This window comes from Aquarana catesbeiana, linkage group LG02 (assembly GCF_042186555.1).
Source record: "Aquarana catesbeiana isolate 2022-GZ linkage group LG02, ASM4218655v1, whole genome shotgun sequence".
NCBI lineage: Eukaryota > Metazoa > Chordata > Amphibia > Anura > Ranidae > Aquarana > Aquarana catesbeiana.
Window position 1 is genome coordinate 510,026,116 of NC_133325.1, and position 144,179 is coordinate 510,170,294.

Here is a 144,179-nt window from a genome sequence, read left to right on the forward strand (position 1 = left end):
GGTGAGGCATACTGAAGTGAAGGGCTGGGATATGGCAAGGAAGGGGGAACAGAGGCCAGAGGAAGTTTCTGTGGGGAAGTTGTAGGTAGTAGAGAAGTGGCAGGTGGGTTAAAGGCAGGATAGGTGCAGGAAGTAGAAACAGGGTAATGATACTTAGTGGGAAGCAGGGTATATTGGACCATAGCTGAGGTTGCCATGGGTGATGGGAGAAAAGATGTCTGAGCAGACAGGTGTTTAGTAGCAGGTCTGGGTTGCGGAGAGCTGACAGAAGCTCTGGCATAACAGGTCGGACCATGCCTGAAGTACAGGTAGAATAAAAGTGGGCTCACATACCCTCTGTCTTACCAGGGACTGCACTGCATCTATACAATCCTTCAACAACTGTTTTAAACAAACTGAATAGTGCTCCAAGAAGGATGCAGGGTCATCCTCCAACAGCCATACTAAGGACGCAACCTGGTTAATGCTGAAGGGGGGAGAAAAGTCATCACGGCCCTTTGGGATACAGGGCAGAGCCAGCTCTGTACATATCTTAATCAAAGGCCGAACACCCTCAAACAGTATACTGCCCTGATCAACTACAGAGTGAGCTAAGCAAATAATCTCCAGCAGCTGCTCACTGGACCACCCTTTCAATGTCTGGCGGAGACAGATATTCAGAACTCTGATGCCAGCAGAGCATAATAGACAATTACATCTGAATTCATCCCAGCAACATAAACAGAACCAAGATGGTTCCCCTGTGCAGCCACTTCTGGTCAGAGATGGCCATGGTATACTGTCATGAATTGGTATGACCAGACTGTGTGGATTGCACAGAGAGAACCAAAATGCATGTAAGTGAAATAATTAAGTTTATTTAAGGATAAGTGAACAACCAACCAGTGACCCACAAACAACAATAACTACATACAATATAAGGGAAGTACCGCAATCTTAAATGTAGCCAGGCCAAGGTCATTCACAGGAGATCAGCAGATAAACAAGGGCAGTTCCAGAATCTCAAACATAAGGCAGGGCGGGGTCATACACAGTGAATCAGCAGATGGGGGAAGGTGCAAAGGGATCAGGCTACAGGGCAGGGATGCAAGGTAACAGGAGGGACAGAATCAGGATCAGATGCACAGGGTAACAGGTTACAGGTTGCAGAATCCGGTTCACAGGTCGCAGGTAAGGATCAGGGCACAAGGAAGATACCAGGGCCATGAGAGCAATCATCAGCCGGCTATTTATATGAATGCCTGTAATTAGCCTCCAGTGACACCTGAACGCAGAAGGTGCTGTCTGCTCCACAGCGCCGGGAAACACCAGTTGGTGGACACTGGTATTACAGCCAAAGGATCCAACAGTGCCACCAACAGGCGAATCCCTCCACTACAGATCCAGAGTGTTGGAAGACACCCGCTGGTGGACACTGGTACTCTGATCCAAGAAACTGACAGTGCCACCAACGGGCGAACCCTTTCCTGACAAGTGGTGACAACAATGTGATTATCCCGACATGTTTTGCCACCTTGGGCTTCCTCAGGGGATATCATTTGTAACATGATATGCGACACTAAATACAGAGCAATTACAAAAACAAATATTTGCCCTGGGACTTTGTAAGGTGAACATTATGAAGCCAAATTTTGTAAAAAAAAAAGTAACTTTATTGAGTATATAAAGGTTACATCAATAGATAAAAACAGTTGGTAATAGGTCGAATACATGATATGATGTGAACACATCTGTTGCAAAGATCCATGTATTATGATACACATATAAAACTCGATGCGTTTCGAAAGTCAATGCTCGCTTCTTCAGGAGTAAGTACATTAGCAGTGTATATAAAATAGATAACATCAATTGTAGGTATATGTCATGATGATAGGAATCATTAAACAACATAGTGAGGAAGGGGGTCCTTATGAGTGGAAGGTCCCACACTTACCAATAGGCATTACAAAGGTGCAGAAGGCTGGTTTCCCAAACAGTGGCAGTGGCATGAGCATAGCGTGGGAGCTAAGGGAGTGGATCCAGCAGGGCCCCTCCGGGTGTCAATTAGAAGATGGATGGGATCAGGATGAAAAATAGGAGTCCCTTGGGGTCTCTTATTGTCCATGATCATGGAAAGCAACTGCAACATAAATGTGTAAGGGTAGGTCAGTAGTTGCTGCAAGATAGCATAATCATTGCTGCTGGGTATACGAGGTATTAAATACAATGCAGCCTGGTGAAACATGATATGTCCTCATCGTCCTCATGTGTATCATATTACCTGGATCTTTGCAACAGATGTAAGAATGGAAGAGAGGAATCAAACAAAACACCACATCCCAATTAGTAAATATTTAACCAGTTGCCGACCGCCGCACACCGATGTACGTCGGCACAATGGCACGGGCAGGCAGGGACGTACAGGTAAGCCCTTATGCCTGCCCGTGCCATTGTGCCGACGTACATCGGTGTACAACGATCAGACCCCCCCGGTGCCTGCGGCAGTCAGATTATCATCAGGAGTGATCCGAGGTGAGGGGGAGGCCACTGATTTCTGGCCACCTCCTCACGATCGCTCCTGGCGAATGGAATGCTTCCTCTGCTGCTGTAATGTAAACAGCGGCAGAGGAAGTGATGTCATCGCTCCTCGTGAAGCCTTTTCGTTCCAGCTTTCGGGGAGAGAAGACATCAAGTAAGTCTGCACCAACACTACACGTACAGTAGAACACTCTAGGCACACTTTTCACCCCCCTGTCAGTGACACCAATAGCAGTTTTTTTTTTTTTCTGATTATTGCATTGGTGTCATTTTGTGACAGTTATAAGTGGTAGGGCAGTTAGTGTTAGGCCCCTTTTAGGTCTATGGTACCCCCCTAATAAAGTTTTAACCCCGTGACCACCCCCCATCGCCAGTGTCACTAAGCGATTGTTTTTCTGATTGCTGTATTAGTGTCACAGGTGACGCTAGTTAGGGAGGTAAGTATTTAGGTTTGCCGTCAGGGACCCCCATATACTACCTGGTAAAGGTTTTAACCCCCTGATTGCCCCCTAGTTAACCCTTTCACCAGTGATCACCGTATAACTGTTACGGGTGACGCTGGTTACTTAGTTTATTTTTTATAGTGTCAGGGCACCCGCCATTTATTACCTAATAAAGGTTTAACCCCCTAATCGCCCGGCGGGTGATATAAGTTAGGTTTTAGGGTCAGATAGGGTCTGCGTCGCCCCAGGCAGCGTCAGGTTAGTGCCAGTACCGTTAACACCCACGCATGCAGCATACACCTCCCTTAGTGGTATAGTATCTGAACGGATAAATATCTGATATATACTAGCATCCCCAGCAGTTTAGGGTTCCCAAAAACGCAGTGTTAGTGGGATCAGGCCAGATACCTGCTAGCACCTGCATTTTGCCCCTTCGCCCAGCCCACCCAAGTGCAGTATCGATCGATCACTGTCACTTACAAAACACTAAACACACATAACTGCAGCGTTCGCAGAGTCAGGCCTGATCCCTGCTATTGCTAACAGTTTTTTGGTAGCGTTTTGATACAGTCACTAACAGTCAGGAGCTTTTTTGCCTGTGAGTCTCACTAGTGTACCACTAAATTTAGAGCCCACAATGGCAAATCGAAGGTACACTAGTGAAGAGGCCTACACATTTCTGAGCATGACAGATAGTGAAGAGAAAGTCACTCATCTGTCAGATTCAGGCTCAGAATACGAACCTGTAGACAGCAGCGGCTCCATGATAGATAGCTCTGACAACGGAGTTGTGGTCCCTGCCAAGGTCAGGCATACCAGACCCCAATCTTCTTCTTCTGCTGTTGAGGTGCAAGAACCGCAGGGCTCTCATATGGAACAGAGAAGTACTAGCGCCACTATTCCTTCTGGTGAACTGGCAAGCACCAGCGGCCATGTACACCCTGGTCGTACATCCAGCACTGCAGTAACACTTGGTGACTAGGGATGAGCTTCGCGTTCGAGTCGAACCCATGTTCGACTCAAACATCGGCTGTTCGATCGTTCGCCGAATTGCAAACATTATGGGCCGTTTGCACCAAATTCGTGTGGCGCGTCACGGTCCATAATTAACTGCGGCATCACAGTGCATTGCTGGCTGATGATTGGCCAAGCATGCACTATGAACCACATGCTTGGCCAATCACAGCGCCATCAGTAGAGAGAGCTGTAATTGGCCAAAGCCAGGGTGGCTTTGGCCAATTTTGGCTCAGGGGGTTTAGAACACGCCCCACACTATATAAGGCCGCCTGCACAGCGGCCCTGTGTAGTGTGTTCCAGCGTGCTTAGATGGACAGAGAGACAGTGTCATTTCATTTGAGTTGGTTAGATTAGGCAGTCAGTGAGTTAGCTGCACTTACAGTGTATTTTGTGTGTGTGTGTGTATGTATGTATGTATGTGTGTATATATATATATATATATATATATATATATATATATATATATATATATATATATATATATATATATATATATATATATATATATATATATATATATATATATATATATATATATATATATATATATATATACTGTATTCAGTTTAGCTAGATCCATTCCTGTTATCTTCCTACTGACAGGCAGGCTTGTCTTGTTACAGTATTTACAGTTACCTGAAGAAAACTGCTGGTGTTCTTTTGATCCTATTAGTACCACAGTCAGGCAGCTAGACTATTTAGAGTTAGTGTAGTGCATCCTCCTCACAGTGTTCAGTTAAAGCTACAAGTTAAGGACCTAGTGCTGAAGTACCTCAAAAAACAGGGTGACTCTGTAGGTACTCAGTAACCATTTGTGCCAGCGTCCCCCACATGAATATTATAAACACCTAGAGTCTAAGAATGGGACTTTGGAGGCACAACAGTATTAAACTACAAAAAAGTAGATTTGTTTAGGGTTTTTTATTAGTAAGGTATAAAAAGACAATGAACAAACATGGATGTTTAAAAACCAATCAGACTAGACATGAAACCTAGTATTAGTACACCGTAAGGATCCTATCCTGCAAGCTTGTATAGCATTTCAAGGGATTATAAATAATGATTAAATCACTTATTCCAAATGAAGGAGAAATACTTCCCCGAACATTAAACAGTAATGGAGCTATAACAAACACGGTGCTGCAGGTCTGGTGATCCAAGGTGAGATGCTCTCTAGTTGCTCTACATGTTTCACGTTGCACAGAACGCTTCCTCAGGAGCTAGAGATTCAATTAGGTATGATAAAGTTAAAATAAAAACTGCCAATGAAAATTTATATGCAGGTAATCGCAGTTCGATCGAAGGTAACACATGTCTTATTTAGGTTGAAGACAGCAAACTTTATCATACCTAATTGAATCTCTAGCTCCTGAGGAAGCGTTCTGTGCAACGTGAAACATGTAGAGCAACTAGAGAGCATCTCACCTTGGATCACCAGACCTGCAGCACCGTGTTTGTTATAGCTCCATTACTGTTTAATGTTCGGGAAAGTATTTCTCCTTCATTTGGAATAAGTGATTTAATCATTATTTATAATCCCTTGAAATGCTATACAAGCTTGCAGGATAGGATCCTTACGGTGTACTAATACTAGGTTTCATGTCTAGTCTGATTGGTTTTTAAACATCCATGTTTGTTCATTGTCTTTTTATACCTTACTAATAAAAAACCCTAATCAAATCTACTTTTTCGTAGTTTAATACTGTTGTGCCTCCAAAGTCCCATTCTTAGACTCTAGGTGTTTATAAAGCTACAAGTTAGTTTAGTGTGATCTCTGCACAGTCTTCAGCTAAAGCTACAAGTGAGGGTAGTGCGTCCTCCTCACAGTGTTCAGCTAAAACTACAAGTTAGTGTAGTGCGACCTCTGCACAGTGTTCAGCTAAAGCTACCTGTAGAAGGTTGGGGGTGTTCTCATACTACAGGCAGGCAGCTGATTTTGCTAGCTGCAGTATCAGGATAGATAGATAGATAGATAGATCCCAGCTTAGTGCAGCTACAGGCCATTAGTATGTCTGGAAGGTCAACAAGGAGAGGCAGACAGTCACAAGCCAATAAAAGAGGGCAAGCAGGCTCTGTGTCTAAAGGCAACAGTGCTGGTCGTGGAGACTGTGCATCCTCATCAGCATGTGGCCGTGGGACACGCTTGGCCTTTTTTTCGGCAGCTGGCTGTGTTGAGCCACAACATGCGGAAGACTTGGTCGAGTGGATGACCAAGCCATCCTCATCCTCTCTCACCCATGCTCAGGGTAGTTTGTCTGGCAAAGCAGCTGCCAACGCGGCCTCTTCCCTTGGCTCAATGGCATCAGTGACTCCTTCCCTAGCCCCACCATGTTCTCCTGAGGAGTCCCTCGAACTGTTTGACCACAGTGTTGGGTACATGCTCCAGGAGGATGCCCAGCGTTTAGAAGGCTCTGATGATACTGAGCTAGATGAAGGCAGTAATGTGCAGCATACTGCCAGGTTTGCTCCAGTGATGAGGAGGGAGGGGATGATGAGGTCACTGACTCAACGTGGGTGCCTGATAGGAGAGAGGAGAAGGAGGCACATCACCAACAAGGCATGATGCCTTTCAGGGGCCAGCCTAAGGTCAGCACACTGACTGCATCACACCCCAAAGCTCTGCATGTGCAGGGCGCTGCTGTCTCTGTGCATTATTCCAAAAGTTCTTTGGTGTGGGCCTTTTTTGAGACGAGTGCATCAGATCGCACTGCTGCTATTTGCAACATATGTCTCAAGCGTATCTCGCGTGGCCAAAACATCTCCCGCTTGGGCACCACAAGCTTGACCAGACATATGTTGACCTGCCATGCAGTTCGTTGGTAAGCGTATCTAAAAGACCCACACCAAAGAACAAAGAGGACCTCTCCTTGCTCCTCATCAGCTGAGATCTCCAACCCCACTATACCTTCAGTCCTCTCTGAGACCTGCACTGAGAGGAATGAAGGTGTAGAATTAGGTGTGTCACAGCCAAGTACTTGTGGGCAATCTGCTTTAGGTACACCGACGTCAGATTGTACCATGCAAATTTCCCTGCCCCAGCTACTGCACCGCCAAAAGCAGTTCGCTCCCAGCCATCCACATGCCCAGCGGTTGAATGCTAGCTTGGCAAAATTGCTAGCACTTCAACTGCTGCCTTTTCAGTTGGTAGACTCTGTCCCCTTCCGTGAGTTTGTGGAATGTGCGGTTCCTCAGTGGCAGGTACCCAAACGCCACTTTTTCTCACGGAAGGCGATTCCGGCTCTCTACCGGCATGTGAAAGAAAATGTCTTGGCCTCGCTGGACAGGGCGGTCAGCGGTAAGGTGCATATTACCGCTGACTCATGGTCCAGCAGACATGGACAGGGACGTTACCTAAGTTTCACAGCGCATTGGGTGACTTTGCTGGCAGCTGGGAAGGATGAAGGACAAGGTGCAGTAGTGTTGGAGGTTGTTCCGCCACCACACCTCCAAAATGCCACTACTAATAATTGTGACACACCTCTCTCCTCCACCCCCTCTTCTTCTTCCTCCATGGCCTCTTCCTGTGCTTTGTCCTCGGAACCAGCGGTGCTCCGTAGCCGTTCAAGGGGCTACGCAAGTATGCAGCCAAAAGATGCCATGCGGTGCTTGAGCTGGTATGCTTGGGGGACAGGAGCCACACTGGGGCAGAGGTTCTGTCAGCTCTGCAGGGGCAGGTTCAGAGGTGGTTGACGCCATGCCAACTTAAGGCAGGAATGGTGGTTTGCGACAATGGCACCAACCTCCTCTCTGCCCTCCTACAGGGACAAATGACCCATGTGCCCTGTTTGGCTCACGTCCTTAACTTGGTGGTGCAGAGGTTCTTGGGCAGGTACCCGGGCTTACAGGATGTCCTGAGGCAGGCCAGGAAAGTCTGTGTGCACTTCCGCCGGTCATATAATGCCAGTGCTCGGCTGGCAGACCTCCAAAAGGAGTTTAACTTGCCCAAGAACCGCCTAATCTGTGACATACCCACCAGGTGGAACTCAACGTTGGCCATGCTGCAGCAGCTGCACACGCAGCAGAGGGCCATCAATGAATACCTGTGCGACTATGGCACCAGGACAGGGTCAGGGGACCTTGTTTTTTTCCCCACGCCAGTGGGCCATGATCAGGGATGCATGCACTGTCCTGTCACCATTTGAGGAGGCCATGAGGATGGTGAGCAGTGACAGTGCATGCATCAGTGACACTGTCCCCCTTGTCCACCTGTTGGAGCACACGCTGTGTGGAATAATGGACAGGGCACTTGAGGCAGAACAGGCAGGAAGAGGAGGACTTCCTTAGCTCTCAAGGCCCCTTTTATCCAGACAGTGTTCCTGTGTGCCTGCCGATCACACAGGAAGAGAACGAGGAGGATTGTGTCAGTATGGAGGTGGAGCCTGGCACTCAGCATCAGCAGCAGTCTTTAGGGGGTCAGTCCCAAGAAACACATGGACTTGTACATGGCTGGGAGGAGGTGGCTGTGGACCATGTCGTCCTTAGTGACCCAGAGGACTCCGGACCGAATGCCTCAGCAAACCTACGCTGCATGGCCTCCCTGATCCTGCAAAGCCTGCGTAAGGATCCTTGTATTCGTGGTATCAAGGAGAAGGACCAATACTGGCTGGCAACCCTCCTTGATCCATGTTACAAGGGTAAGGTTGCGGACCTTATCTTGCCATCGCAGAGGAAGCAGAGGATGAAACATCTTTGGGAGGCATTGCAGAAAGGTCTGTGCAACACGTTCCCAGAGACTGGGAGATTACAAACTCCTGTTTCTGGACGTGTTGCTGAGGCTTCGGTCAGTCAAAGGAGCGGTGGAGAAGGTGGCCATCTGACCGATGCATTCAGACAATTTTTTGGTCCGCAGCCCCAAGGTATTATCGGTTCCAGCAACCATCGCCAGCGTCTGTTTTACATGGTGCAGGAATACCTAGGGGCAAGATCTGACTTGGACACCTTTCCCACCGAAAATCCTCTGGGTTACTGGGTCTTGAGGATGAATCACTGTCCAGAGCTTGCACAGTATGCAATTGAGCTACTGGCCTGTCCTGCATCCAGCGTTCTTTCGGAACGCACATTCAGTGCTGCTGGAGGCTTTGTAACCAATCACAGGGTGCGTCTGTCCACCGACTCGGTCAATCGACTGACCTTCATAAAAATGAATCTGTCTTGGATCACCACCAGCTACCAAGCACCTGATGCTGATGTAACCGAATAATTTTTTTTTTAAATCTCAGATCCCTTCAAAGACTGCCTATGCTGATGCTGAGTGACTATCCTGAGTAATTATCCTCTTCCTCCTCAATGATCACGTTGATAGCTTGTAAGAACATTTTTGGTTCTGGGCGCCACCATCAGTGCCTAAGGCCCAATTTTTCAGCCCCTGTTCAACAGGGACATGTAATTTCAATTCTTGATCTAATATTTCACAGCAGGGCCCTGTGAGGGCATACAGTGTTGTGGCCACAACAACACCTAAGGCCCAAATTTCTGCTGAGTATATAGGGCAGGCCCCTACTTTCAAACATCCAACTTACAAACGACTCCTACTTGCAAACGGAAGGAGACAACAGGAAGTGAGATGAAATCTACCCCTAGGAAGGGAAATTCTCTCCTGTAAGAGTTAATATGGGAAAAACGTTTCTCCTTTCCACTGATGCTTTATCACCAATCCTTGTTTCACAAAAAACCCCAAATTTTCAAAAAACATTTGTCATTGGGACAAAAAGTAAGGTGAAAAATTCTGAAGAGGAGCACAGACAGCAAAACAAATGTCACAGGGGTGATAACCCTTCCCTATGTTTTCCAAGAAGCTTAAAATAGATTTTTTGGCTGGAGCTAAACACGTTAAAAATTGTACCAGTTCAAAATTACAAACAGATTCCACTTAACAAACCTACAGTCCCTGTCTTGTTTGCACCGCCTGTATACTGCTGTTCAGAGTATATAGGGTCTGGTGGCCACACGCCTTTCCTTTTTTTTTTTTTTAATTTAGGTGCGGGGTTCCCCTTAATATCCATACAAGACCCAAAGGGCCTGGTAATGGACTGGGGGGGTACCCATGCTGTTTGTCTCACTGATTTTCATCCATATTGCCAGGACCCGACATTACATTAAAGTCGCAAGCAGTTTTAAATGACTTTTTTTCCTTTCAAAATTACATTTTGTGCAGGGACTGTTCTAAGCACTGGAAACACACACCACTTTACAGGCATACTATAGGCACCCCCCGGGTACGATATTTAAAGGAATATTTCACTTTTTTTTTTTTTTTAACTTTAAGCATCATTAAAATCACTGCTCCCGAAAAAACGTCTGTTTTTAAAAGTTTTTTTTTACATTGGTACATGTCCCCTGTGGCAGGACCCGGGTCCCCAAACCCTTTTTAGGACAATACCATGCAAATTAGCCTTTAAAATGAGCACTTTTTATTTCGAACGTTCGAGTCCCATAGACGTCAATGGGGTTCTAACGTTCGTGCAAATTTTCGGTCCGTTCGCAGGTCCTGGTGCGAACCGAACCGGGGGGTGTTTGGCTCATCCCTATTGGTGACGTGGCGAGTCCTATAAGTGCAGTTCAAGCTGACGAGGTGGCAAGCACAAGTAGTGTCCCGCTGCCACCAAGAAGACGAACACAGGCCTGTCGTGCTTATAGTGCCCTTCCTGCTGCATTCGCCAATCCTAATTGGGAACCCACCACTCCTGCAGCACCTGTACTTCCCCCATTCACTGGCCAACCCGGAATTCATGTGGAAACAGTTGATTTTATGTCACTTGATTTTTATTTGCTGTTTTTCACCAAAGATCTCTATAGATCTATTGTGGACCAAAGCAATTTGTACGCTGGTAAACACATCGCCATTATTCCCCAGTCCTCCCTTGCCAGAGATTGGAAACCAATTACGGTTTCCGAATTTAAGATCTTTCTGGGCTTTTCCCTCCTCATGGGCATAACCAAAAAAGAGTGAGTTGCGGTCATATTGGTCCACTCGCCCAATTCACCATATGCCCGTGTTCTCTGCTTCCATGGCCAGGGCACAATACGAGCAGATTTTGCGGTTCATGCACTTCAACGGCAATGATCTCTGTCATCCTCGTGGAGACCCTCGATATAAAAATATAAAAAAATATAAAATAAAAAAAACAAAAATAGTTGTCATTTGATTGTTCTCTCTCTCTCTATTCTCTCTTTATTGTTCTGCTCTTTTTTTACTGTCTATTCTGCAATGTTTTATTGTTATTATGTTTTATCATGTTTGCTTTTCAGATATGTAATTTTTTTATACTTTACTGTTTACTGTGTTTAATTGTTTTGTTTTCAGGTACACCATTCAGCTATAGCACGGAATTATTTATCTTGACAGCAACAGCGTTTGCTCCCACGATACATAAAGCCATGAATCCAGCACTGTCGGAGGTGATTTCATCACCACAGTTAAAAAAAAGAGCATATATGTCAAAGCATGGGGGCAGCAGGGGCGGAGGAGCGATTTGCTCCTTACTTTTGGGGCGGATGCCCCCATGCTTCGGCATATATAAATGGTGCATGCATGCCCATCATTAGAAGTGGGTGGATGAAAGGAGGTATTCTAATGGTGGGCATACCCACCGATCAATCTCTTTTTTTCGTTCAGCCCACAGGCTGCATGAAAAAAGAGATTACAATATATGCCCAACAAGGACCAGCAACGTACTGGTATGATACCAAGATGATACCTAAACCTGCAGGCATCATTCTGGTATAACCACTCATTCTTTTCAGCCAGCGGTCGGCTTTCATGTAAAAGCAATCCTAGTGGCTAATTAGCCTCTAAACTGTTTTTACAAGCAGTGGAAGGGAATGTCCCCCCCCACCGTCTTCCATGGTTTTCTCTGGCTCTCCCGTCGCAACAGGGAACCAGAGAATGCAGCCGGTGATTCGGCCAGCTGACCATAGAGCTGATCAGAGACCAGAATGGCTCCAATCATCTATATGGCCTAAGAAACCGGAAGCTACGAGCATTTCATGACTTAGATTTCGTCGGATGTAAACAGCGCCACTGGTAAATTGGGAAAGCATTTTATCACACCGATCTTGGTGTGGTCAGATGCTTTGAGAGCAGAGGAGAGATCTAGGGTCTAATAGGTACACTTTTTTTTTTTTTTTTTTTTAAATTGGGGTCTATCACTATCTTTTGCTATCATAGGGGATATTTACATTCCCTAAGATAACAAAAAAAAATATTTAAAAAAAATGAAAAGGAACAGTTTAAAAATAAGATAAAAAAGCAAAAAAAAAATAATAAAGAAAAAAAAAAAAAAAAAGCAACCCTGTCCCCCCTGCTCTCGCGCAAAGGTGAACGACGCAAACGTCGATCTGGTGTCAAATGTAAACAGCAATTGCACCATGCATGTGAGGTATCACCGTGAAGGTCAGATCGAGGGAAGTAATATTAGCAGTAGATCTCCTCTGTAATTCTAAAGTGGTAACCTGTAAAGGCTTTTAAAGGCTTTTAAAAATGTATGTAGTTTGTCACCACTGCACTTTTGTACACAATTTTAAAGCATGTCGTGTTTGGTATCCATGTACTCGGCCTAAGATCATCTTTTTTATTTCATCAAACATTTGGGCAATATAGTGTGTTTTAGTGCATTAAAATTTTAAAAAGTGTGTTTTTTCCCCCAAAAAATGTGTTTGAAAAATCGCTGCGCAAATACTGTGAAAAAAAAAAATGAAACACCCACCATTTTAATCTGTAGGGCTTTTACTTTAAAAAAATATATACTGTTTGGGGGTTCAAAGTAATTTACATGAGAAAAAATTTTTTTGCAAGAAAACAAAAAGTGTCAGAAAGGGCTTTGTCTTCAAGTGGTTAGAAGAGTGGGTGATGTGTGACATAAGCTTCTAAATGTTGTGCATAAAATGCCAGGACAGTTCAACCCCCCCCCCAAATGACCCCATTTTGGAAAGTAGACACCCCAAGCTATTTGCTGAGAGGCATGTCGAGTCCATGGAACATTTTATTTTGTGACACGAGTTGCGGGAAAAATACAATTTTTTTTTTTTTTTTTTTTTTTGCACAAAGTTGTCACTAAATGATATATTGCTCAAACATGCCATGGGCATATGTGAAATTACACCCCAAAATACATTCTGTTGCTTCTTCTGAGTACAGGGATACCACATGTGTGAGACTTTATGGGAGCCTAGCCGCATACAGGACCCCGAAACCAAGCACCACCTTTGGGGTTTCTAAGGGTGTGAATTTTTGATTTCACTCCTCACTGCCTTTTACAGTTTCGGAGGCCATGAATGCCCAGATGGCACAAACCCCCCCCTAAATGACCCCGTTTTGGAAAGTAGAAACCCCAAGCTATTTGCTGAGAGGTATGGTGAGTATTTTGCAGACTTCGCTTTTTGTCACAAAGTTTTGAAAATTGAAAAAAGAAAAAAAAAATTTATTTTCTTTCTTCATTTTCAAAAACAAATGAGAGCTGCAAAATACTCACCTTGCTTGGTGCTTGGTTTTCGGGGCCCTGTACGAGGCTAGACTCCCAAAAAGTCCCACACATGTGGTATCCCCATACTCAGGAGAAGCATCAGAATGTATTTTGGGGTGCAATTCCACATATGCCCATGGCCTGTGTGAGCAATATACCATTTAGTGACAACTTTGTGCAAAAAAAAAGTTTGTAATTTTCCCGCAACTTGTGGCAAAATATAAAATATTCCATGTACTCAACATGCCTGTCAGCAAATAGCTTGGGGTGTCTATTTTCCAAAATGGGGTCATTTGTGCCATCTTGGCATTTTATGGCCTTCAAAACTGTGATAGGTAGTGAGGAGTGAAATCAAAAATTTATGCCCTTAGAAATCCTGAAGGCGGTGATTGGTTTTCGGGGGTCCCGTACATGACTAGGCTCCCAAAAAGTCCCACACATGTGTTATCCCCGTACTCAGGAGAAGCAGCAAAATGTATTTTGGGGTGCAATTCCACATATAACCATGGCATGTGTGAGCAATATATCATTTAGTGACAACTTTTTATAAAATATTTTTTTGTCATTATTCAATCACTTGGGACAAAAAAATAAAATATTCAATTGGCTCAACATGCCTCTTAGCAATTTCCTTGGGGTGTCTACTTTCCAAAATGGTGTCATTTAGGGGGGGGTTGTACTGCCCTGCCATTTTAGCACCTCAAGAAATGACATAGGCAGTCATAAACTAAAAGCTGTGTAAATTCCAGAAAATGTACCCTAGTTTGTAGACACTATAACTTTTGCGCAAACCAATAAATATACGTTTGTTGACTTTTTTTTTTACCAAAGACATGTGGCTGAATACATTACAAAAGTACTTTACAAAAAGTTGAAAATATAATTTTTTTTTTTTTGAAATTGTAAGTCTTTTTCCGTTTATAGCACAAAAAATAAAAACCAGAGGTGATCAAATACCATCAAAAGAAAGCTCTATTTATGGGAAGAAAAGGATGCAAATTTTGTTTGGGTACAACATTGCATGACTGCGCAATTAGCAGTTAAAGCGACACAGTGCCAAATTGTAAAAAGTGCTCTGGTCAGGAAGGGGGTAAAACCTTCCGGGGCTGAAGCGGTTAAAGAGATGCGTGACTGGAGGTCACAAGCCTCAGGACTTTTAAGGTGTCATATATATATATATATATAACATGTTTTGCTCGGCAGAGCTTCCTCAGGAGACTTTAGGTGTGGCATCTATTAAGCTGTGGATAACAAAAGATTTGGTAAACTCTCATGTTAGAATGTAATGTGCATCTACAAAGTACCAATTGGCTAACATAATTGATTATGCATGGAGTATCAAAATATATTAAGGATAGAACAAGTTTAGGGCATAGAGACAACATTTACATCAATGTAAACTCCCTAAAGTAACCTATAGAAGAGCACCCAACATAAAAACAAAATTGCCCCTAGCAAGCTGAAACCTCTTTCCATTCAGTCCAGTCCACGTTTATGTTTACTCCCACTGCATGGCATGTTTCAGTGCAAAAAACCTTTGTGCAAAACTTGTGATTATGTACAACATGGCCAGAAACATTTCTCCACTAAGGGCAAGACCCATGATATCAATGAGTTTTACAACTGCTCATCTGATTTTGTAGTTTATTGCCTCTATTGTCCCTGCCATTTACTTTATGTGGGCCACACTATCCATCCACTGAGACAAAGATTTGGAGAACATTGCAGAAAGATTGAGGAAGGAAAGGATAAACATAGCGTCCCTCGCCATTTTTCCAAGTGCCAAAAAGGCTCCACCCATGGCCTTAAGGTATGGGTCTTAGAACAAATGCAGCAAAACTTTTTGGATATATTCCCTTGATACTTTGTCACCTGGGGGAATTAATGAGACTTTGGAGTTGTCTATGATTTTATAAACATCTAGTCCCCCCCCCCCCCCCCCCCCCTTTTCAGTTTTTCATCTTTAAGCTGCCTATCAGGTTTCTTCCTTTTTTAATAATTTTTACAATGGCTTTTCATCATCTACTAAAAAGTTAATAAGGTTATTTAAACATACTAAGGTATCCACATACATATACAGTGGGGACGGAAAGTATTCAGACCCCCTTAAATTTTTCACTCTTTGTTATATTGCAGCCATTTGCTAAAATCACTTAAGTTCATTTTTTTTCCTCATTAATGTACACACAGCACCCATGACATTTTTGCAGATTTTTTAAAAAAGAAAAACTGAAATATCACATGGTCCTAAGTATTCAGACCCTTTGCTCAGTATTTAGTAGAAGCACCCTTTTGATCTAATACAGCCATGAGTCTTTTTTGGAAAAGATGCAACAAGTTTTTCACACCTGGATTTGGGGAGCCTCTGTCATTCCTCTTTGCAGATCCTCTCCAGTTCTGTCAGGTTGGATGTAAAGGTTTGTGGACAGCCATTTTTTGGTCTCTCCAGAGATGCTCAATTGGGTTTAAGTCAGGGCTCTGGCTGGGCCATTCAACAACAGTCACGGAGTTGTTGTGAAGCCACTCCTTCTTTATTTTAGCTGTGTGCTTAGGGTCATTGTCTTGTTGGAAGGTAAACCTTCAGCCCAGTCTGAGGTCCTGAGCACTCTGGAGAAGGTTTTCGTCCAGGATATCCCTGTACTTGGCTGCATTCACCTTTCCCTTGATTGCAAGCAGTCGTCCTGTCCTTGCAGCTGAAAAACACCCCCACAGCATGATGCTGCCACCACCATGCTCCATGGTTTTCTCCACACCTACCGCTTAGAATTAAGGCCAAAACATTCTATCTTGGTCTCATCAGACCAGAGAATCTTATTTCTCACCATCTTGGAGTCCTTCAGGTGTTTTTTTTTAGCAAACTCCATGCGGGCTTTCATGTGTCTTGCACTGAGGAGAGGCTTCCGTCGGGCCACTCTGCCATAAAGCCCCAACTGGTAGAGGGCTGCAGTGATGGTTGACTTTCTACAACTTTCTCCCATCTCCTGACTGCATCTCTGGAGCTCAGCCACAGTGATCTTTGGGTTCTTCTTTACCTCTCTCACCAAGGCTCTTCTCCCCCGATAGCTCAGTTTGGCCGGATGGCCAGCTCTAGGAAGGGTTCTGGTCATCCCAAACGTCTTCCATTTAAGGATTATGGAGGCCACTGTGCTATTAGGAACCTTAAGTGCAGCAGAAATTTTTTGTAACCTTGGCCAGATCTGTGCCTTGCCACAATTCTGTCTCTGAGCTCTTCAGGCAGTTCCTTTGACCTCATGATTCTCATTTGCTCTGACATGCACTGTGAGCTATAAGGTCTTATATAGACAGGTGTGTGGCTTTCCTAATCAAGTCCAATCAGTATAATCAAACACAGCTGGACTCAAATGAAGGTGTAGAACTATTGTATCTCAAGGATGATCAGAAGAAATGGACAGCACCTGAGTTAAATATGAGTGTCACAGCAAAGGGTCTGAATACTTAGGACCATGTGATGATTCAGGTTTTTTTTTTTAATAAATCTGCAAAAATGTCAACAATTCTGTGTTTTTCTGTCAATATGGGGTGCTGTGTGTACATTAACGATGAAAAAAATGAACTTAAATGATTTTAGCAAATGGCTGCAATATAACAAAGTGATTTAAGGGGGTCTGAATACTTTCCGTCCCCACTGTATGCCTAACCATGTTCCCTATAGATTTCTATTCTAATCCTTTTCTTTTTATCCTATAATTAATTATAGGATGTTTTTAATGTTCAATTTGTAATGCATATACTCTTTTAGAAAATATGCTCCTACCAATAATCATGCAGTGGTGTTTTTTATCCTGATCCAAACATTTTGAATGATTTTATTTTTCTTTACATGTATGTTTCATACATGTTGTTTTTAATACTCAGTATATTATGTATATGTTGTAGTATTGCCCACGTACAGTCATTTTCATCCCCATTAAAAAGTCCCATATACACATATATTTTTTTCCCCCTCTTCCCCCCTTCTTTTTCTTCACTTTTTTTATATTTATTTATTTTTCATATATATTTTTTTTTTATTTGTATTATTTTTTATATATATATTTTTTTTCATTTTTTTTTTCTATATTCGTTTTTATTTTTTATATTATATTGTTTTTATATTTTAATTTTTTTATATTAAACATTTTTTCTCTTCTTTTTTTTTTTTTCTTTCTTTTTTCTTCTTTTTTTCTTATTTCACCACCGCTATTTGATTTTCACTTATTGTCACCCCTTATCACTAGACCCCCATCCAGTTATATACTCAGAGTCACTTTGCATTTGCTATACACAATCAATTTGAGTTTGGAGTCCTCTTGTGGTAATTGGTTCTTTTTACACAGTCCCCACTAGATGGCGCCAAACGGTAGCCTGTGTCCTCTAAGCCAGGAAGGCCCGCACCTGTTTGACACAGTGTGCATACGCTAGTGATGTCACCGTGCCAGATGCCTGTATTCCACAGCTAACCAGAGCCAAGCCTCGGTTTCAATCCCTAAGACAGAATCAGGATATCCTGCTGGACGGGACTGTATTCTTTCTTATGGATGGATTTCTTTACACAGGCTTACAACGCTGGGCGGACGCCACTATTTGAGGATTATTTGTGCTCAACTTACCTTTCACCATATGTAAGTGGATGAAATTGTTTGTCCCATTACTTTTTGTCCCTTAAAAAGTGGGAGGCACATATACAAACTGTTGTAATTCCTACACCGTTCACCTGATTTGGATGTAAATATCCTCAAATTAAGCTGAAAGTCTGCAGTTAAAGTACATCTTGTTAGTTTCATTTCAAATCTGGTGGTGTATAGAGCCAAAAAGATTAGATTTGTGTCAATGTCCCAATATTTATGGACCTGACTGTATTGTCATTGTGTGTATTAATAGATTCAATAAGCACATGACTTTCCAAACTACGAATCATTATCACAAATCAGTATACATAGATAAATATCGAATTTCAGCTAATACGAAAGAAATTCAGTATAACGAATATCGACACTCTACGAATAATAACAAATTATTATTGCACTGCTGCTGTCTCCACTCTGCGTCTAGCGCTCGTTGTGTGTCTTGAGGCTTGACTACCATTTAGGAGCTTGCCATAGTACTATTACTTATACAGTACAGTAGATGGCTCTTTGAAAAGTTTATTTGGAAGCCTTTGCCCGGGACTTTTTTCTTATCCTTTTTGTTTAAAAGTTTTGTTTTTTTTTGGCTTATGTTTTTTAATAAATTTACAACATTTTACTACACTATGGGAGTCCACATCTCTTTTCTCCTATGAGGAACTAACTAAAGATTATACTATAATCTACCTGAAGACAGAGGCCCATCCTTGAAATCGTAATAACTACGGTGGCGAATTGATTGCAGCGGTTACATCTATATGCACATTGCTCCTTTGGGGTGAGTGAATTCGGTGAGTGGGGACCCTTGAGGGGGAGCACAAAGTCACCAGAGGATACTGAGGGCACCCAAGTCACCATCTGATTTTTGTCACATTGTTTGAAGAATACTAAATGCACATTTTTTATCGACTGTTATTTGCACATCTATATAAACTTTTTCTATACTTGTCACGGAAGTATAGTGTGTCCGCTTAGTGCGGTTTCATCCTTTTTGCTATTTGGACTTTGGATACACACATGATGATATGTTTATGAGTGTGGTTTATAATTTAATGAATTTATTTATTTTTTAGTATCAGGTCTTACACTCTGGCTATTAGTACCAGGGAACCACTAGGAAATCAATAATAGGCTACTGTATAGTGGGTTTCATATGTTTCCTAAAAATAATCTTTTGGGACACATTTGTCAGGGATCACGTTTAGCTCAGTTCACTTTATTTGCACTAAGAGTTTGAACACTTTTGCAAGATCACACATACACATACCCTTATGGGGCATGGAATGGTAATATATATCACAGATTTATCTATTCTTGAAATAATGGTGGTATAATTGAGTTTGGGTTTACATTTATTACACCGGATGCTGACCTAACACTCAGTGACAGATCATAGACACACCTATATCTAACTCACTGGTATTACACATGAGGTGGGATTATATACATTAGGTACAGGTGTGGCGCACATACTAATGATGCAGCATTCAGCCCCCCCCTCCCCTTTCTGTGTTCATGTCTTGATATTAATTATGAATAGGTAGCGCCATTCACCCCAATTTATTAATTTGCATCCACAAGGCTGCCACCATTTTCAGTTAAGCAGTCACACCCAGACACTATCAATCTACCGGGAGGCTGGGTCAATGATTTGTGTATCTTCGGTAGCACATAGAATGTAGGAGTTCTAGGTTCTTTGATGTGAAGAAAACATATTTTTGTCTATATTTCCTTGTTGAAAGGCTTTTAAGATGATATTTTAGTATTATAGTGATCTAAAACTGTTTTTTGTAATGGGTCTATACCAGTCTCTACTTTTCAAAATCTGCATATACTCATACTGCTCAGTGTTCATAATCACTTGTCGGTATGGTTTTATCACTATTTGTGGATTAGTTTGCAAGGAATTTAACCACTTGACGACCACCGCACGACGATGTACGTCGGCAGAGCGGCATGGGCAGACAAAAGGGCTTACAGGTACGTCCTTGCCTGCCCGCGGGTGGGTGGTCTGATTAGACCCCCCCCGGTGCCTGCGGTGGTCGTCAAATCCTCCCTGGCGATCGGTGGTGAGGGGGAGGCCATCCATTCGTGCCCCCCCCTCGCGATCGCTCCCAGCCAATGGGATCATTTCCCTGCCTCTGTATTGTACACAGAGGCAGAGGAAATGATGTCATCTCTCCTCGGCTCGGCATTTTCCGTTGCGGTGCCGAGGAGAGAAGACTGGAATGTGAGTGCACCAAAAACACACACAGTAGAACATGCCAGGCATACAATACACCCCCGATTACCCCCCGATCACCCCTCCCCCCCCTGTCACACTGACACCAAGCAGTTGTTTTTTTTGTTTTTTGTTTTTTTTTTCTGATTACTACATGGTGTCAGTTTGTGACAGTTACTGTGGTGGGACAGTTACTGTTAGCCCCCTTTAGGTCTAGGATACCCCCCTAACCCCCCCCAATAAAGTTTTAACCCCTTGATCACCCCCCGTCACCAGTGTCGCTAAGCGATCATTTTTCTGATCGCTGTATTAGTGTCGCTGGTGACGATAGTTAGGGACGTCAATATTTAGGTTCGCCGTCAGCGTTTTATAGCGTCAGGGACCCCCATATACTATCTAATAAATGTTTTAACCCCTTGATTGCTCCCTAGTTAGCCCTTTCACCACTGATCACCGTATAACCGTTACGGGTGACGCTGGTTAGTTAGTTTAATTTTTATAGTGTCAGGGAACCCGCCGTTTATTACCGAATAAAGGTTTAGCCCCCGGATCGCCCGGCGGTGATATGCGTCGCCCCAGGCAGCATCAGATTAGTGCCAGTACCGCTAACACCCACGCACGCAGCATACGCCTCCCTTAGTGGTATAGTATCTGAACGGATCAATATCTGATCCGATCAGATCTATACTAGCATCCCCAGCAGTTTAGGGTTCCCAAAAACGCAGTGTTAGCAGGATCAGCCCAGATACCTGCTAGCACCTGCGTTTTGCCCCTCCGCCCGGCCCAGCCCACCCAAGTGCAGTATCGATCGATCACTGTCACTTACAAAACACTAAATGCATAACTGCAGCGTTCGCAGAGTCAGGCCTGATCCCTGCGATCGCTAACAGTTTTTTTGGTAGCGTTTTGGTGAACTGGCAAGCACCAGGCCCAGGCACCGTCAGGTTAGTGCCAGTACTGCTAACACCCACGCACACACCGTACACCTCCCTTAGTGGTGTAGTATCTGAACGGATCAATATCTGATCCGATCAGATCTATACTAGCGTCCCCAGCAGTTTAGGGTTCCCAAAAACGCAGTGTTAGCGGGATCAGCCCAGATACCTGCTAGCACCTGCGTTTTGCCCCTCCGCCCGGCCCAGCCCACCCAAGTGCAGTATCGATTGATCACTGTCACTTACAAAACACTAAAAGCATAACTGCAGTGTTCGCAGAGTCAGGCCTGATCCCTGCGATCGCTAACAACAGTTTTTTTTGGTAGCGTTTTGGTGAACTGGCAAACACCAGCGGCCTAGTACACCCCGGTCGTAGTCAAACCAGCACTGCAGTAACACTTGGTGACGTGGCGAGTCCCATAAGTGCAGTTCAAGCTGGTGAGGTGGCAAGCACAAGTAGTGTCCCGCTGCCACCAAGAAGACAAACACAGGCCCGTCGTGCCCATAATGCCCTTCCTGCTGCATTTGCCAATCCTAATTGGGAACCCACCACTTCTGCAGCGCCCGTACTTCCCCCATTCACATCCCCAACCAAATGCAGTCAGCTGCATGAGAGGCATTTTCTTTATGTCCTCCCGAGTACCCCTACCCAACGAACCCCCCCAAAAAAGATGTTGTGTCTGCAGCAAGCACGGATATAGGCATGACACCCGCTATTATTGTCCCTCCTGTCCTGACAATCCTGGTCTTTGCATTGGTGAATGTTTTGAACGCTACCATTCACTAGTTGAGTATTAGTGTAGGGTACAGCATTGCACAGACTAGGCACACTTTCACAGGGTCTCCCAAGATGCCATCGCATTTTGAGAGACCCGAACCTGGAACCGGTTACAGTTATAAAAGTTAGTTACAAAAAAAAAGTGTAAAATTATAATATATATATATATATATATATATATATATATATATATATATATATATATATATATATATATATATATATATATATATATATATATATATATATATATATATATATATAAAAAAATAGTTGTCGTTTTATTGTTCTCTCTCTCTCTATTCTCTCTCTATTGTTCTGCTCTTTTTTACTGTATTCTATTCTGCAATGTTTTATTGTTATTATGTTTTATCATGGCTGCTTTTCAGGTATGCAATTTTTTATACTTTACCGTTTACTGTGTTTTATTGTTAACCATTTTTATGTCTTCAGGTACGCCATTCACGACTTTGAGTGATTATACCAGAATGATGCCTGCAGGTTTAGGTATCATCTTGGTATCATTCTTTTCAGCCAGCGGTCGGCTTTCATGTAAAAGCAATCCTAGTGGCTAATTAGCCTCTAGACTGCTTTTGCAAGCAGTGGGAGGGAATGCCCCCCCCACCATCTTCCGTGTTTTTCTCTGGCTCTCCTGTCTCAACAGGGACCCTGAGAATGCAGCCGGTGATTCAGCCAGCTGACCATAGAGCTGATCAGAGACCAGAGTGGCTCCAAACATCTCTATGGCCTAAGAAACCGGAAGCTACGAGCATTTCATGACTTAGATTTTGCCGGATGTAAACAGCGCCATTGGGAAATTGGGAAAGCATTTTATCACACCGATCTTGGTGTGGTCAGATGCTTTGAGGGCAGAGGAGAGATCTAGGGTCTAATAGACCCCAATTTTTTCAAAAAAGAATACCTGTCACTACCTATTGCTATCATAGGGGATATTTACATTCCCTGAGATAACAATAAAAATGATTAAAAAAAAAATGAAAGGAACAGTTTAAAAATAAGATAAAAAAGCAAAAAAATAATAAAGAAAAAGAAAAAAAAAAAAAAAAAAAAAAGCACCCCTGTCGCCCCCTGCTCTCGCGCTAAGGCGAACGCAAGCAGCGGTCTGTAGTCAAATGTAAACAGCAATTGCACCATGCATGTGAGGTATCACCGCGAAGGTCAGATCGAGGGCAGTAATTTTAGCAGTAGACCTCCTCTGTAAATCTAAAGTGGTAACCTGTAAAGGCTTTTAAAGGCTTTTAAAAATGTATATATTTTGTTGCCACTGCACGTTTGTGCGTAATTGTAAAGCATGTCATGTTTGGTATCCATGTACTCGGCCTAAGATCATATTTTTTATTTCATCAAACATTTGGGCAATATAGTGTGTTTTAGTGCATTAAAATTTAAAAAAGTGTGTTTTTTCCCCAAAAAATGCGTTTGAAAAATCGCTGCGCAAATACTGTGTGAAAAAAAAATGAAACACCCACCATTTTAATCTGTAGGGAATTTGCTTTAAAAAATATATAATGTTTGGGGGTTCAAAGTAATTTTCTTGCAAAAACAAATAATTTTTTCATGTAAACAAAAAGTGTCAGAAAGGGCTTTGTCTTCAAGTGGTTAGAAGAGTGGGTGATGTGTGACATAAGCTTCTAAATGTTGTGCATAAAATGCCAGGACAGTTCAAACCCCCCCAAATGACCCCATTTTGGAAAGTAGGCACCCCAAGCTATTTGCTGAGAGTCATGTCGAGTCCATGGAATATTTTATATTGTGACACAAGTTGCGGGAAAGAGACAAATTTTTTTTTTTTTTGCACAAAGTTGTCACTAAATGATATATTGCTCAAACATGCCATGGGAATATGTGAAATTACACCCCAAAATACATTCTGCTGCTTCTCCTGAGTACGGGGATACCACATGTGTGAGACTTTTTGGGAGCCTAGCCGCGTACGGGACCCCGAAAACCAAGCACCACCTTCAGGCTTTCTAAGGGCGTAAATTTTTGATTTCACTCTTCACTGCCTATCAGTTTCGGAGGCCATGGAATGCCCAGGTGGCACAAACCCCCCCCAAATGACCCCATTTTGGAAAGTAGACACCCCAAGCTATTTGCTGAGAGGTATAGTGAGTATTTTGCAGACCTCTCTTTTTGTCACAAAGTTTTGAAAATTGAAAAAAGAAAAAAACATTTTTTTCTTGTCTGTCTTCATTTTCAAAAACAAATGAGAGCTGCAAAATACTCACCATGCCTCTCAGCAAATAGCTTGGGGTGTCTACTTTCCAAAATGGGGTCATTTGGGGGGGGAGGTTGTGCCATCTGGGCATTTTATGGCCTTCAAAACTGTGATAGGTAGTAAGGAGTGAAATCAAAAATTTACACCCTTAGAAATCCTGAAGGCGGTGATTGTATGTATTTTGGGGTGCAATTCCACATTGGCCCATGGCCTGTGTGAGCAATATATCATTTAGTGACAACTTTTTGTAATTTTTTTTTTTTTTTTTTTCAACATGCCTCTCAGCAATTTCCTTGTCTACTTTCCAAAATGGGGTCATTTGTGGGGGTTTGTACTGCCCTGCCATTTTAACACCTCAAGAAATGACATAGGCAGTCATAAACTAAAAGCTGTGTAAATTCCAGAAAATGTACCCTAGTTTGTAGACGCTATAACTTTTGCGCAAACCAATAAATATACACTTATTGACTTTTTTTTTACCAAAAACATGTGGCCGAATACATTTTGGCCTAAATGTATGACTAAAATTGAGTTTATCGGATTTTTTTTATAACAAAAAGTAGAAAATATCATTTTTTTTCAAAATTTTCGGTCTTTTTCCGTTTATAGCGCAAAAAATAAAAACCGCAGAGGTGATCAAATACCATCAAAAGAAAGCTCTATTTGTGGGAAGAAAAGGACGCAAATTTTGTTTGGGTACAGCATTGCATGACTGCACAATTAGCAGTTAAAGTGACACAGTGCCAAATTGGAAAAAGTCCTTTGGTCCTTAGGCAGCATAATGGTCCGGGGCTAAAGTGGTTAAAGCCAATTTTTGGGAACTAGAAAGATTGTTAGGTTTTGTTATGGACCAGGTTGCTCTTTCAATTTCTTCAGTCGTTGGTTTAACGAAAGCCCATATATTTGGATTTGTACACAACAATGGAAATTTACGAGATTTTGGCTTGAAAGAGGATGGTGGTGGAAAGGCTACAGTGGTGGATATCTCTGACAAGGGGTTGTCAGAGGATTTGGTACCCTCCCCACCTTAACCCTCCTCCCAAAAGTCCATCAAGTCATCAATGGCACGAAGTTCCTGCATTGAGTATTTACCATCAGGAAGTTTGTAAAAATTAGTAACAGATGGCTGATCTGGTTTATCATAGAGGACCTTAAACATGAGCCTGCAGGCAAATAGATGAATATCCTTAATAATTGTGATCAACACTGCTATCAGGACAAAATGTTAAACCCAGCTGAAGAACATGCTTTTCCTCAGCTGATAACAAATAAGAAGAAAGATTGACTATTTCAAATTTAGTTGTTCCCCTTGATTCGTTGGGGCCAGCCTGTCTAGGCAAGGACTTGGAGTATCGGGAGGTCTGACTAAAAAAAATACATCTGAGAGGGGCAATATGCATGGCACCAGCCCGAATCCAAGACACCAGGAGCCAGCAGATGACAAATATAGATAAAAAGTCGAGTAGAAAGGGCAAGGAATACCAAACTAATCAATTCCAATAAACAAAACATATTACACCGACAATAATTCAATGTTTTTGACTCTCGTTCATATACCCGATCCTATACCCTTGACTACCAGAGGTGGCAGTGTAGATCGAATGCTGCTACAGCTGGAAAATCGATGGCTATACAGTCTGTGTCACCACTATTACGATAAGATACTGCCAATACTGTATTGTATTCTTCAAACAAGCTGTATTTTAAACGTTTGTCCATTAAGAACTAACTTTTTATCTATTTTCTATTGTGTTCTAAACATTCTCAGCACCTAAAAAATCCCCTAAAATAAACTATTGTATGTATATTGTATATTCAGGGATGTTGGTGCTTGTCTTGATTTTGTCACCAATCCACATTACCACCCTTTCTATTAATTTTAAGATGTTGGTGATTTTTTTTATGAAATGTAAATTTACATTCATTTTACATTTTTGCACTATATGAGTTGAGATTTTTATCATTAATTTACATTAGTATTATGCACATCAAGTATGGTATACCCTCTATCATATTGTATTCATTTAGCACCACACTTTTTGAATTATTAATGCACACTGAGTCACACATGCACAGCGCAGCGTACATTTATGTCACAACTCTGTGCTGTGATGAGGTGATGCCTGTTCACATGCACAGGAGTGGCATCATTGTAGCAAACCAATCAAGTGGTCGAACTGACTGAACTCGGAAAGAGGACCAGAAGAAGATAGAAGCACCTGTGACTAGTGGTAATTCTGGCAATTCAGCACTAATAGGGATTATTTGATAGGGAAGTCAGTCATATGTCCTAATATGCAGTGCAAACTAGTGCATTATTGATAACAGCTCTTGGGGCCCATTTAAAAAAAAAAAGTGTGGAGTTTAATTCCGCTTTGAGTGAAATGTGTCAGTGGATGAAGTCAGATGAATTGTCAATGTACAAGAGATTTTTTCTTATTGAGCTGAAACTTGGCTTGGCCAAGATAAGCCATGAATCAGTCTCTCGAGCAAAATATAAATCTATTTTCATGTGTGTGGTTTAGATGTGGGGCTAATTTTGATTGAATCATTTTATCTTTAGCAATGTGTCAATAAAGCCTTATGACATACATTTTCTAAAATACTGTGTGTATGTGTGTGTATATGTGTGTGTAATATATATATATATGAAGTGTGTATAAAGGATATAATATTCCAATTAGGGACTACTTCACCTGTCAGTCCTCTTATGTTATATACATTAAGTGCCCATGTGGGCTCTTATATGCAGGGGAGACAACACAAAAAGTCACAGAAAGGATTGGAAGACACACGTACACCATCAGAGATAAACTTGATAAATTACCATTAGCTAGACATTTCATGGAAAAAAAAAATCATAAGGTGTCACAATTGAGATATATGGTTATTGACAGTATACCTAAAAATAGACGAGGAGGAAACAGAGAACTAGAATTGAGGAAAAGAGGTCAGTTGGATACACCATTTAAATACTTTCATTGGCGTGCGCAGCCTGTTGCATTAGGGTGTGAACACAAGAGCACAATCACACATGCATGTATATCAGCAGAGCAGTGGACGGTGTCAGTAGAGCAAAGATTGGTGTCAGTAGGGCAGTGGACAATGTCAGTAGTTTTCTATTATTTTTCATGAATTTTTACAATTTTATTTTTTAAATTATATATATATATATATATATATATATATATATATATATAATATATAATATTTATTTATTTTTTGGAGCCCTGTTATGGGGCTTTGGTGAAATATCAAGGGTCTAAACAGACCCCTCAGACCCCTGATGTCTCACTTTTGAGACAGAGAAAGAAACTGAAGACAAAGCTTCCCCAGTCCCTTTCTCTGCAGTAAACATAGTTTACTATGCTTCAGTTAAGAGTGAAGACCAGAGCGATCAGTACAGATCACTTGCTGTGTTCATTCGTAAAAGGAAGAGGAGAAGAGAGGAGGGAAGCTGGAAGCACTGTAGGGGGAGAGAGATAGCAGGGGGAGTCGGCACCTCACAGGATGGTTAGAGTGGAGTGTGCCCAGGCACACCCAGCACACCCTGTGCACACGCCTATGGATACTTTACAACCCAAGGGTTTAAATTCAGATTTTGACTTGTATTTATTTTTTTAATAGTTTTTTCTATAGTAGTTTTTTTGTGGAATAGTATTTACTGATTATTTTTTTTTCTTTTTTCTTTGTACAAGCCTATCCTATATTATGCATTCTTTTTTTTAATAATAATCTATACAGATACGAATATGAAGGATTAGAATTATATTGATATTTATACGTTGTATTGCTCTTTATTCATTTGATTTTATTATCTTTTTGTTTCATTTTATTTTCTAGTTCTTTAGACGTATTATCCGAGCAATTATATCTTTGTGATGTGGGGGATTCAGTACACATGTTGCTTAAAGTCATTCCAGTTTCTTGAACTAATATATAATGACAAGGAAATTTGTATACTTCATTACTAATTGATTCCAGCTTGATTAATGATTTAATTATCCAATCATGTGATGATGATAATGAGCTATATATTTGTCTATGTATATAGCCATTTGTAGGTATGTGGTTTTGAAGAAGGGCATTATCTGTTAGCCCAAAACGTCCCCATCTATACCATGCATCTTTGATGTAATTTTTATATTTTCAATAAATATTTTTATGTGCAGCAATCCCATTTCTTTTTTCTATATTTTGGCCCTTGGGAAGGCCAGATTGCTTGCACATATTGCTAAAACCCTCTTGTGAGTTAGCACCGCTTTAAATGGCTGGAATCTTGGAAACAATGGCTACAGGTGGATCATTCTCCTACACAAGTACACGAGGATGTGGCTTAGATCTATACGGCTACAACAGGTTTGAGGAACTTCTTTGTTGAAAGTTCATCTCCACAACTAATACCCAAATTGGAAAAGGCTTTACAGAAGTCTACCTCGATGGAGCTTCACAAGGTGACTCTGGCAGAGTACTACAAGTCACAGCTGATACCCCGGGGACTTAAAGTATGAATAGTGCCCACTTTATTTGCACAAAATGAGAATTTAAAAAAAAGATTCACACAAATTATCAACAAATGCTCATTTGACCTCATTACCTTAATGGTACAATATTTACAAATGGAATGAGTTACCATTGCTAAGAGATTGCTGATTTGAAGAGACAATTAGCAGATCTGATGGGGCAAGAGGATTTTCTTAAAACCAAAAAAGATATGGATGAGAAATTGCTAACACACAGGAAGACTATTGAAGCACGAAAACATAGTAAAATGGATCGTGATTGTGATGATTATATTAATAATCGGGTATATAATTGGACTGAATCCAATCGCTTTTGAGCTAGATTTAAAAACCCAAGACGCAATCAACAACTATCTACGTCCAACTCATCTATGACATCCACGGGTTCATCAACTAATGCCCCTAGAGTATTTTTTTTGGATTGTGGCCCCCCAAACCTAAAACAGGAGGAGAGGAGGCAAGAAGAACCGAAGCTGAAACAACAAGAGCCAATGCTACCAGGACCCGGAACAAACAGAATTACAGGTTTTAAACAAAGCTTTGAATTTTTGCCCTAAAGATAATATGGATACATTTAGAGTAAGACAGGATTTATATCACTTTTTCAAACATGTACATTTAAACACTTTCTATTCATCCAGAACCACAGTGAACAACAGCAGCCTGTTACTTTTATCAATTTTTATTTAGATTTAAAGAATAAAAGCAATTTTGTACCTCCCAAATCCTGTTCTGCTGCTGAATTGTTCATTAGAAAGGTCAAGGAGGATATTAAGCTCTTTTTGCACAATCAAAGCCAGGAGGAAGTTGCAGCTCCTAAATCTTTGTCCACACAGAAGGAGATCACTATTAAGCCGGCCAATAAAGGTGGTCCTATAGCGATCATGGATACTGAACAATATGAAGACAGTTAGCCGATACAAATGTATATAAAGGATTGGATAATAATCCTACATTACGAGTTTTAAATAGAGTTAAAAATGTTGTGAAACAAGCTGTGCAGGAAGGAAGAATTGATATTAATACACAAACCTTTTTGACTCCAGAACATCCAATGATTTATTTATTAGCCCAAAACCCTCACCATGTATACCATGCATCTTTGATGTCATTTTTAGATTTTCAATAAATATTTTTATGTGCAGCAATCCCATTATTTATATATATATATATATATATATATATATATATATATATATATATATATATATATATATATATATATATATATTCACATACACACACACACACACACACTTACATGTTTCCAATTTCCTCCTGTCCTATAAGTAAAGTAGTAGCTCATTTTACAAACTGAAAATGATTCTTCTGCCTTTGCTGTGTTATTGCTTGTAATGATTGATGATGGTAACAAAAGATTTGTAGCAGTTTTATAAGTTATTAACAAAAGCAGAGATGACTAGAATGTGAATGCTTGAATCTTTTTTCCATCAGAAGGATCAGAGTTCTTGAATTATGTGACTAATAAAGACAAATCTTCCTCTAAGCTGAAGGGTTTAGTCAGTTGTAAGGGGAAGTGTTTTTAATTCTATCAGGATACAGTGTCATTTCATTTTGGTGGATTGGATATAAGTGGGAGTGTTGAGCAAGTGTTACTTAGTAGTAAGTCAGTCTGCTTGGCCTCTATCTCTTTGATGGGACATTTGAATAGTGGGCTAACATTTGAAATATAACAAGATGTCAAATGAATTTCAGAGAGTGTCTAAGACACTCAGCATGAAAACATTGTGTATTAGTTTTTTCTGTCAGAAAAAGATGCAAAGAAGTTAACAGTTGCTAAGAAAGTACCAGGTTTTATGCCATTTGTTATTTGTTTGGATCATGTTCCCCTTCAACTGCTGTCTGAATTTATTGTGTTTGATTTAAACATACCATTTCAATACATAACTGTTCTTTCAAGGGAAAATAACATCCTATTTTATCCTAAAGGATTTATAAGCTGCACTGGTTTGGAAACATAGAGAATTTCATGTATTTAAAAGCAATTCATACTTTTGTTTGAGGTAGCAATACAATGATTAGACATTATAATCAATATTTACAAAGTTATAACTATATACTGTATGTATATCTTTTTTTAAGTGTTAAATGTCTGGAGAACATAAATATAGTCTCACTAACAGATCTCAAAAAGGAACCACTGTAACAACAGCTTTAGTAAGTGTTTTGTTTTTTGGTGGTGCACAGCCCACTTGCAACTTAAAACGGTATAAAACCCAAAGCAAACATTTGTTAAATTGCAGCTTAATAATTCTTAGATGAAATGGCTGCATTTTTTTTCTCTTTTTAGGCTTTCTTTACTTTATTTTCACATGGTGATACTGCCAATAAGACTGTTGTTTTTTAGGAGATGTAGCAGGTAAAGGGTTGAGACCAATCATTTACCACTGACAGGGTGCTTACAATTTTCAGCTTTTATACATTTATGTAAAAGCTTTATCGCAAAAGAAAAAATGTTGCTGTAACTGCTTCTGTGAGCTGAAGTTTGGCTTCAAATTATTAGTGTATCAAAATCTTCTAGTGCATCTTATGCATCTTATGCAGCGTACACATGGGTGGACTTTCGGACCGGACTGGTCCGACGGACTTTCCGACGGACTTTTGACATTCTTCCGACTGACTTTTTTTATGAACGGACTTGCCTACACTCGACCGGACTTTCCGGCGGACCTAGTTCCCGACGGAATTAGGGCTGATTTTCCAAATGAACGGACTTGCCCACACATGAACAAGTCTGTTCATTTTGAACTTGACTCGGGTACGACGGGACTAGAAAAGGAAGTCAATCTCGCCGCTTTTAGTCCCGTCACGGGGCATACCAGGCATTTAGGTCTGGTATAGATTTTAAGGGGAACCCCCTACGCTGAAAAAAAACTGCATTGGGTCCCCCCAAAATCAATACCAGACCCCTATCCGAGCACGCAGCCCGGCAGGTCAGGAAAGGGGGTGGGGACGAGTGAGCGGACCCCCCCTGAACCGTACCAGGCCGCATGCCCTCAACATGAGGGGGTGCCCTGTGGGCCCCCCACCCCAAAGCACCTTGTCCCCAAGTTGATGAGGACAAGGACCTCTTCCTGACAACCCTGGCCGCTGGTTGTCGGGGTCTGCGGGCGGGGGGCTTATCGGACTCTGGGAGCCCTCTTTATTAAGGGGCCCCCAGATCCCAGCCCCCCACCCTATGTGAATGAGTATGGGGTACATTGTACCCCCACCCATTAACCTAGGGAAAAAGTGTAAATAAAAAAACACACACTAGACAGGTTTTAAAAGTAATTTATTAGACAGCTCCGGGGGTCTTCTTCCGACTATGCTGCTCTCTGCGGCCTCTTCTCCCAGTGTCCGGTTCTTCTCCCACTCTCCGGCCTCTTCTCCCGGTGTTCGACCTCTTCTCCTGGTGTCCGGTTCTTCTGCCAGCTCCTCCGCTATCTTCTGCCGGCTCCTCCACTATCTTCTGCCGCTCTTTTGCTAGTGGTGGCCTGCATGCCCAGGTACTGTGACATTTATAAGGGGGCGGGGTCACCGCCTATATAATTCATCACGCACCACTCACACAGCATTACAGCAGGAGAGAGCGTCGTGTCAACATCGGAAGAAGAGAAGAGGGAAGAAGACGACGCAGAAGTCCGGGCCACCGCTAGCAAAAGAGCGGCAGAAGATAGCGGAGGAGCCGGCAGATAAACCGGACACCGGGAGAAGAGGCCGGAGAGAGCGGCGAAGTCGGAAGAAGACCCCCCAAACTGTCTAATAAATTACTTTTAAAACCTGTCTAGTGTGTTTTTTTTTTTTTTTTTATTGACCCTTTTTCCCTAGGTGAATGGGTAGGGGTACGATGTACCCCATGCTCATTCACATAGGGTGGGGGCCCCCTTAATAAAGGGGGCTCCCAGATTCTGATAAGCCCCCGCTCGCAGACCCCGACAACCAACGGCCAGGGTTGTCGGGAAGAGGCCCTTGTCCTCATCAACATGGGGACAAGGTGCTTCGGGGAGGGGGGCCGCAAGGCGCCCCCCTCCCCCAAAGCACTCACCCCCCCATGTTGAGGGCATGTGGCCTGGTACGGTTCAGGGGAGGTGCTCGCTCGTCCCCACCCCCTTTCCTGACCTGTGTGCTCAGATAGAGGTCTGGTATGGATTTTGGGAGGACCCCACACTGTTTTTTCGGCGTAGGGGGTTCCCCTTAACATCCATACCAGACCTAAGGTACATCGTCGCCTCCCCCTCACGCTCGCTGCAATAGGAAAATTTGTTTTTCCTATTGCAGCGAGCGCGAGATGCAGTACACTGTCCTTGCGTCGTATCTGGTCTGTCGGGCTTTCTGTTAGGTACTGAGTCCGGTGGAGTTACGACGTAAAGATTTGAAGCAGGTTTCAAATCTAAAGTCCGTCAGATGTCTGACCGAAACGATCCGTCGGAAGTCCGATGCAGACCCCACACACTTGGATTGTCCGCCGGATTCGGTCCGTCGGAAAGTCCACCCGTGTGTACACGGCATAACACTCCCCTCCCCCAGATTAGCAATGCTGCTGTCCAAAGGTGTCCCTGTGCTCCTTCATCCAGAGGGTAGGCACCCTAATACAAGAGGTATGTTACTGACCAGATCACCAGATAAAAACAGAGGGGAAAAAAGCCTAAAATAGAAAACTAATGCAGCCACATCTAAATATTGGCAATATATTAAATTTTTGGTTTTCTGTTTAATACCACTTTAAGTCACACTGTTTTATAGGCCATTTTCTCAGTCAAATACAGAAACACCCACTCTGTAAGCTAAAAAGGTATAAAAATACTCAGTTAATATAATATACAAGGGTTCTTCAAAAAGCTTCCACACTTTTTTTGCAGCCATCTTCACCACAGCGTGACAAATCTTATACTAAACTGCAAAGTCAGCCGGCTTGCCAGACAGGCTAATCACATGACACGCTCAGACACAACCAATTACTACTCCTCCCACCTTCACAATTTCCAACAAAAATATAAAAGTGAGGAAACTTTTTGAAGACCCCTTGTAATATATGGATGATAAAACACAATACATATACAGTACCATGGAAAGTTTTAGGCAGGTGTGAAGTAAGTAAAGTAACAATGCTTTTAAAAATAAATATTTTAATTTCTTTTTTTATCAATTTACAAAATGTAAAGTGAGTGAACAGAGGAAACATCTAAATCAAATCAATATTTTGTGTGACCACCCTTTGCCTTCAAAACAGCATTAATTCTTTCAGTACACTTGTACACGGTTTTTGAAGGAACTCGGCAGGTAGGTTGTTTCTAAAATCTTGGAGAGCTAACCACAGATCTTCTGTGGATGTAGGCTGCCTCCTTCAAATCCATCTGTCTTTTCTTGTAATTCCAGACAGACTTGATGATATTGAGATCAGGGCTCACCTCGCCAAACCATTATTTCCAGGACACCTTGTTCTTCTTTACACTGAAGATAGTTCTTACATTGGCTGTATGTTTGGGGCTGTGGTCCTACTGCAGAATACATTTTGGGCCAATCACATGCTTCCTTGATCAGATGGCATGATGGATAAGTATCTGTCTGTATTTGTCAGCATTGAGGAAACCATTGATCAGGCAATGTTGAGGACAATAGACGCAATGATGGGCCAAGGAAATTTAATGTAGCAGATGAAAGACCCATCATGCTTACTTCACTTGACATCAGAAGATGTTCAGCAGTGCCATCAACACACAACTGGTGGAAACCAGTGGGACCTATGTACATCCATTTGCTGTCAAGAGAAGTTTGGCCAGTGGTGGTCTTCATGGAAGAATTGCAGCCAAAATTCCATGTGAAAGAAAGGCCAACTGACTCAACTATGCACAAAAACATAGGAACTGGGGTGCAGAAAAATGGCATCAGGTCCTCTGAAATCAAAATTTGAAATATTTGACTGTAGAAGGGGGCAGTTTGTTCTCCAAAGGGCTGGAGAGCGATACAATAATGAGTGTCTGCAGGCAACAGTGAAGCATGGTGAAGGTTCCTTGCAAGTTTGAGGCTGCATTTCTGCAAATGGAGTTGGAGATTTGGTCAGGATCATGGGGTATCCTCAATGCTGAGAAATACAGGCAGATACTTATCCATCATGCCATACCATAAGGGAAGCATGTGATTGGCCCCAATTTTTTTTTCTGCAGCAGGGCAATAACCTCAAACATACAGACAATGTAACAACTTTATTATGTGTAAAGAATAACAAGGAGTCCTGGAAGTGATGGTTGACCCCTACATAACCCTAATCTCAACATCATTGAGTCTGTCTGGAAATACATGAAGAGACAAAAGGATTTAAGCAGCCTACATCCATACTTACATATACTTACATATATACATCCTACTTACATATGTGTTTAGTACTCCAAGATGTTTGGAACAACCTACCTGCCGAGTTTCTTCAAAAGATGTGTGCAAGTGTACCTAGAAAAGTTGATGCATTGATGCTATTTTGAAGGCAAAGGGTAGTCACCCCAAATATTGTCTTGATTTGGATTTCTCTTCTGTTCATTTTCTTTTCCATTTTGAGAAATAAGCTGTTAAGCTGAGTTGGGAGAAATGTTGGGAGAAATGCACATGCGCCCTGATTTGTGCGGGGCTTTAGACTACCTCAGCTCCCGGGACAGATAACCCTTCTGGCCCAGGCCCCACATACACTACAATTAGTTGTATCATATACTCTATAGCATCCTGCCCTGAGGAAGTGTGTTCATATGAAACGCGTCGGACATTAAGGATGCAGCTTTATGCCTTATTAGGATTCCATCTAGATACACCTGTATACCCATTTTATACCATGTTATGTGCTGCCTAGTTTACACGTGTACATATATGATTTCATACTTTTTCACTATAACATTTTATTGCTATGTGTTGCGACGTTGACGTGTGTGTGTGTGTGTGTGTGTGTGTGTGTGTGTGTGTGTGTGTATGTATGTATGTGTGTGTGTGTGTGTGTGTATATATATATATATTATATTATATTATATTATATTATTGTGAATTTATGTTGGTTATGCCATGTGCGCATGCATATGTTACTATTTTATACATGCAATATTTTACTGCAATACACTCATGCAGTAAAACTTGTCTACTTACAACTCAACCCCAACCAGTAAATAGCCTCATTTTAAAGTCCCAAACCCCCCTTCTTTTTTTATACTCAATTTTTCCTGGTTCTTTATGCTCCTCTACTTTTTTGCGTATTTAGCATTTTTGCAAATTTTAACCTCATCCTATTTTTTCATTTCCTGAACTGCTCTAATATGGATCACGATAAATGTGTTGCTGTGGATTTATATACACCTGGATGTTCTTAATTGGAAAAGTGGCCATGGGGTTATGGTTATATATTGCTTTTCTTTAACTTGCACAGTGGTGGTTTTGTTTGATTAGGGTGGGAATTTGACTAATAGTATATTAAGCAGTGTTTTTTGCATTGTAGGTTGTCTTAAAGAGAGGTTGGCTGCAGTAAAAAATGTCAAGAGGGCAGAGGATGGGTGGTCAGAAGGGCAGTGTACAGGGGTCAGCAGGGAAAATGCCTGGATCAGCAGGGCAGAGGATAGGAGGTCAGTAGGGTGGCTAACAGGGATCAGCAGGTGGAAGACAGAAGTCAGCAGGGCAAAGGATGGGCGGTCAACAGGGGAGTGTACAAGAATCAGTATGGCATTGTACAGGGCGGGTCAGGGAAGAGAAGATATAATATGTTCCTAAAGGAAAGCTTATCCTTTAAACAATATAAACAAGATGTAAGAATTGGCAATATTAACAATACGTATAACAAGTAGTCTGCCTGGCTTTACAATTAAAAAGTCAAGACTGCATGAAAAAATGTGGACAAGAATAGGATTATGAAAGACATAAAGCATCCTGGTACAGAACAGAAAAGTTATGTGGCTGGCCAGTTGGGGTCTTAAATGGGTATTAACCAAAATATGTATCTGCTATATACAATGCACACATATACCACAGTCCTTGTACCCTCAAAATACTAATGACTGTGCCACAACTGACAGTCTTACAGACACAAATAAACCTCAGGACAAATGATCATTTTTTAAAATTTCCATTACATATGTTTTTATGTAAACAAAAAGGATATTTTTGTCTTAGGCACCAGCTGAATTTCAATCCATGTATGGGCAGGCTGGCTGTACAGAAGTCAACCTATCAATTGACTTATGTACAATGTCTAGGAAAATTTCTGCTCAATCAGTGCCGCTGGCTGTGGCTGGCAGCAGTAATCAGTGTATTATGATGGCAGGGAAGTCTCCCCACTGTCAGAACACAATCCCTCAGTGGGAGTGATTTACCCATTCACCTCATGTGTGGTTGAGGTAATTGGCTCATTTTTTGGTTTCATTAGTTTTTATTGGTATCAAAAGTGTGATACAAACAAGGTTGAACAAAAGGAGTGAAAAAAGGAAGGTTCTGAAGTGCTAATGCAAGGCATAAAAAAAGGAACGTCCAACTTTACCTAATTTGAGCTGCCAACATCCCTAGTACAATAGATAGAAAGGAGATACCCCCAATGATAAATGGGACTTTAGCGTCAACAGAGTAAGGATAAATAAAATGCATTTTATTCGAAATATAAATATGAAGATTTCAGATTTCCAAACCAATAAAAACAATGATGATATGGTGGTGAGTTCCCATATGATATCCAGACTGACCGACGCGTTTCGGGACAGATTAAGTCCCTTCGTCAGGGGCAATTGTTAGGAAGGGATCACACTATACAATAGAATCAAATACATTAGTAACAATATAAACAATAATTCAAATCAGTTGCTTTAAATATAGGACACACAGCATAATAATTACATAACTGAGAGCATACCCAGAGCGGTCATCATGAAGGTTCACTGCTAGAGCAATGACGACACTTGCATCATGAACAAACACCATCACTGTCCAAAGGAAAAGGGTGGTAAAAGATGGGTCCCCACTCATCCACACTAGGGTTGAGCTTCGAGTTCGAGTTGAACTCATGTTCGACTCGAACATCGGCTGTTCGCAAGTTCGCCGAACAGCGAACAATTTGGGGTGTTTGCGGCAAATTCGAATGCTGCGAAACACCCTTTAAAAGTCTATGGGAGAAATCAAAAGTGCTAATTTTAAAGGCTTATATGCATGTTATTGTCATAAAAAGTGTTTGGGGACCTGGGTCCTGCCCCAGGGGACATGGATCAATGCAAAAAAAAGTTTTAAAAATGGCTGTTTTTTCAGGATCAGTGATTTTAATAATGCTTAAAGAAAAACAATAAAAGTGTAATATCCCTTTGAATTTCATAGCTGAGGGGTGTCTATAGTATGCCTGTAAAGGGGCACATGTTTCCCGTGTTTAGTACAGTCTGACAGCAAAATGACATTTCAAAGGGAAAAAAAGTCATTTAAAACTACTTGCAGCTATTGCATTGCCGGTCTGACAATACACATAGAAGTTCATTGATAACAACTGCATGGGAATTCCCCACAGGGGAACCCCGAACCAAAATTCTTCTTTCTTCTTTCTTCTTCTTATTCCCCGTGATGTCACAGGGGGCGGGGTCACCAGGTGCCCCCCCCCCCGTTATTTAAGAAACATCAGAAGAGGAGACGCGTCACACAGCGGGAGCCTCCCACCATGCCATCATGGATGCGGAGCGGCCCGAGGAGAAGGGAAGATGACGCCGTGGAGGAGATGCTGGACGAGAACACCGGAGGAAGAACCAGAAGAAGAAGATGAAGGAAGGTAGAAGAAAGTAGAAGCATTTAAATAAAGGAATTGTCAAAAACTGTCTCTTGTCATTTTTAACATTTTTGACAGATTTTTAGTGAAATTGTAGGCCCTTACCATTTCACACAGGGGGGAGGGCCGGGATCTGGGGGTCCCCTTGTTAAAGGGGGCTTCCAGATTCCGATAAGCCCCCCGCCCACAGACCCCCACAACCACCGGCCAGGGTTGTGGGGATGAGGCCCTTGTCCTCATCAACATGGGGACAAGATGTTTTGGGGGGCTACCCCAAAGCACCCTCCCAATGTTGAGGGCATGTGGCCTGGTACAGTTCAGGAGGGGGGCCGCTCTCTCGCCCCCCCTCTTTTTTCCTGCGGCCTGCCAGGTTGCGTGCTCGGATAAGGGTCTGATATAGACTTTTTTTTTATTTTGGTGCGGGGTTCCCCTTAAAATCCATACCAGACCTGAAGGGTCTGGTATGGACTTTAGGGGGACCCCCACGTCCTTTTTTTTTTTTTTTTAATTTTGGTTTGGGGTTCCCCTGTGGGGAATTCTCATGCAGTTTTTATCAATGAACTTCTATGTGTATTGTCGGACCGGCAATGCAATAGCCTCGAGTAGTTTTAAATGACTTTTTTCCTTTTGAAATGTCATTTTGCTGTCAGACTGTTCTAAACACGGGAAACATGCGCCCCTTTACAGGCATACTATAGACATCCCCCAGGTACGAAATTTAAAGGGATATTACACTTTTATTGTTTGACTTTAAGCATTATTAAAATCACTGCTCCTGAAAAAACATCAGTTTTTAAAACTTTTTTTTGCATTGATCCATGTCCCCTGGGGCAGGACCCAGGTCCCCAAACACTTTTTATGACAATAACTTGCATATAAGCCTTTAAAATTAGCACTTTTGATTATTCATGTTCGTGTCCCATAGACTTTAACAGTGTTCGCGTGTTTGAATGAACTTTTTTCCTGTTCGCATGTTCTGGTGCGAACCGAACAGGGGGGTGTTCGGCTCATCCCTAATCCACACTAGTCCAACCCAATGGTACTGACAGGAGGCACACAAATGGATACCACCCCTCTGTGTTTCCCACAGTCTTTACTCAGTGTGCGATCTATTATGGAGAAGGTGGAGTATTTATTACTACAATTGTGATTAGATTATCATGACAGAGTCCTCTTTATGACAGACATGGATGAATGAAGCACAGTTCACACAAATATCCATGCACATATGTCCTACCTCCATACAATCCACTCCAAGAGCAAAGAAGGGAACAGCGATGGCCAAGGGCATACACAAAAATGTTGTCCTCAAATCTTCATCCAAGGACCCCATAGGATACCATCTAAAAAGAAGGCATCCATTGGTAGACAGTCAATAAGTAGATCAGTTAGTGTCAGACATGAACTATAATATAAATAAATGAGGGGAGGAGCTGCTATTATGAGGGGCACGTAGAACCACATACCTCAATCAAATCCTATTTACAGGATAGGGTTGTAAATCAGAGAAGATATCCTTATGCCTCACGCACATGGTCGGATTTTCCGATAGAAAATGTTCGATGGGAGCTTTTTTTCAGAATTTCCGACCGTGTGTAGGCTCCATCAGACATTTTCCATCGGAATTTCCGTCGCACAAAATTTGAGATCTGGAGATCTGGATCTCCAATTTTCAGACAACAAAATCCGTTGTCGGAAATTTTGATCGTGTGTACACAAATTCCGACGCACAAAGTGCCACGCATGCTCTGGCTATTGAACTTCATTTTTCTCTGCTCGTCATATGTGTTGTACGTCACCACGTTCTTGACGTTCAGAATTTCCGACCAACTTTGTTTGATCGTGTATATGCAAGACAATTTTGAGCCAACAACCATTGGAAAAAAACATGGATTTTGTTGTCAGAATGTGCGATCGTGTGTACGCAGCATTATACTTCCGAGTTAAGAAGAACTATGCTTGTATCTGCCGTCCTATGCAGTGACAGAGTGGTGGCGTCTGGCATTCACTTTATATCGGGATCTGGGAGTGGCGTACAATGTCATGACGTCACTCCGCTGGACATCACAACGATATTCCGTCTAGCCTCTGCACAGTAAACAGGCACTTCCGTGTGTTCACAGCGCACGTGCAGGGATCCATGTAGGGAAGCTTATGATCAGCGGCTACATAGCAACCACTAAGCAAGACAAAATTGAAGCCTTCAAACACAAAATACAAAGTATTACATCCCGGTTTGTCACTGCAACTCTACATATAGTGCAAGCAGTCATATTGTAGCCAAATAATGCACTACAGACAGCACCAGAAAGGACCCTGGGTCTTAACTGCACGGGCGCTTCCCACAAGTCTCATCCACGGGAGGGCATTACGGAGCGGTGTCCTGCAGAAAACACCCACCGATGCGGAAAAGCGGCTGGCAGGGCGGGTACTGCTCCAAGCACCATCATATGATACTGCAGAGACAGATATCTGCACCAGAGCCACATAGACAGGCCACCCAGATAGCAGGAGGCCTGCATGCACCGGGCGGGATAAGGGGGGATCCACCAAGATAGTATATAAAGGGTCCATGATAGTCACCACCGTTCAGGCAGACATCATCCTAGTCATACAAAAAAAATTACAAAGACCTAGATATGCAATTATGTACAGAAAACCACGACCAAGGACATATACATATACAATCAATTATACATAAGATGACAGTCATCCAATTTACAACATAACAATGGATTAGATAATAAAATATCCTGGAGAACCACATACAGTGGCTAGCAATAACCGATCTATATGATCACATATCATTCGCTTAAAGTAACTGATGTAACACAGAGCGAATGCCAAAGAAGGGCGAGGCAATCTCCAGACCAAGGCAAGGGGAACGAAAGAACTTCATTCCTTCTTGCATCTACCCGAAGAGAAGCCTTTTAAAAAGGATCTGAAACTCAGATGTTCATGAGTCCTGGGGGTAGGGTTGCCCCAAGGTCCGCAATCCAACGTGCCTCTCGTTGTAGAAGGACCTTATTCCAGTCCCTGCCCCTTGGGTTTGGATGAATGCTATCCAGAATTAAAAATTTAATCCTGGGAAATTTGCCCTGATGCTTGTCAATAACATGTCTCCCCAGGGGGAACTCAGGGTTGGCCATTTTCATTGAAGTTATATGTCTGGATGCTCTCTTGTAGAATTTTAATTTAGTTTTGCCCACATAAAACTGTTGGCACTGACATGTCAAGAGATAAATCACCCCCTCAGTTTTGCAATTGAAGAAATTATGGGGTTTATATAACCATCCATTAGGGAGCACGATGTTCTGCCGGGTGTTCATGTATTGGCATATTGGACATCCGCCACATGTGAATGTGCCCATTCTCTTACAGGGATCCCTATGAAAATTCGCCCACACATTCACTTTGAACCAAATGGTCCTTAAGTGAGGCTGCACGTCGGTATGTAATTTCTGGACTTTGTGGTACATAGGGGCTTAGTGAAGGATCTATACACAAGAGATGCCAAAACTTGCCGATTAATTTTCCTAACTGCTTTGTGTTGTTATATTTAGTAATCAGTCTAATGACCTGGGGGTCATCAGTTTTCCTCTTTTTGCCAAACAACTCACGTCTCACATGCCCATTGGCCCGCTTGAAGGCCTTTTTTAGACAACTGTGAGAGTAGCCTCTCTCCAAGAGCCTATCCCTCAAAGCCCTGGCCTCTTGTATAAAAGAGTCCTTACTGGAGCAATTCCATTTGAGTCTGAGGTGTTGGCTGTATGGAATTGAGCGGAGGAGGGGCTGAGGGTGTGAAGGGTAATAATAATACATATTGTAAGACAATATGTATTATTATTACCCTTCACTTATATTTCATATCTCGCCTTTTTCTATGTCTCTCAGTGTTTTGCGGGCCTCCCTCTGTACGGGCTGTCCTAGACCACTGCCCTGTGCTGTCCTGCCACTTGAGACCTTTATCTTTTATAGGACCTCTGCCATGCCTCGCCATTTAGGGGTGCTTTCCCCTATTTTCTACCAAGCTACTACCTTTTTCTCATAATATACTCACTGAGAATAGCTTTTAAGTATTTTAATTTTGATATATGTTTTTCTTCTCTATTTGTATGTAATTTTAATAGAACCTCTAGCTCCTGAAGAAGCGTTCCTTGTCAACGTGAAACATGTAGAGCAATTGGAGAATACATCATTTTGGGAATACCAGACCTGCAGTGCTCCCCCAATTCCAACTCTTTAGGGGAAGTTTACCTTTTTTCCTTTATTAGGATTATGACCTAATTGTATACGAATATATAGGAATACATACAAAACTGCAGGATAGGATCCTCAATGGTGTCATGATATGCGTTGTATGTCTAGAATTGATGTGGTTTTAATGATGTTCTGTCTATCCTCTTTGTTTTTTGTATGTTATCAATAAAATTCAACTCTTTTTTTATACGTTGTGTAGTCCACTACAGTTGTGCCTTTAAAGTCCCAAAACTTTTTCAGTCTTTTGATATCCCTAATTGGATATTTGTGTGAACTGTGCTTCATTCATCCATGTCTGTCATAAAAAGGACTCTGTCAGACATGGAATAGTCTAATCACAATTGTAGTAATAAATACTCCACCTTCTCCATAATAGCACACTGAGTGAAGACTGTGGGAAACACTGAGGGGCGGTATCCATTTGTGGGCCTCCTGTCGGTACCATTGGGTTGGACTAGTGTGGATGAGTGGGGACCCATCTTTTAGCACCCTTCTCCTTTGGACACTGGTGGTGTTTGTTCATGATGCAAGTGTCGTCATTGGTCTAGCAGTGAACCTTCATGATGACCGCTCTGGGTTATGCAATTATTATGCTGTGTGTCCTATATTTGAAGCAACTGATTTGAATTATTGTTTATATTGTTACTAATTAATGTATTTGATTCTATTGTATAGTGTGATCTCCTTCTTAACAATTGCCCCTGACGAAGGGACTTAATCTCTCCCGAAATGCGTTGGGCTGTCTGAATATAATATGGGAACTCACCACCATATCATCATTGTTTTTATTGGTTTGGAAATCTGAAATATTCATATTTATATGTATATTTTGAATAAAATTTATTTTATTTATCCTTACTCTGTTGACGCTAAAGTCCCATTTATCATTGGGGGAATCTCCTTTCTATCTATAGTGCTAATGCAAGCATATAATTCCTGAGTTTTGTTCAGTTATAGAGTACATACAAAACTGGTGTACATTACAACAAAACAACAAACTTTGGTCAAAACTATGCATTAGACACAATAGAGCTATGACGTAAAAGAGTTCAAAATGAACAAACACAGCTAGCTATAGTTAACCACTTCAGCCCCGGAAGGATTTACCCCCTTCCTGACCAGAGCACTTTTTACAACTTGGCACTGCTTCGCTTTCCCACAAATAGAGCTTTCTTTTGATGGTATTTGATCACCTCTGCGGTTTTTATTTTTTGCGCTATAAACGGAAAAAGCAGGAAAATCGAGGAAAGCTGGAAGCCGCACACCAGTGTAATGATGAATGTTTTATTGGTAAAAAGCTAAATCATAAAGGAACACAAAACACTACAGCAGAAGCGTACAGAAACAGCTGACGCATTTCTCACTCACGATGAGTGCTTACTCATAGCTGACATGCATGGGAATACATAACATATTTAAAGCCTATGTTGGAAACCTATGTGGTCATGTGATCATATTGATCATTGGCAACAGCTGAAAGTTAATCATGCCAATTCTCGGTACCTGTTGTTAAACTAGTAGGCTTTAATGGTAGAGACTCCCATGTGAATGATATATAAGCAGCAGTGGAAAAAGGAAAAAATAAGAAATAAAAAATAAATGGTGAATGAATAAAAAAAGTGAAAGAGCATATAAAAGGAAAAAAGAATTGTTGTTAATATGTGAAATATAATAATGTATAATGTGTATATATGCGAAAATGTATTTACAGAAGAAAGTATATAACCAGAGTGTGGCAAAAATAATGATAATAATGGTGTGAAATCTGAAAAAATCGTTGTTCAAATGCACTTGTTTCAAAAAATATAAATAAATAAAGTAAACATTTTTTACATATGTAATGTTGTGTGCACAAATATATGAAAATAAAAACATGTATAATTATACATGGGTGATAAAATAATTATGTGCACAGGAAGATCGCCTACACAGAGCGATATGTGCAATGGAACTGAAAGATGGAACCAGTAAATATGTGTCATGTATATTCAAATGAAAAATAGGAGATAACGATTTTAATAAATAATATTGTTGAGTGAAAAGAGAGAATTAGCTTAATAAGGTGGCATTATATATGAATGTGTGTGTTTTAAAAGCCATAGTACTTAGATCTGAATAAAGATCGGCTTGTGTATGTTCTCATGAGCGACTAGAATTCAGTTTAAATTCTGGTCCGCAGTACAGAGCATGGAACTCATATCAGTGCGGCGCCGGCCAGGATAAATATAGGAATGCAATGAAAGAGAAATTAATAAAAATGTTTCTAACAAAAGTGAAGATCACTGTCAGCAGCAAACAGAGAAGCCAGGATAACTCGTATCCAAATTGGCTTACTCGTGTGCATATGTCTGCCTTTGTCCATATAGAGCTACATGCTAGATATGTGGAAACTTGTTTCAGTTTGTACAAAATATATAAAGAACACGGATGTCAGTAGATGAGAGAGAAAAGAGGGGAACGTAAAACAGGTGCCGTCCGTTGCTACTATTCTATGTAAGATGTAGCTGACATTAACTATTGATGATAATACAGCAGTGTGTTGAAAAATACAGAAATGAAACAATGTTGGTAGTTTTTCATAGGCAGACATTTAGCTCAAGAAACAAATCCGATCTATGAGAGAAAAGTGAAAATGAGAGATTTTACTCATTAATGACAGTAATGTAGACAGATTAATCTAAGACTGTGATAAAAACTTTTTTTGTTGATCAAAACTAAATAAGATAATGAATGAACAATTCCAACAATATTAAAATTATGTTGTTCACAGAAAAACTATACTGCGCTTATCCAGACCGTGGATATATTTCAAGTAATCAGTGAAAATATATATATTTTTTTATAAATCTTTTTATTTGAAAAAATTTTACATTACGAAAGAAATAAAAAAGGATAGAGAGACTAGGAACATCACCACGTCCTTTTATCTATGCATTCTTATCATTCCAATGTGTACCAGCTCAAAATACCCGTATACAATAAACTTCAAAAAAGGGTTTCTTCTTTTTCCCCCCCATTTACTCCCTCACCCCACCCCCTACCAACCTCCCACCATTCACCATACCATACAACTTGAACTAAACCCACCCCATACCATCCTACCCCACCTCCCCTTCTGTTCTGACCTTGTCCTGGTCCAGCCATGCTTTCCATATTTTTTCAAATTTCTTATAGTTACCCCTCTTCTTATATATATACTTTTCCCTACAGATCACTTCCCTTACTGCATTCTCCCATTCTGGCACCGTCGGTGCCTCCTTTCTCTGCCAGTGCTGTGCAATAAGCTTTCTTCCCTGAAACAGGCATCTAACCCTTGCTGTCTGTATGTCCTTTAAGGTCACTTTGTCCTCCGTCAGTCCCAGTAAGCACTCTCTCGCCTCTAGCCTCAGCGACGTCCCAAACACTAAGTTTATTTTTTCCACCACCCCTTTCCAATATCTATGTAATTTGGGACATCGCCAAAACATGTGGATCAGGTCTCTATACCCCCCTCCACATCTTTGGCACTTTGAGTCAGGTCTCTTACCCCACTCGAATAATTTCAGGGGTGCATAATATGCCCTATAAGATAAATAAAGGTGGGACATCACCTGTGAGGGAGAGAGAGTGACCCTGGGCCCTAGCGACAAGACATACTCCCATTGATCGTCAGACAATGCTCCCACATCTTTCTCCCATTTAATCCTATTTTTATTTTCCACCATACCTTCCTGAGCTGATGCCTTCAGGCATCTATACATGTCAGAGATCAATCCCCTCGTGGAGCTCGCGTCAATCAGCTTTCTCAAAGAGGCCATTTCGCACCACACTGGCGCTTCCTTCCCGAATTGTGCCTCCAGGGCATGCCTGATTTGCAAATATCTATAAAATGACCTGTTAGAGATTGTGTATTCCTCTACCAGCTCCCGAAAAGATTTTAACCTCCCTGCCCTGTACACCTGTGCCAAATAGTGAATATCCTGGCGGTCCCATTCCTCAAAGCGTCCCATCTTTTTAAGCTCGTTAAGGCTGTTGTTATCCCAGAGTGGGGAAAATTCCGCAAAGCCGGTGTATCCCAGAATTTTTTTGACTTGTACCCAAACCTTAACCATCATCTGGGTAGTGGGACATTTGGTGCAAAATGAATCTGCCTCTAATCCCTCTGCAATTGTATCATGTCCAGTGTCATTCAACAGGATACTGCCCCCCGCTCCTTCATCCCTTAGCCTATTGCTGCCTCCCACCTGTTGCAGTTGGGCTGCTAAAAAATAGCCTCGTGGATCTGGTACCTCCAGGCCGCCCTTCACCTCTGGTTGCCGTAACGTCCGCAAACCGATCCTAGCCACCCCATTTTTCCAAATAAGCTCTCTGAACATGCTTTCAATTTGTTTAAACCAGTGCTTGGGAATCCAAACAGGGGAGTTCTGCAGAACGTTTAAGATTTGGGGCAACCAGACCATTTTGATCAGGTTGCAGCGCCCGGCAACCGAGAGGGGCAGGCGTTTCCACACTCGGCACTTCTGCTTCAGCTTTTTCATAAGTGGAACTAGGTTTCCAGATATGTACTGTCCTATATCACTAGATATATTAATCCCCAGGTATTTTATTTGTCTGACTACTTGGACTTGGGATACTTGGTGAGGGAGGGATTCGTTCAGGGGATCTATAGGTAAAATCACTGACTTCTCCCAGTTGACCAATAGCCCGGAGAAAGCACCAAACTCCTCAACTATCCCCACAGCTGATTTCAGTGAGTCCTGCGTATCTGCCAAGAACAGCAGAATATCATCGACGTACAAGGCCACTTTGTCCACCCCTTTCTTTCTTTTAAACCCCTGTACACCCTGTGCCGTCCTCAGAGCAACAGCCAAGGGCTCAATTGCCAGAGCAAAGAGCAGGGGGGACAAGGGGCACCCCTGTCTCGTACCCCTGCTCAGCTGGAACCACTCTGAGCACTGTCCATTAATTTTAACCTTGGCCCTCGGATTATTGTATAATAAACTTAGCCATTGGACGAACCCAGAGCCAAACTGGTATTCCGCAAACACCTTCCATAAGTAGTGCCATTCCAGAGAATCGAAAGCTTTGGCTGCGTCTAATGAGAGAACCGCTCTCTTGCCGCTATTTTCTATAGGTATTTGCATGTTAAGGTATGCTCGTCTTATGTTCATACTTGTAGATCTGTCCCGGATAAACTCGGTCTGATCTACATGTATTAGTATAAAAATTATCTTATTCAGCCTTGCGGCCAGTACTTTGGCCAAGATTTTCACGTCCGAACATAAAAGCGAGATGGGCCTATATGAAGTCATGTCTATTGGGTTCTTCCCTTCTTTCAGCAAAGTTATTACTATAGCTTCTGACATAGAGGAAGGCAAAGTCTTATCCTCCCTGGCTCCATTAAATACCTCCAAGAGTAAGGGTAATAGTACCTCCCCATATTTTTATGGGCAGACCGTCCGGGCCCGTTGACTTTTGGCCCGCCATGTCTCCCACTGCCCTTTGCAGCTCTTTAAGAGTCAATGGGGCATCCAACATTTCCCGGTCCTCACTTGTTACTGGAGTTATCCTCAGCCCCTCAAAGAAGCCCTGCATTTCCCCCTCCACGTTTGTTTTGGAAGAACTGTATAGCTTCTCAAAGTATGTCCTGAATTCACCTAATATATCGGGGGTAGTTTTTTTTTATTACTCCCTACCTCCCCTCAATTGCTGGTATAGCACTTGAGGGGCCATTTGCCTTAAATATCAGGGACAGAGCTTTCCCAACTCGCTCTCCTTCTCCAAAAAAGCTCCGCCTCTGAAAGGATCTAATCTTTTCCATCTTCTCCCGGAGTACCCTACTATACTCTTCCTGTCTCCCCACCCAGCACTCGTAGCTAGCTTGAGATTGTATTTCTACGAACTGCGTCTCCGCCAATCTTGCACTTTCTTTGGCTCCTAGTTCTTCTGCTTGTGACTGCTTTTTAATATATGCAATTTTCTGAATTAGGGCACCCTGGAGGTAGGCCTTCAGGGAGTCCCAAACTACCCCCAAAGGGGCCGATCCTAAATTTATATCAATGAACTCTGACAATCCCTCCATCATTTTCTCCTCCTCTCCTATAAGTTCGAGCCAGAAGGGGTTAATCTTCCAGCCACCTCTATTGCATTGCTCCCCTACCTTTAACAGTAGTAATAACTAGCGTGTGGTCCGAGACACCTCTTGGCTCGTAGACTATTTCTTCCACTACATTTAATGCTTCCTCGTTACCCAAAACAAGGTCGATTCTGGATAAGGTGGCATGAGTCCTGGAGTAGCATGAGTATTGCCTCTCTCCCGGATGCCTCCTCCTCCAGATATCCACCAGCCCTATTTCATCACAATACTGCAAGAGGGGGCTCCTGGGGACCTCTCCAGTTTTACATTTTGGTGGGAACCTGTCTATGCTCTCATTCATCGTCATGTTAAAATCCCCCATTACTATTACCGGGGTCCCGGGAGAATCCACTATGTACCTGGCTAGATCTTCCAATATTACCATGCTAAATGGGGGAGGGATATAGACATTAGCCAGTATATATCTTTTGTTTTCTATTAAACAAGAGAGAAAAATGTACCTTCCATATTCATCCACCTTACTCTGACTGCAGGAGAAGGCCAGATCTGTGCTTATCAAAACACTCACCCCTCTTGAATAGGATGAGTGGATAAAATGAAACTGTGTCTGAAATTGCTTATTACCTAAAGTTTTAATTGTATCTTTTACCAGATGGGTCTCCTGCAGGCAGAGTATTTTGTCATTCCCCTTTTTGGATATTGAAAAAATTACTTGTTTTTTAAGGCTATCTTTTATCCCCCTTACGTTCCATGAGCATATATTAACCCGTTTTTTCATATTCGGGGTTTTATTACACCTTCTTTCAGTACTCATGAGCCATTGGGTCTGGTGCCTTTGCAATACTTCGATCTCCTGTTGATCCAAACCACCCCCTTTTGTGAATACTATATCTCACCCTACCTTTTTTCGATCCCTTTAAACTAACAAACTGAACCAACTCACATCCACCCGTATCCACACTCCCTACCGTTCTTCCCTGATTGTGTACCTCTACCTCCCACACTGCCCCCCACCCCCCCCACAGTCCTTCAGTTGGATTTTCATAAGAGCTACTTCTTGTTTTAATGGATACACGTCATCTTCCATTTGGCTAAACCTCTCCTCAAGAGCTGTTGTCTGGGTACAGACTGCGCGCACTTCACCCTTAACAGCAAACAATTCATCTCTAATGCCCTTAAGTTGCTCAGACAGATCATTGATTGATTGCTTGCAAGTGTTGACAGCCAAAAAAATATCATTAAGGGATGGCTCCCTTTCATCTACCGGGCCACCCTGACCTCCCCCTACCGCCCCCTCCAGGCCCGAGGCCTGTTGCTTTCCCGGGGCCCCCCCTGCTGCCGGACCCGCTGGTGGCATGACTACCAAAATCCCGTTTTCTTGGGTCTGACTTCTCCTCCCCAGGGTGGCCAGCTTGGTGCTGACCTCCCCCTGTGCTGCTGGCCTTTTTGGGGGTTTGGTTTGGGGTGTGCGCAAAGCGCTCCAACTTGGCGGCCACTTGGTTCCCCTTCTCCTTGGTGCCGCGAGTTCCAAGAGCCCCTGTCCCTTCTTGAGCTGGCCCATCCTCCATCCCCCTCTTCCTTGTCATTCCGACAGGGTGCTGCTGTTCTCAACCCAATAATAGACTCTGTCCTGGGTCTGTGTGCGTTCTTATTCCCCGCCAGAACTGCAGCAGTAGATGATTTTTCTACAGGACCTTTGCACTATAGTGTGCTGTGGGTGAGTATGCAAGACAGCAGCCTACTCACCCCTCCAGTGCTGCGAACAGGATCCTCTGCTGCTCGGTCCTTCCAGGGACTCTCCAGCACCGCCGCTCAATCCCAGGAGTCGGCGCCTCCCTCTCTCACTGGGACAGGCGCCGCTGATGCCACTCTCGGGAGAGCTCCGTGCGGGTCGCCCTGCTCTGTAAGGTGGCGTGCCACAGCCGCGGCGGCTTCTCCAAACACTCGGGGCATTCCCCCTCTTCGGCGTCTCCTCCAGGTCACGCTATACGCTCATATCAGATGCAGGAGCGAGGGGTGAGGGCCAGACACGGCTACAGCACTCTCCCTCACCTCAGCATCCGGTCACGCCCCGAAAATGAATAGTCTTCAATCAGTGAAAATATTTAAATGATCACATGAAAAAATTATAATTCAAATGCATACTGATATTAAATATATACTTGAACCACTAGTCCTGACCCAAAAAGGATTTATATGTATAGAAATCCAAAAGTGAAAGGATATTTTTATGTTTTATATAAAATAACTATTGTCCCAATTAATGTGGATCCCACAAAGAACTCTCACAAGGTTGTTGATTATATATATTAAGAACCATAATAGATTACATGTGTAAGATTTTGTATATATAATATCCTATTGATTGAAAAACGTTCAATGCCCATGAAGTTATAAGGCTACAAAAGTAACTCATGTACATGAAAAGACACGTATGTGTGGACGGTGACAATCAAGGGTACAACCTGACTGATCGCATCTTCTGACAATAGATGTATGATGAGGGAGCAAGCAATGAGAGGGAAAACATTAATATTCTGATAGATTATAGTGAGGATTGAGATGTGACAAACATGGGGAGGACAGATGTCAAGATTTTACTCATAATAATAGGAAACATCCCATTCAAAATTCAAGCCTAGTGGAATTCTGGTATTTAAAAAGAATATCCAGTGCACTTCGTGTTTACAAAGTAATTGAAATCTATCCCCCCCTCTAACGGGTGTCAAAATTTTCTCTATACCTTGAATATAGAGGCTCGATGTGTCCTTCTGATGCACAAAGATCCAGTGTTTAGCTACGTTGGTTAGTTTATCCTTTTCTATGTCATGTAAATGGTCATATAAACGATCTCTAAGACGTTGTGTCGTGCGTCCTACATACTGTATTTGACAAATGTCACAGGTAATGACATATACTATATATTGAGTATTACAGTTTATGAATGAGGAGACGTTAAAGGTTTTGCCATTTGTGCAGGATTTTACCTGTTTGCCTTTTCTAATATGGCTGCAAAAATTGCAACTTCTTTTGCCACATTTGTAGTTGCCCACAAGATTTAACCAGTTAGATTTATATGTTTCAGTCGACACCAGACTAGGTGACAAAGAACTCCCCAAAGTGGGTGCTCTGCGAGAAACCACCTTGATACCTTTTTGGAGAGAATTTTGTCATATGCAGGGTCATTTGATAAGATAGAAAGATATCGAGTGATTATGTTTTTAATTTTATTGAACTCTGCACTAAAGGGTGTTGAAAAAACCGGGATGTCATTAAGAGAGGAATGTGGTGATTTTTTGTCCTGTAAAAGGGACTGTCTAGGGATAGTGCTGGCTCTGGTAAATGCTTTATTAACCAGGGCATCTCCATATCCTCGTGCCTTAAAACGCTGGGCCATGTTGTTCGCTTCCATTTGGAAGCTCTCAGGTGTACTACAGGCATTTTAGCCTCAGGAATTGACCATATGGTACACCTTGGATAGTATGATGGGGATGTGCAGAATCTGCTCTCAAAAGAGTATTACCCACAGTGGGTTTCCTGTACAGGGTGGTATGAATAGAACCCCCTGTACCTGTAAGTTTGACATCTAGAAATTCTATACTATGAGAACGTATTGTGCCCGTAAATTTCAGGTTAAGATCGTTATTGTTGAAATAAGATAGCCAAGTGTCAAGGTTTGCATCCTCATCTGATGTAATAAATAACAGGTCGTCAATGGAGCGACAGTAAAAGACTGTATCTGAACGGAGCCTTCTGGGACATCAGTTTTTTATCAGACTACCTGTCATCAGCACAAATACCACGAGGATTACGGATAAAGAAATTCCCACTTATGAATTGTTTAATGATCAACTTAAAAAAGAATGGACGGACACTTTGGATACATGTTCCTTCAAACTAACGAACATCCTTATTTCTTCTAAACAAAAAGAAGTGGAGATACTACAGTCTGACATGTCTCAGATCCAAAAAGAACTTTCCTCTTTGCAAAACCACATGGCGTTCACAGACCTTGATGGTCATCTAAACAATAAATTAGACAAAATGGAAAAGTCAGTCATTGCTAGCAAAAGAGGTAAGATGGCTCGAGACAAAAACGACTACGAGAGCAATAGAGTCTAAATATGGAAAAAACCAGTGTTCACTCCAAATCGATCACGCAGGAACCGAGGAAAGCAAGTTAGCTTTTCCGACCAAGATAGTGAGATAGGAGATGACACTCTTGCTCATACAATGACCGACTCCTCTCCAGATCGTTCCACAGATCCCATAGAACCAATGAGGAACAACAGTCATCAAAACCCTCGCAGGTCAGGCGAAACAAAGAAAAAGAAATCGTCTATAAGAAAACAAGAAAGGGCGGCAGGAGACACAAGAACTTCAAACGACGGACACTACAGTCTACATGGCGAAATGAAGAAATAAAACTCAGTGTTCTGAACATTTAAAAAAGAGCTTTAAAAGAGGAGGAAATTAACCTCCTAGCAAGGGGCTTGAACTTTTGCCCAAACAGACACTTTGATTTGTTTAAAACAATTTTGGATGTAAATAAATTCTCCCGCACCCTGACACTTAGAAAACACTTCCTTGGTTCTCCTGAGGAACAAGAGGTTGCTGTGAACACTGACGGCACAGGGGAGTCTCCTCCTTCACCCATAAATTTTACTGAAACTTGTGCATTGAATGATCTAATTGATTTAATGGAGGAATCAGATCCCTCCCCTGTTGATCCCACTGATTCACGAGATTCACAAGACAAATTATTGTTTAGGTCTAAATTTAGATCACATTTTTATCCAGTGGCATCCAGAGGGAGGGATATGGATTTGTTCCAAAAAATGGTGGAGAGCAATTTAACTCGCCTGGCTCGCAGTTGCCACAGACAACCCATTGTAGATAATCTTACACAAAATGAAAGCCTTTAAAACTTTAACATCAAACGTCAATTTAGTAATAAGGAATGCAGATAAGGGTGGGATTGTGGTTGTACTAGATACTGAGACATACAAACAAGAGGCACTACATCAATTATCTGACATACACACATCAATTACTTCCATCCAATCCCACTCTATCATTTAAAAATAAACTCTCCACTCTTCTTGATAGAGCGGTCTTTTCATTTAAAGATAAGGAACTCTTCATCCCAGAACATCCCATTATGCCTATATTCCACCACTTACCTAAGGTCCATAAAGGACTTCATCCCCTTACAGGTCGACCTATTGTTGCGGGCATTGGTTCTCTAAATGAACGCTTGGGTGAGTGGGTGGATTCCCAATTACAACCTTTGGTAACCAGCCTGCCTGGTTACTTAAGAGACACAAAACATCTACTGAACAAACTTCAAAATTTTAAATGGGAAAACCACTACAAGTGGATTAGTTGCGATGTTACTAGCCTCTATTCCAGCATCCCACACCACCTGGGTCTTCAGGCAGTTGCCTGGGCCCTCAAGAAATCGGGAAAATATTCACTAACATTGCAGGAATTTATTCTACAAGCCCTGGAGTGTCTACTTACCCACAATTTTTTCATGTTTGACGGGGGCTATTATCTCCAGAGATGCGGGGCCTCTATGGGGGCAAAATTTTCACCCTCACTTGCCAACATCTTTATGGGTTGGTGAGAAAGGTCCCACATCTTAGGACATGATAGCCCCCACCGTTCAAATACAGTCTTTTACTGTCGCTTCATTGACGACCTGTTATTTATTACATCAGATGAGGATGCAAACCTTGACACTTGGCTATCTTATTTCAACAATAACGATCTTAACCTGAAATTTACGGGCACAATACGTTCTCATAGTATAGAATTTCTAGATGTCAAACTTACAGGTACAGGGGGTTCTATTCATACCACCCTGTACAGGAAACCCACTGCGGGTAATACTCTTTTGAGAGCAGATTCTGCACATCCCAATCATACTATCCGAGGTGTACCATATGGTCAGTTCCTGAGGCTAGAATGCCTATGTAGTACACCTGAGAGCTTCCAAATGGAAGCGAACAACATGGCCCAGCGTTTTAAGGCATGAGGATATGGAGATGCCCTGGTTAATAAAGCATTTAGCGGAGCCAGCACTCACCCATTTTGGGGAGCTCTTTGTCACCTAGTCTGGTGTCGACTGAAACATCTAAATCTAACTGGTTAAATCTTGTGGGCAACTACAAATGTGGCAAAAGAAGTTGCAATTATTGCAGCCATATTAGAAAAGGCAAACAGATAAAATCCTGCACAAATGGCAAAACCTTTAACGTCTCCTCATTCATAAACTGTAATACTCAATATATAGTATATATCATTACCTGTGACATTTGTCAAATACAGTATGTAGGACGCACGACACAACGTCTTAGAGATCGTTTATATGACCATTTACATGACATAGAAAAGGACAAACTAACCAACGTAGCTAAACACTGGATCTTTGTACATCAGAAGGACACATCGAGCCTCTATATTCAAGGTATAGAGAAAATTGTGACACCCGTTAGAGGGGGGGATAGATTTCAATTACTTTGTAAACGCGAAGTGCACTGGATATTCTTTTTTACCAAAGACATGTGGCCGAATACACTAGGCTTGAATTTTGAATGGGATGTTTCCTGTTATTATGAGTAAAATCTTGACATCAATCCTCACTATAATCTTTATCAGAATATTAATGTTTTCTCTCTCATTGCTTGCTCCCTCATCATATATCTATTGTCAGAAGATGCGATCAGTCAGGTTGTACCCTTGATTGTCACCGTCCACACATACGTGTCTTTTCATGTACATGAGTCACTTTTGTAGCCTTATAACTTCATGGGCGTTGAACGTTTTTCAATCAATAGGATAATATATATACAAAATCTTACACATATAACCTATTATGGTTCTTAATATATATTATCAACAACCTTGTGAGAGTTCTTTGTGGGATCCACATTATTTGGGACAATAGTTATTTTATATAAAACATAAAAATATCCTTTCACTTTTGGATTCCTATACATATAAATCCTTTTTGGGTCAGGACTAGTGGTTCAAGAATATATTTAATATCAGTATGCATTAGAATTATAATTTTGTCACGTGATCATTTAAATATTTTCACTGATTACTTGAAATATATCCACGGTCCAGATAAACGCAGTATAGTTTTTCTGTGAACAACATAATTTTAATATTGTTGGAATTGTTCATTCATTATGTTTTTAGTTTTGATCAACAAAAAAAGTTTATATCACAGTCTTAGATTAATCCGTCTACATTACTGTCATGATTGAGTAAAATTTCTCATTTTCACTTTTCTCTCATAGATCGGATTTGTTTCTTGAGCTAAATGTCTGCCTATGAAAAACTACCAACATTGTTTCATTTCTGTATTTTTCAACACACTGCTGTATTATCAATAGTTAATGTCAGCTACATTTTACATAGAATAGTAGCAACGGATGGCACCTGTTTTACTTTCCCCTCTTTTCTCTCTCATCCGTGTTCTTTATATATTTTGTACAAACTGAAACAAGTTTCCACATATCTAGCATGTAGCTCTATACGGACAAAGGCAGACATATGCACACCAGTAAGCCAATTTGGATACGAGTTATCCTGGCTTCTCTGTTGGCTGCTGACAGCGATCTTCGCTTTTGTTAGAAACATTTTTATTAATTTCTCTTTCATTACATTCCTATATTTATCCGGGCCGGCGCCGCACTGATATGAGTTCCATGCTCTGTACTGCGGACCAGGATTTAAACTGAATTCTAGTCGCTCATGAGAACATACACAAGCCGATCTTTATTCTGATCTAAGTACTATGGCTTTTAAAACACACACATTCATATATAATGCCACCAAGTTCATTTGAACAACGATTTTTTCAGATTTCACACCATTATTATCATTATTTTTTCCACACTCTGGTTATATACTTTCTTCTGTAAATACATTTTCGCATATATACACATTATACATTATTATATTTCACATATTAACAACAATTCTTTTTTTCTTTTATATGCTCTTTCACTTTTTTATTCATTCACCATTTATTTTGTATTTTTTCCTTTTTCCACTGCTGCTTATATATCATTCACATGGGAGTCTCTACCATTAAAGCCTACTAGTTTAACAACAGGTGCCGAGAATTGGCATGATTAACTTTCAGCTGTTGCCAATGATCAATACGATCACATGACCACATAGGTTTCCAACATAGGCTTTAAATATGTTATGTATTCCCATGCATGTCAGCTATGAGTAAGCACCCATCGTGAGTGTGAAATGCGTCAGCTGTTTCTGTATGCTTCTGCTGTAGTGTTTTGTGTTCCTTTTATGATTTTAGCTTTTTACCAATAAAAGCATTCATCATTACACCGGTGTGCAGCTTCCAGCTTTCCTCGATTTTCCTGCTTCATCTTGCATCAGCCAGCACCTGGGACTCTTCCCCTTTGAAGGATAAAATTACACTGGCTTTATCTCCGCTGGTTTGTGCCTACCTGAACGGTGGGACCCTTTTTCTGCTTGGTTTGCATCTCTGGATAAACGGAAAAAGACTGAACATTTTGGAAAAAAATAATATTTTCTCCTTTTTGTTATAAAAAAAATCCATTAAACTCAATTTTAGTCATACGTTTAGGCTAAAATGTATTCGGCCACATGTCTTTGGTAAAAAAAATGTCAATAAGCGTATACTTATTTATCTAATTTCTTGAGGTGCTAAAATGGCAGGGCAGTACAAACCCCCCCAAATGACCCCATTTTGGAAAGTAGACACCCCAAGAAAATTGCTGAGAGGCATATTGAGCCCATTGAATATTCATTTTTTTTTGTCCCAAGTGATTGAATAATGATAAAAAAATTACAAAAAGTTGTCACTAAATGATATATTGCTCAAACATGCCATGGGCATATGTGGAATTACACCCCAAAATACATTCTGTTGCTTCTCCTGAGTACTGGGATACCACATGTGTGGGACTTTTTGGGAGCCTAGCCGCGTACGGGGCCCCGAAATCCAAGCACCGCCTTCAGGATTTCTAAGCACATAAATTTTTGATTGCACTCCTCACTACCTATCACAGTTTTGAAGGTCATAAAATGCCAAGATGACACAAACCTCCCCAAATGACCCCATTTTGGAAAGTAGACACCCCAAGCCATTTGCTGAGGTATGTTGAGTCCATGGAATATTCTATATTTTGCCACAAGTTGCAGGAAAATGACAAACTTTTTTTTTGTTTTTTGCACAAAGTTGTCACTAAATGATATATTGCTCACACAGGCCATGGGCATATGTGGAATTGCACCCCAAAATACATTCTTCTGATTCTCCTGAGTACGGGGATACCACATGTGTGGGACTTTTTGGGAGCCTATCTGCATACGGGGCTCCGAAAACCAATCACCGCCTTCAGGATTTCTAAGGGTGTAAATTTTTTATGTCACTCCTCACTACCTATCACAGTTTCGAAGGCCATAAAATGCAAAGATAGCACAACCCCCCTCCCCAAATGACCCCATTTTGGAAAGTAGACACCCCAAGCGATTTGCTGAGAGGCATGGTGAGTATTTTGCAGCTCTCATTTGTTTTTGAAAATGAAGAAAGACGAGAAAAAACAGGATTTTTAAAACAGCTTACCTGTAAAATCCTTTTCTTTGAAGTACATCAGGGGACACAGAGCCATAGTAGTTACTATGTGGGTTATAGGCCACCTTTGGGTGATGGACACTGGCATGCCCTAAGACAAGAAGCGCACTCCCTATATAACCCCTCCTACTACTGGGAGGTACCTCAGTTTTGTAGCCAAGCAATACACGTGTATAGCAAAGAAGAGAGGGACCTCTGTGTCCCCTGATGTACTTCAAAGAAAAGGATTTTACAGGTAAGCTGTTTCAAAAATCCTGTTTTCTTTTCATACATCAGGGGACACAGAGAAACAGTAGTTACTATGTGGGATGTCCCATAGCAATGGCAATTGAAGGGAGGGAGACACAACAAAAAAGGTAGGGCATTAAGAGGCTAGAGGACTTATACTGCAGCCTGCAGTACACTACGCCCAAAGGCAATATCCTCATGACCTTTAAAATCGATTTGATAGAATCTGGTAAATGTATGGACTGAAGGTCAAGTCGCGGCCTTGCAGATCTGAGCCATAAAGGCCTGGTGATGCACTGCCCAAGAGGCACTAACAGCCCTGGTGGAGTGCGCTTTGACATGAAAAGGAGGAATTTTCTTCTTTAGACCATAAGCTTGAACAATCACATGACAAAGCCATTGCTTGTCCTCTTTTAGGACCTTCTGGCATTACAAACAAAACATCTGTTTTGCAAACCTGAGCAGTCTCCTTTAAATAGACCTTGACCGCTCTTACTACATCAAGAGAATGTAGTGCCTTCTCTTCCCTAGATCGAGGCTCTGGGAAGAAAGAAGGCAGAATAATATCCTGGTTCAAATGAAAACCTGTCCCCACCTTCGGTAGGCATTCAGGATGAGGCCGCAATACCACCTTATCCTAATGCATGATTAAATATGACTCTTTAAAAGACCGAGCTGCCAATTCTGATACTTTTCTGGCAGAGGATATGGCAACCAAAAAGACTATTTTATGTCAAAAGAACTAAGGGAATTTCCCGTACACGCACAAAAGGCTGATTCTGTAAAGCCAACAAGACTAAATTCAAATCCCAAGGATTTAGAGGTGCCCTGACACGGGGATTAATTCGTGTTACCCCCTGAATAAAACTACGCACCAGAGAGTGAAAAGCAAGAGGCCGTTGAAAAAATACTGATAAGGCCGAGACCTGGCCCTTGATAGTACTCAAGGCCAGCTCCATTTCCAATCCCATTTGCAGGAATTCAAGGATCCTACCTATGACATACTTCCTGGGGTGCCAACCCCTGGATCCACACCAGGAAACATATGCCTTCCATACTCCATAGTAAATGACTCTGGAGGCCGGCTTCCTAGCATTAACCAAAGTAGACACTACTGAAGGGGATAACCCATGATCCTTTAGAATGTGGGTTTCAATAAATTTAGCATTTGTAAGGTAGGATGGAATACCGGACCTTGAGCGAGAAGGTCTGGCCACAATGGCAGGGTCCAAGGGACTCCTACCGCCATCTTTATGATTTTGGCAAACCAAGATCTTCTGAGCCACGCTGGGGCCACCAGAATCACCTCTTTCCATTCCTGCTTGATCCTGCGGAGAAGGCGCGGAAGTGGCAGAACCGGAGGAAACGCATAGATCAGTGAAAACTGATCCCATGGGAAGACCAAGGCATCTGTTCCACACGCTAGCGGATCCTTAACCCTTGACACAAAGTTGTCGACTTTGTTGTTGAATATGGGCGTGAACAGATCCACATGCGGAATACCCCATCTTTGACATATCGACAGGAAGATGTCGGGGTGAAGGGACCATTCTCCCGGAAACAATTGTTGGCGACTTAAGTAGTCTGCCTACCAATTTTCTATCCCTGGAATGAAAATCGCTGATAGACAAGGAATGTTGCTTTCTGCCCAAGCTAGAACATGATTCACCTCTTTTTGGGCGGCACGACTGGTGATTGATGTAGGCCACAGCCGTGGCATTGTCGGATTAAATCCTGACAGGACAATTCCGCAGCCTGAGCATCCAGGATTCTAGGGCCAGACGTACTGCTTGAATCTCTAGAATGTTGATGGACAGGAGGCCACCATCTTCCCTAACAATTTCATGCACAGCCCAATGGAAGGATTTCTCTTTGCTTTGACAAGTTGAATCAGTTCTTTTATGGAGCCGATTCTTGCATGGGTAGGAATACCTTCTTTTGTACGGTATCTATGACCAGCCCCAAGTACTGTAATCTCCTTGATGGTTTTAAGGAGGACTTTTCTAGGTTGAGTATCCAACCTAGGAATTCCAGGTAGCTTACAGCTGAGATTAAACTTTGGTTTAGACCAGAGATTGATCTACTAAAAGCAGATCCTCTAAATAGGCTAGGACAGTTATGCCCTGAGCCCTTAACCTGATTAAGGGAGGTGCCAGGATCTTTGTGAACACACGCGGTGCAGTGGCTAGACTGAATGGCAGAGCCTCAAACTGAAAATGATGATTTTCTACCTCAAAGCATAGAAATATCTGAGCGGGAAATATCGGCACGTGGAGATATGCATCCTTGATATCGATCAATGCCAAAAACTCTCCTCCTTGCAAAGTGGAAACAACTGATCGGATTGACTACATGCGAAAGGGCCGGATATTTAAGTGCCGGTTCAGATCCTTGAGATCTAGAATGGGCCTTACCTCCCCGTTTGGTTTTGGAACCATGAAAAGGTTTGAATAAAACCCTGAACCCTGTTCCTGTAATGGAACCTCTGATATCACCTCCTGGGATAAGAGATGATCCAGAGCTTGAAAGAGAGACTTCCTTTTCTCTGGATCTCTGGGAACATTTGATTTTAGAAAATGAGGAGACGGGAATTCTCAGAACTCTAGTTTGTAACCTAGAGAAACTGAGGAAGCCACCCATCTGTCTTGACATTGTTCCTGCCAGATCTTTGAAAATTGCAGAAGCCTTCCCCCCACCTGAGCAAGCGGGGGCGCCCCTTCATAAGGAGGCTTTAGCATTTTGTTTTGCGGGCTTTCTGCCCCAAGTCCTCTTTTGGCCCTGGGACTGCCCCTGAGGTCTGCCTCTTCAGCTTGACGGTGGAGGCCGTCGAGACTGCCTAGAGGCAGATGCTCCTGGTACTGGAGAGGAAGTACGCTTAAAGGAGAAATGTTTAAACTTCTTTACCGGTAAAAGAGAACTTTTCCCATTAGAGAACCTTTGGATATATTTATCTAGATCGTCTCCAAATAACCGTTCACCATGAAAAGGGAAACTGGCCAAGAGCTTTTTACATGGTGCTTCGGCTGACCAATTCTTCAGCCACAGGACTCTCCGTGTATGTACTAGTCCTAGCATAAGCGTGAGGCTTGAATGATAGAATCTTTCATAGCATCCACCGTAAAACATAGTGCATCTGATATGCCAGCCCATTGCTTAGCCTGTTGATCAGGAAGAATCTTAAGTATCTCTACAAACTGATCCTTTATGGACTGAGATACACCAATTGTCGCAAGAACTGGCTGCGCTACTGAACTTGCCAGAGACATGTTGTTCTTAAAAAGAAATTCCAACTTTTTATCTGTTGGATCCTTTAACATCTTTGCATTGTCTACTGGACAAGTGAGATTTTTATTCACCGATGCAATTGCAGTATCTATTGCTGGAACCCCCCATTTCTTATAGAATTCTTCCTCCATACGATACAGTGTAGAAAACTTTTTTGGAGGAAAAAACGACTTATCCGGGTGTTCCCATTCTGAATATATCAGCTTTTTTAGCCATGAATGGATAGGAAAGGCATCCCTAAATGGGGGAGGCTTTAGTGATCCCAAACCAGAGGTGGGTTCATCAATAGACTGTGCTACAGGCAGCGAAAAGGTTGAGCAAACCAATCTAGTAAGGGAGTGTACCAGCAAACTGTCTTGTGAGATTACTCCCCCCCATACTAGGATCCTCGGAAGAGGATATATTAGTATCTTCCAGATCTTTTGGAAGACCTTCCTGATCCCCTGCCCCTTGTACCTCAGGATGAGGGTCCTGTGCACTGGATGGGGATCTGCTACATTTGAACCCACTGTGGAGAGTGATCATAGCATCAATCTTCTTTTCCAAACTAGAAATGGTAGAAGAAAAAACCTCCTGTGTGATATATATATATATATATATATATATATATATATATATATATATATATATATATATATATATATATATATATATATATATATTATATATATATTATATAGGGGCTGAAGTGTCCAGCGGTGCTGCAACACCAGTCTCCCCTGACGGCTCACTCTGACCGGCCGAATCACTCTCAGAGGAGGATGACCTTCTTTTGGACATGGATTTAGTTTGTTGTAAAACAATCAAACCCCTAGAACCCTTTGAGGAGTTCCTGGTCCCTCTTCCACTCATAGCCTTATGCACAAAGCAAAGGCACTACCAGAAAAAATGCATACACTGCTTGGCTATAGTCCAGCAATATAATGCTGCTATTAATACCCAGCCTGAAGCAATAATAATGTGTCAAGGGAAATGCCTGTGTCACCAAACCTGAAGTAATGCCACCTCTTTGCTCTTGTGTCCCTCCACATCAAGCAGCAACACACAGTGTGCTTTTTAAAGCTTCCTCCACATGCACCTGGCATTGAACGCCGATGCAGTTAGCCCCGCCCCCCCACGTTTTTAAAAGGACGGGTTTTCCCGTGTGAGTGGCGGAATACAGGTACCTTCGGACCTAGAGCTAGCATGGCGGGGGGATTAAAAAAGCCCCCGAGCGGCCGCATTTTTTTTTTTTTTTAATAAATCCAGGCTCTTAAACCCCCGGGGGGGAATCCCAGCATAGGGGGGCCACAGGCGGGGAGACAAGTCCCCCCTTTTCTTACCGGAGGATCTGCTGCTTTGGCTGGAGGAGAAAGAAGAAGTAATCAGCTCCTGACACAGTGCTGTTTCCAGCATGAGGCAGTGAGTGCTCAATACAGCCCCCAGTGGTGACACATAGGCATGACAACATTATTTACTTAAAGGAGACATTCATAAGAAAATTCAAAAATATTTCTTAGAAAGCTCCACTTACCTTTTCCCGCTGCAGGGTTTAAAACCAACAGACCCAATCTTCACCCTTCATGGTGAAACCTTCAGGAGCAGGGGAACCTAGAGGTAACCCACAATCCTGGACCTGCAACAGCACCCTGCCAGTAAAACTTTATGGCCTTACTACCAAAAAGTACTGGATCCCAGGGTCCAGCTCTCTAAAAAGAGAAGCATTTGCAGGCAAAACCTCGTTTCTTCGGATACGAGGCCCGGGTACCATTCAATTCGGCCCAAAAAAAGACACTTTGAATGGATATGGTCAGCATGGCTAGCCCCAGCAAGGGTTGCTCCAGTGGAGTTCAGCACATCTTTACTCGTGACTAGGGATGAGCTTCGTGTTCGAGTCGAACCCATGTTCGACTCGAACATCGCCTGTTCGACCGTTCGTCGAATTGCGAACGGCCCATAATCGTGTGGCGCATCACGGCCCATAATTCACTGCGGCATCGCAGTGCATTGCTGGCTGAGGATTGGCCAAGCATGCACTATGACCCGCATGCTTGGCCAATCACAGCGCCGTCAGTAGAGAGAGCTATAATTGGCCATAGCCAGAGTGGCTTTGGCCAATTATGGCTCAGGGGGTTTAGAACACGCCCCACACTAAATAAGGCTGCCTACAGTGTGTTCCGGCGTGCTGAGAGATAGAGAGAGAGACAGTGTCATTACAGTGTCATCACTGTATTCAGTTTAGCTAGATCCATTCCTGTTATCTTCCTACTGACAGGCAGGCTTGTCTTGTTACAGTATTTACAGCTACCTGAAGAAAATTGCTGGTGTTCTTTTGATCCTATTAGTACCACAGTCAGGCAGCTAGACTATTTACAGTTAGTGTAGTGCGTCCTCCTCACAGTGTTCAGCTAAAGCTACAAGTTAGTTTAGTGTGACCTCTGCACAGTGTTCAGCTAAAGCTACAAGTTAGTGTAGTGCGTGCTCTGAACAGTGTTCAGCTAAAACTACAAGTTAGTGTAGTGCGACCTCTGCACAGTGTTCAGCTAAAGCTACAGGTTAGTTTAGTCTGACCTCTGCACAGTGTTCAGCTAAAGCTACAAGTTAGTGTAGTGCGTCCTCCTCACAGTGTTCAGCTAAAGCTACAGGTTAGTTTAGTGTGACCTCTGCACAGTGTTCAGCTAAAGCTAAAAGTTAGTGTAGTGCGTCCTCCTCACAGTGTTCAGCTAAAACTACAAGTTAGTGTAGTGCGACCTCTGCACAGTGTTCAGGTAAAGCTACAAGTTAGTATAGTGCGTCCTCTGAACAGTGTTAATCTAAAGCTACAAGTTAGTGTAGTGCGACCTCCTCACAGTGTTCAACTAAAGCTACAAGTTAGTGTAGTGCGACCTTTGCACAGTGTTCAGCTAAAGCTACCTGTAGAAGGTTGGTGGTGTTTTCCTGATCCTATCACTACCGCAGGCAGCTAAATTATTTACACATTAGTGCAGTATCAGTATGTATGTGTTTATGTGTATATATGTGTGTATATATATATATATATATATACTCTATCCCAGCTTAGTGCAGCTACAGGCCATTAGTATGTCTGGAAAGCCAACAAGGAAAGGCAGACAGTCACAAGCCAATAAGAGGGCAAGCAGGCTCTGTGTCTAGAGGCAACGGTGCTGGTCACGGAGACAGTGCATCCTCATCAGCACGTGGCCGTGGGACACGCTTGGCCTTTTTTTTGGCAGCTGGCTGTGTTGAGCCGTAACATGTGGAAGACTTGATCGAGTGGATGACCAAGCCGTCATCATCCTCCTCATCCTTCCTCACCCATGCTCAGGGTACTTTATCTGGCAAAGCAGCTGCCAACGCGGCCTCTTCCCTCGGCTCAATGGCATCAGTGACTCCTTCCCTAGCCCCACCATGTCCTCCTGAGGAGTCCCTCGAACTGTTTGACCACAGTGTTGGGTACAAGCTCCAGGAGGATGCCCAGTGTTTAGAAGGCTCTGATGATACTGAGCTAGATGAGGGCAGTAACGTGAGCACGGACAGAGGGGGTGCCCAAGAAGGACAGCAATCTGGCAGTCATGCTCCCCCTGCTGCAGCATACTGCCAGGTTTGCTCCAGAGATGAGGAGGGAGGGGGTGATGAGGTCACTGACTCAATCTGGGTGCCTGATAAGAGAGGGGAGGAGGAGGAGGCACATCACCGAGGCAGGATGCCCTCCAGGGGCCAGCCTAAGGGCAGCACACTGACTGCATCACACCCCAAAGCTCCGCATGTGCAGGGCGCTTCTGTCTCTGCGCGTTATTTCAAAAGTTCTTTGGTGTGGGCCTTTTTTGAGACGAGTGCACCAGATCGCACCGCTGCTATTTGCAACATATGTCTCAAGCGTATCTCGCGTGGCCAAAACATCTCCCGCTTGGGCACCACATGCTTGACCAGACATATGTTGACCTGCCATGCAGTTCGTTGGCAAGCATATCTAAAAGACCCACACCAAAGAACAAAGAGGACCTCTCCTTGCTCTTCATCAGCTGAGATCTCCAACCCCCACTATACCTTCAGTCCTCTCTGAAACCTGCACTGAGAGGAATGAAGGTGTAGAATTAGGTGTGTCACAGCCAAGTACTTGTGGGCAACCTGCTTTCGGTACACCAATGTCAGATTGTACCAGGCAAATTTCCCTGCCCCAGCTGCTGCACCGCAGAAAGAAGTTCGCTCCCAGCCATCCACATGCCCAGCGGTTGAATGCTAGCTTGGCAAAATTGCTAGCACTTCAACTGCTACCTTTTCAGTTGGTAGACTCTGCCCCCTTCCATGAGTTTGTGGAATTTGCGGTTCCTCAGTGGCAGGTACCCAAACGACACTTTTTCTCACAGAAGGTGTTTCTGGCTCTCTACCGGCATGTGGAAGGCAATGTCTTGGCCTCGCTGGACACGGTGGTCAGCGGTAAGGTGCATATTACCGCTGGCTCATGGTCCAGCAGGCATGGACAGGGACGTTACTTATGTTTCACGGCACATTGGGTCACTCTGCTGGCCGCTGGGAAGGATGCAGGACAAGGTGCAGTAGTGTTGGAGGTTGTTCCGCCACCACACCTCCAAAATGCCACTACTAATGATTGTGACACACCTCTCTCCTCCACCCCCTCCTCTTCTTCTTCCTCCATGGCCTCTTACTGTGCTTTGTCCTCGGAACCAGTGGTGCTCTGTAGGCATTCAAGGGGCTACGCAAGTACGCAGGCCAAAAGATGCCATGTGGTGCTTGAGCTGGTGTGCTTGGGGAACAGGAGCCACAGTGGGCCAGATGTCAGCTCTGCAGGGGCAGGTTCAGAGGTGGTTGACGCCATGCCAACTTAAGGCAGGAATGGTGGTTTGCGACAATGGCACCAACCTCCTCTCCGCCCTCCGACAGGGACAACTGACCCATGTGCCCTGTTTGGCTCATGTCCTTAACTTGGTGGTGCAGCGGTTCTTGGGCAGGTACCTGGGCTTACAGGATGTCCTGAGGCAGGCATTTCCGCCGGTCATATAATGCCAGTGCTCGGCTGTCAGACCTCCAAAAGGAGTTTAACCTGCCCAAGAACTGCCTAATCTGTGGCATGCCCACCAGGTGGAACTCAACGTTGGCCATGCTGCAGCAGCTGCACACGCAGCAGAGGGCCATCAATGAGTACACGTGCGACTATGGCACCAGGACAGGGTCTGGGGAGTGTGTTTTTTTTTCCCCACACCAGTGGGCCATGATCAGGGATGCATGCACTGTCCTGTCACCATTTGAGGAGGCCACGTGGATGGTGAGCAGTGACAGTGCATGCATCAGTGACACTGTCCCCCTTGTCCACCTGTTGGAGCACACGCTGCGTGGAATAATGGACAGGGCACTTGAGGCAGAACAGAGGCAGGAAGAGGAGGACTTCCTTAGCTCTCAAGGCCTCCTTTATCCAGACAGTGTTCCTGCGTGCCCGCCGATCACACAGGAAGTGGATGAGGATGAGGAGGAGGATTGTGTCAGTATGGAGGTGGAGCCTGGCACTCAGCATCAGCAGCAGTCTTTAAGGGATCAGTCCTAAGAAACACATGGACTTGTACGTGGCTGGGAGGAGGTGGCTGCGGACCATGTCGTCCTTAGTGACCCAGAGGACTCCGGACCGAATGCCTCAGCAAACCTACGCTGCATGGCCTCCCTGATCCTGCAAAGCCTGCGTAAGGATCCTCGTATTCGTGGTATCAAGGAGAAGGACCAATACTGGCTGGCAACCCTCCTTGATCCACGTTACAAGGGTAAGGTTGCGGACCTTATCTTGCCGTCGCAGAGGGAGCAGAGGATGAAACCTCTTCGGGAGGCCTTGCAGAAAGGTCTGTGCAACACGTTCCCAGAGACTGGGAGGTTACAAACTCCTGTTTCTGGACAACGTGTTGCTGAGGTTTCGGTCAGTCAAAGAAGGAGCGTTGGAGAAGGTAGCCGTCTGACCGATGCGTTCATACAATTTTTTAGTCCGCAGCCCCAAGGTATGATTGGTTCCAGCAACCATCGCCAGTGTCATGTTTTACATGGTGCAGGAATACCTAGGGGCAAGATCTGATTTGGACACCTTTCCCATCGAAAATCTGGGTTACTGGGTCTTGAGGATGGATCACTGGCCAGAGCTTGCACAGTATGCAATTGAGCTACTGGCCTGTCCTGCATCCAGCGTTCTTTCAGAATGCATATTCAGTGCTGCTGGAGGCTTTGTAACCGATCACAGGGTGCGTCTGTCCACCGACTTGATCGATCGACTGACCTTCATAAAAATGAAACAGTCTTGGATCACCACCAGCTACCAAGCACCTGATGCTGATGTAACCAAATATTTTTTTTTAAATGTCAGATCCCTTCAAAGATTGCCTATGCTGATGCTGAGTGACTATCCTGTTATGCTGAGTAATTATCCTCTTCCTCCTCAATGATCATGCTGATAGCTTGTAAGAACATTTTTGGTTCTGGGCGCCGCCACCAGTGCCTAAGGCCCAATTTTTAAGCCCCTGTTTAACAAGGGCATGTAATTACAATTTTTGATGCAATTTTTTGCAGCAGGGCTCGTTCCTGCGTTCCAACTAGAGTATCTGTGAGGGGTTGCAGTGTTGTGGTACCAGTGCCTAAAGCCCAATTTTTCAGCCCCTGTTCAACAGGGACATGTAATTAGAATTCTTGATCTAATATTTAACAGCAGGGCCCATTTCTGCGCCCACCAAGATTAACTGTGAGGACTTACAGTGTTGTGCCACCAGCACCACCACCACCAAAGGCCCAATTTTTCTGGCCCTGTTCAACAGGGGCATGTAATTACAATTCTTGATTGAATATTTCACAGCAGGGCATGTTTCTGTGCCCACCAAGATTAACTGTGAGGACTTACAGTGTTGTGGCACCAACACCACCACCAAAGGCCCAATTTTTCAGCCCCTGTTCAACAGGGGCATGTAATTACAATTCTTGATCTAATATTTCACAGCAGGGCCCTGTGAGGGCTTACAGTGTTGAGGCCACAACAACACCTAAGGCCCAAATTTCTGCTGAGTATATAGGGCAGGCCCCTACTTTCAAACATCCAACTTATAAACGACTCCTACTTGCAAACGGAAGGAGACAACAGGAAGTGAGATGAAATCTACCCCATAGGAAGGGAAATTCTCTCCTGTAAGAGTTAATATGGGAAAAACTTTTCTCCTTTCCACTGATGCTTTATCACTAATCCTTGTTTCACTAAAAACCCCAAATTTTCAAAAAACATTTGTCATTGGGACAAAAAGTGAGGTGAAATCTTCTGAAGAGGTGCACAGACAGCAAAACAAATGTCACAGGGGTGATAACCCTTCCCTATGTTTTCCAAAAAGCTTAAAAACAGATTTTTTTGGCTGGAGCTACACTTTAAAAATGTACCAGTTCAAAATTACAAACAGATTCTACTTAACAAACCTATAGTCCCTGTCTTGTTTGCACTACCTGTATACTGCTGTTCAAAGTATAAAGGGCCTAGGGGCCCCACGCCTTTCCTTTTTTTAATTTGGGTGTGGGGTTCCCCGTAATATCCATACAGGACCCAAAGGGCCTGGTAATGGACTGGAGGGTACCCATGCCATTTGTCTCACAGATTTTAATCCATATTGCCAGGACCCAACATTACTTTAAAGCCGCAAGCAGTTTTAAATGACTTTTTTTCCTTTAAAAATGTCATTTTGTGCAGGGACTGTTCTAAGCACGGGAAACACGCGCCACTTTACAGGCATACTATAGACACCCCCCAGGTACAATATTTTTAAAGGAATATTTCACTTTTTTTTTTTTACTTTAAGCATCATTAAAATCGGGCAGAGCTAGAGGATTAGACGTCACCACTCAGCAGCCGGCTGGCGTGAGCCGCGGCTGGGTTTCTTTCGCTCTAAAGTGCCTGCTTTTTTCTATGCTTGTGTGCAGTGTTACAATAAAAGACAACTCTTTTAAAAAATTACTGTACCATAAAGCCCTCCTTTTTGTTCCTTTGAGCTATCCCTTGGAAGCCCCTATCTCCATTTGCTGAACGCGGGTCCTATGGAACATATCTGAGTCTGATATACCGGTGGATGAGAGAATCTGGACGGACGTTTGAAGTTGCCGCCCGTGACTGACTGTTCCCTCCTGTCTGTGCCTATTAGATCTGTGTAATAGGGGTCCTACAGTTCTGGTAAGCGGCCCCTGGCCTCCCCCTTTTTTCATTCCTAGACCATTCTGTGGGACCATTTGCAGAAAAGGACATATTGGGGCTCTTCACTGGAAAATATTTCATTTCCATATGAACTTTATTGAATGCACTATGGACTTCTCTTTGTGTTTTTGCTAGCACTGAGGTTTTTCCCTTTTTTTTTTTTTTTTTTTTTTTTTTGTTTCAGCACAGGTTTATTCATATGTATGCGGATAGAATTTATTTGAGATTCATCCGGACATTCACTATACTTTTATAATATATTTATATATTTTATTTCATTTGTTTTAATTTGATCATTAAGGTGCACATATTTCACCTTTTTTTGTTTTTTGTGTCTTTGCACACATTAGTCCTTCTTTTTTTGGTTGCGCATCTATTACTTTATTTACTTTATTTATACTTACCTACTGCAGCCATCCAGCTCCAGTCCCGGTTTGCCTCACCTGTCTGCTGATCCATTGAGTCTGCTCACCTGTCTGCTGATCCATCCAGTCTGCTCACCTGTCTGCTGATCCATCCAGTCTGCTCACCTGTCTGCTGATCCATCCAGCCTGCTGGTCCTGTCTGCTGTGTCGGCCATCTGACCCATCTGCTGTTGATCCTGCCAGGCACTCATACTATTCTGCACTCCCATGCCACCTGTCTGCTCTACCAGGGGCAGCGAGTCAGATACGTAAAGGAGGCCTTCCTCTGCACTATCGGGCTCATCAGTCAGGTACGTGAGAACGTGACAGTATCAGACAGCCATGTCTGAGCCCGAGCGAGGAACCTCCCCCATGGAAGAACTGTGCCGACACCTGGCGGGTTTGACACAAGCTGTTAAAGATCTACAAGAGGGATATACTCGGCTAGAAGAACAAGTTCAAATTCTGTCATCTCCCATCAATCCTCAAAGCACTGCCTCAGCTGGTACCTCATCCGCACCCTCGGTAGTGATGTTACCACCAGAACCAAGGGTACCCACGCCCGAAAGATTTGCGGGTGAACATAGCAAATACAGAGCCTTTTGTAATGCTTGTGAACTCTATTTTGCCCTACAACCCGCACCTTTTCTCTGGAAGCAACTAAAGTGGGCTTCATTATCTCCCTGTTGACCGGTGAACCCCGAGCCTGGGCACATCGCCTTCTGGAACAAAAGGCCGAATCGTTAAACAACCTAACCACATTCTTTGTAGCTATGTCACAACTTTATGAGGACCCCCAGCAGACTGCAACTGCTGAGGCCACATTACATGCACTTCAGCAAGGCTGCAGAGCGGCAGAGGACTACGTGGCCAAATTCAAGCGTTGGAGTTCTGATACCAATTGGAATGATGTGGCCCTTCGTTACCAATTTCGGATGGGACTATCTGATCCTCTAAGGGATGAACTGGCATGAATAGGGATACCCCAATCTCTGGATGAACTTATTATTTTGTCAATTCAGATTGACCGACGCCTAAGGGAACGTCGCTTCGAAAGATCCATAGGTCAATATCGGCCAACTTGGGTGCTACCTAAAGTTCCCAGTTTCTCTAGCCAGACTCCTCCCACTCCAGTTGCTCTGGCTCCAGATTTCTCCGAGCCCATGCAGTTGGGTTTGCTTCGTCCCTCTCTCACCATGGAGGAACGACAGCGCAGATGAATCAATAACCTCTGTATGTACTGTGGGGGACCTGGGCATTATGTGAGGTCTTGTCCTGCAAAGATGCGTAAGTGCCTCCCAATCTCTTCAACGCATGTTCCTGTCTTACCTAACCAAGCCTCTCACCTTGCTCTCCCCATCATGTTACAGCTCCCAGGAAAGAGTATCCAGGTATCCGTCATAATTGATTCCGGAGCCTGCAGCTGTTTCATAGACTTAACGTTTGCAGCCAAACACCTCATTCCACTTCAACCAAAGACCCTGGGACTAGCCGTACATCTTGCTGATGGCTCTGTCATTAAATCCGGTCCGGTCACAAAGGAGACTGTCCCTTTGCTGGCTATCATCGCTTCCCATCACCAAGAGTTTTTACGCCTGGATGCCATTTCATCACCTCTGTTCCCCATCATCTTAGGTATGCCCTTGCTGCAGGCCCATAATCCCCACATCAACTGGGCCACTGGAGGAATCAAATTTCCTTCAAGTTATTGCCAGCAACATTGCCTGCAAGAGGCCTCAGTCAACCCCTCACACTTACTCTGCCTTGACATAGATCCTGAATTATGCCAATCAATCCCAGTGGCATACCATGATTTTCTGGACGTGTTCAGTAAGAAGGGTGCAGAGACCCTTCCTCCCCATAGATCCTACAACTGCCCTATTGAACTGTTACCAGGGGCTGAGGTCCCCTTCAGAAGGATTTTCCCTTTGACCGAGCTTGAGTTGGGCACACTGAAGGACTATATTGATGACAACCTTAAGAAAGGATTTATTCGCCCATCTACTTCTCCGGCTGGTGCAGGCATCTTCTTTGTTGAAAAGAAGGACCATTCACTATGCCCCTGCGTAGACTACAGAGAACTGAACAAGATTACTGTCAAAAACTGTTACCCACTGCCTCTTGTGCACAAACTGTTTCAAAGGCTGGGAACTGCAGTCATCTTCACTAAACTGGATCTCTGGGGAGCATACAACCTAATTCGTATTCGAGAAGGAGATGAGTGGAAAATGGCTTTTTGTACCCGATTCGGGCACTTCGAGTACCTAGTCATGCCTTTTGGGTTATGCAACACGCCAGCCACCTTTCAGCACTTTGTCAACGACATTTTTTGTGACTATCTGGACTTGTACGTCATTATGTACCTGGATGACATCCTGATTTTCTCCTCCACAGTAGATCACTACCGTAGGCATGTCTGAAATGTGCTAACCCGACTCTGGCAGCATGGCCTCTATGCCAAACTGGAGAAGTGCAAATTTGAACTTCAGTGTATCCAGTTCTTAGGTCTGATAATCTCTGTTGAAGGCATCCAGAAGGACCCCCAGAAAGTCACTGCCATCTTAGATTGGCCAGCTCCTGTGGACAAGAAGGGGGTTCAGCGCTTCATCGGGTTTGCCAACTTCTACCGGAAGTTTATTAGGGGGTTCTCTGCTATTATTGCCCCCCCATTACCAAACTAACTAAACAAGGAATTCGATTCCTCTGGTCTCCCAAAGCGCAATTGGCATTTGAAGCCCTCAAAAAACTGTTCACTTCAGCGTCCATCTTGAAGCACCCTGACCCTGCCTTACCATTTGTTCTTGAAGTTGATGCCTCGGAAGTTGCAGTAGAGGCTGTGCTGTCTCAATGGCAAGGAGCTAAAGTTCTACTCTACCCAGTTGCTTTCTTTTCCCGCAAATTATCTACAGCGGAAAGAAATTATGATGTGGGAGACCGTAAGCTTTTGGCCATCAAGGCCGCATTAGAAGAATGGTGTTACTTACTTGAAGGTGCAGCACATCCCATTCTGGTCTATATGGACCACAATAATTTAGAATATCTGAGAACAAAGAGATTAAAACCACAGCAGGCAAGGTGGGCACTTTTTTTTTCTCTAGATTCTCATTCCATATAACGTACAGGCCAGGGTCGAAGAATACAAAACCAGTTGCACTCTCACGTATGTTCAACGACTGAGGTCCACACTTCCAAACACCATCCTTCCCTCGGGAAACTTTCTCATACTACAGGAAAATCTTCTATCTTGAATCAAACAGGCTTCTGCTGAGGTTGCTTTGTCTTCTGAAATCTGCTTACAGGCACAGGATGGTCTACTGTGGCATGAAGGTAAAATTGTTGTACCTAAGGACTTAAGGGAGGCAGTATTGGAGCTCTGTCATGACCACAAGCTAGCCGGGCACTTCGGTGCCCTGAAGACAGCCGAACTGGTAAAATGCACGTTCTAGTAGCAGGCGACTGTAAGAGTTATGTGGAGTCTTGTACTAATGGCTCCCGAAGCAAGAACAGCAGGGTTAAAGCCTGGGGTTTACTGAAGCCATTGCCCGTTCCAGAGAGACCCTGGAAAATTATCTTAATGGACTTCATTGTGGAACTCCCTCCAGCAGAGGGTTTTACTACCATCTTTGTGGTGGTAAACAGGCTGTCCCAAATGGCCCATTTTTTGCCCAAGGGACACCCTCGGCTGTGAAAACTGCAAAAATATTCATCAAAGAAATCGTAAGGCTCCCTGGAGTCCCAGCCAACATCGTGTCCGACCGGGGTGTCCAGTTCACCTCCAGGTTCTGGAAAGCTCTGTGTGGGTCCCTAGAGATTGAATTGGCCTTCTCTTCTGCATACCAACCTCAGTCGAACGGGCAAATGGAAAGAACCAATTAGACCCTGGAGCAGTACCTCCGTTACTTTTTCTTCATTCTCACAAGATGACTGGGTTGCTTTACTCCCCATTGCCGAGTTCGCTTATAATAACTCTGCCCATTCTGCCATCAAAAAACTAAATTTTTTGCTAATTATGGCTTTCACCTGTCCTTCCTGCCTAGTACCATACCTGAATGCTCAATCCCTGCAGTCTCTGAAATGATAGATTTCTTCTCCAAATACAACAAACTATTACAAGAGACCATGACCAAAACACAAGAGTAAAATAAAAAGATCTTTGACAGGAAAACACGAGGTGAACTAATTCTGGAACCCGGCAACCAGGTATAGTTGTCTACAGTGAACTTGAAAATGGCTTGCCCCTCAAGAAAATTGGGCCCAAAGTTTGTGGGCCCCTTTCCTGTAAAGAGAATGATCAATGACGTAGCTTATGAGCTGGAATTACCCGATTCACTTAAAGTCTACCCCGTCTTCCATGTGACTCTTTTAAAACCTTCTGTTCCGAATCCCTTCCCTGAACGAAGTACTGGTCCACTTGAGCCTGTAATAGTCAATGGAGAGAAGGAATTTGAGGTGGAGGCAATTTTGGATTGTAGGAGGAGGTACAATCAGGTTCAGTATCTAATTAAATGGAAGGGGTATGGGCCAGAAAATAACTCTTGGGAGCCTTAAAGCAATATTCATGCTAAAGAACTAATACAATCCTTTAAGAGATCCCATGCTGTGAAGTTGGCCCAATTGGGCATCCAGAGGCTGCCCTCTAGGAGGAGGCAATGTCATGGATCTGCTACCTAAGGGTTAACTTAGTCCAGGCTGATTTCAGTGATTGGCAACAGGCTGCCTTAAACACCTCAGCAGCACTGTGTCCTTGCTGTCTGATCTGCAGCTCTGTGTATGTGTTTCCTGAAGATCTGATATCTGCTTCTGTTTGGCCCTGCTTGTTTTGAGATTGTTCTTGTTATCCGCCTGCATCTGACCCTTGGCTTACCCAAGTTATATCCCGCAATAAACGTAACAAAACTACGCAAATGACTGCTTATTGTCTTAACTGATAGATGAGGGTCTGGTGGCAGGGTGATTTGGTGGATGTTAGTGTGACGAGAGTCACTTTTGGGCGCAGGGTGACCAAGAAAAGAATGAACCCTGAGAATATGATTGGATTACTTCAAATGGGACAGTAATATTTATCCACAATATCTCCCAGGATATATGTAAAGACTATTGTTGGTTTGTTTGCTTCTGAACTCAACATGTTAGTTGAGAGAGCTGATCACATTGACGTGTAGAACTGGGTAGGAGCCGGACAGTCTACTCCTACTATAGTTTGTTGCCTACTAGGCTGAGGAGGGGGGAGATCACTGTTTGTATTGTTAATTGTAATTGGCTACTGCTATTGTGAGAAGGTGTCCTGTGTTTATACTACTGTGTGAAGCTCGTGACCACAAGTCTGTCCTAAAGGTCATGTCTCTGAGTCACCTAGTCCGGGTAAATGATTTAGTAAACTAGCTCATGGTTATTAGGTTTCTGGTTACAGTTGTTGTCATGGATCTGCCACCTAAGGGTTAACTTAGTCCAGGCTAATTTCATTGATTGGCAACAGGCTGCCTTATTTAAACACCTCAGCAGCACTGTGTCCTTGCTGTCTGATCTTCAGCCCTGTGTATATGTTTCCTGAAGATCTGATATCTGCTTCTGTTTGACCCGGCTTGTTTTGAGATTGTTCCTGTTATCCGACTGCATCTGACCCTTGGCTTGTTTGACGATTCCTTCTGCCTGCTCCTCTTGTACCTCTTTTGCCAGCCTGATTACCGACCCAGCCTGCCTGACATTCCAAGATTCTCCTCCAGTCTGCTATACTTACCTACTGCAGCCATCCAGCTCCAGTCCTGGTTTGCCTCACCTGTCTGCTGATCCATCCAGTCTGCTCACCTGTCTGCTGATCCATCCAGTCTGCTCACCTGTCTGCTGATCCATCCAGTCTGCTCACCTGTCTGCTGATCCATCCAGCCTGCTGGTCCTGTCTGCTGTGCCAGCCATCTGACCCATCTGCTGTTGATCCTGCCAGGCATTCATACCATTCTGCCCTCCCGTGCCACCTGTCTGCTCTGCCAGGGGCTGCGAGTCAGATACGTAAGGGAGGCCTTCCTCTGCACTTCGGGCTCATCAGTCAGGTACGTGAGAACGTGACAGTTGTATTGTTAGAGTAATATGAGCAGGAGGGGGGAACCTCCTCTTTAACTGCATATAAAGACTTGTAATTTTGGTTCTAATAAAGAGTCTGATTCCTGTTTGACCGTCCGTACAGAGCCTCATCTTGTACTTGGGGGGGAAGAATTATTCGTATGGGTTTCTTGTTCGGCTGATTGGAGTGTTCGGTAGCTGCCTTTATGTTCGGAATGACCTAAACAGCTTTAACCTCTTTCATACTTGGGGTGTCGTTACAATTGGTAGCAAGCAGCGGGATGATTCCCACAGCCCAGAAGGACAGCTACAGGAGGACACAGGCCAATGGAAGCACAGTATGAACGGCTAAAGCGCTCTACCCTCAAGGACTTACTGGAGAACTGGGGCCAACCAGCCAACAACCATAAGAAGAGGGACATTACTAGAACTAGTCGAAACGGATAGAGCTGTAAGACCCAACATAACTGAAAGGCCCAGCGTAACAGACAGGACACCCAAAAAGGCAAGTTTGGATTGGGCTGTTAACATAAGACTGGCACATTATGGAACTAACCCTACAGCGGAGATCGTAGACTGTTATAGCGGCTGTGGAGGCAAATTGGCTACAGCAAAGAGGTGCTGCAGCAGCAGGAGTCACAGCAACACCAACTGAAAGGAGAAAGGTACATTTTGCTGCTTTTAAAAAATTTTATCAAAACAGAAGGGGAGATTGATGGGTACCTTGAACGGCAATGTGCCCTACACCGGGTGCCCACAGAGGAATGGGTTACCATTTTGTCTGGGAAGTTGTCCGGCTGGGCCAGTGAAGCATTCAGGACCATCCCAGATGAGGAGATTATGAACTTTGGCCTGGTATGCCGTCACACTGGCATACCGGAGGCATACCGGAGGCGGTTCCAAGAGACGAGCAAGTAGACTGGAGACTTGTATACCGAGTGGTCTTGCCGCCTACACCGCACAGCATTCCACTGGGCCGCTGGATACCAAACAGTATCCAGGGAAGAGGCTCTGCAGCTGTTCCTGCTGGAGCACTTCTTTGACAAGCTGTCCCCAGAAGTCAGAGAGTGGGTCCAGGACCGAAAACCTTTCACCTTGCCTGAAGCAGCTCGCCTGGCGGACGAATACATAGATGCCTGCAAACTGGATAACCTTGTGGTCAAGACAATAGCTCGGGTGGATTATCGATCAGTGGCACTCCCTCCAGCTAGCGCCTACCAACCAGTCGTTCCGCCCTACAGCACCACCTTCAGTGGCCACTTATTCTAGGCAGCCCAGGTTAAACTCCCAGGACTACTCACAAACCATCAGGTGTTTTGGGTGTAAATAGCTAGGGCACAAAAAGCCAGACTGTCCGTTGAATCCAGCCAGGCAGTCCCAGTCATGAAGAAAGCCAGCAGGGGGGAATCCCCGCACATCCATGCCTGCAGCTCACTGCATTGAAGATGAAGAACATTGGGGCGTTCTGCACGAGGCTGATCCAGTACAAGCAGCTAACCAGGACAACAGGCAGAAACAGAGGCAGACTGTCCAGGTTAATGGAAAGGTAGCCAATGGCCTACGCGATACTGGTGCCACCATGACCCTACTACAGAAGAACCTCATCCCAGAGAGCCAACACACCGGAGACACTGTAGCCGTAAGGGTAGCAGGAGGCACCGTTTTCCGGCTACCTGTTGCCTGTGTTCACCTGGATTGGGGGGTTGGTTCAGGACACGTGAATGTAGGGGTGATGAAGGATTTGCCAGCGGATGTACTACTGGTGAATGATTTGGCCCCCCTCGTTTCTGCTTATGCCCCGAAGGGCCCTGCTGAAGCCAACCCAGTTACTACCCGTGCCCAGACCCATGCTGTTGGAACCGACCCGCTTGCTGCTGAGACCCAGGTAAGACTATCTTCCCCCGACATGTACCTTAGATCAGGCTCCCCTAGGCTGGGATACCCCAGAGGCATTCGGGAGGGAAACCCGAGAGGCCCCGGTCTCACACAAGTATAAGGCTAATGCAGATACTCAGGAAAGGGGAATAGATGGGGAGCTTTATGAATGGGTGGGGGATAGACTGTATAAGATCCCTAAGCCATCCCCGAGAAGTAAAGCCCCTGCGCATAAATGACAGATGGTGGTACCTAAGAAATACCAGCTGTAGATTCTGCGAATCAGGCATGATGTACCACTAGCAGGACATCTAGGGTCCCATCGCACAGCCCATAGAATTACACAGAATTTCTCCTGGCCCAATTTTAACCAGGATGTGCGACAATACTGCAAAACGTGTCACACATGTCAATGGGTGGGTAAGCGGGGGGACCACCCTAAGGCCATACTTATGTCCATGCCTATTATTGGGGAGCCCTTTTACCGCATAGCCGTTGACATTGTGGGTTCCTTGGCCAGGCCTAGTCCATCTGGGAAGAAGTATATTCTCACTGTGGTGGACTACACCACCCGTTACCCAGAGGCAGTAGCTATTTCCAACATTGAAGCAGAGACAGTAGCTGATGCCCTGGTTAAGATATTTACTAGAGTGGGGTTCCCTAAGGAGATTTTCCCTGACCAGGGAACCCAGTTTACCGCTGTGCTCACCCAGCAGTTGTGGAATGTGTGCAATATTAAGCCCTTGCTGAGCTCACCTTACCACCCCCAGACTAATGGTTTCTGCGAGCGCTTTAACAGGACCCTCAAACAAATGCTGAGGACCTTTTCGGACGCTTGCAGAGACTGGGAGAGATTACTGCCTCACCTGTTATTTGCGTACCGAGAGGTACCCCAGGAATCTACTGGGTTTTCTCCCTTAGAGTTACTCTATGGGAGAAGGGTCCATGGACCCCTCAATCTCATTAGAGGACACTGGGAGGGAGGGACAGAGCAGGAGGAGACTCCCATAGTGCCCTATGTTCTGAAACTCAGGGACTGCATGGAGCAACTGTCTCTGATGGTAAGGGAGAATCTCCAGGTGGCCCAGGGGAGACAGAAGAGATGGTAGGATCGGGGGCCCGACAGCGTATCTTCCAGGTTGGGCAGAAGGTCTTAGTGCTCAAGCCTGTGAAGACGGACAAGATGCAGGCATCTTGGCAGGGCTCGTATAAAGTAGTAGCTCGGGTATGTGATGTTATTGCCAGATGTGCAGATGAAAGAATCCAGTGAACCTTTCATGTAAACATGCTGAAGGAGTATCAGGAACGGCAGGAGGATGTTGCTGCAGTATGTGCCCCTGCTGCGGACGACTCCGAAAGTTTACCCCTCCCTGACTTACTAGAAAGAGACCCCCAGACTGACCTCATTAGCCTCGTACAACTAGGGGACCAGTTAAGCCCCACAAAGAAGGAACAGGCTAAGCGGCTTCTGTCGGAGAAACAGGCGACTTTCTCCCAAAAACCAGGCTACACGACCCTGGCTGTGCATAAGGTAGAGACCCCTGGACAAGCACCCCTTCGACAGCCCCCCTGCCGTATCCCTAAAGCCTTCTGAGAAGGAATGCAGAAGGAGATACAGGAGATGACTCAGTTAGGAGTCATTGAGCCCTCTGACAGCCCTTGGGCCTCGCCTGTAGTCCTGGTGCCTAAGAAAGATGGAACTACCCGGTTCTGCATGAACTACAGGCGACTCAATGAGGAGACCACCACTGACGCCTACCCGATGCCCAGGGTAGACAAACTGCTAGATCGTATAGCCAGGGGATGTTTAACTACAATAGACCTGTGTAAGGGCTTTTGACAGATTCCCCTGACCAAGGATGCTATCCCCAAGTCGGCATTTGTTACCCCATTTGGCCTGTACCAGTCTAAGGTCATGCCATTGATGAAAAATGCTCCGGATACCATCCAACGTATGGCGAATAGGCTCCTCGATGGCTTTCAGGATTTTGCATGTGTATACCTGGATGACATTGCGATCTACAGTGAGTCTTGGGAGGAGCACCTGGTTTACGTAGGGGTGGTTCTGGACAAGATTCGGGCCGCAGGCCTGAACTTGAAACCAGACAAGTGCCATCTAGGTATGGAGGAGGTGCAGTACCTGGGACACCGAGTAGGGTGTGAGAACCAGAGACCAGAGCCAGCCAAGGTAGAGGCAGTAGCTAACTGGCCCACACCCTAACTAAGACCCAGGTATTAGCCTTCTTGGGGACTGCAGGGTACTACCGACATTTTGTCCCTGATTATAGTGCTATCGCCAAGCCCCTGACTGACCTGATGAAAAAGAATTTACCTAGGCAGGTCTTGTGGTCTCCAGCTTGTGAAGCCGCGTTTCTGGCCTTCAAGCAAGCACTTGTAAATGCCCCTGTCTTGGCTGCCCCAGTACCTAACAAACATTTCCTTGTCCATACAGACACTTCCATGTTTGGATTGGGGGCTGTGCTGAGCCAAATCCGGGAGTATGGAAGAGAACACCCTGTCGCATACCTGAGCAGAAAGCTATTACCCCAGGAAGTGAGCTATGCGGCAGTGGAGAAGGAGTGCTTGGCCCTGGTCTGGGCCCTTAAAAAGTTGAACCCTTATTTGTACAGACAGGAATTTTTATTAGTCACCGACCACAACCCATTGGTCTGGCTTAACCGGGTCTTAGGAGACAATGGCAGGTTTCTGCGGTGGAGCTTAGTCCTGCAACCTTACAATTTCACCATCAGCTACCAACCCGGTAAGCAAAATGGCAATGCTGATGAGTTGTCCCAGCAAACAGACGTCACTCCAGCTTCCTAGTTTCGGACATCCCCAAGTTGACCCAGGAAGAATCAAGCCCGGTCTGCCAGAGTATCCCACAAGGAGGGAGCCATGTGACGGGAGTCACTTTTGGGCACAGGGTGACCAAGAAAAGAATGAACCCTGAGAATATGATTGGTATACTTCAAATGGGACATTAATATTTATCCACATATCTCCCAGGATATATGTAAAGACTATTCTTGGTTTGTTTGATTCTGAACTCAACATGTTGAGAGAGCTGATCACATTGGCCTGTAGAACTGGGTAGGAGCCGGACAGTCTACTTCTACTATAGTTTGTTGTCTACTAGGCTGAGAAGGGGGGGAGATCACTGTTTGTATTGTTAATTGTAATTAGCTCCTACTATTGTGAGAAGGTGTGTTTATACTACTGTGTGAAGCTCGGTGACCACAAGTCTGTCCTAAAGGTATGTCTCTGAGTCACCTAGCCTGGGTAAATGATTTAGTAAACTAGCCCATGTTAATTAGGTTTCTGGTTACAGTTGTATTGTTAGAGCTATATGAGCAGGAGGGGTGAACCTCCTCTTTAACTGTATATAAAGACTTGTAATTTGGGTTCTAATAAAGAGTCTGATTCCTGTTTGACCCTTCATACAGAGCCTCGTCTCGTACTTGGGGGGAAAGAATTATTCGTATGGGTTTCTTGTTCGGCTGATTGGAGTGTTCGGTAGCTGTCTTCATGTTGGGAAATTGAATGTCCTAAATGGCCTTAACCCCTTTCTAACTCGGGGTGTCGTTACAGTTAGTAACTAGTGGTAACCACACCGCTACATTTGGAGGTCCCACCGAGACCCCCTTCAAGGTTAACCTGCTGGCCGTCACCCCTAGCAACCGTCAAAAGCCAGGGGAGGCTTTGCCTGTTTTGCCAAGTTTGGGATATTACAAGGAAAGGACTGTGTGTTTGCCTTTAAAAATGACTTTGTAACATACTGATGCCCATAGCAACCAAAACCAAGCTTGCCATCAAGTGCTGTTGCCCATCGCAACCGTCCAGGATCAGCGCAGCCTGCGCACCCTCTGCACTCAGTTGTACTAATGGACACTCAGAACAGCGATAAGCCCTGCAATTCAGTGACTGTAATCATGTGCTATCACCTATGGCAACCACGACGAGCGATCACGCTCATTGTATTACAAATATGTCCATCGCTTCGCACAGCGCGGGCATTGCCCACTGTTTGCAAAATGACTTTAACAATCCTGCCAAACACAGTGGAGAGTGGGTTGTGGATGTTTACTGTTGCCCTTGGTAACCTTGACACAAGGGGGTGTCGTTGACGGGGTCTGCACGGGTCAGTCCCTTATGGTAGGACATTGCAATGGAGATACTTTTCCTGTGTTAAATGGTGATCACTGACATCCTTGCCTGCAATTCAATAGTGCCTGCCACCAGGTGTCACCATGGCGCACACTAAAAATGTATTGCTACAGTTCCTCGCATGTCAAACCAACAAGTGGGGGGTGGAGTTACGCCCCAGCGGAGAACTCACAAGTGTCCAACGTGCTGCGCGCCAGACACGAGGCAGAGCAAGATGGCAGAAGGTGGGCGGAAGGCGCCAGCTGTGCAGTGGTTGCCTGATGTGCAGGATCGGGTGTTTGTCAATACCGGCATCCGACTGGAGCTCACCGAAGGACTCGCCTTGGGGGTAGTTACAGGTGTGGAACCTGTGTATATGCTATATCCTGGATGCCACCAACCTACGGCTGGAGGCAGTGCCTGGGCCCGGTGCAGGCATTGTGGGGATCCACTTACCCATGTAACGCGGGTGCAACAAGAGACCAGGTACTATTCCACAAGTTTAGTGACTGGACTATGTATGCCACAATTGCAGGTGACTCGGGAGGCCGGAGAGCTCCATGTGTCACCCACCCCTGCAGTGAAGGAGCATTCATCGGGTTAGTCCATCTCTGAACTCACAGATGTTAAGGTATCGGAGGATGTCGGAAAGACCTGTGACCTGGCCAGGGGCCCGGAGGCTGGATGTGCTAGTGTGCAGTCTCCGGTTGATATTCCTGAAAAGCCAGCCTTAAGTAAGCCCCTCGCTGTACCTGTCCAAAAGGAGCCCATGTCAGAGGAGGGGGATCTCTCAGGTGAGCTGGACGAGGCGAGTGAGGGCAGGGTTGTGGACTGGGGTTCACCCAGACTGCTGGATGAGTTTGTATCTAAAGAAAAACTGTTTGCCTGGTCCTCCCCAGAGGAGGCTGCTTCTAGCGAAGATGAGTTGTGGTTTACAGGGGACTCCCCCTCTACCGGAATCACAGCTGAAGCAGCGTTGGAAGAACCAGAACCCTCAGCAAAACCTCAGGAACAGTCCAACAGACTATTCATGAGCCCACCCAGTGCTACCAAAACCAAAGTGTTTGATTCCCACCAATGGGTTAGTAAAGCCTCTGATTCATGTGTTCTGCCTGGCCAGGGAAAGCCTAAGGAGCTGCCCAGGTTTTCCCGTTTCCAGTGAGAGATACAGAGGAAGGTTGCTCTGGAATAGGGCCTGGACATTCCATATGTTTCATCACAGGTCATGGACATTGTTAAAAACTCCCGGGAGCAGTGGGAGAATGACATGATCTGGGACTTTTTGCACGTACCTAAGCCAAAGCGGGTGCCTGAAGGTGATGTTTGGGTCTGTTTCCAGGATATCCACTGGGAGTGGAGGCTTGGTCGTTCTATCTACAAGGACAAGATTCTGGTGTCAGAAGTGCACCGCTAAGGTAGTGGACCCTAGGACTGACTGCTGCAGATTGAACCCTGGAAGGTTCAGGAAGCAGGTCTACAGGATAACTAACATGGATCCCAGTGGGAGCTAGAGCATAGATTCCCCAGGGCGTGGAGTCTAGGAGCCAGCGGGTGTTCACCAGTGGTGAGGATGGACTGCGCTGCAGTCTGGCTCCAGGTCGTGGTCCCCAGGGTCTCACAGCTCACGCTCACCATAGACTACAGGAGAAGAGGAAGGAGGCAGCAGGCTGGAACGACAGGGAAGTAAGGGGTAAGCCAAAGGTCAGGGCGACTAGCAGACAAGGATAAACATAACACGCCAAAGGTCAGGGTAACAAGCAGACAGGGAGAGTCGAGAACAGGCCAAAGTCGTTAACAGGAATCAGACATAGGAAACACAGCAAGTACACACGGAAGCTAACACACAATGGTTGATCAGCACTGCTGGCTTGCAGTGCAAAGGTTAATATAGGGTTCCCTGATAGGGCCTGGGGTGGGGCCACGCTTAGAGGAGAGGTTATAAAGCCAGTCAGGTGAGAGGCAGCTGGTCTTTAGAAATGAACACATGGAGACAGGTAAGCTGACAGAAAACTCTATTGCATAACCATGACACCTAGGAGCTATTCAGTATCCATCAGAGGGGAAGGGAATAACCAGAGAAGGCTGTCGGACCCACGTTATTACCTGTAAGTTGGACTACTGTGTTGTGTAGCCGCAGGTAGGAGTACCCGTTTGGACTGCTGGATTGCAGCTGGGTTAGGGTGGGTGTTCCCCGATGACCATCTCTATTGCAGGACAAATGTCATGGACACTAAGGTGTGCTGTCATTGCTTAAACCCCTTGTCAGCCTCTACCTTGCTCAGAAAGGACTCCTTGTTTAGGAGCCAAACAGAAGGTTTATTTGCCCATGGGCACATGTGTTTGATCATTGGCATTTCAGACTAGGCTGTACTCTGCAGGAGGTCTTTTAGACTCCTTTTGAGGGAGTGACAGTCTTAGCAGGTAACCGCATGCCACTTCTGAAAAAAAATGTGTGTTTGTTATTTCATCAGACAGAGGATTATAACCCCCTCTGTTTGGTGAAGTGTCATGTTCAGTTAGTATGTTCAGTTAGTTGTGTGTTCTTTGTGTCTTCTTTTAGGAAACCTTGGGATGTGACGGCTGTACATCTCCACCGTTGGAACAGATGAAGACCTGTGGTAAGCAGAGTATTCCTCCCAAGAGGGCAATGCTCTGGCTCTGCTTGTATGTGATGTTAGTTGCAGGGATCTGCAGTTAGGATGTATAATTTGTGCAAATGTATATGGTCACAGTGTATATATGTATTTTTGTACTTTTATACAATGTTGCAACTTTCAAGTTTGTGTTTCTCCCTTCCCCATCCAAAATGCCTTTCCTCCTTAATTAAAGCGGAGTTCTGCTTAAAAAAAATAAATGAATAAATGTCAGCAGCTACAAATACTGCAGCTGCTGACTTTTAATAATCGGACACTTACCTGTCCCAGGGTCCAGCGATGCGGGGGAACGAAGCCCCTGCTCGTCTCCCCCTCTGCTCGGCGGCACTGGCATTGCCACAGCCGGGCACCAACTGCGCATGCGCGAGCCGCACCGCACGCTGTGACTGGCCGCACAATCATCGGGGACATGTCACATGTCTCAAATGATTGCCTAGAGGGAGGGGGGAGAGCTGATTCCCCCTTCATGCACTGAGGGAAGTGACGTCAGGAGCCCAGGTGCCGAAGGAGGCAAAAAAAAAATTTTCTCCAAATGTTTTTTTTTATTTTTTTTTCATGCACATTAATGATTTTTTTTTTTGGGTGGAACTCCACTTTAAGGAGGTATTTTGTAAATTCATTTCCCACAACTGAGGACAGTTGTGATTTTAGTGGGGGGTGAATGTAGCACCCTCTACCTGAAGGTAAGTAAGATTTTTTTCCTAAGTTCAGGGATATGTGCAGGTAAATTTAGGCAGGCTTTTGCTGTGCACTGGGCCTGTCTGTTTTGGTTCTGGTACTGGGAGTGTACAGTGCAGTGGTGGGTGTGGTCACCTGTACTTTGATTCAGAGATGCCTCCCCTATTTTCAGAAAGATGTTCCTGGAATGGGGGTTGGACCTGAAGTCTCAGTGGCAGGCAGCTCGTGTGAGGAGCTCTGACCAATTACCTCTGGGTGTTGGCAGGGGGCAGGCCTCCCATATAAACTGGGATCAATGGAGTGCTGAGTTGTTGTTCCGGGCATCCGCACATGGGGGGGTGCCCTAAGTGTGGAGGTGGGCTGGAGGAGCCATTGGGATGCTTTGGAGGATAGAGATCTTCATCAAGGAGCTGGTGTCGGGATGCTGTGACCGGGGAACACAGGACTTGTACAAAGATGAAGGTTGGTGAAGGAGAAGTAGCAGTAAAGAGTCAGGAGGAAAGTTGCAGAGTTAAAGTCAAGCTGCTGTGACTGGGGAACACAGCACTTGTACTTTGAAGGTGGTCAGTGCTGAAGAATTATAAGAGGACCTTTGAGAGTAGTGAGAAATGCTGTGGCTGGGGAATGCAGTGTTTGCAATCTTGGACTGGCTGGTATCAGTAGTCCGTCTATTACCACGTGTCAGGCCAATGGGGGGAGGTACCGTGTATCTCTGGTCTGATGAAGCATGTTGGTAATAACTTCCAAAAGTCTGTATGGTTATTAAATTCTCTAGGCCACCGGGGAGAGGTAGTGTGTGCCTCTGGCTTATTGAGTTGTCCCAGTCACACTATTCAAAAAGACTTTAAAGTAAATCTATCAAGCTGAGGATTATTCAGAGTGATTCTCGTTTGAAGTACTGGAAGTAAAATGGCATTAATCTAACAGTTTTTCAGTGGAAGCTTGTGCAGGAGAGGTAATGTTCTGCAGGAGTTAGTGCAAAGGAGGAGGAGCAAGGGCCTGCAGCGGGAAAAGCGCTGAAGGAATAGACTGTGAATGATGGAGATTCATTATTGCAAGATAGAAGCTACAGATTAATGCTTTGCAAATATGAATACAAACCGACAATGGGCATTCCATATCTTCCCTTGTCCTACCCAGGTTATATCCTGCAATAAACGTAACAAAACTACGCAAATGACTGCTTATTGTCTTAACTGATAGATGAGGGTCTGGAAGCAAGGTGATTTGGTGGATGTTAGTAACTAGTGTTAACCACACCGCTACAGTAGCGTTTATAGTTGTGGTCAAAAAGTTTACTTTTGGTCTCATCACTCCAAATGACTTTGTGCCAAAAGGTTTGAGGCTTGTCTCTGTGCTGTTTGGCGTATTGTAAGCGGGATACTTTGTGGCATTTTTGTAGTAATGGCTTTCTTCTGGCGACTCAACCATGCAGCCCATCTTTCTTTAAGTGCCTCTTTATTGTGCATCTTGAAACAGCCACACCACATGTTTGCAGAGAGTCCTGTATTTCACCTGAAGTTATTTGTGGGTTTTTCTTTGCATCCCAAACAATTTTCCTGGCAGTTGTGGCTGAGATTTTAGTTGATCTACCTGACTGTGGTTTTGTTTCAACAGAACCCCTCATTTTCCACTTCTTGATTAAAGTTTGAACACTGCTGATTGGAATTCTCAATTCCTTGGATATCTTTTTATATCCTTTTCCTGTTCTGTCAGGAGTCCAGAAATGCATTGACCTTTTATACACACACACTAATTACAAGCAAACAGATCACAGGTGAGGATGGTTACCTTTAATAGCCATTCAAACCCCTTTTTGTCAACTTATGTGCATGTTATCAGGCCAAAATCAGTAGGGTATGTAAACTTTTGATCAGGGTCATTTGGGTAGTTTCTTTTGTCTTTATGATTTTAAGAGGGAACACAGTTGATTGATAATAAATGGCTTCAGCCAAACACTAACCATGAGTGAAAGAAAGTTTTTGTGTTATCATTAGGGATGGGCGAACGGTTCGGACTGGGCATAAGTTCGGGCCCAACTTTTAATTTTCGGACGTTCGTCAAACAATTATGCGGTGTTCACGGCAAATTTGAAAGCCGTGGAACCCTGTTAAAGTCTATGGGACACTAACATGAAAAACCAAAAGTGCTCATTTTAAAGGCTTATATGCAAGTTATAAAAAGTGTTTGGGGACCTGGGTCCTGCCCCAGGGGGCATGTATCAATGCAAAAAAAAAGTTTTCAAAACTGACTTTTTTTCAGGAGCAATGACTTTTATAATGCTTAAAGTGAAACAATAAAAATGAAATATTCCTTTAAATATCATGCCTGGGGGTGTCTATAGTATCCCTGTAAATTGGCTCAGTTTTCCCGTGTTTAGAACAGTACCACGGCAAAATTACATTTCTAAAAGAAAAAATAATTCAAAACTGATCGTGGCTGAAATGAATTGTCGGGTTTCTGCAATATAGATAAAACTCATTGAAAAAAATGGCATGGGTCCCCCCCCCAGTCCATTACCAGGCCCTTTGCGTTTGGTATGAATATTAAGGGGAACCCCAAACCAAAAATTTAAAAAAAAATTGCGTGGGGCTCCCCCCAAAATCCTGAAGGGCCTGGTATGAATTTTAAGGGGAACCCTGTGCCACATTTTAAAAAAGAATGGCGTAGGGGTCCCCCCAAAATCAATACCAGACCTGAAGTCTGGTATGGATTTTAAGGGGAACCCTGCACCAAAACTTAAAAAAAGGGGGTAGGGGTCCACCCAAAATCAATACCAGACCCTTATCCAAGCACGCAACCTGGCAGGCCACAGGAAAAGAGGGGGGACGAGAGAGCACCCCCCTCCTGAACCGTACCAAGCCACATGCCCTCAACATGGGGAGGGTGCTTTTGAGTAGCCCCTCAAAGCCTCTTGTCCCCATGTTGATGGGGACAAGGGCCTCATCCCCACAACCCTTGCCCGGTGGTTGTGGGGGTCTGCAGGCGGGGGGCTTATCGGATTTAGGAAGCCCCCTTTAACAAGGGGACCCCCAGATCCCAGCCTCCCCCATGTGAATTGGTAATGAGTACACCACGTGACATCAGAGGAAGGGGGGATCGCCCGTTTATGTCACCGAGTGGCCCCGTCCTCAGCTATATAACAGCTGTCATCGAGAAGAAGCATCATTCGGCAGGAGCCTCCCATGGAGGCAGAGCTGTTGCAGCTTTTTTTCCCTTTTCTCGGTCCGTCGGGCAGCATGATATGGATCTACATTGCGGGACATTTTAATTTTTTATTTTTTAATAAAAGACTAATAACAAAGTGTCTTCTGTCTTTTTTACTATTTTTGACACTTTTTTTGTGAAGTGGTAGGTGTACAATGTCCAATTCACATGGGGGGAGGCCGTGATCTGGGGATCCCCTTGTTAAAGGGGGTTTCCAGATTCCGATAAGCCCCCTGCCTGCAGACTCCCACAACCACAGGGCAAGGATTGTGGGGATGAGGCCCTTGTCCCCATCAACATGGGGACAAGATGCTTTGGGGGGCTACTCCAAAGAACCTTCCCCATGTTGAGGGCATGTGGCTTGGTATGGTTTAGGAGGGGGGCGCTCTCTCGCCCCCCTCTTTTCCTGCGGCCTGCCAGGTTACGTGCTTGGATAAGGGTCTACTATGGATTTTGGGGGGACCCAAGGCCATTTTTTAAAAAATTTTGGTGCAGGGTTCCCCTTAAAATCTAAACCAGACCCTTTAGGTCTGGTATGGATTTTGGAGGGGACCCCAAGGCCATTTTTTTTAATTTTGGTGCAGGGTTCCCCTTAATATCCATACCAGACCTTAAGGGCCTGGTACAGATTTTATGGGGACCCCCACGCAATTTAAAAAAAAAAATTGGTTTGGCGTTCCTCTTAATACCCAAAGGGCCTGATAATGGACTGGAGGGGGGAATCCATGCTGTTTTATCTATACTGCCGAGATCCAACAATTCATTACAGCTGCGATCAGTTTTTTTTTTTTTTTCCTTTAGAAATGTCATTTTGCTGTGGTACTGTTCTAAACACAAGAAAACTGCGCCACTTTACAGGCATACTATAGACACCCCCCAGGAACGATATTTACATCTAGAGGAAAAGAGATTTCATCTCCAAATAGGTAAAGGTTTCTTTACAGTAATACAGCATACACACGAGCGGAATGTCTGACAAAAAAAGTCCTAATCGTGTGTAAGCCTCATCTGACTTTTTTTTTCGAAAATTCTGACGGACTTAGAAATGAAATATGTTCTAAATATTTCCGATGGAACCAATTCCTATCATGAAAACCTCTCGTCTGTATGCTGTTCCGACGGACCAAAAACTACGCATGCTCTGAAGCAAGTATGAGATGGAAGCGCTCGGTGTGGTAAAACTAGCGTTCATATTGGAGCTAGCACATTCCTGACGCTGCTAATTCTGTGATCCTGTAATGCAGCACATTCTTTTCTTCTTTATAATGCTAGAAGAATGAAGCTGTTTTGCTGCTCATATTCACACAGAGTTCTCACAAACTTATTTCTTCATTATTTATCCTCACCTCATGAATAATATTCTATTTTTTAAAAGCCCGATCTCCAATTTTTTATTTCATTAAGATTTATTTTACGATTACTTAAACATTATTTTCTAGTGATCTCCATATAATTTGTTTTTTTGTGTGTCAAGTTACCACAATAACATTATTATCTTGTATTTTTTATTAACCTCAAGGAAGTTGGTGTCCCTTGTTAATTTGACATTGTCTTTTTGAAATGTACTTGCCTACTAACAAACAAACTGTCCTTTTTGAAGAAAAACACATAGGAAAGTATTTATTGAAAATAAAATATCCATTTATTCTGGATAACAAAATAAAGAGGAAGTCAACGCTGGAGAAACTTTTGGAATTTGCGAAGTCTTTTGGCCCCCAGGGCACACATCAAGTCTGTGGAAAAGAAAATTGGAAGCTTGAGGAGTCAATATAATAGGGAGCACAATCTGGTCCAGGAATCCCAGAGATCAGGACCAGCAGCAGATGACATATCTGTCCCCAGGCTGTGGTACTACACCAGCCTGTGTCTTCTGTCAGACCAGACTGAACCCAGGCCATCACTTTCTTGTCTTCCCTGCGGCCTTCCCTGAAGCCTTCCCTGCAGCCTTCCTTGGAGGCTGTGGCTCTGGTGGTAGACTTGTGGCAGGAGGAGGAGGATGGGCTTGCGCATATATGTTGCTGTTCTCAGTCAGCTGGCCCCTCAACCCCTTCTGAAGGGCATCAAAAAAAATTCTCTCACATGTAAGGCGTTGGCTCTTCTCCAATTCCAGCAACCTGGTAGCTAGATAGCAGCCATAGGTCTCTTCAGCGTTGGGGGGGGCTCCTGAGGAAATCGCTGGCTTCCCTAATGAGGCCCAGTGCTGCCTCCTCCATCATTGTCCCCTTCCTGGGCCTTTTGCTGGTAAGGCAGAGGGGAGGCACCTGGGATTGGGTGAGGCTCCTACTGGGCCCAGCCACCTCCTGGCTGCCACTAGGCATGGCCGCCTCCTGGCTGCCACTGGGCACGGCCTCCTCCTGGCTGCCACTGGGCAGGGCCTCCTCCTGGCTTACGCTTTCCAGACCCTCCTCCTGGCTGAGCTCATCCTGTGTATAAAAAAGGGACATAGTTGTAGTTTTTGCTTCATCAATCACACACAAGCTGGTCACCAACATTTTTGGCCACTACTGTCTAGCAATATGTATACAACATTTTTTGTATAAAATTGTTGATTTGTAAGCAATTCTAACATCTAGTTAACATCATTAATATTAGGATAATAAATATGTCTAAAAAAGAATATACCTGGCTCCAGCTGGGCGCATGCACTTCTTCCAGGATGGAAGGCCCAGGTTGTTCCTCGTCAGCCTCTGCTGGGGTTGAGGGAATTGTGGGTGGAAGGCTGCAGGGAGGGGTCAAAGGAGATTCCCTGGCTTCAGTTTGGTCATCCAGAAACCGCAGTTTGTTGAAGTACCACAGCCTGGGGACATAAACATTCTCTGCTGATGCTCCTGATCGGAGTGATTTCAGGATCTTATTATGCTCCTTCTTATACATGTTCCTCAAGATCCCAATTTTATTTTACAAAAACTTCATGTTTGCATTGGGGACCCGAGTCTTCACAAATTCCAGAAGTTTCTCCAGCGATGACCTCCTAGCTTGTTTACTATAATATAAGCTGTGTTTCATCTCCCACAAATTCCTCAACTCCCTGTATCTGTCTATGAAATTGGCCATAAATTCTGGGTCCTTAAAGTGATTAATCTTTGCTGTAAGACAATACACAAAACAAAAACACTAATGTCAGCCTAAACTCTCATTATCATATCCCAATATAGGCCTCAATCTTGAAGCAGTATAGGCCATTATGATGGGCCAAGTTCAAATTTTACCTTCGTTTAGAACGCTCGCCACTTCCGTTCGTCCTTCCTCCACACACACACAGATCGGACGTACGACAAATGCGTGTTAGCTTGATATAGACTGCGTATGCGTGAAACTCCACCCGCGTCGCCCGCCCCTGATGTTCTTTCTTGAAGATTCCCCGCCCCGTCTCTTTCGTTTTAGTGGAAGAGGAACATGGCGAAGACACACCAGGTGACTACTAATAGTAGTAACGAGAAGGAAAGCCCGGAGGCCGAAACGTCCCAATCCAGGAGGAGGTTTAAGGCCTCCAATATGTCCTTTGAGGAGATGGTGGAGATGGTCCACATATTGAGAAGGGCCGACTATGATGCTAAGACTGGGCCGCACCCAAACCCCAATCTGCGTAACGCCAAAATCATGACGAAAGTGGTGAAGAGTCTGCGTCACAAATTTAGGATATAACGATCAAAGGAGCAATTAAGAAAACACTGGTCAGACCTAAAATTAAGGGAGCCGGATCAGTACAGAAGGATAAAGAAAGTGCTTTAAAAGATTACGTACTTGTCGTGTGTTCCTATTATGATTATTAACTTGCATGCTGCTCCATGTGCTTTTCTTTACTGTTGTACAGTTTTAAATGGCTACTTTCATGTTCGTGGGCACAGTAATCGTTCGTAGGAAACATCGTTCGTTTGCAAATAAATACAATGTTTTTAGCTGATACAGGGTTAACTACATTTTGGTCATGCTTATTTGTCTTAAAAGAAGTCTTTGAAACTAGAATGAATTGCAAACTTGATTCAGTGGAATGTAAGGAGAGGACACTCAGCAGCTGTTTACACATCTGGACTCAGGAGCACTACTGTGGGACACCAGAGCACATTTTTTAGGGTGACCCACACAGGTGTTCCAGTGGATACTTGGGGTGTCTCCATCTGTGAAACTTGTCCAAAAAAGGTAAATATTCTAGCTTGGTTAAAAGGGAATTAATCATGTCTTCAACTTGGAACTCTGCCCAAACAGACAATTGTACACCACTTCCAAGCAATGTTTCATATTCCTATTTCTGGACTCAAATATCTGTGTGCTAAGTTTACCTTTTTTGTTTCATTCTCATAGAGGAGAAAAGACTCGGAGGACACCACTCAGAGGACACCAGGGACCCCCCACATCACCGAGAATGGGAAATCAGCCCAAGCCCCCCGAGGATCTGGAGGAAGGAGAGGTAGAGGAAGTGGGTGAGATGGTCACGCAAACAGGTGAGTGTCTGACACCCCAGCTTCAGGTAATCTATGTATGCCTGCATATTTCTAATACATGTTTTTTAACCAATTTTTAGGTGATGTTTTTAGGTGATGTGCTGGTTGTGGAACAGGAAGCTGAACCGTTCACTAGTGACAGCGCCCAAAGGCTCACCCATGATATCATGATGTGGAATGGAGAAATTGACAATATTCAAAATAAACTGAATGTTATGGAACAACAAATGAAGAACATGATAGATGTGTTTGGGAGAATATAAATTTATTGCAAATCACATTAATTTTCCCATTTGTTGGATTCAACAAACAAATTGTTTTTTTTTTTACATTTTAAAAGCCAAATTTTGAAGATACACACGGTGTGTCAACATGTGCTATCTGCCATCAGGGAATCTCAATGTATGCGTTTTGTGGGTGCAACCCCTTCCTCGTAACTCTAGTAGGTGAGAGGAAGGGATTGCACCCCCAAAACATGTATATTGATCCCCCATGATAGGAGATAGCACATGTTGACATTACCCATTTGGACTCCCAATTTGTGTGCATCTTCAAAATTTGGCTTTTGCAGGGGTGACATCACCCCATCTGATGAAGGCAATATCAAGACATTTTTGACACTATAATGTCTGATATTGCCTTCAGTTTTTATATGTTAAACTTTGTAAGTTCCAGATTTGTGTATGTTATGTTTTAAAACATGCCTGTTTGCAAAAAAAAATTGAGAAAAAATAACAAATATTGTTCTAAAAAAATTTCTAAACGCACATGTGAATGTGCACAGAGTAAAAATTTTGAGAAACAACAATGTGTGGCTTTTTCTTTCAATGCTCAATACCAGTTTTGTAAGTAATTTTGTGTTTACAGTGGCAATGGGGCTTATTTACTAAAGGAAAATCCACTTGGCACTACAAGTGCACTAGGAGAACCTAGAAGACAGCCAAAAAGAAAAGCAAGCAATAAAGAAATTTCAAGATTTTATCTGATCATTTTTTCTTATTAATAAAAATTAGACATTGTCTTGCATTGCAATGGCCCCCCTACCCGTAAAATAATTAACATATTTCTCCCTAACTTCACGGGCGTTTTGGGGGGGCCAAGCCAGTACGGCCCGTATCCAGGCCCGTCGGGGAATTCTCTGCAATAAGTCCGGCCTCAGGCCCAACTGAGGCTTTATAATTCTGTGAATTTTTTCTTAAATAATTGTGCAGTATGCAGCAGCATAGGATGATATAGTTGATTTTGTAGTCCGCCATATGGATTGCTGTCAGAAACAGGCGGAACCGGCTGGCCATTATCCCGAAGGTATTCTCAATGACTCTTCTCACTCTGGCCAGCTGGTAGTTAAAAACCCTCCCCCCCGGGGTGAGGGTCCTTTGGGGGAATGGCCTCATCAGGTGCTTGCCCAGACCAAAGGCTTCATCTGAAATGAAAGGGGAGTCCTTCCATGTTATCTGCATCAGGTGGAAATCCCAGGCCACCAGTCTGGAAATGCTGGTAAAACTCCATCTGGGCAAAGACTCCTCCATCCAACATCCGGCCATTCTTCCCCATGTCCATATAGAGGAACTCATAGTGTGGCGAAACCACCGCCATTAACACTACACTATTAAACCCCTTATAGTTATAATAGTAAGACCCCGAATGGAGTGGTGGCACAGTGTGGACATGATTCCCATCTATAGCCCCTCCACAGTTGGGAAAGTCCCAACAGTCGGCAAAATGGGAGGCCACAGTCTGCCATTCCTGTGGCGTTGAAGGAAACTGTGGAGTCAAACAAGAAAAAAAATATGAGTACTTTTGCACACATCATTGCAAGCAGATTACACAAAAAACATTCTTGCACAACATCAGTATAACATTTATTTTAAAGGAGTATTTAAAGACAAAAATATAAGGCCCACTTATCAGATTCCTCACCCCCTCTGATGGCCCATTGATAAAATTGTATGGGGGGGGGAGGGTTTGAGTTGACTTTGGGAGCCAAAAAAAAAAGCCTCCAGCACTCTGCCTGAATTTAAGGACACACATAACATTTGGACACATTTTAGGGGGTGGGGGAGGGTTATAAATGAATTTAAGGACACACATAACATTTGGACACATTTTAGGGGGTGTTTCGGGGAAAGCAGTACAATGGAGCTGACAATATACATTGTTAAGGGACTAGGCTATAGGTGTATCTGGGCCCAGGATAGCATGCTGGGGAGGTTGGTAAAGGCAAACATGCATGTAGGCCAAAAAAGGAGCATTAAAAGCTTCCAGCATGCATGAGGATAAAGGGGACATTCACAGCATATTCAAATCATGGTAATTAGGGAATGATGAAATAAATACAATACATTAGCAATTATTAAATACATAGAATGTAATGTTAAAGAAGAAAACTTACCTTAATATAGTCCTTCTGCAGGACCTGAATGATGGCAGAACAGGTCTCTGGAATAATGATCCCCAGAGCCTGGAGGGGAGATGCCTGTACAGAACTTGAGGTCCTGCAGACCTCTCCCAGTCGCCAAGTACCGCAAGGTGGCGACTAGCCTCTGCTCCGGAGTGATGGCTTGCCTCATGCAGGTATCCTGCCTGCTGATATAAGGGGTCAGCAAAGCCAACAGACGTTGAAAAATGGGGTCCGTCATCCTGAGATAATAATCAGGATTATTCTCCTGGATCTCAAGAAGCAAAGGCATGTGCGAGAATTGGTCATGCTGGAGTAACCAATTCTTGGTCCATGAACTCCTCCTCACCTGGACTGGGCTTGTGTCAAAGTATGAACCCCAACACCAAGCCTCCACACAGCACGAACTCTACAACAAGTATGTACCCGCACCACGGTTTTAACCAGTTGCCGACCGCCGCACGACGATGTACGTCGACAGAGCGGCACGGGCAGGCAAAAGGGCTTACATGTACGTCCTTGCCTGCCCGCGGGTGGGGGGTCCGATCGGACCCCCCACCGGTGCCAGCAGCGGTCGGATCGAGGTCAGGGTCGATCAAAGGTGAGGGGGAGGCCACTCATTCGTGGCTCCCCCCTCGCGATCGCTCCTGGCCAATGACAAGCTTCCTCGGCTTCTGTGAATGTAAACAGAAGCGGAGGAAGTGATGTCATCTCTCCTCGAGCCGGTCTTTTCGTCCGACGCAGAGGAGAGAAGACATCCAAGTAAGTGCACCAACACTACACTAACAGTAGAACACGCAGGCACACTTGTCACCCCCCCAGTCACCCCCTGATCACCCCCCTGTACCCCCTGTCACTCTGACACCAATAGCAGGTTTTTTTTTTTCTGATTTATTGCATTGGTGTCAGTTTGTGTCAGTTACAAGTGTTAGGGCAGTTAGGTTAGCCCCCTTTAGGTCTAGGTACCCCCCTAACCCCCCTAATAAAGTTTTAACCCGTGATCACCCCCCGTCGCCAGTGTCACTAAGCGATCGTTTTTCTGATCGCTGTATTAGTGACACAGGTGACGCTAGTTAGGGAGGTAAGTATATAGGTTCGCTGTCAGTGTTTTATAGCGACAGGGACCCCCATATACTACCTACTAAAGGTTTTAACCCCTTGATTGCCCCCTAGTTAACCCTTTCACCAGCGATCACCATATAATTGTTACGGGTGACGCTGGTTAGTTGGTTTGTTTTTTGTAGTTTATTGTAGTTTATTACAGTTTTAGGGCACCCGCCGTTTATTACCCTATAAAGGTTTAACCCCCTAATTGCCCGGCGGTGATAGAAGTTACGTTTTTAGGATCAGATAAGGTCTGCGTCACCCCAGGCAGCGTCAGGTTAGCGCCAGTACCGCTAACACCCACGCGCGCAGCATACACCTCCCTTAGTGCTATAGTATCTGAACGGATCGATATCTGATCCGATCAGATCTATACTCCCCAGCAGTTTAGGGTCCCCCAAAAAAATGCAGTGTTAGCGGGATCAGCCCAGATACCTGCTAGCACCTGCGTTTTGCTCCTCGGCCCAGCCCAGCCCAGCCCACCCAAGTGCAGTATCGATCGATAACTGTCACAAAACACTAAGCACACATAACTGCAGCGTTCGCAGAGTCAGGCCTGATCCCTGCGATCGCTAACAGTTTTTTGGTAGCACTTTGAATCAGTCGCTGACAGTCAGGAGCTTTTTTGCCTGTGAGTCTCACTAGTGTACCCCTAAATTTAGAGCCCAAAATGGCAAATAGGAGGTACACTAGTGAAGAGGCGTACACGTTTCTGAGCATGACAGATAGTGAAGAGGAAGTCACTCATCTGTCAAGTTCAAGCTCAGAATACGAACCTGTAGAGGACAGCGGCTCCATGACAGATAGCTCTGACGACGGAGTTGTGGTCCCTGCTAGGGTCAGGCATACCAGACCCCGATCTTCTTCTTCTGTACTTGAAGTGCAAGAACCGCAGGGCTCTCGTATGGAGCAGAGAAGTACTAGTGCCGCTACTCCTTCTGGTGAACTGGCAAGCACCAGCGGCCTAGTACACCCTGGTCGTACATCCAGCACTGCAGTATCACGTGGTGACGTGGCGAGTCCCATAAGTGCAGTTCAAGCTGGCGAGGTGGCAAGCACAAGTAGTGTCCCGCTGCCACCAAGAAGACAAAGACAGGCCCGTCGTGCCCATAGTGCCCTTCCTGCTGCATTCGCCAATCCAAATTGGGTACCCACCACTTCTGCAGCACCCGTACTTCCCCCTTTCACTGGCCAACCCGGAATTCAGGTGGAAACAGTTGACTTTATGCCACTGGATTTTTATTCACTGTTTTTCACCGAAGATCTCTATAGATCTATTGTGGACCAAAGCAATTTGTACGCTGGTCAACACATCGCCGCTAATCCCCAGTCCTCCCTTGCCAGAGATTGGAGACCAATTACGGTCTCCGAATTTAAGATCTTTCTGGGCCTTTCCCTCAACATGGGCATAACCAAAAAGAGTGAGTTGCGGTCATATTGGTCCACTGACCCAATTCACCATATGCCCGTGTTCTCTGCTTCAATGGCCAGGGCACGATACGAGCAGATTTTGCGGTTCATGCACTTCAACGACAATGAACTCTGTCGTCCTCGTGGAGACCCTGCATACGATCGGCTCTACAAAATTCGGCCCCTCGTAAACCACTTCAACCAACGTTTTGCAGACTTGTTTACTCCCCATCAAGTTGTCTGCGTTGATGAGTCCCTGATTAAGTTTTCTGGCCGCTTGTCCTTCAAACAGTACCTTCCCAGCAAGCGTGCCAGATACGGGGTCAAGATGTATAAGCTCTGTGACAGGGCCACAGGCTATACATGTAGATTTATGGTTTACGAGGGCAAAGATAGTCACGTAGAGCCGATAAACTGCCCTGACTACATAGGAAGCGCTGGCAAGATAGTGTGGGACTTGGTGTCACCCTTATTCGGAAAGGGGTACCACTTGTACGTGGACAAATATTATACGAGCGTGCCACTTTTTAGTCACTTGTTTGATCAGCAGATTGGAGCATGTGGCACCGTGCGACCTAATCGCCGGGGCTTTCCCCAGTGGCTTGTAGAGTCCCGTCTTAGGCTGGGGGAGAGAGCCTGCTTGCAGTATAATAATTTGCTCGCTATGAAGTGGAGGGATAAGAAGAATGTTTTCGTTCTCACCTCCCTTCATGCAGACACGACGACCCAAATTACTACGGCGACTGGTGTTGTGGAGAAACCCCTCTGTGTCCACGAATACAACCTTAATATGGGAGGGGTGGACCTCAACGACCAGTTGTTGGCGCCGTACCTAATTGCCCGTAAGGCCAGACGCTGGTACAAAAAAGTGTCTGTTTATTTATTTCAATTGGCTTTGCTGAATGCTCATGTGCTATACAGAGCTTCAGGACGGACTGGATCCTTCCTTAAATTCCAGGAAGAGATCGTCAGAGCCCTTCTGTTTCCAGACGGTGCTCCACCTCACCTTCCCAATCCAAATGCAGTAGGCCGCCTGCATGAGAGGCATTTTCCTTATGTCCTCCAGAGTACCCCTACCCAACGAGCCCCCCAAAGAAAATGTCGTGTCTGCAGAAAGCGCGGATTTAGGCGTGACACCCGGTATTATTGTCCCTCCTGTCCTGGCAATCCTGGTCTTTGCATTGGTGAATGTTTTGAACGCTACCATACACTAGTTGAGTATTAGCGTAGGGTACAGCACTGCACAGACTAGGACACACTTCCACAGGTTCTCCCAAGATGCCATCGCATTTTGAGAGACCCAAACTTGGAACCGTTACAGTTTTAAAAGTTACAGTTATAAAAAAAAAAGTAAAAAAAAAAAAAAGTGAAAAAAAAAAAATACACAAAAAAATATAAAATAAAAAAACCAAAAATAGTTGTCGTTTTATTGTTCTCTCTCTCTCTATTTTCTCTCTATTGTTCTGCTCTTTTTTACTGTATTCTATTCTGCAATGTTTTATTGTTATGTTTTATCATGTTTGCTTTTCAGGTATGTAATTTTTTTATAGTTTACTGTGTTTTAAACATTTTTTTGTTTTCAGGTACGCCATTCAGCTGCAGCGCGGATTTATTTATCTTGACAGCAACAGCGTTTGCTCCCACGATACATAAAGCCGTGACTCCAGCGCTGTCGGAGGTGATTTCACCACCACAGCTACATACTTCAGCATATATGCCGAAGCGTGGGGGCAGAAGTGGGTGGAGGAGCGATTTGTTCCTGCCTTTTGCGGGAGGATGCCCCCATGCTTCGGCATATATATATTTTAGGTAGGCACAGGTTGCGTTAAATGTTTTATTTTTTACTATGTTTTTTTTTTGTATTTGCTTTGCAGGTATGGTAAGTATTACTGTTATACTGTAATGTTACTTTGTTTTTTGTTAACCATCATTTGCTTAGCAGGTACGCCATTCAGTTGCAGCGTGGATTTATTTATCTTGACAGCAACAGCATTTGCTCCCACGATACATAAAGCCGTGACTCCAGCGCTGTCGGAGGTGATTTCACCACCACAGTTACATACTTCAGCATATATGCCGAAGCGTGGGGGCAGCAGTGGGTGGAGGAGCGATTTGCTCCTGCCTTTTGCGGGAGGATGCCCCCATGCTTCGGCATATATATATTTTAGGTAGGCACAGGTTGCGTTAAATGTTTTATTTTTTACTATGTTTTTTTTTTGTATTTGCTTTGCAGGTATGGTAAGTATTACTGTTATACTGTAATGTTACTTTGTTTTTTGTTAACCATCATTTGCTTAGCAGGTACGCCATTCAGTTGCAGCACGGATTTATTTATCTTGACAGCAACAGCGTTTGCTCCCACGATACATAAAGCCGTGACTCCAGCGCTGTCGGAGGTGATTTCACCACCACAGTTACATACTTCAGCATATATGCCGAAGCGTGGGGGCAGTGGGTGGAGGAGCAATTTGCTCCTGCCTTTTGTGGGAGGATGCCCCCATGCTTCGGCATATATAAATGGTGCATGTATGCCCATCATTAGAAGTGGGTGGATGAAGGGAGGTATTCTAATGGTGGGCATACCCACCGATCAATATCTTTTTTTCGTTCAGCCCACAGGCTGCATGAAAAAAAAGTTTACAATATATGCCCAACAAGGACCAGCAACGTACTGGTATGTTGCTGGACTTTGAGTGGTTATACCAGAATGATGCCTGCAGGTTTAGGTATCATCTTGGTATCATTCTTTTCAGCCAGCGGTCGGCTTTCATGTAAAAGCAATCCTAGCGGCTAATTAGCCTCTAGACTGCTTTTACAAGCAGTGGGAGGAAATGCCCCCCCCACCGTCTTCCATGTTTTTCTCTGGCTCTCCTGTCCCAACAGGGAACCTGAGAATGCAGCCGGTGATTCGGCCAGCTGACCATAGAGCTGATCAGAGACCAGAATGGCTCCAAACATCTCTATGGCCTAAGAATCCGGAAGCTACGAGCATTTCATGACTTAGATTTCGCCGGATGTAAACAGCGCCATTGGGAAATTGGGAAAGCATTTTATCACACCGATCTTGGTGTGGTCAGATGCTTTGAGGGCAGAGGAGAGATCTAGGGTCTAATAGACCCCAACTTTTTCAAAAAAGAGTACCTGTCACTACCTATTGCTATCATATTGGATATTTACATTCCCTGAGATAACAATAAAAATGATTTAAAAAAAATAAAAATGAAAGGAACAGTTTAAAAATAAGATAAAAAATCAAAAAATTAATAAATAAAAAAAAAAAAAAAAAAGCACCCCTGTCCCCCCCTGCTCTCGCGCAAAGGAGAACGCAAGCGTTGGTCTGGCGTCAAATGTAAACAGCAATTGCACCATGCATGTGAGGTATCACCGCGAAGGTCAGATCGAGGGCAGTAATTTTAGCAGTAGACCTCTTCTGTAAATCTAAAGTGGTAACCTGTAAAGGCTTTTAAAGGCTTTTAAAAATGTATTTAGTTTGTCGCCACTGCACGTTTGTGCGCAATTTTAAAACATGTCATGTTTGGTATCCATGTACTCGGCCTAAGATCATCTTTTTTATTTCATCAAACATTTGGGCAATATAGTGTGTTTTAGTGCATTAAAATTTTAAAAAGTGTGTTTTTTCCCCAAAAAATGCGTTTGAAAAATCGCTGCGCAAATACTGTGTGAAAAAAAAAAAATGAAACACCCACCATTTTAATCTGTAGGGCATTTGCTTTAAAAAAATATATAATGTTTGGGGGTTCAAAGTAATTTTCTTGCAAAAAAAAATAATTTTTTCATGTAAACAAAAAGTGTCAGAAAGGGCTTTGTCTTCAAGTGGTTAGAAGAGTGGGTGATGTGTGACATAAGCTTCTAAATGTTGTGCATAAAATGCCAGGACAGTTCAAAACCCCCCCAAATGACCCCATTTTGGAAAGTAGACACCCCAAGCTATTTGCTGAGAGGCATGTCGAGTCCATGGAATATTTTCTATTGTGACACAAGTTGCGGGAAAAAGACAAATTTTTTTTTTTTTTTTTTTTTTTTGCACAAAGTTGTCACGAAATGATATATTGCTCAAACATGCCATGGGAATATGTGAAATTACACCCCAAAATACATTCTGTTGCCTCTCCTGAGTACGGGGATACCACATGTGTGAGACTTTTTGGGAGCCTAACCGCATAGGGGACCCCGAAAACCAAGCACCACCTTCAGGCTTTCTAAGGGCGTAAATTTTTGATTTCACTCTTCACTGCCTATCACAGTTTCGGAGGCCGTGTAATGCCCAGATGGCACAAACCCCCCCAAATGACCCCATTTTGGAAAATAGACACCCAAAGCTATTTGCTGAGAGGTATAGTGAGTATTTTGCAGACCTCACTTTTTGTCATAAACTTTTGAAAATTGAAAAAAGAAAAAAAAAATATGTTTTTCTTGTCTTTCTTCATTTTCAAAAACAAATGAGAGCTGCAAAATACTCACCATGCCTCTCAGCAAATAGCTTGGGGTGTCTACTTTCCAAAATGGGGTCATTTTGGGGCGGTTTTGTGCTATCTTGGCATTTTATGGCCTTCAAAACTGTGATGGGTAGTAAGGAGTGAAATCAAAAATTAACGCTCTTAGAAATCCTGAAGGCGGTGATTGGATTTCGGGGCCCCGTATGAAGCTAGGCTCCCAAAAAGTGCCACTCATGTGGTATCCCCGTACTCAGGAGAAGCAGCAGAATGTATTTTGGGTTGTAATTCCACATATGCCCATGGCATGTTTGAGCAATATATCATTTAGTGACAACTTTGTGCAAAAAAAAAAAAAAATTGTCACTTTCCCGCAACTTGTGTCAAAATATAAAATATTCCATGTACTCATCATGCCTCTCAGCAAATAGCTTGGGGTGTCTACTTTCCAAAATTGGGTCATTTGGGGGGGTTTTGTGCCATCTGGGCATTTTATGGCCTTCAAAAATGTGATAGGTAGTGAGGAGTGAAATCACAACTTTACGCCCTTAGAAATCCTGAAGGCGGTGCTGGGTTTTCGGGGCCCCGTACGCGGCTAGGCTCCCAAAAAGTCCCACACATGTGGTATCCCCATACTCAGGAGAATCAGCAGAATGTATTTTGGGGTGCAATTCCACATAAGCCCATGGCCTGTGTGAGCAATATATCATTTAGTGACAACTTTGTGCAAAAAAAAAAAAAATTGTCACTTTCCCGCAACTTGTGTCAAAAAATAAAATATTCCATGGACTCAACATGCCTCTCAGCAAATAGCTTGGGGTGTCTACTTTCCAAAATGGGGTCATTTGGGGGGGGGGTTTGTGCCATCTTGGCATTTTATGGCCTTCAAAACTGTGATAGGTAGTGAGGAGTAAAATCAAAAATTTATGCCCTTAGAAATCCTGAAGGCGGTGCTTGGTTTTCGGGTCCCCGTACGCGGCTAGGCTCCCAAAAAGTCCCACACATGTGGTATCCCCGTACTCAGGAGAAGCAGCAGAATGTATTTTGGGGTGTAATTCCACATATGCCCATGGCATGTTTGAGCAATATATCATTTAGTGACAACTTTGTGCAAAAAAAAACCCAAAAAAAAACCAAATTGTCACTTTCCCGCAACTTGTGTCCAAATATAAAATATTCCATGGACTCAACATGCCTCTCAGCAAATAGCTGGGGGTGTCTACTTTCCAAAATGGGGTCATTTGGGGGGGGTTTGTGCCATCTTGACATTTTATGGCCTTCAAAACTGTGATAGGTAGTGAGGAGTAAAATCAAAAATGTATGCCCTTTGAAATCCTGAAGGCGGTGCTTGGTTTTCGGGGCCCCGTACGCGGCTAGGCTCCTAAAAAGTCCCACACATTTGGTATCCCCATACTCAGGAGAAGCAGCTGAATGTATTTTGGGGTGCAATTCCACATATGCCCATGGCTTGTGTGAGCAATATATCATTTAGTGACAACTTTTTGTAATTTTTTTTTTTTTTTTTTTTTGTCATTATTCAGTCACTTGGGACAAAAAAAATAAATATTCAATGGGTTCAACATGCCTCTCAGCAATTTCCTTGGGGTGTCTACTTTCCAAAATGGGGTCATTTGGGGGGGTTTTGTACTGCCCTGCCATTTTAGCACCTCATGAAATGACAGTCATAAACTAAAAGCTGTGTAAATTCCAGAAAATGTACCCTAGTTTGTAGGCGCTATAACTTTTGCGCAAACCAATAAATATACGCTTATTGCCATTTTTTTTACCAAAGACATGTGGCCGAATACATTTTGGCCTAAATGTATGACTAAAATTGATTTTAATGGATTTTTTTTATAACAAAAAGTAGAAAATATCATTTTTTTTTCAAAATTTTCGGTCTTTTTCCGTTTATAGCGCAAAAAATAAAAGCGGCAGAGGTGATCAAATACCATCAAAATAAAGCTCTATTTATGGGAAGAAAAGGACGCAAATTTCGTTTGGGTACAACATTGCATGACCGCGCAATTAGCAGTTAAAGCGACGCAGTGCCAAATTGTAAAAAGTGCTCTGGTCAGGAAGGGGGTAAATCCTTCCGGGGCTGAAGTGGTTAAAACAGTCGGCTGGTCAGAACGAACTTAACAGAACGCATTGAAGAACAGCAAGGCCTGTGAAGAGTGAGCTGGAAATCAGCAACGAGTGGACCAGAATGCACTGGAAACCAGATACGAACTGACTACACACACTGAAAACCAGATACAAACCCACAAGCACAAACTGAACAGCAGTAAAATGATCTGAAAAAGCTGGAGTCTGAAAAGCACAAATCTCTCTAACCAAACCTCCACTAACACAAGATTAGCAGAAGGAGCCCAAAGGGTGGTGCACTGGGTATTGAGCTTCCTTTTTCTAGTCCCATTGTACGTGCTGTACGTCACCGCGTTCTTGACGATCGGACTTTGGTGTGATCGTGTGTACGCAAGACAGTTTCAGCGGAATTCGGTTGGAACTCCGTCGGAAAAACCTTCAGAGTTTATTCCGAAAGGAAAACCGGTCGTGTGTACAGGGCATAAGATCTGTAAAAATGTGGAATAGACTCCCTTCAGAGGTGGTTCTGGCCAGCTCAGTATATTGCTTTAAGAAAGGCCTGGATTCTTTCCTAAATGTACATAATATAACTGGGTACTAACATTTATAGGTAAAGTTGATCTAGGGAAAATCCGATTGCCTCTCGGGGATCAGGAAGGAATCTTTTCCCCTGCAAATTGGATCCTGCGTTTCTGGGGGGGGGTTTGCCTTCCTCTGGATCAACTGTAGGTATAGAATTTGGTATATGGGATTGTATGATATTTTTTATTTTATTTATTTATTTTTTATGGTTGAACTAGATGAACTTGTGTCTTTTTTCAACCTGACTAACTATGTAACTATTTCATTTTTATTGTTTCACTTTAAGCATTATTAAAATCACTGCTCCTGAAAAAACAGTTTATTACTTTTTTTTGCATTGATACTTGTCCCCTGGGGCAGGACCCGGGTCTCCAAACACTTTTTATGGCAACAACTTGCATATAAGCCTTTAAAATATGCAATTTGGATTTTTCATGTTCGTGTCCCATAGACTTTAACAGTGTTCATCCAAATTTTTTGCCTGTTCACAAGTTCTGGTGCGAACCGAACCGGGGGGGTGTTTGGCTCATCCTTAGTTATCATTCATATTCTCTGAAAAACTTAATCATAAATTCTGCCAGGGTATGTAAACTTATGAGCACAACTGTACTTGCCTATTTTCAGGCCGCTCCAGTCCGGTCACATGATCCTCTGTGTCAGTGAACTGTGGCTGCAGGAGAGAGGAGGGCGCACCAACCACAGTTGGGCCATAGGAGCCTATGGGTGATGTTACTGTCCTAGGCATTTCGGCCATTGTTGAGCTCTATTTTCTCTCCCTTCCAGCCGCTGCTGAATCATATGACCAGACCAGAGCAGCCTGAAAATAGGTAAGTATAAACAGTACATCTTTTCTTATACAGGCTAGTCAGCAGAGGAGTTAGGAGGGGGAAGGGAATTTTTAAGATTAGTTGGGTTTAGCCTTCAATTACACTTTAACCAGTTGCCGACCGCCACACGCCGATGTACGTCAGCACAATGGCACGGGCAGGCATAAGGGCTTACCTGTACGTCCCTGCCTGCCCGCAGGTGGGGGGTCCGATCGGACCTGCCCAGTGTCTGCGACGGTCGGATTCTCATCAGGAGCGATCCGAGGTGAGGGGGAGGCCACTCATTCATCGACACCCCCTCACGATCGCTCCTGGCGAATGACAAGCTTCCTTGGCTTCTGTAATGTAAATAGAAGCAGAGGAAGTGATGTCATCTCTCCTTGAGCCGGTCTTTTCGTTCCGTCACCGAGGAGAAAAGACATCAAGTAAGTTTGCACCAACACTACACTTCTAGTAGAACACGCAGGCACACTTTTCACCCCCCCATGACCCCCCAGTCACCCCCCGATCACCCCCCTGTACCCCCTGTCACAGTGACACCAATAGCAGTTTTTTTTTCTGATTATTGCATTGGTGTCAGTTTGTGACAGTTGTAAGTAGTAGAGCAGTTAGTGTTAGGCCCCTTTAGGTCTAGGGTACCCCCCTAACCCCCCTTAATAAAGTGTAAACCCCGTGATCACCCCCCATTGCCAGTGTCACTAAGCGATCGTTTTTCTGATCGCTGTATTAGTGTCACAGGTGATGCTAGTTAGGGAGGTAAGTATTTAGGTTCGCTGTCAGCTTTTTATAGCGTCAGGGACCCTCATATACTACCTAATAAAGGTTTTAACCCCCTGATTGCCCCCTAGTTAACCCTTTCACCAGTGATCACCGTATAACTGTTACGCGTGACACTGGTTAGTTAGTTTGTTTATTATAGTTTCAGGGCACCCGCCATTTATTACCTAATAAAGGTTTACCCCCTAATCGCCCGGCGGTGATATAAGTTAAGTTTTAGGGTCAGATAGGGTCTGAGTCCCCCCGGGCAGCGTCAGCTTAGTGCCAGTACCGCTAACACCCATGCACGCAGTATACACCTCCCTTAGTGGTATAGTATCTGAATGGATCAATATCTGATCCGATCAGATCTATACTAGCGTTCCCAGCAGTTTAGGGTTCCCAAAAATGCAATGTTAGCGGGATCAGCCCAAATAACTGCTAGCACCTGCGTTTTGCCCCTCCGCCCAAGCCTAGCCTAGCCCAGCCCACCCAATTGCAGTATTGATCGATCACTGTCACTTACAAAACACTAAACACATAACTGCAGCGTTTGCAGAGTCAGACCTGATCCCTGCGATCGCTAACAATTTTTTGGTAGCGTTTTGCTACAGTCGCTACACAGGAGCTTTTTTGCCTGTGAGTCTCACTAGTGTACCACTAAATTTATAACCCAAAATGGCAAATCAAAGGTACACTAGTGAAGAGGCCTACATGTTTCTGAGCATGACAGATAGTGAAGAGGAAGTCACTCATCTGTCAGATTCAGGCTCAGAATACGAACCTGTAGACAGCAGTGGCTCCATGACAGATAGCTCTGATGACGGAGTTCTGGTCCCTGCCAAGGTCAGGTGTACCAGACCCCAATTATCTTCTTCTGCTGTTGAGCTGCAAGAACCGCAGGGCTCTCGTATGGAGCAGAGCAGTACTAGCGCCGCTATTCCTTCTGGTGAACTGGCAAGCACCAGCGGCCTAGTACACCCTGGTCGTACATCCAGCACTGCAGTAACACTTGTTGACGTGGCGAGTCCCATAAGTGCAATTCAAGCTGGCGAGGTGGCAAGCACAAGTAGTGTCCCGCTGCCACCAAGAAGACGAACACAGGCCCGTCGTGCCCATAGTGCCCTTCCTGCTGCATTCACCAATCCTAATTGGGAACCCACCACTTCTGCAGCACCCATACTTCCCCCATTCACTGGCCAACCCAGCATTCATGTGGAAACAGTTGATTTTACGCCACTTGATTTTTATTCACTGTTTTTCACCGAAGATCTCTATAGATCTATTGTGGACCAAAGCAATTTGTACGCTGTCAACACATCGCCACTATTCCCCAGTCCTCCCTTGCCAGAGATTGGAAACCAATTATGGTTTCAGAATTTAAGATCTTTCTGGGCCTTTCCCTTATGGGCATAACCAAAAAGAGTGAGTTGCGGTCATATTGGTCCACTGACCCAATTCACCATATGCCCATGTTCTCTGCCTCCATAACCAGGGAACGATACGAGCAGATATTGCGGTTCATGCACTTCAACAACAATGAACTCTGTCGTCCTCGTAGAGACCCTGGATACGATCGGCTCTACAAAATGTGGCCCCTCGTAAACCACTTCAACCAACGTTTTACAGACTTGTTTACTCCCCATCAAGTTGTCTAAGTTGATGAGTCCCTGATTAAGTTTTCTGGCTGATTGTCATTCAAACAGTACCTTCCCAGAAAGCGTGCCAGATACGGGATCAAGATGTATAAGCTCTGTGACAGGGCCACAGGCTATACTTGTAGTTTTATGGTTTACGAGGGAAAAGATAACCACATAGAGCCGACAAACTGCCCAGACTACATAGGAAGTTCTGGCAAGATTGTGTGGGACTTGGTGTCACCATTATTCGGAAAGGGGTACCACTTATATGTGGACAATTATGACTTTTTGGTCACCTTTTTGATCATCAGATTGGAGCATGTGGCACCGTGCGACCTAATCACCGGGGCTTTCCCCAGCGTAGATTCCTGTCTTAGGCTGGGGGAGAGAGCCTGCTTGCAGTGTAATAATTTGCTCGCTGTGAAGTGGAGGGATAATAAGAATGTTTTTGTTCTTACCTCCCTTCATGCAGACACGACAGTCCAAATTACTACGGCGACTGGTGTTGTGGAGAAACCCCTCTGTGTCTACGAATATAACCAAAATATGGGAGGGGTGGACCTCAACGACCAGTTGTTGGCACCTTACCTAGTTGCCCATAAGGCCAGACGCTGGTATAAAAAAGTGTCTGTATACTTATTTCAATTGGCTTTGCTGAACACTCATGTGCTATACAGAGCTTCAGGACAGACTGGATCCTTCCTTAAATTCCAGGAAGAGATCGTCAGAGCCCTTCTGTTTCCAGATGGTGCTCCACCTCACCTTCCCAATCCAAATGCAGTAAGGATGACTGCATGAGAGGCACTTTCCTTATGTCCTCCCGCGTACCCCTACCCAACGAGCCCCCCAAAGAAAATGTCATGTCTGCAGAAAGCGCGGATATAGGCGTGACACCCGCTATTATTGTCCCTCCTGTACTGACAATCCTGGTCTTTGCATTGATGAATGTTTTGAGCGCTACCATACACTAGTTGAGTTCTAGCGTAGGGTACAGCATTGCACAGACTAGGCACACTTTCACAGGGTCTCCAAAGATGAGAGACCCAAACCTGGAACCGGTTACAGTTACAAAAGTTACAGTTTATTAAAACAAATGTAAAAAAAAGTAAAAAAAAAAAAATACACAAAAAAAAATAAAATAAAAAAAACAAAAATAGTTGACGTTTTATTCTTCTCTCTCTCTCTATTCTCTCTCTATTGTTCTGCTCTTTTTTACTGTATTCTATTCTGCAATGTTTTATTGTTATGTTTTATCACGTTTGCTTTTCAGGTATGTAAATTTTTTAATACTTTACTGTTTACTGTGTTTTATTGTTAACCATTTTTTTGTTTTCAGGTACGCCATTCAGCTGCAGCACGGATTTATTTATCTTGACAGCAACAGCGTTTGCTCCCACGATACATAAAGCTGTGACTCCAGTGCTGTCGGAGGTGATTTCACCACCACAGTTACATACTTCAGCATATATGCCGAAGCATGGGGGCTGCAGGGGCGGAGGAGCAATTTGTGCCTATCTTTTGTGGGAGGATGCCCCCATGCTTCGGCATATATATATTTTAGGCACAGGTTGCATTAAAAAATGTTTTATTTTTTACTTTTTTTTTCCAAAAATCAAAAATGTATGCCCTTAGAAATCCTGAAGGCGGTGCTTGGATTTCGGGGCCCCGTACGCAGCTAGGCTCCTAAGAAGTCCCACACATGTGGTATCCCCATACTCAGGAGAAGCAGCAGAATGTATTTTGGGGTGTAATTCCACATATGCCCATGGCATGTTTGAGCAATATATCATATAGTGACAACTTTTTGCAAAAAAAAAAAAAAGGTTTGCCACTTTCCCGCAACTTGTGGCAAAATATAAAATATTCCATGGACTCAACATGCACCTTAGCAAATAGCTTGGGGTGTCTACTTTCCAAAATGGGTTCATTTGGGGGGGGGGGAGGCGGGGTTTGTGCCATCTTAGCATTTTATGGCCTTCAAAACTGCCAAATTGTAAAAAGTGCTCGGGTCAGGAAGGGGGTAAAACCTTCCAGTGCTGAAGTGGTTAAAGGACCCTCTCCACTGTACAGTTTTTTTTTTTTTTTTTGCTTCTTAAAATGCAATGGCTATACCCATCTTCTGAAAATCTTTTTTTGACAATAGCTTGCCTTGTAAATGGCCATTTAGTATTAGGATCGTCCCCAGTCTCCAGTGAGGTTCACAGCTTAATTCAGGTTTTGTGGATTTTGAGCAGGACTTGATGAGCCCCCTGTGAATTGAACCTGGGCAGATTCTCTCTTCCCTATTTGATACAAGCAGCCATTGTAACTTTAATACCTGCACATTTTGCAAATGGTTAATTTGTGTGGTAAGGTAGTGGTAATGATTTTATATGGAACAGGCATGTATTATCCAGCTATTCAGAACTGGAAAGATTGTTTAAATCCTTTAATCCATAAATAGGATTTCAGAAAAGCTGGGCAGTGCTCCAAAACTGTAATCTCTACTGTATGAATTATTACAAAGAGATTAGGAGGTTGCCACTAATAACATTTCATATAAATCAGCTTTCACTGGAGAACAACAAACTGATATTGGAAATTAAAAAATAAAGCTACAGGCATGTGCAGGTTGTTAGTATTCGGTTAACTCCTTTTTGGGGATGAGAAGACTGATTTGCACAAATCAGAGTATGCAGCAGAGTGGACTGTTATACTTGAGTTGAATGCTTGTAGATAATGTGTGATCCACACTACTACTTAGATTCATACATTAATCCCTCACCATACGGTCCATAAAACTACTTTGATAACAGGTGTGATGAAGTAATCCAGAAAGTGGCATCATGTTGAATTGATAAATGTGGTCCCAAAATATGGTCTTTTATGCTTCATATGCTTCTCATGACAATATAAATAACCTTCATTAAGAAAAAATGGTGTGCTGATGATATACAGTACAATTGTTTGTACCATTTTTTTTGCCAAGTGTGCATTTTTTTTAACATGCTCATGTATAATACATATATTGCTTGATTTACTAATGGAATAATGCATGTTCACTATATAATGCATAGCTTCACATTGCCAAATAAATGGCCACTTAAGAATCCTGTTTTTTTATCCCCTTGCAGATGATTGGGTTTCCAAAGTGCTCAAACACAGCTTTACCATATTTACTGACCTAATTGAACATTATCCTTACAAAGTGAACATTCAAGATATACATAACTGTACTGTGGGGAAAATAATTTGTTGTGTTCTTAGCCAATATTTACCATGACTGAATCAGCTTATATCTGAACATTCTAGTTTAACTTATAGTTGTTTTAGAAATTCTAAACATGCTCATGCACAACTACCTAAGAATGGAAGGACTAGTAAAGTCAAAATAAAATGTTATTACTTCCAACAAAAGAGGAATACTGATGTGGTCATTGCAAGGCTTGCAATTTCATTGCATCAAAACAAAATTGTGGATCCAAAAACAAATTCAGATGTTCAGATTAAATCCAAACTTTAGGGACATCAGCCAGGAATTGCTCTGCCAAAACATTCCATGATGTGTTGCAAAAGCTGTCATTGGCCAATGATTTTTTTTTTTAAGAGTTGCAACCCGAACTCTATAAAAGGCTGCTGTAACGGCAGCCCTTTGTCAGTGTATGGGGAAATAGTGTGAGAGACAGCTGAGCTGACACTATTGCAGGGAGAGAAATATTGCAGTGTAGTTTGCTGCTATAGCTATACAGTGCTATATACAGCACTATATTCAGTGCTATACTGTATATTGCCTTTTATAATTTGCAGTGAATTGCAATTTGTTTGACTGCATTCATTGTGCTATGATAAGACTCAACAGCCTTTTTTAGGACAGCTTCTTTTTTTTGTTTTTTTGTTGCAACTGTTTCCACTATTTTTTAGTTTTTTGAGTGTGTTTATTTTTTCTTCATCCTTTGGGGTTTATTTTTCCTGCAGTGTTTTAGGGTTGCTGCATAGATTTTGTTTGTTATTTTCTCTTTTTGTCCTACAGCTCTCTTTTATCTGTGTTTAACTTTATTAAGGTGTTTTATTATCATTATTTTGGTTGAGGTCAGCAACAGCTGTGTAAAGTTCTTCGTGACACCGAAAAAGCTAATTGCAGTGCAGCAGCACATATTATTGTGGTGCAGTTTAGTTCACAAAAGCACCACTATTTCCAGTGCCCCCAGCATCACATCCCACATGAAAAGCTCTTACCATACAGTAACTGCTAATAAAACTAGAAAATAGGCCCTACATTAAAAACATCATGGGACGTCTGCCAGCTGCAAACTCAGAAGAGACAGAATGATGTTCAAGTTAGACATGTGCAGAATGTAAAAATGTTTTTCATTTTGTTTTTCTGATAGATTTGTTATGTTACTAATTTCATTTTGTTGATTCATTTTGGAATTCATTTAGTTTGTTTTGTTAAATTTTGTTTTGTTTATAAATTTTCTCAAAAATTCCACATTTTCAGAAAGATTCAAATTTGGATTGGTCAAAAAATGATCGACCGATTCGAATTCTGTGTGAAAAATAGCTGGTTGCTAAGGATGTGGCAGCCGGTTTCCCAGTCCACTCATCAGCTGTCAGCAGGTTTCCCCGCTAAGAGCTGAAATGTAAACAAAAGAATGCCGGCAATTAAAAATTCGGAAACAAAAAAAAAACAACGTGGTGTCCCCCCAATCCATACCAGGCCCTTCAGGGGCTGTGAGATGGGCCTCTTCCTACAACCCTGGTTTAACAAGGGGCCTCCAGATCCCACCCCCCCTATATGAATGAGTATGGGGTACATGGTACTTTTACCCATTCACCAAAAAAGTGTAAAAATTGAGTAAAGACACTACACAAGTTTTTTGACAAGTCCTTTATTAAAAAGTAAAAAATCTAGATCCATCGTCAATCAGGACACCCGCTGCATCGGACCCAAAAAAAAACCTCTGGTCTCCTCGAAGGCTCCTCCATCTGACATTTCTTAAATAGCTAAGGGGCTGGGCCACCGAGTGACGTCACCAGGTGGTCCCACTTTCTTGTGACGCCATTGACCGAGGGGGCAGGGTCACCAGTTGAAAAAACTCATACACATAAGGGAGCAGGATCTGGGGACTTCAAGTTCTGCTAAGCTCCCGCCCACAGACCCCACAACCACCGCTCAGGGTTGTGGGGAAGAGGCCCTTGTCCCAATTAACATGGAGACAAGGTGCTTTGGAGGGGGGACACTCGCTAGTGCTCGGATAAGGGTCTGGTATGGATTTTGGGGATCCCACAAAGTTTTTTTTTTGTATCTGAATTTTCTATTGCTAGCATTCTTTTGTTTACATTCCAGCTGATGAGTCATCGGTTGTTAAGCACACGGCGGCCGGCTTCCTGGCCCGCTGTTTAACAACCTGCTTTTATTCACATACAATTCAAATCAGTCGATCATTTTTCGACCAATCTGAATTCGAATCATTCCCAAAATTTGGAAATCATTAGAAAATGAATAATCAAAATTAAATTAAATGAATTTCAACTAAATTTGTTACTATTTCATTCGGAGATTCAGATACATTCAAATCTTCGAATAATCAAAAATTCATCCGAGTTTATAGTCGGACTGAAACGAATAGCACATGGTCTAGTACATGTTCATGATGCTGTCTGGCTGTGTCACCCGGCCACATGTGCTATGGCCAGGTGGCAAGAGGTTAATCATATCCTTATGTTGATAAATTTTACGTTTATCAACATCAAACCTCATTTGTCACATATTGGCCCAATTAACTAGTGCATTGAGGTTGGCTTGTAATTTGGAGACATCCTGTAAGGTCGTTATTCCACTGCATAGCTTGGTTTCATTTGCAAAGACTGAAATTATACTTTTGATCCCAGACCCTATATCATTCATAAATATATGAAAAAGTAAAGGTCCCAACACTGGACCTTGGGGTACACCACTGATAACCTTAGACCTTAAATGTTTTCCCAGTACGTAGCAAAGCTTTCTACTACAAGCAATTAAATGGTACTTTTAATCCTAAACTCTTTATATTTATTAAATAGGATAAAAAGCAAAGGTCCCAACACTGAACCTTGGGGTACACCACTAATAAACGTAGACCATTCAGAGTATTAATCATTAATTACTACTTTCTGAATATGGTCTTTATCCATTTAGACCCCTTTCACACTGCAGTGTGGCTAAAACAGCGCTAAAGTGCCGGTCATATTTGCTGTGCTTTAGTGGCGTTTTAGCAGTGCTTTATGGGCGCTATCGGGACAGATTTTTTAAGGTCACATTACTACGTGACCTTAAAAAAAGAAAAAAAGTCCTGTTTTGGGGAGCTTTCAAAGTGCTTTGGAAGTGCTGTCCATTCATTTCAATGGGCAGGGGAGTTTTGGGAGCGCTATTTATAGTGCTCCCAAGTCACCCCAAAAGATGCTACTTGCAGAACTTTGTCATGGCCGGGATACATAAAAATCTTCATAATTCATGAAACACTCAGCTAAGGAGTCATCATACCAGAGGAGAGGCCCCCCCCCCACCAGAAGGGGTTGAGGAATCACCCTCTCCAAGTGAAGGTCAATACACAAACCTTATGTTGAAACAAGGTCACCTGAACAATAGTGCCTGTCACGGAACGTCCCACACTCCGCTTGAGTGTGGGACGTTTCCTAAGTTCTGGAACACGAGTCCAATGGATCTGGCTATAGGAACCCCCAAGAACTAGACAACACCAGTCTTGGAGTACATCAGGACTAACTCTTTATTTGAGATCTCACACACATTTATACAGCAGGCTGACTCAAAGCTAACCTAATTAACATGAGCTAATTTGCTTAAAAATTTACCCAGACCAGATGACAGACTTGTGGGCACCGAGCTTCACACAGTAGTATAAACACAATAGCAGGAGCTAATTATAATTAACAATACAAACAACAATCTCCCCCCCCTCCTCAGCCTAGTCATCAACAGTTCATCTCCTAGCCAGTCCTACATAGATCCTGGGAGATATTGTGGACAAATATTACTGTCCCATTTTAAGTAGTCCAAGATATATTTTCTCACTCACCCTGTACCAGGATAGCACAGGGTGACTTAGACATAAGAAGTATATGGGGAGCTGAAACAAGGACATCTCCTACTTTCCAAGGGATTCTGAGTTCCACGGGCCCTCCCGTCACATCGCTCCTCTTTCGGCAGAAGACTAACACAGGAGGAGACCCCAGACGGGTTGACTCCGAAGTTAGTAAGTAGTTCCAGTCCTCTAATGCCTGTACCCACACAGTACCCCAAATAAATTGTTCCAAACAAAGCATTACTCACCCAGCCAACCTCTGTCGCTCTCAGAGAACATATCTGCCGTTGGGGAGAGGCCTGGACTGGCCCTTCTCCCTGAAATCCTTTCTGCCACTGGAGAGAAGACAGGGTGACTGGGCTCACTCTGTCATGCTGTTGGGGATATGGGCCAACTGCCCAGCATCCCTGGGGTATACAGGTGGAGACTGAAGTCCCATCCACCTTCACAGGAAATCCATCCTCTGTTAGTTGAGGGCAGAGTCCAGTAGTCCTTGGTTCTGTTGCCAGCCCTTCTGCTGGAAACCCCATACCATCTGTTCCGGCTAACTGTTGGGGAGGGAGGCCGACTGCCCCGCCTCCCTGGAACTCTGTAGTTGTTGCCGGTGCTGGGCAGAGGTTGGTAACACTCTGCCCTGTTGCCAGCACTTCTGCTGGGGACTCCGCATCCTCCACTCCGGCTAACCGTTGGGGCAGGAGGCTGGCTTCCTCCACTCCCAACTGTGTAGCTGCTGTTGAGGAGGTGAGCCGGCTGCTTCCTTTTCCATTCCCTCATCTGGTTGCTTGGACGACATGTCTATGGTACTGTCTCCCAGGTGCACTGATCTTGGCCAGGGTGGAGGAAGCGGCCTTCCCTCCCCAGCAAACTGTTGGGGAGGGACAACACACACCTCCTCTCCCTTCTCCCCCTGTATTTGCTGCTGGGAAGTGATTGCCACCTTTTCACCCTGGGCCTCCGAAACTGCCACAGGTGTGGTGCAGAGGTCTTGGACCCTCTGCCCGGTTGCCAGATCTTCAGCTGGAGAAGTTTGTTGTAACTCCACAGATACTGCTGTTGGTGCTGTGCAGAGCACAGTGAAGTTTGGCCCTAATACCAGCTCTTCTGCTGGAGGCTCATTAGGTTGTTCTTCCTCAGCAGAAAAGTCTATTAAATCCCCTATCTTTATAACTGGTGTCTGGGGATAGAGGTTCACCATCTCCTTTCCATGGAAGCCAGAAGATGTTATCAGTGCTGGACAGAGGTTAGCAGAGCTCTGCCCTGTGGTCAGCACTTCAGGTTTGGTGACGGCAATCTTCAGATTTTCCACTGCCGATTCTCTGGCATGCTGCTGAACATGTTCAAGCAGTTTCCTGTATGCCCTTTCCAGATGCTGTTCCTTCCTTAGCAAATGGTCCAGATCAGGTTTGAGCTCTGAGACCCCTGCGAGACCGAGCATAGCCTCTCTGTATTCTTGCAGGTCCTCAAGGTCAGGTTCCCCTTCATCACCAAACATAAAATGATCTGTAAGGCTCTCCCACAGCAATCCAAGGCCTCCAAAGTCATATCCCTCCGGAGAGCATTCTGTTGTCTCCCCTAAATATCCCTCCTCTGCGTGCCATTGCAGAGCCTGATAATGATTGTCCAGCTCTATCTCCTGCTGGACCAGCCTGTCCAACTCAGTCACCCATTGTTCCTGTGGCCGCTCTCCCAGGAATGCCATCCGCAATGCCCGTTGGTCACTGGCCCTTTGCTCTTGGGTTGGAAAGCACTTGCCCTGTTTTATACCAGCCAGCTGGAGGGCTCCAATCCAGAGCTCCACCCAAATTTGCTGCCTAAGCTCCAGGTATTCATCCTCAGACACAGTCCTGGTGTATGTTGAAAGGATGATCCGCAGCAGCCCCGGGAACTCTGATGCCAGGTCCATATCTCCGCTGGGGTGACTGAAGTCTACTATCCTGATCTTGGATCCAGGTGGAGGTTTAGATTTCCCAGACTGCCGGAAGCTTTCCCGCTGCTTGCCACCAATGTCACTGAATGTCCCACACTCCGCTTGAGTGCTTCCGTCAGTATACCGCTTCCTAAGTTCTGGAACATGAGTCCAATGGATCTGGCTATAGGAACCCCCAAGAACTAGACAACACCAGTCTTGGAGTACATCAGGACTAACTCTTTATTTGAGATCTCACACACATTTATACAGCAGGCTGACTCAATGCTAACCTAATTAACATGAGCTAATTTACTAAAAAATTTACCCAGACCAGATGACAGACTTGTGGGCACCGAGCTTCACACAGTAGTATAAACACAATAGCAGGGGCTAATTATAATTAACAATACAAACAACAATCTCCCCCCTCCTCAGCCTAGTCATCAACAGTTCGTCTCCTAGTCAGTCCTGGAGGCTAATGTGATCAGCTCACTCAATTAACAGGTTGAGTTCAGAATCAACCAAACCAATAATAGCCTCTACATACATCCTGGGAGATATTGTGGACAAATATTACTGTCCCATTTTAAGTAGTCCAAGATATATTTTCTCACTCACCCTGTGCCAGGATAGCACAGGGTGACTTAGACATAAGAGGTATATGGGGAGCTGAAACAAGGACATCCCCTACTTTCCAAGGGATTCTGAGTTCCACGGGCCCTCCCTTCACAGTGCCCTTTTCTTGAAAACAAAAAATAATTACCTGTTTTGTTCTCCTCTTGAAACCACTTGAGACAAAAATAGAGAGAAACTGGTTCTTCAGACAATAACCCTTTTCAAGAAATCATAGATATTTACCTGTCCTTGTTGGGTAGATAAAAGGATAGACCCAACACTGCCATAAAAAGTTACACAGATACGTAACTGGATTGTTCTCACAGAGAAATCACCCTTCTCTAACGAAACCCATTGTTTAGACTCTAGGAATTGTGTATACAGCTAAACTGGTTCATCTAAATATTCAGTGAGTCTGTCCAAAGTTCACTTGAAAACACTTTTAGGAAGACATTTGAATGTGCATTCAGCATTATTTTAAAATAACTATATTTGATTATAAGCCACTCAAATAATATATTATATTACAGGCTATAGATACAATTATGACTTTAGTGTCTACTGACTAGGGATGAGCTTCGAGTTCGAGTCAAACTCATGTTCGACTCGAACATTGGCTGTTCGCCAGTTCTCCAAACAGCGAACAATTTGGGGTGTTCGCGGCAAATTTGAAAGCCGCGGAACACCCTTTAAAAGTCTATGGGAGAAATCAAAAATGCTAATTTTAAAGGCTTATATGCATGGTATTGTCATAAAAAGTGTTTGGGGACCTGGGTCCTGCCCTAGGGAACATGGATCAATTCAAAAAAAAGTTTTAAAAACTGCCGTTTTTTTGGGAGCAGTGATTTTAATAATGCTTAAAGTGAAACAATAAAAGTGTAATATTCCTTTAAATTTCATACCTGGGGGGTGCCTATAGTATGCCTGTAAAGGGGCGCATGTTTCCTGTGTTTAGAACAGTCTGACAGCAAAATGAAATTTCAAAGGACAAAAAGTCATTTAAAACTACTTGCGGCTATTAATGAATTGCCGGTCCGACAATACACATAAAAGTTCATTGATAAAAACGGCATGGGAACTCCCCAAAGGGGAACGTCGAACCAAAATGTAAAAAAAAAATGACGTGGGGGTCCCCCTAAATTCCATACCAGGCCCTTCAGGTCTGGTATGGATATTAAGGGGAACCCCGGCCAAAATTTTTTAAAAAATGGCGTGGGGTCCCCCTCAAAATCTATACCAGACCCTTCAGGTCTGGTATGGATTTTAAGGGGAACCCCACGCCTCAATTAAAAAAAATGGCGTGGGGTTCACCAAAAAATCCATACCAGACCCTTATCTGAGCATGCAACCTGGCAGGCCGCAGGGAAAAGAGGAGGGATGAGAGAGCACCCCCCTCCTGAACCGTACCAAGTCACATGCCCTCAACATGGGGAGGGTGCTTTTGAGTAGCCCCCCAAAGCCTCTTGTACCCATGTTGATGGGGACAAGGGCGTCATCCCCACAACCCTTGCCTGGTGGTTGTGGGGGTCTGCGGGTGGGGGCTTATCGGAATCTGGAAGCCCCCTTTAACAAGGGGACCCCCAGATGCCGGCCCTCCCCCCTGTGTGAAATGATAAGGGGGTACAAAATTACCCCTACCATTTCACAAAAAAGTGTCAAAAATGTTAAAAATTACAAGAGACAGTTTTTGACAATTCCTTTATTTAAATGCTTCTTCTTTCTTCTTTCTTCTTTCTTCTATCTTCTATCTTCCTTCGGTTTCTTCCTCCATCTTCTTCTTCTTCTGGTTCTTCTGGTTCTTCCTCCGGTGTTCTCGTCCGACATCTTCCTCTGTGGCGTCTTCTTCCCTTCTTCTTCTCGGGCCACTCTGCATCCACCATGATGGGAGGCTCCTGCTGTGTGACGCTTCTCTTCTGACGATTCTTAAATAACGGAGGGCGGGGCCACCCGGTGACCCTGCCCCCTCGGACGCACGGGGACTTCCCTGTGGCATTCCCCGTGATGTCAGAGGGGGGGGGGGGTAAGTTCAAAAACACCGTTCAAAAACACAATATCTCAATATCACAATATAACATAATACCAGAGTCTTGTAGAGTGGGAGAATTATCTCTGGAGTTGATCCCCCTTTTAACCCCTTCCCACTGAGCGTATGCAGATATGCAGCCTTGGCTTTCGGGGGTTATACAGGGATGATGCCCGTAGCTGCAAGCATCATCCCAGTACCATTTTTTAGAACCGGTGATCTGCTTTTCAGGGATAACAACCGATGCAGCTAAAAGCTGCTTGGCTGTTATCCCAGAGCAGCGGGAGAGGATGCCCCCCTCCCGCCGCCTCCCGCCGCTCTGAACGGGCCTCCCACCGGGAGACCCGATTCATGAACTGCTATTTCCAGCGGCTAGCCACAGACAGGAACGAAGCCCAAAAATGGCTTTATTCCAGTCTCCTGATTGCAAACACGGAAGCAATGTCACAACGTCACTTCCTGTTTACTCAGCTGCCAATGGTGCCGGTTGTGACAGCAATAAAAGTGATCAAAAATGTATTTTTTTTTAATACAATTTGTTAATATAAAAATAAATAAAATACATTTATTTATTTATAAAATAATTTTTTTTTTAAAGTGCCCCCGTCCCCGCGAGCTTGCGCAGCAAAGCAAACGCATAGGGAAGTAGCGCCCGCATATGTAAACAGTGTTCAAATCACACATGTGAGGTATCGCCGTGATTGCCAGAGCAAGAGCAATAATTCTAGCACTAGACCTCCTCTGTAACTCTAACCTGGTAACCGTAAAAAAATTTAAAGCGTCGCCTATGGAGATTTTTAGGTACCATAGTTTGTCGCCATTCCACGAGTGCGTGCAATTATAAAGCATGACATGTTTGGTATCTATTTACTCGGCATAAAATCATCTTTCACGTTATGCAAAAAAATTGGGCTAACTTTACGGTTTCGTTTTTTTTTTAATTCATGAAAGTGTCCCTTTTCACAAACAGTTGTGTTTAAAACACCGCTGCATAAATACCGTGTGGCATAAAATATTGCAACAATCGCCATTTTATTCTCTAGATTCTCTGCTAAAAAAAATATATAAAGTTTGGGGGCTCTAAGTAATTTTCTAGAAAAATTTTTACAGACTTTTTGCAGACTTGTTTACTCCCCATCAAGTTGTCTGCGTTGATGAGTCCCTGATTAAGTTTTCTGGCCGCTTGTCATCCAGACAGTACCTTCCCAGCAAGCGTGCCAGATACGGGGTCAAGATGTATAAGCTCTGTGACAGGGCCACAGGCTATACTTGTAGTTTTATGGTTTACGAGGGAAGAGATAGTCACGTGGAGCCCGAGAACTGCCCAAACTACATAGGGATTGCTGGTAAGATTGTGTGGGACTTGGTGTCACCCTTATTCGGAAAGGGATACCACTTGTACAAGGACAATTATTACACAAGTGTGCCTCTTTTTAGTCACCTTTTTGATTTGTTGAATTGGCGCATGTGGCACTGTGCGATCTAATCTCTGGTGCTTCCCCCAATGGCTTGTAGAGTCCCGACTCAGACAGGGGGAGAGAGCCTTCTTGAAATGTAATAATTTATTAGCAGTGAAGTGGAGGGATACATGGAATGTTTTCGTTCTGTCCTCCCTTCACGTAGATACGACCAAATTCCTATGGAGACTGGTGTTGTGGAGAAACCCCTCTGTGTCCATGAATACAACCTTAACATGGGAGGGGTGGACCTCAATGACCAGTTGTTGGCGCCGTACCTAATTGCCTGTAAGGCCAGACTCTGGTACAAAAAAGTGCCTTTATATTTATTCCAATTGGCTCTGCTGAATGCTTATGTGCTATACAAAGCTTTAGGGCAAACTGGATCCTTCCTTAAATTCCAAGAAGAAATCATCACAGCCCTTCTGTTTCCAGACGGTGCTATGCCCCACCTTCCCAATGCAAATGCAGTGAGACGGCTGCATGAGAGTCATTTTCTGTATATGTCCTCCCTGGTACTCCTGTCAACAGAACACCCCAAAGAAGATGTCATGCCTGTAGAAAACACAGATTTAGGCGTGACACGCACTTTTATTGTCCCTCCTGTCCTGACCAACCTGGTTTCTGCATCGGTGACTGTTTCAAATGTTACCACACACTAGTGGAGTATTAGCGTAGAGTACAGCATCGCACAGTCCTAGGGCACACGTACACAGGGTCTCGAAAGATGAGATGGCCATCACATTTTAAGAGACCCTAATCTGGAACGTTTACAGTTTAGATTTTATATAAAAGAGCAAAAAACCGGACAGTGCGCATGCGCGCGGGCACGGGAGCGGACATGTTCTGACCTGAGGAGCCGAAAAGCCCGCAGAGTCAACGGGGATCGCAATATGCAAAGGCGAGGAAGGGGGACAGCTAAAAAGAAACCCCCGACATGCAGCTATTCATTCAATTCAGGGAATACATCAGGAGGGACTCCCCCTTCCAAGATGGCGTTGGGCCAGAGGACGGAGACAGGTACAGCAAAGCAGGTGAGTGGGAGCCAGTGTGACCAGGCCCTCCCTGCACAGAGAGTCTCTCCACACATTACAGCAGTCACCCAAGCAGATAAAGTGCATGATCCCTTCTCCTCCCAATCGCTGGAAGACATAGCACAGTCACAGAAGGGTGAGTCTCCACAATACTATCTCTCCCCCTCTCATACATATCAGGGGGAGGGGATGGACAGTGCTGATTCCCCAGCTTCCTCCATGGAGAGGAATATGGCTGAAATAGCTGAACTTGCTCTGAGCCAAAACAGCACAGGGAGTGACCCCCCTCCCCCACCTCCAGCGCCATATTCAGGAGACTCTGTCCTGTTAGCTCGTTTTTCAGCATTGCTCCAGCAAGAACTGACTAAAGCTTGCCAATCAATTACAGCAGAACTGAAACATGACTTTAATGACATAGGGGAAAGACTGGACACTATTGAATCAAAAATGGATGGCACAGTACAGAGGGTTAACCAGAATTTGAGCATGATATCCTCACTACAGGACCAATTAGATCAAGCTAACGCTAAAATCAAAGATCAGGAAAATAGGTCCAGGTCCAGGTCCGCTATAATTTCAGAATACGCGGCCTCCCAGAAGTGGTAACTGACTTAGAAGATGCAGTACATGTGCTTATGCAGGATTTGATCCCGGACATCTCACCACATCACCTGGAAATCGATAGAGTACATCGAGCTCTGACGGCCCCAAGACAAGACGGTCTGCCTAGAGATGTTATAGTCAACCCGCATTTCTACAGAATTAAAGAAAAGATAATGTCCACAGCCCGCGGAAGGGGCAAAATCACCCTGTTGGGCCATTCAATACAAATAATTGCGGACATTTCACAAGTGACTATCCAAAAAAGACGGGCTCTGAAACCATTATTGGCGCAGCTTACTAATTGCCAAATCAAGTACCGTTGGTCATTTCCGTTCCGCCTGTCATTCACCCTTAAAGGAAAGACATATTCTTTTGCCAACTTTTCGGATGGAGAAGACACTCTCATGAGCCTAGGTTTGATTTCCAGAGAATCACCTCACCCCAAGGCACAACAAGAATCAGACCATCCAGTCTCGCCTCTGTGGGAACAACGCCAGCGATATTCATCCATGAAAAGGCCCCCTGTTGCAGGACCAGATGGATGACAGATTCTTCATTTGAGAAGCAACCTCACACAGTGACAGCTGATATCACTGTAAGCCTGTTCAAGGCTCCCCTTCAGTTATTTGGGACTCGCAGTGTTGGCTATAGTTTGGCCAGTTTGGTTTGCCTTTAAGGCATCAATGTGACTACTTTATTTCTGGAGGGTTATAAACCCCTCTTTTAAAAGAGGAATAGAGTTAAATGATCTATACATGATGTGTTATTATAACAGTTATGCAGATATGCTAGAGAATACTCCCCCTTGCCTAGTTTAGCCTGGTTTGGCTTAAGTAAGTTGAATACATGATCAGTTAGATTAGCTAATCATCCCCCACCATTAGTATTATGTTCTATATGGAAAGTGTAGTGGCGGAAATGCATGCCACTTGCTGGTGAGCTTGTCATCACCAATAAGATGGTGACAACCTCGCCCAATCTGATGAAGACTACGGTCTCCCGGACCTTCATGTATATGCTTGTATTATTAGACATTGGTCCAGTTTACCCTATCCCAACACTAATTTTCTACTTTCTTCTTTTTGTCTTCTCCTTATCCTTGAGTGCACCCCTACATCCAAAAGTTGAAGAGATCCATCAAAGCCATCACATCTCGGAGAGGATGTCGGACATCTGCGAGTACAGTCTGCCGAACCATAATGTCAGGTTCCCACTGCTCTCTTACTCAAATATTAACACATAACATGCAGGGACTAAATTCCCCCACTAAAAGGACTAAGGCCTTCCAAAATTACCATAAATTAGGTATAGATTTTCTTCTCCTCCAGGAAACGCATTTTTCACGCACCTCTGCTCCCAGATTTCTAAATGCCAGATATCCCACATTTTACTTATCTAGCGGTCCAGATAAGAAAAGAGGGGTCGCGATATGTATCGCGAAGAGGGTTCCATTTACCTCCACTACAGTCATAAGGGATAAAGAGGGGAGGTATATCACGGTGGCGGGGAAAGTAAATGAAAATGCTATCACACTCATCTCATATTACGCCCCCAATATGGGTCAAGTTGGGTTTTTTGAAGCCATGCTAAAAATACTGATACCACACATACAGAGTCAAGTTATAATAGGAGGTGACAGTAATGTCTCCCTAGATCAGGCCCTAGATAGGACAAATACGCATAAACCTATAGTGAAACACACCCCAAACTAGGCATCAAATTAGCCCGGATTTTACATTCCCATGACCTTATAGATATTTGGAGGGACCTTCATCCTACGACTAGAGACTATACACATTACTCTCAGGTCCACAAAATGTACTCCCGTATAGACCATATATTTACACAATCATCACTTCTCCCCTCTATTGAGTCAGCTAAAATTTTGCCCACTTCATGGTCAGACCATTCACCAGTACAAATAACACTAACAGACTTGTGGACGAGACCAAAGTCCTCAACGTGGCGACTTAATGCCTCACTACTTAATGATCCATTCATATATACGGAGATAGAAAAAGCCCCACGACAATACTTTATATACAACCGCGCAAGTGACACATCCCTAGTATTAACTGGGCAGCACATAAGGCCACCATTCGCGGCAAATTGATCCAAGTAGCTTCTAGAAATAAACGTAACAATGCTCAGAAGTTTCAACAGCAGGAAGAAGAGCTACAACAGGTAGTTCAGGAACAAAAATCGAACGCGCATCTAGATCTGAGACATAAAATAGACACAGCATGAAAAGCATTGAACCTTAGTCTCACCACTAAGGCTGAGAAATATCTACGATGGTCTAGACATCGCTTTTATACCAGGGGAGATAAACCTTCCACATTCCTAGCTAGAAAACTCACCCCTCGACCGTTCAATCCTGCCATGCCAAGATTACGGATGCAGGATGGGAAATTTACCCAAAATCCTCAAGTGATACTTGAAAAATTTTCAAAGTTTTTTACCAAACTTTATAAGAAACCGAATCCATTCCCTATGACCTAGGCAGACAAATTTTTCCAAGATATTCCCCTACCGCAAGTAGCACAGGAACATATAGATCTAATGGAAGAAGTTTTTACAGAGGGGGAAATTTTGGCAGCTATTAAAAGCTTGAATCCCACAAAAGCACCCGGCCCTGATGGATTCACGGGACACTATTATAGAAAATATGCAGCTATATTGACACCACATCTGTGCTCCTTCTTCAATGCACTTCGAAAGGGGGCCCCCCTAGCTACACACAAAAATGAGGCTTTTATACAAGTTATTCCTAAACCAGGAAAGGACCATGGAGATCCCGCTAACTATCGCCCGATTTCGCTCATTAATGTGGATCTTAAATTGATGACCAAAGTACTAGCGACCAGAATGAATACCTTTTTATCCAAGTATATTCATCCAGATCAGGTGGGATTTGTGCCCAATCGACAGGCCCCAGACCAAACCCGACGGGTAATAGACATTATAGCAGCGCTTAATTCAAATTGGGATAATCAAGGCACATGGAAGGGTATGCTACTATCATTAGATCTATGTAAAGCGTTTGATTCGGTGACGTGGGATTACATTCACTACACATTGAGGAGATATGGATTTGGGTATCATTTCATGACTATACTACAGGCGTTATGTAGCGCACCTACGGCTAGACTCCAGATAAAAGGCTACAAATCACACACCATAGATATACATAGAGGGACGAGACAAGGATGCCCTCTGTCTCCTATTCTATTTATAATGGCACTAGAACCTCTAGCAATTAAATTAAGAAACCACCAGGATATAAAAGGTATTTATTGTGGCGATGGGGAGCAGAAATGCGCCCTGTTCGCTGATGATATTTTAATGTTCCTCTCATCCCTGATAACGTCTCTTCCCAATCTTTATCAAGTATTACATCGCTATACAGCTTTCTCGGGTCTCACAATTAATCACTCCAAATCCGAAGCTCTAAATTTAACCCTAGAACCGCAAACTGTACAATTATTTCAAATGTCATTTCAGTTTAAATGGCAAAGAGAAAGACTTCCATATTTGGGAATCTTTTTGCTCTACAGACTCTGTATCAGGTTAACTATCCCCCCTCTATAGAAAACTGACAGCGGATCTTTTGAGGGCCAAAAATCCACCGTCGTGGTTCGGCAGACTGTATTCCATAAAAATGAACCTCTTACCGAGACTGTTGTATTTGTTTAGGACTCTTCTGATAGCTATCAACAAACCCGAGCTTAAGGCTCTCCAGAATAAGATGATAACATTTATTTGGGGGGAGACAAGACCCAGGGTGAATAGGCGAACCCTTTATACTCCCAAAATGAGAGGAGGTCTGGGGGTCCCGGACCTGGTCAAATATTTTGAGGCAGCCCAGTTGGCCCAATTAATTCACTCTCACTCCTTGCAAGCTCAACCATCCTGGATGAAAATGGAATCATCCCCATATCCTACAAAACCAATTAGTCACCTGATGTGGCTTCGTATGAAAGACAGACCAACTATAATGTGCCCTACACTATCTTTCTCATTGAGTCTATTGGAAAGATTGCAGAAGTCTTTTGCTTTTCATTCCATTCATTCTCCCTTGGCCCCATTAAGGGGTAACCCAGATTTCACCCCGGGTCTTAATCCTCATAGGTTCTCATGGTGGACCAACAAGGGTTTGATACGTATTGCAGATATGTGTGATCATAGAGGTATCTTATCAAAACAAAATCTCATAGAAAAACATCAATTACCCAATACAGAATTTTATCATTATCTTCAGATAGTACACTACTTGAAGACTTTACAGCCTAATGCCCCGTACACACGGTCGAACATTGATTGGACATTCCGACAACAAAATCCTAGGATTTTTTCAGACGGATGTTGGCTCAAACTTGTCGTGCATACACACGGTCACACAAAGTTGTCAGAAAATCCGATCATTCTGAACGCGGTGACGTAAAACACGTACGTTGGGACTATAAACGGGGCAGTAGCCAACAGCTTTCATCTCTTTATTTATTCTGAGCATGCGTGCACTTTGTGCGTCGGATTTGTGTACACACAATCGGAAATTCCGACAATGGATTTTGTTGTCGGAAAATTTTATAGCCTGCTCTCAAACTTTGTGTGTTGGAAAATCCGATGGGAAATGTGTAATGGAGCCTACACATGGTCGGAATTTCTGACAACAAGGTCCTATCACACATTTTCCGTCGGAAAATCCGACCGTGTGTACGGGGCATAAGTCTGATATCACGACTTCCACCCCAATGGAATATTTGTGCAGATCCTTCGATAAGCATACAGGCCACATATCAAAAATATACAGTATATTGACCTCTAAGATTGAAAAGTTATTTTATATGCAAAAGTGGGAACAGGATTTAGAAGTAACATTGGACATGGATACATGGTTTAAAATGGCACAAGCCGCCTCAAAAGCTTATATAAATACCTCCCTGACAGAGGCGAATTATAAAGTCCTATTACGGTGGTATATGGTTCCGGCGAGAATTGCGATATACGTTCCTAAAGCCTCCCCATTATGTTTCAGGGGATGTGGTAAGGAAGGCACAATATATCATATGTGGTGGACCTGCCCTAAAGTCAGACGATTTTGGATACGCATCTATAATTTTATCTACTCACTTACTCAAGTGAATCTAACCAAATCACCACAACAGGCGTTACTGGGGGGCCAAGTGGAAAGAGTACCTGGGCACACAAAGAAACTCATTTCTTTCATTTTTACAGCATCTAGGATTGCGGTTGCTAGGTCTTGGAGAAAGCCCTTGATCCCCTTTGACTTAGTGAAAGCAAAACTAACGTGGATTATGATTAATGAACGCCTCTCAGCATTCCTATTGGACAAACAACCAGCTTTCGATAAGATTTGGGAACCGTGGCTGACCTATATGTCTACGGGTTAATGAGTGGTTAATAGATCCTAATAAAGATCTACAGGGGTGCACTCAACGCCCCCCCACTTTCTCTTTTCTATTTCTCTTTTATCTACTCTTTCTCTTTCCCTTTTATTGCAGGATTTCTGGGCTATTGTTTAATGTTATCCTAGTACTTTATGAGAAAGTCCAAGATATGGCATAAGGTTTATTAACTTTAAGGCGGGAGGGGGTACGTTTGGTGTCCTTCCGTCCACAGTGAGATCCCAAAGGGGGTGGCTGAGCAGGACCCTGGCCCTTTACCTTCTCTCCAATAAGTATATAAGTGAGGTGGAGATTATTCTAGGAACAATGAATGTATATAGATGGACAGCTATATCTCCGAATGCATGACACCTTATATTTTACATAGATCTGTATGTGAGTGGAAGTGGTCAGAATCGGAAGAGAGTAATCAGACAGCCTTGTCCACCTCATGCAGAGATAGTGGAGATGATATCAACTATTTGTTTAATTCCCGCAGGCCATGTTGGCCGAGATATGTTTCTATTTCTTAAAACTTATGGAATGTATACTGTATTTTTCTATCTGATAAATTCAATAAACATTATTGGAAAAGAAAAGAGCAAAAAACCACAAAAAAAGCCAAAAATAATTGTTTTATTTTTCTTTTCTCTCTATTGTTCTCTCTCTTATGTTCGCTCTTCATTGTCCGCTCTATTGTTCGCTCTCTATTGTTCTCTCTCTATTGTGCTGTATTTTAGAACTGTAATGTTTTATTTTTTACTATGTTTTATTGTATTTGCTTTGCAGGTATGGTATGTCTTACTGTTATACTGTAATGTTACTTTGTTTTATTGTTAACCATTGATTGCTTAGCAGGTATGCCATTCAGCTGCAGCACAAGTTTATTTATTCTGACAGCAACAGCGTTTGCTTCCACGATACGTAAAGTCATGACTCCATCGCTGTAGGAAGTGATTTCACCACCACAGTTTAAAAAAAGAGCATATATGCCAAAGCATGAGGGCAGGGGTGGAGGAGCGATTTGCTCCTAACATTAGGGCGGATTGCCCTCATGCTTCGGCATATATTTTTTAGGCACAGATTGTGTTAATAAATCAAGTTGTTTCATAGAGTTAATGTTTTATCGTTTCCATTGTTACTGGATTTTAGAACTGTAATGTTTTATTTTTTACTATGTTTTATTGTATTTGCATGTTGCTTTGTTTTATTGTTAACCATTATTTGCTTAGCAGGTATGCCATTCAGCTACAGCACTAATTTATTTACCTTGACAGCAACAGCTTTTGCTCTCAGGATACGTAAATATGCAACTCCAGCGCTGTAGGAGGTGATTTCACCACCACAGTTAAAAAACAAATGGTGCATGTATGCCCATCATTAGAAGTGGGTGGATGAATGGTAGTATTCTAATGGTGGGCATACCAACCGATCAATCTCTTATTTTCATGCAGCCCAGGCTGCATGAAAAAAAGAACATTACAATATATGCCCAACAAGGACCAGCAACGTACTGTTATGTTACTGGACTTTGAAAGGAACAGTTTAAAAACAAAAGAAAAAAGAAAAAGAAATAGTAATAAAAAAAAGCACACCTGTGCCCCCGTGCTCACGTGCAAAGGCGAACGCAAGCTTTGGTCTGGTGTCATATGTAAACAGCATTTGCACCATGCATGTGAGGTATCACCACCAACGTCAGATCGAGGGCAGTAATTTTAGCAGTAGATATCCTTGGTAAATCTAAAGTGGTAACCTGTAAAGGCTTTTAAAAATGTATGTAGTTTGTCTTCGCTGCACGTTTGTGCTCAATTTTAAAGCAGGTCGTGTTTAGTGTCCATGTACTCGGCATAAGATCATATTTTTTATTTCTTTATTTTTATTTCATCAAACATTTCAAATTGCGTTTGAAAAATCGTTGCACAAATACTGCATGAGAAATATTGCAACACCCACCATTTTAATCTGTAGGGCCTTTGCTTTAAAAAAAATATATAATGTTTGGGGGTTCAAAATAATTTTCTAGCAAAAAAAAAAATTTTTCATGTAAACAAAAAGTGTCAAAGGGCTTTGTCTTCAAGTAGTTAGAAGAGTGGGTGATGTGTGACATAAGCTTCTAATGTTGTGCATAAAATGCCAGGACAGTTCAACCCCACCCCCCAAATGACCCCTTTTTGAAAAGTAGACACCCCAAGCTATTTGTTGCTAGGCATGTTGAGTCCATGGAGTATTTTATATTTTGCAACAAGTTTCAGGAAAATTACAAACTTTTTTTTTTTTTGCACAAAGTTGTCACAAAAGGATAAATTGTTCAAACATGGCATGGGCATATGTGTAATTACACCTCAAAATACATTCTGCTTTGTCTTCTGAGTACAGGGATACCACATGTGTGAGACTTTTTGGGATCCTAGCTGTGTACAGGACCCCAAAAACCAAGCAGTGCCTTCAGGCTTTCTAAGGGCGTAAAATGGTGGTTTCACTTCCTCACTACCTATCACAGTTTCGGAGGCCATGAAATGTCAAGATAGCACAACCCCCCCCCCCCCCAAATGAACCCATTTTGGAAAGTAGACACCCCAAGACCACAAGGTATTTGCTAAGAGGCATGGTGAGTATTTTTCAGCTCTCATTTTTTTTTTAAAATGAAGAAAGAAAAGAAAAAAGTATTTTTTTTCTTTCTTCAAATTTCAAAACTTTGTGACAAAAAGCAAGATCTGCAAAATACTCAACATGTCTCTCAGCAAATAGCTTAGGGTGTCTACTTTCCAAAATGAGGTCATTTGGGTGGTTTTGTGCTATCTTGGCATTTCATGGCCTCCGAAACTGTGATAGGCATTGAGGAGTGAAATCAAAAATGTACGCCTTTAGAAAGCCTAAAGGCAGTGATTGGATTTCAGGGTCCTGTAGACGGTTAGACTGCCAAAAAATCCCACACATGTGGTATCTCCATACTCAGAAGAAGCAGCAGAATGTATTTTGTGGTTTAATCCCGCATATAACCATGCAATGTTTGAACAATATATTATTTAGTGACAACTTTGTGTAAAAAAAATTAAAAATTTCCCGAAACTTGTGGCAAAATATAAAATATTCCATGGACTCAGCAAGCCTCTCAGCAAATAGCTTGAAGTGTCTTCTTTTCAAAATTGGGTCATTTGGGGGTGGGGGGGGGGTTGTTCTATCTTGACATTTCGTGGCCTCTAAAACTGTGATAGGTAGTGAGGAAGTGAAATCACCATTTTACACCCTTAGAAAGCCTGAAGGCAGTGCTTGGTTTTCGGGCTCCTGTATGTGGCTAGGCTCCCAAAAAGTCTCACACATGTCATATCCCCATACTCAGGAGAAGCAGCAGAATGTATTTTATGGTGTAATTTCACATATGCCCATGGCATGTTTGAGCAATATATCATTTAGTGACAACTTTGTGCAAAAAAAAAAAGTTTGTAATTTTCTCGCAACTTGTGGCAAAATATTAAATATTCCATGGACTCAACATGCCTCTCAGCAAATAGCTTGGAATGTCTACGTTCCAAAATGGGGTCATTGGGGGGGTCATTTGGGGGGGGTTGTGCTATCTTGGCATTTTATTACTTCAAAAGTGTGATTGGTAGTGAGGAGTGAAATAAAAAATGTACGCTCTTAAAAATCCTGAAGGCGTGTCCTGTACGTGGCTAGGCTCCCAAAAAGTCTCACACATGTGGTATCCCCATACTCAGGAGAAGCAGCAGAATGTATTTTGGGGTGTAATTCCACATATAACCATGGCATGTGTGAGCAATATATGATTTAATGACAACTTTGTGTACATTTTTTTTTTTGTCATTTTTCAATCACTTGTGACAAAAAATAAAATATTCAATTGGCTCAACATGCCTCTCAACAATTTCCTTGGGGTATCTACTTTCCAAAATGGGGTCATTTGGGTGGGGGGGGAGTTGTACTGCCCTGCCATTTTAGCACCACATGTCTTTACCAAAGACGTGGCTGAATATATTTTGGCCTAAATGTATGACTAAAATTTAGTTTATTGGATTTTTTTTATAACAAAAAGTAGAAAATATAATTTTTTTTCTGTTTTATATCGCAAAAAATAAAAATCGCAGAAGCCATCAAATACCATCAAAAGAAAGCTCTATTTGTGGGAAAAAAGGACACAAATTTCGTTTGGGTACAGCATTGCATGAGTGTGCAATTACCAGTTAAAGCAGTGCAGTATCAAATTGTAAAAAGTGCTCTGGTCATTGAGGGGCCAATTCTTCCGGGGATGAAGTGGTTAATCACCACTGGGTTTTTAATTTTTTTCGCTATAAAAGAAAAAAGACAGAAAATTCTGTTAAAAAAATGCATTTTTCTTTGTTTCTGTTATAAAATTTAGCACATTAGTAATTTTTCTTCATACATTTTGGCCAAAATGTATACTGCTACATATCATTGGTAAAAATAACCCAAATCGCTGTATATTATTTGGTCTGTGTGTTAAGTTAAAGAGTCCACAAGCTATGGTGCCTATCTCATTTCTTGAGACCATAACAAGCCAGGAAAGTACAAATACACCCCAAAGTAAACATTCCAAGGTATTTAGTAAGAGGCATGGTGAGTTTTTTGAAGTTGTGATTTTTTTCCCACAATTCTTTGGAAAATCAAGATTTTTTTTTCTTTTTCTTTTTTTTTTTTTTTTTCACAAATTGTCATATTAGCAGGTTAATTCTCACACACAGCATATGCATACCACAAATTATACCCCAAAACACATTCTACTACTCCTCCTGAGTATGGCAATACCACATGTGTGAGACTTTTACACAGCCTGACCACATACAGAGGCCCAACATGCAGGGAGCACCATCAGGAGTCCTAGGAGCATTAATTACACATATATTTTCTTGACTACCTCTTGCACTTTTGAAGGCTCTGGAGCACCAGGACAATTGAGACGCCCCCAAAATGACCCCATTTTGGAAAGAAAACAACCCAATGTATAATCTATGAGGCATAATGAGTCTTTTGAACATGTCATTTTTTTTCTACAAGTTTTTGGAAAATGTGGAAAGAAAAAGAAAACATGTTTTTTTTTTACACAAAGTTGTCCATTTTATAACGTATTTCTAACACATAGCATGTACATACCAAAAATTACACCCCAAAATAGATTTTTCTACACCTCCTGAGTAAGGCAATACCACATTTGGGAGACTTTTCCACAGCCTGGCCACATACAGAGGCCCAACATGCAGGGAGCACCATTAGGTGTTCTAGGAGCATAAATGTCAAATCTAATTTGACTACCTATTACACTTTTGTGAGACACTGATGGGCACTGTAAGGGCACTGTAGTGGCACGGATGGGCACTGTAATGGCATGGATGTGGCATGGTCGAGGCATGGATGAGCATAAATGGGTATGGCTGAGTATGGTTGGGTATTGCTAAGGCTGAGTATGGTTGGGTATTGCTGAGTATGGCTGGGTATTGCTGAGTATTGTTGGGTATTCCAGGAGCGCGATTCTGGGAGGACTTCATAGTACGCCCTCCCCGAGTTATCGAGTCGCGCTGTAGCTGTCATTCAGCTATAGCATGGTTGTTAAGTGGTTAAAGGTCTAAACTTGGAGTGAACCCCTGACAATATAATGCAGTTCAGAGTATATAGTGCAGTCCATATAGTATATATAATATAGTTCAGAGTAAATAGTGCAGTCTGTATAGTATATTTAATACAGTTCAGAGTATATAGTGCAGTCCGTGTAGTATATATATTACAGTTCAGAGTACATAGTGCAGTCCGTATAATATATATAATACACTTCAGAGTATATAGTGCCGTCTGTATAGTATATATAATACAATTCACAGTATATAGTGCAGTCCGTATAGTATATATAATACAGTTCAGAGCATATAGTGCAGCCGGTATAGTATGTATAATACAGTTCAGAATATATAGTGATGTTTGTATAGTATATATTACAGTTCAGAGTATATAGTGCAGTCCGTGTAGTATATATAATACAGTTCAGAGTATATAGTGCAGTCCATGTAGTATATAATACAGTTCAGAGTATATAGTGCAGTCCGTGTAGTATATATAATACAGTTCAGAGTATATTGTGCAGTCCTTGTAGTATATATAATACAATTCAGAGTATATAGTGCAGTCCGTATAGTATATATAATACAGTTCATTACTACACCAAAAAGGGGCCTGCGGTCCCTGCCTGCAAAAGGCAGTTGCTAAGGCCTGGCTGAGCCAGTGTCAGGCCTAACCATGCGGTGCTGTGCCTGGGAGCTCAAGCAAGTAGAGTGCTGGAGGAGCTGAGAAGCAATGGTCTACAGTAAGAGTTGTGCTGGACGAAGAGAGATCTGTTGTTCCAGAGTTGTTCCAATTCTTTGTTCTAAAAGTCGTCCCAATTGATTGTTCTAAAATTCACTGGGCATCCCATACTTCCTATACCCCTTTCAGTAAGATAGCACCTACATTTGGCGAGTTGCCACTTCTCCTGATCAGCACATTTGAAGGAGCAATTTAACATTCCTTTGTTTATCAAGAATTTTGCACTGAAGGACCTTCTATTTGTTTGGGAGTACTGCATTTTTTTTTATTCTTTGTTATGTTGTGGATTGTATATTTCCTTGATTGCTATCAGCCATTTCATAAGGCTTAAATTGTTTTGGTGTAGGGCTGATTGTTTGACTTTTTATTACTGCATGCAATCTGCTTTTGTGAATGGAGCCTATTGAGCTTTAGGCCGCTTTACAGGCATTTTAGCGCTAAAAATAGTGCCTGCAAAGCGAGTGCTTTCACACTTGAGTGGTGTGCTTGCGGGACGTTAAAAAAAGTCTTGCATGCAGCATCTTTGGGGAGCTTTGCGGGTGCTGTTGACCCCTTTTTAACCCCTCCGAGGGGTTAAAAGCGCACCGCTAGCGGCAGCAAAGCTTTACCGCTACCGCCCCCACTGCCTCAGTGTGAAAGTGCACTTAAGGAAAGCTCAATTGTGTATTTAGATCTAGCAGACATCTCTACCTATGGTAAATCAGCTGTATCTTGGGGAAGAGAAGGCTGCTTACTGTCTGACTGTAATGGATGTACACATTCCTGTTCAGAAATATTATGCAAATGTGAGCAGTGTAGTGTAGTCTTTTTTTTAAATTGCTTGTTTTCATAAAAATAACAGCTGGTGATACTGATATAAAGGTCCTTGTTTGGGCACTTTGTGTTATGCTGTGACAATACTCTGCCCCTGTCTCCCACAATCTTCTGCCTGTAAATCATCCTGTCACTGGCTCTCTCAAGAGAAAACTATAAGTACTGTTGCTCAATACCAAGGCTAATTCCACTGTTCTTACCATTTAGAAAAAAAAAAAAACAATTGCAGCAAGCAACAATTAGAAATGATGCCTACTGAAAAAAAAAACATGCAGCCTGTTATCACTGGAGTGCATGTTGATATGAATAGGCTTATGAGTGTAAGTGCAAAGGCCTGTCTGATTTGATACAAATTGAATAGATTGTTCAGGTGCGTCCTCCATAGTTTTGGAAAATCTAAAGGAAAGTGCACAGATTGTTCAGTCAGATTGCATAGTGTATTGCCATCTTTATACAAGTATGTAGGTAGAATGAGACACTTAGCTGTCAGGCCCCAATCACAGATACGCATAGTAGGAAATTGCATTCCCACATGCAGGTTTTTTTTTTTTTTGGTGTTTTGGAGCAATTCCACTTTTCATGCATAGGGTGTTTCCAGAACTTTTTTTTTCTTTAGAGTCGAGTGTAGCGTGTTTTTTAGCATGCTTTTGGTGCACTTTCAGCACATTTGTCACACATTTGTCACACGGTAGACGCATGCCTGCTGCCTGCACTTGGGGTGCCATTAACATTTAATGGTAACACAAATCTGATGCACATTGACATCTTGTTTCAGAAAAGGGTGGCAGGAGGTGCATGCGTGGAGTCTAGCATGGCGGACATGTCCGGCCAGAGCTCCACTCCATGAGGGGGAGAAACCACCACATAAAGTGAGCCTGCCGTCTTCTAAACAGAACAACTTTGGTCCCACACACCCGAGAGGTGAGAGAGACATTTAAAAAGCACAATGGTGCTGAGTGGTGCCCGTAACAAGGCTAAATTGAACCCCAATGAAGGCACACAGGTGCGAGTTAAAACTAAAATGGTGCTGGTCTCCTCAGCCACAATCACCTCAGCGCGCAGTAACAAGCCAAAGCTATCACAACCTATCTCCCCAGGGGACTCTGACACGGAATTAATCCTGTCACACACATCCTCACAGGAATCCGCTGCTCCCCCTAGCCTCCTAAAGCAGTTTGAGAAAATGCTACACAGAGCATTAAAGCAAACTTCAGAGCAAATAACTAATAACCTAACAAAAGAAATCAGGGAGCTGGGGCACCGCACTGCAGCACTGGAACTTAAAGTGGAGGAAATTGAAAACTCTGCTCAAAATTACATGTCTGAAATAGACATCCTTAAAGAGGAAAATATTATATTGCAGAATAGATTGGAGGATTATGAAAACTGCGCCAGAAGATCTAATCTGCGTATAAGAGGCATACCTGAATCGATCATAGACCTACACACCACTATAACAGCATTATGTCAAGAGCTACAACTGGGTATACTGCTGGACTGGCTGGAAATGGATAGAGTGCATCGGGCTCTTATGCCCAAAAAAGTGGATGGCCCTCCACGTAACATTATAGCAAAATTCAATTTTTATCAAACAAAAGAGCAACTCCTAGTTGCGGCCAGAGAGAAGAACAACTTAGTCTTCCAGGGTCATATGTACCAGCTCTTTGCGGACCTCTCCCAATTAACAATATCCAAGAGGCGTACAATGAAACCCCAATTAATGGAACTCCAACGTCACAATACCACTTACCAGTGGGGCTGCCCATTCTCCCTACGCTTCACTCACCAAGGGACCAGATTTTCCTGCAGATCACCGGAGGAACTTCAGAAGGCCCTCCAAGACCTCAATTTAGTAGATGGATCATCTACGGCTACTACTTCATGAAGAAGATCTGCTTCTTCCCTATGAACCTCATCCCAATCAGTGGGAAGAAATGGAAACCACCACTCACACAAAAGAGGTCGATTTGCATCCCCACCTCAGGGCCAAGATGATTCCATGGACTGACTGGATACCTTTATGGCACACACCTCTGTGATTCTGTTGAGGCAGTGACTTTAGGAAGAATTGCAACATACTTGACTTATTGACTCGATTCCCTTACAAAGTAGTTTACACCTCTTCCTACTTCCCGATAACTTGATCACATTATCGGACGGTGTAAATACCCTTTCTAAAATGATATAACTTAGTACATTGAGTCCAGATACCTGGGAACAATTTACAAATTCATAAATATGTTTTTTATCTAGTTTCAAAAATACTGTAGAACCATGTTACTGTTATGATTCTAAATTTCTACAGTTTTTCTCAAAGTAGACCTCCACTATCTGCTGGCTGTTTATTTAAATGATCACTAACTGATACGGATATCCAGCCACCAGAGATGAGATATGTTTCTACCTCTAATTGTTTAACTTAGTTTATGCAGGCCAAAAACACAACGTTTTTGGGCAGTTATGATCCCATAGACTAGTTCTTACCCCTGTTATCTTCTCATAGTAGGGAAACTTTGCTCCCTAGTTTTTGTCTGATGGGTATACTCCTAGCATTTTTTCCTTTGTAGAATTATCCAATAAATTATATATGGCACTAACAGAATACAGTTAGGGCTTATAAACATACATGTTTGTGATGTTCATTTTTTTTGAGGCAGTTCTCCTGCTCATGGAAGTTCTATGCGCCTCACCTCGCTTCCCTCGGGTTCCCACAAATAATATATGGGGGCTCGACGAAGGCCTCTTGTCCCCTGATGGGGGGTTTTACCCCTCTTCACAGGTAAATTTCTAATCTTCCTATATTTTCACTTCATTCACATGTTCTATAATCTCATATGTTTTTTATTTCTTCTCCATACTAGATTACTCTGGACCTTTCTTTCTCTTATTTCTCTTCATGCCCACGTGTGTTGGGTGAAGAAGTCACCACACCAAGACAATTGGTAAGTGTAGCTTGCTGGTTTAGTTGCTATGGCACCTTTAAACATTTTATCCCTGAATGTCCAGGGTCTTAATGTGCAACAGAAACGTACAAAAGCTTTCCGGTCGTTCCAGGCCAAGAAAGCACACATTGGGGTTTATTTACTAAAGGCAAATCCACTTTGCACTGCAAGTGCACTTGAAAGTGCACTGAAAGTGCACTTGGAAGTAAAGTCACTGTAGATCCGAGGGGAACATACAAGGAAAATAAAAAACAGCATTTTAGCTTGCACATGATTGGATGATAAAATCAGCAGAGCTTCCACTCATTTCAGATCTACCCCTTAGATTTAGAGCGACTGCACTTTCAAGTGCACTTGCAGTGCAAAGTGGATTTACCTTTTCGTAAATAACCCCCATTGTGTGCTTACAAGAAATGCACTATACAACAAATTCAACTCCCAAATTTTTTAGCTCCTCCTATCCACAAGTGTATACGGCTTCAGCTGCTACCAAATAACGTGGCACTCTCATAGCATTTCATCGCTCCACTCCATTCTCAAAACATTCAGAAATCAAAGACCCGGAAGGTCGTTATCTAATTTAAATTTTCAACAGTGGTCTCTTCTTATGCACCCAATCATTAACCTATACCCTTTTTATCACACCTTCTTCAAGTAGTAAATACACATAGAATGGGATCAATCTTTGTATGTGGAGATTCCAATCAGGTCCTCGTCCCATTTCTAGACAAAACTCCTTATACCCCACTACGATACCAAGCTAAATGGTCTCTCTCCCAGCTCCTCTCTAAATACAACTTGGTTGATTCATGGAGAGAATACAGCCCAACAAAAGAAAATACACTTATTTCTCGAACCCACACCAAACAACGTATTGATCATATATTCTTAACTATAGGAATGGTACCCGAAATAATCACATCCACCATAATCCCCATCCCATGTTCTGACCATAATGCGGTCTATACCACCATTGCTTCTAACATACCTAAGGCACATGATCCAACCTGCTATCTTCTAGACATACTACTTAAACACCCATCTTACTGCCTAACAATTGAGCAGGCCCTAAAAGATTATTTAAAGTACTATATTAGTACTGACATCTCCACGCTAACACTTTGGGAAGCGCACAAACCAGTATTGAGAGGAACATTCCAACAACAATCTGGGATATTCGAACGAGAACGTAGAAATCTTGCACGACAATTAGAGAAGGAATTTAACGCATCGTTTATAGCCTTCCAAAATTACCCCACCTCAACTGCAAACATTCATTTATAGAAAGCTCATCTGGAATACGACCTATTTCTCACAGACTCTGCTGACAAATCAATACATCATACCAGACATGTATTTTACATGAAATCCAATAAGCCTGGGACATACCTGGCACGTGCACTACAATCCATAAATAAATCTTTTAAACCAATTAGACTTAAATTGGCTAATAATATATACACTAGTAACCCCCTAAAAATTGTACAGAAATTCAGTTCCCACTTAACTGTCCTATACTCAGAGACAAACACATTTAACACAAATGAAGTTGATTCCTTCTTCTCACGAATCAATCTACCCCAGATATCTAATTCTCAAAAAATGCAACTAGATAGACCAATCACTGTAGAAGATGTAGCAGCAGCCATAAAAGAATTAAAAATAAATAAAAGACTGGGCCCTGATGGCTACTCAGCTCCCCCATGCTTGCAGAAGCATTTAATGTCTTACTAAAAAGTAAATGCTTCAGACAAGAATAATTAATGGCCATCATTTGTATAATTCTGAAGCCCCAATCAGATGATACTTCTAGCACAAATTACCGCCCCATTTCCATGTTAAACATTGATATCAAAATATTAGCAAAAATTTTAGCAGCCCATCTCAATAAGATCATTTGTGCACTCATACATCATGACCAGGTTGGCTTTATGCCTACACGCCAAGCAGGTGACAATGTACGCAGAACTGTCCTTTTAGCACATATAGCTAAAACACGTCACATTCCTGCTTGCTTTCTCTCACTTTCTCTCTACTTGAATTATACCCTACAGAAATGGGGTTTTGGCCCAAACTTTACAAACTGGATTATGACACTATACAACAAACCATGAGCGTACTTCAAATATGCGGGTTATAAATCTGACTCCTTCAATATAGAAAGAGGCACACAACAAGGATGTCCACTCTCTCCTTAATTATTTGCCCTTCTAATAGAACCACTTGCACAATTAATCAGATCAGACCCCACCATAACAGGAATTGAAATAGGGGGTTACCAACACAAACTTTGTTTGCAGATGATATCCTCTTATTTCTTTCATCCCCACAAGTCTCGGGCCCTAACCTCATTCCAATCCTTAATGAATTTGCTGTATTTTTTGGCCTATCCATTAACCCTAAAAAATGTTTAGCGCTAAACATATCTCTTTCAAAAATGGAACTATGTTCAGCAAAAGTAGGTCTCCCCTTCACCTGCACAGAAAGATCTATCCCATACTTAGGGATGCAACTTACAGCATCTTTATCGGATCTATTTTCAGTTAATTATCCTCTGATTCTGAAAAACATCTAGAATCTGATGAAATCATAGTCTCACCTCCCGTTATCATGGTTTGGAAGAAATAACGCCATTAAAATGACGATATTGCCCAAACTATTATACTTTTTCAGAATCTTACCAATTACGATTTCAGGCTATTACTTGAGAATAATACAGAGGAAATCAACGTCATTTTAATGGGGCTCCTCCAAACTGCGTATACATCTACACATACTCTACCTTCCCAAAATAAATGGAGGTCTAGGTTGTCCTAATTTTGCTCACTATTACAGGGCATCACACTTAGCAAGTCTCACCAAAAATCACGCATAAAAAGAAACCCCATTATGGGTATCAATTGAAGCAACCAGATGCAACCCTATTTCAATCTCCAACCTACTTTGGATCTCTCCAAAAGACCGTAGAGGATTACGAAACCCCATTACCAAACACTTTGTTTTACCTAGCACTTTGATACATTTAAAGTCAGAAATCAACTATAATCCTCACACAACCCTCTACTTTCATTCTACAAAAATTCAACCTTCTATCCTGCATGGGTCTCTCCTAAATCCTTCAGAGAGTTGGCATCCCGGGATGTCCTGAATATGAGTAAATTTGTGAGCTCTTCATCCTTTATCCTCTTCCTGACCCTATGTGAAACCTATGGTTTACCTCAATCGGAATTGTTCAGGTACCTCCAAATAAAAAAAATTCACACCTTTCTTAACTACTAACACCCCCCTAACTCAATTGACCAGTTTTGAAGCCATCTGTAGGAAGAATCCACACGCTAGGGGTACAATTTTCACTCTATATTCTCATTCACTGGTCCAACCCAACACAGACAAACCACCTTATGCCCGGAAATGGGAGGTGGACTTGGAGCGAGAATTGGATATTTCAGACTGGAATCAAATCTGGTCAACAACTAACCAGGGTAGCTAAATAGGGTAGAGATCTGAAGAAAATGCGGATGCATTGAAACGCGTCATCTGACACGTCCAGACATAATTTCCGCTGCCTCTACTCCAGTGAACTGTGCGCTTCACGCTGGTCCTCGTCCTGTTCCGGCTTCCAGTTTCCTGCTTCCAGTGTCCGAGACTAACAGTGTACTGCCTTGCTAACATCTGGGATCTTCTGTTCCCCCTATGGTAGAGTCTCAGCCGAGGACAGCAGACAATGGATAGCCTCTGAATACCCTCCAGATAGCGCATTGCACTTCCTTGGGACCACTCACTGTGAGCAGCCGCGGTTTTGCCTATGGACTACCTACATGTTAACACAGGGGTCTCAAACTGGCGGCCCTCCAGCTGTTGCAGAACTACAAGTCCCATCATGCCTCGGCCTGTGGGAGTCATGCTTGTAACGGTCAGCCTTGCAATGCCTCATGGGACTTGTAGTTCTGCAACAGCTGGAGGGCCACCAGTTTGACACCCCTGTGTTAACACATGCTTTACCTCTACTGAGTTTTTGTGAGTAGCCATTCGGCCGTTCCTTTTTTTATATTTATCCAATAAAGTTGCATTTGATACTGCACTTAGATTGGCGCACCTTGTTTCCCTTTACATTGTCTTCCAGAGTTTTTGCTTCGACTCTCAAGGGAGCTGCCGCTGGTGCATATTGTCACCTCCATTTGAACTTTTAATTATCATTTGGGACTCTCCACCTTTTAGCGTGTATGTGTTTGTATATATACATCATCCTTTTATATACGCATACATCACGGTTTTATACCACCATTTTTGGACATTATTATGTACATATTATTATGGTTGCTCTTCATGTTGGGTTGGTTTCTTGCGCCATTTCTCTTTCTTGTTTTTATTGTTCCATCTGTCCACCAGTTGAAGCTCAACCAAAGATGGGTGTTGCAACAGGACAACAACCCAAAGCATAGAAGTAAATCAACAACAGAATGGCTTTAATAGAAGAAAATACACCTTCTGGAGTGGCCCAGTCAGAGTCCTGACCTCAACCCGATTGAGATGCTGTGGCATGACCTCAAGAAAGCGATTCACACCAGACATCCCAAGAATATTGCTGAACTGAAACAGTTCTGTAAAGAGGAATGGTCAAGAATTACTCCTGACCATTGTGCACGTCTGATCTGCAACTACAGGAAACGTTTGGTTGAAGTTATTGCTGCCAAAGGAGGTTCAATCAGTTATTAAATCCAAGGGTTCACATACTTTTTCCACCTGCACTGTGAATGTTTACATGGTGTGTTCAATAAAAACATGGTAACATTTAACTCTTTGTTTGTTATTAGTTTAAGCAGACTGTGATTGTCTATTGTTGTGACTTAGATAAAGATCACATCACATTTTATGACCAATTTGTGCAGAAATCCATATTATTCCAAAAGGGTTCACCTACTTTTTATTGCAACTGTACCCTCACAAAAGGTAACCAGTACTGAATGTTTCTCATCCCTCAGACAGGAAAGAACATACAAACTAGCATCACTAATCCCCGGCTATGTACTGCCACTATTTCTCCTAGTGGTAAACTATCAGAACGC

General features: G+C 43.3%; 1 long non-coding RNA gene across 2 annotated transcripts; it reads left to right on the top strand.

Annotated features, from left to right (window-relative positions):
• The first annotated feature begins 17,876 nt into the window (after positions 1–17,876).
• Positions 17,877–94,086, top strand: LOC141129992 (uncharacterized). Of its 2 annotated transcripts, XR_012241936.1 has the most exons (5): positions 17,877–18,060; positions 18,721–18,841; positions 85,242–85,299; positions 93,523–93,662; positions 93,743–94,086. It is a non-coding gene; the product is annotated as an uncharacterized lncRNA (long non-coding RNA). The 2 variants fall into 2 exon arrangements; XR_012241935.1 differs by lacking the exon at positions 18,721–18,841 and having other exon boundaries at positions 93,743–94,083.
• Positions 94,087–144,179: the final 50,093 nt, after the last annotated feature.